This window comes from Eptesicus fuscus, chromosome 11, assembly GCF_027574615.1.
Source record: "Eptesicus fuscus isolate TK198812 chromosome 11, DD_ASM_mEF_20220401, whole genome shotgun sequence".
Classification (NCBI taxonomy): domain Eukaryota; kingdom Metazoa; phylum Chordata; class Mammalia; order Chiroptera; family Vespertilionidae; genus Eptesicus; species Eptesicus fuscus.
The window spans coordinates 59177682-59320936 of NC_072483.1; the positions used below are offsets into that span (position 1 = coordinate 59177682).

General features: G+C 50.1%; 2 protein-coding genes across 15 annotated transcripts in view; both read right to left on the reverse strand.

The window, feature by feature from the left end:
* Window positions 1-53156: 53156 nt before the first annotated feature.
* On the reverse strand, window positions 53157-92600 carry ASB1 (ankyrin repeat and SOCS box containing 1). 10 transcript variants are annotated; one of them, XR_008557430.1, is made up of 7 exons: window positions 92057-92600; window positions 90453-90599; window positions 87648-87950; window positions 81048-81433; window positions 79524-79577; window positions 75698-75872; window positions 53624-53680 (listed from the first exon to the last, which is right to left on the reverse strand). XR_008557430.1 is itself a non-coding variant. In XM_054723056.1 (6 exons), the coding sequence occupies exons 1-6, from the start codon at window positions 92440-92442 to the stop codon at window positions 53325-53327; spliced, it is 1632 nt and encodes a 543-aa protein (XP_054579031.1). In that variant the 5' UTR covers window positions 92443-92600; the 3' UTR covers window positions 53157-53324. The 10 variants fall into 10 exon arrangements, 7 of the variants coding, with proteins under 7 accessions (XP_054579031.1, XP_054579034.1, XP_054579035.1 ...); XR_008557429.1 differs by lacking the exon at window positions 53624-53680 and adding an exon at window positions 74454-74482; XM_054723056.1 differs by lacking the exon at window positions 75698-75872 and having other exon boundaries at window positions 53157-53680.
* Window positions 92601-105054: 12454 nt separating this feature from the next.
* Window positions 105055-143255, reverse strand: part of TRAF3IP1 (TRAF3 interacting protein 1) — a 40175-nt gene continuing 1974 nt past the window's right edge. Inside the window, exons 2-17 of one of the 5 annotated variants that reach the window (XM_028140746.2) lie at window positions 141680-141748; window positions 141121-141282; window positions 139242-139382; window positions 138708-139142; window positions 136398-136469; window positions 136151-136315; window positions 135329-135404; window positions 126630-126731; window positions 124683-124703; window positions 123494-123578; window positions 122967-123050; window positions 121684-121789; window positions 121432-121468; window positions 119510-119586; window positions 108202-108425; window positions 105055-107269 (exon numbers count right to left, since the gene is read on the reverse strand). In XM_028140746.2, coding sequence (XP_027996547.2) covers window positions 107104-107269; window positions 108202-108425; window positions 119510-119586; window positions 121432-121468; window positions 121684-121789; window positions 122967-123050; window positions 123494-123578; window positions 124683-124703; window positions 126630-126731; window positions 135329-135404; window positions 136151-136315; window positions 136398-136469; window positions 138708-139142; window positions 139242-139382; window positions 141121-141282; window positions 141680-141748 — 2022 coding nt within the window. In that variant the 3' untranslated portion in view covers window positions 105055-107103. Of the gene's footprint in view, window positions 107270-108201; window positions 108426-119509; window positions 119587-121431; window positions 121469-121665; window positions 121790-122966; window positions 123051-123493; window positions 123579-124682; window positions 124704-126629; window positions 126732-135328; window positions 135405-136150; window positions 136316-136397; window positions 136470-138707; window positions 139143-139241; window positions 139383-141120; window positions 141283-141679; window positions 141749-143255 lie in introns of all 5 variants that reach the window. The other 4 variants (XM_028140745.2, XM_028140747.2, XM_028140749.2 and 1 more) reach the window with 4 other exon arrangements.

Sequence of the window (143255 nt, forward strand, 5' to 3'; positions counted from 1 at the left end):
GGTGAGAACCCTGCGGGTCCCGCAGCCCCCAGCTGGACTGGGCCCCCTGGGAAGGGCCTTTTGCTCATTGATGGGAGGCTCTGGGTCACAGTGGGGAGAATTCTGCACAACACGGACTCCAGAAAATGGAGATTTCAGAGGCCTGGGGAGGAGATTTGGCAAACACTCGGAGGCTCCAGCTGAGTTGGCTGAAGGCTGGAGATGGAAGGACACATTTGTTTCTTCCAAATTATGAAGACCAAAGAGCCGCGCTCCCCAACACGAACGCTTCCAGGGGAAGCCCGGCGTCTCCAAGGCACGCTCGGGATTCCTATCAGCATTCATAATCACTCTGCACCGCGCTGATGAGATGTTCCTGCTAAACCCTAATCTCCTCCATGTGGCCTCCTACTTGGCCAACTTTTCAGCTAAAAATAAAATCTATTCATCAACGAATACTTTCATGTTGACTTGGTTGCCTGAGCCTGTGCTGGTTCCCAGATTGCAGTAACCACGTGTAATAAAGTGCCCTTTGTGATGAAGTATTAAATCAGTGACACCCAGAACCATGAGCTTCTCGGGGCCTTGTTTTTGATGTGTGAAACCTAACGGACATTAATTTTGAAGAGTTTGCATCCCGAATGGAGAATGAGGCCTTTCAGAGCCAGAAACGGGTGGCCTCCTGTACAGGCGGCTGGCACCTCACCCAGACGCACTCGGGATGGGCACCTCAACAGCTTGGATGATGCACATCCCACACACTCATCGAGTAGTGACAGGTGGGAGTATGCACTTTGAAAAGAATTGAAGGTTCTCACTTTGATGGTTTATGATAAAATAAAAACAGCCAAACCTGTCCTAAAGATGAAGCAAGGTCAAGTCCCTCTCCTTGCCCCTTGTCAATCCACCCAGGACATTTCTCTCCTTCAAATTCTTTGTCCATGAGTTTTGTGGAAAATCAGTCCCCATTGCCTTGTGTTACTCTGGTTCTGCCCCCATTGGCTCTAGTGTGTCTTTGGGTCCATCCCCATTGGCTCTGGTGTGTCTTTGGGTCCATCCCCATTGGCTCTGGTGTGTCTCTGGGTCCATCCCCATTGGCTTTTATGTATGTTTGGGTCTATCCCCATTGCCTCTAGTGTGTCTTTGGGTCCATCCCCATTGGCTCTTGTGTATGTTTGGGTCTATCCCCATTGGCTCTGGTGTGTCTCTGGGTCTGTTCCCATTGGATCATTTGTCCCTGACATTTTCAAGTGCATTCAACATACTTGTGTGGTACAACCACCCTGGTGTAGGCCCTATGCTAAGGGTGGGTGCCTATGTGCAAGGTCCTGGGAAGTCCCTGTTTTTTAGGAGGACAGGAACCAGTGCTCCTGGGCTGTGAGTAAAGACTAGTGAACAGTTGTTTCAGCTCTACTGAGGGTCTCATCTATTCTGGTGCCTGTGGCTGACTTCCATGGGCACCCTTTGGTGTCTCATAGCTCCTCGCCATCCTCTGTGAATTTGTGCTTCTTCTCCCACAAGGGTGGGCCAGGTTTCAGCAAGGGAACGACGCCATTAAAATATGTCAACTTTATAGAAAAGACAAATAACAGAGGAGTGAGGCGCCAATGTCATAGGCTGGTGCCTTCTTTTCCTTCTCTTTTTGACATTTGTCTTATCCTCCTTAAGAAAATTGAAGGAAAAATCCAACACATACATCTTGTCCTCAGCAGCAACTTGGTCCTGGGCAAGACGGTGGTCCTGGGATGGCCTAAGTGAGGGAGGAAATCGGGGAACAGGAGGACACGATAGACAATGTGTTCAAGTTTGGTTCCAGAAAGCATTTTGAAGCTGTCCATCAAGCTGTTCGGGAAGGGTCGAAGGGCTGATATAGTCTGAGTGGGTGGATTGTGAAGCAGGTTTGCCATGGCTAACCAGGTTACCTGGGAGGTTGAGGGAGGGATCATGGAACCTCTCTATGACGTGGTGTCTTATCCCTAAAACAGAGATAGGACAGCCCTCACCAGCTCAAAGGGATGGGATGGGATGAGATGGAATGGTGTCAGGCAGCAATGATGTCACATGGGCAGAGCCCCTGCAGCCGGCCAGGCTCAGAGCCCAGGAGGCTACACGTGGATCACCTTCTCCACCTGTCTCTTCCTCTTCCATCACCTTCACCCTGCCTCCCTCCTCTCCTCTCCCACAATTGGGGTAGTTACACTTTCCTTCCTTCCAAAGGCAGTTGCAAACTTTAAAGTCCCATTATTTTAAAATTATTGAAGGTGCTTGTTTGAAGTGGAAGCTTGAGCCTGTCAGGAAATTTCACTTTCAAAGCCCTTGAGTTGGTCCTGAAATCCCTCACACGTGACATTCCCTTGGAGCCTGTCGGAAGGGAAATGGTCCACACAGGGCCCTGCTGGGGGGATATGACGGAACCCTGCGAACTGTCAATGTTGTCAGTGCTCACCGGGTACATCACACGCCACATTCGGAAACATGTGCATGCCAGTTAACACTGGAAAGCCAAGAATGAGGAGGTTTCAGTCACGCTTCCCCGGGAAGGCATGGCTGGGCTCCGGGCTCCAGGCTCCAGGCTCTGGGCTCCGGGCTCTGACCGCCAGCAATCCAGCCAACGCGGGGGTTGTCCAGAAATCCCATTTCTCTTAAACAACAGAATATTTGCCCCTACAGCGGTTCTGATGACTTTTCAGAATTACTTTACAAAAGGAAAGTAAAATTTTTCCATTAAAAAAATTGTACCAACTGAGTGCAGATTGGGGGTGTGGGAGGAGGTATGGGAGACACTGCTCCATGCCTAATGGCCTTGACTCTGGGCGATAGGCATGGTTTTGACATTTCCAGGTGTGGCAAAGGTGGTGGCTGCACAACATTGTGAATGTACTTAACACCACTAAACTGCTCACTTTGAAAATGGTTCATTTTATGTTATGTGCATTTCACCTCCATAAACTATTTATAAAATCATTTCAAAATTGTCTCCCCTCTGGCTAGCAAGGCTCATCAACTTTGGGTGAGCGTGGGGGGAGGGGTGTCGTGTAGGATCCAGCAAGCAGAGACCCAGACGGCCCCTTCCAGGAGGGGTCCCCTTCCCAGCTCTGCCCTGAAGTTGTGGGGTGACCTGGGCTGATTGTCTACATATTACTTGGTCCATAGAGGCCAGTGAATAGTCTTGGTTTATTTTAAGTAACTACAATTTCTCTGGTTAATAAAGCAATACATTGTCAACATATTTTATAATGTAAATAAATGTGATATAAAAATGATAGAAATAAAGAAAATTTAAATGACCTGTTTCACTGCTTGGAATTGACATTTTACATTTTGATAAACAGCCTTCTAACCTTTTTCATATTGATATGTACTTTTTCAAGGGCTTTTGTGTCTCCATACTTTTGTCTCCATACCTTGGTTTGGACCCTTGTCATGTGCGATGTTTTGCAGAAGCTACAGATACCCCATCCTTCACCCTGAAGATGGGTGTCCCCCGTTGGAGGGGCTTGGAATAGCCTGCCATTGAGATTTGCTCTTTTAAATCTTTGTGTTTTTCTGTCCCTTCCTTTGTCTTCACAGCTTTGATGAAAACAATACCAGTTTTCCATCTCCTCTGAGGCATCTGTTTATTTTCTCCTTTGACTTTAAGAAAGCTTAATGTATGACTTATTTGTGCGTGTGTGTGTGTGCGTGTGTGTGTGTGTGTGTGTGTGTGTATGTGTGTGTGAAGCAAAGCAGAGTGAAAGGGAAGTGAAGTCTGAAATAATTCTTTATCTTGGTTCTTCTACAACCATTTGTTAAAAGCCAAGACTGTGAACTTGATCAGAGGAACGTCTAGTTAAAGGAAAAGATTTTGAGCTTGACCAATAAAGCAAAATCCAACATTGTATATGAGAAACATCTAAAATAAAGAAATTCAGAAAAATAAAAGTAAAAATGTGGACAGATCCATTTCAAAGGCAAATTCAAAGGAAGCAAGGGTAGAAATTTTGATATCTGAAAAAATAAAATTCAGACAAAACTAAATTTATAAGACAAAATAGCACACTTCTTAAAGTCAACAATTTTCAGTGAAGATATACACACCAATGACTTAAGCCTACACTGAAGGAGATGTAAGAAGAGACCAACAGAGACACATTCTAGGAGAATCTGATACATCGCTCTCAGTAAAAGACATGACCAATAGGAAAAATACATTTCAGATGTAGATGGCCTAAACCATATAACCAATAAGCAGTAATAGATTCTATACACATATAAAACCCTGAACTCCAATATTGCAGAATATACATTCTTCTCAAATGCATATAGAATGTTACTAATAAAAACCTCAATACATCCCAAAGATTAAAAATAATACAGATATTCTCTGACCACAATCAATAAAACTAGAAATTATAGATAGGGTGTCCCCCCAAAAGTATATACACTTTGAATAATTATTAATTCCAATGGGTTAAACCCGAAGAGAAAGAAACATCAATTGAGCTATCAGAAAAAAAGTATACATACTTTTTTGGGGGACACCCTGTATCAAGAATTAAAAGGTCCCACAATCCAGAAAAAAAAGTAAATTATGTTTAAAAACTCTTAGGTTAAATAGAAAATATTTAAATATTGTAGATTTTTTTTTAAGAATAACAATGAACACAAGACATACCTCAATCTATGGTATATAGCTAAAAAATTTAGGTACATATTTTCAAAGAAAAATAGTATTAAGTATGTCATGCATATGTGCAAACAAAAATAAATGAAGTAAACACCCAATTAGAGAAATTATTTTTTAAAAGCATAAAATTATTTTTAAAAGCATAAAAATAAACCTAAAAAGGCAGAAGTAAGAAATCAATGATGATAAAAGCAAAAATACAGGGTGTCCCCCAAAAAAATGTATGCATACTTTTTTCTGATAGCTCAATTGATGTTTCTTTCTTTTAGAGTTAAACCCATTGGAATGAATAATTATTCAAAGTGTATATACTTTTGGGGGGACACCCTATCTATAAGTTAGGGAGAAAAGCAGTGGGAATAATGAATACTAGTAAACCTAAAAGGTAGTTTTTTTGAAATTTCAACAAAATAGACAATTTTAGCCATTCTAATTAAGAAAACAATAAGAGGGACAAAGCACCAATTGGCCAATTTATGCAAATATATTTGAAAATGTAGATGAAGTAAATAACTTTCTGGAAAAGTACAATGTACCAAAATTGACCCCAGTAGAGCCAGAAAGTCTAACCGAGCCAGATGACATAGAAGAAAGAGAAGTGCAGTGTTCCCCTCAAAAAGCACCGAGGCCCAGATGGTTTCACATGGGAATTCTATCCAACTTTTAAAGACTAGATAATTCCACTGCTACACAAATAATTCTAGATCTTGAAAAATAAAAAATTAAAAAACAACTATTGAAGTCTTACCCTGGCTCAGTTAGTTGGGTGTCGTCACATAAACTGAGAGGCTGCTGGTTTGATTCCTGGTCAAGGCACATGCCTGGGTTGCAGGGTGATTCCTCAGTAGGGGGCATGCAAGAGGCAGCCAATCAATATTATGCTCTCACATCTATGTTTCTCTCTTCTCCCTTCCTCTCTCTCTAAAAATCAATAAACTTTTTAAAAAACTACCAAAGTCTTTCTATTAAGTGTAACATTAACCCCCAATCCTGATAAAGATTACATTAAAGCAAAGAGCAAGCTATAGACCAGTCTCATTTGTGAATATCAATGCAAATGTTCTAAAAATAATATTACTAAACAAAAACCTGAGATCCATCTATTTAAGTAAACCTGAATTTGTTCTGCATTTAAATTGAAAATAACAGAATGCACTCATGATGCATTTTTACTTTGGAAACAAAAAACATGAAAAATTACTAGCTGTCTGCTGAAAATCCCTAAACACAAAGACCGCCCAATAGCACTGAGCACTCTAAGGGCACATTCATTTCTAAATACCATTTCCCCCTCAAATGAACCAGAGTTACTTGAGAAATGGCTGATTCGAGATATGCAGCAAGAAGTTTATAAAATGAGCCTAGAATAATTTCTGATAGTTGGAAGCAAGGAAGCTATCAAAGACCATGGGGTGGGGTCAAAAGGAGTCAAGAGACACCCCCACCCTCCAAAGGTTAGATGGTTGGGGCAGCAATAAAGGAAAGCTTCAGTGGATTGAGCCCACCAAGAAGACTGACATCTATGAATTTACAATTACAGTCTTTTTTAACTCATTGCTCAGCTTTGGAGGATGCTAGTAAATGAACACATGGCCTTGCAAAATAAAAAGGGGGGTGGGCGTGAGAGAATCAAGCATCGATCCTGCTTTTCATATGAAAACTCTTCCTCAGAGTAACTGAGGGGAAGTTTCTCTTTATGGAATCACTCCAATTAACTAAGTAAAAGAATAATAGAATAAGAACATGATTATTTTGCTACCCCTCATAAAATAATGGCTCAAGCAATGGCCATCCACACCCACTAACATCACAGAGGGATGACCAGGTAGTGTGTACCTGTGATAGGAGAACACACACCCATCTATGAAGGATTCCTATTGGAAGGTTACATTCGAAACCCAACATGGGTCTGTATCTTTAGCTGCCAAGCATCTGATTGTTGGTCATTGGCCATCTTGGGAGCAGGGAGAAGGGCAATCCACTATGTTCCTCCTTCCTCTTTACTTTCAGAGTCAAGGAGAATTTAGGGTGCTGTAGGATCCTGGATGTGGCGTGACCACAGTTGAAAGAAACGGTAAGTTGCAGAATTGGATTTCCAGGTATAATAACTCCGTGAGACAGGTATTCCTTTTAAACATTTTACAGATGAAGAAAATGACTTCCCTAAAGCCCACAGCTAGTTAACAGGAGACCCCGGACTCAAAGCTAGAACGGCTTTTAATTCAAGTACCAACTGTGCCCACACCTCACACTCCCGCAGTGAGGACAGTTGCCTAGGATTCTTCAGCTCACCAGAAACGTAACCATCTCACGCGTTCTTTTCATTGTATTGGTCATGGAATCAGAAAGATAAATACATTCAATTTTTTGTGTGCATTGGGCATTTTATTTATAGGTTTGTAAACCCACGTCTCTAAAGGATAAACCATGTTTGTCTTGCAAAGCCTAGCTCTGTAGGAAAACAAACAAAGCAGAGCCTTTGAAACATGTGCACTGCCCTTGAGAACAAACAGCAATCATGGTTGCTGCAGTCATGGAAACTCTGAGTGTCTTCAGCGCACACATCAAACACATCTGAATGCGTTTTAGTCTAAAGTTTCCCCAAAGTCGTCTCCTACTGGTTGATATCTTCAATGTGCCCGTGTGTTTAATTTCTAGCAGTTGGCTCTCAGCATTCCGTGTGGATGGAAGGAGGAGGATTTGAGGTGAATTAATGAATTTCCTGAGACGTTCCATGTGTCCTCGGTTCCTGAGAATGTAAGTGGTGTCTGAGTTGACGAAGCTGTTTACTGTCATCCCGGGTCCTTAACCACGATGTGGACTACCACAACCAGGGTGATCGTGAGGAGCAGGGCATGCTTCTTGGCCCCCGGGACGCGTCCATCTTCACGGTGTGCTGTTGGGATGGTGGTACGTGAAAGGCAATCGAATGGGGCTGGCTCCTGGGAGTCAACTCCACCCCGTCTGTACCCTGTTCAGGATCCGAAGCCAGTTGGTCATAACCACCAACGGAAACGGAAAACATTCTGTCCCGCCTCCTTGGCCTCGTGGCTGTGAGCTGGCGACAGAAGCGTGGAAGTCAGCCCCGACTTGACCATACCAGATATCACAGTCCCTGGGGACACGCAGGTGGTGGCACAATCTGATTGATGGCATCTTCGGGAAAAGCAGTGCTACCCCCAAATCTCTTCAGCTTCCCATTTAAAGTATTTCAGTTCGCTTCTCTGCCTTCATTTGTACAGGAAAGGTCACTGGCACGTCACAGGATAACCACATTTCCTGGGCGCGCCCACAGGAGGACGGCAAAGAACGTCGCCAGCAAGGTGAGTCCGATCCCTCGTGCCTTCCCCCTTTCTCCTGAAAAGTAGAGTGCACTGAATTTCCTTTTCCATTTCTTTCAAGGCTTTCAACATTTGGATTCAAATAGCCTCAAGAGCTCTTGCCTGTAAACTGAGTTCTAAATGTTGGCTCAGGTGTGTCTTCCCACAAACGTTAGACCCGAGGTGACGCTGGGCCAGGAGCCTCCACTCCCACAAGAGCCGAAGCGCTGGGAATGTGGACGCGCAGAACCTGGCTGTCAGACGCTGCCTGGGGCTCTGAGGGGGGAAAGCTGTTTTGTTTGTATTCTCAATGACATCTAGCAGCTGAGCACGTCTCATCCACACTTCCCAGAAAACTGCGGGAAATTCCCCTCCCAGTGAGAGGAGGTAGAGAAAAGATGAAATTCAAGGGGAGAGCTGCCAGAGGGCTGGGGCAAGGGAACCTAGGTAGCTCAGAGGCAGTTCCGAATTGTTCTCGAGTGTGGAGTGTCCCTAAAAAGAGAGCCTGGGGGCCCTGTCCTGCCTGCGGGGACGGGAATGTCATTTTTCTTGCTTAAGCCACCTGGTGACGCACTCTGCTCCTCTCCGTAAGGAGGGTGTCCTGGCGTCTCAATCCTCTCCAGCACTGGCCCAGCTGCCCCACCAGCCTCCGTGGAGAGGTGTGCGACCGAGGCTCGGGACAGTGAGGAACCCGGCTGCATCTACACGCGGGGATCCGTGACCCCGTCTCGTCAGGAAACACCGCGTGACTGGGACGCAGGTGGCGATGACTCCGCTGCTCAGCCTATCCGGACGTCTGTCCCCTGGACCTTCCCATAGCAAATCCCGTTTCTCAGACCCACCTGCCTCAGCCCAAAGGGGAAGCAGCACGGGGACCATATGCCCCTGGCCCCTTCCCTGCCTCCCGAGCAGGGCAGTCCCTCGGACGGAGCGAGTCCTGTGCCGAGGCGGGGGCGTGGGACAACCTCACCTGCCGAGTTACTAGTAGAACCCGGGGAGCCAACCTTTGCTCGGCTGGTCTGACGCATCGCGGTGCCTACAGCCCAGGTGCTACAACACGGGGAGGGTGCCATCGTCAAAGCCCCCACTTGCCCTCCACAGGCTGTCACACGATGTTTCAGGGACGCTCCGCTTCCATGGGAGGACGGTGCTCTGGGGGCAGAAAACTGTCAAAGGCACTGAGTGGGGCGTGGCAGCTGCAGGTGATTTAGCCCGTCAATCAAGCGCCGGCCGGGATCACATTCACTCACCTCCGAACACGGTTGTTACATGTCCAAGTGACCGTTGTCAGGACAAAGGAAGGCCCAGAGGACAGACTCCTGAAGCCCCCGCACGGCAGGCCTCGGGGCCCCTCTCACAACGCAGAGAGCGGAGCGGGACAGGTGTTCCCCGTGCCCTGTGCCTCACCCTGAAGCAGGACGAGGTCCCACAACACGCCACAGCCCGGCATTCGGAGCAACCTGGCGCCGCCACTTCCCCGCTGAGCCTCTGCTGTCTTGTCTCCCAGGCAACGCCATGCTAAATGCGAAAAGGACTGAGCATCTCAAATGGCACCCAAAACGATCATTTTTGGTTTCTCTTCATTTCTTTTCTATTCACCACAATATTTGGAAGATAAATAGGAGGAAGACAACCTCCAGCCCCGAAAGCTCTGCTTTCTTAGAATGCCGGCCTCATGAGCCACCCCAGGCCACAGCCGCCAGGACGGGAGAGGCAATTCCGTGAATCACAGGGCAGACTCACCGGCGCCCCGTGGTCGGAAATCGCGAGGGCAAGGTAGAACGGGGAAACCAAGACCCTCCTGAAGCCGATGTGTTCCCGCCCTGGAATAATTGACAAATTAAAATGAAAGCGCCCTGCTGTCGGTATGGTTCCTCTGCTGACCCCACTCACTGCGCAGGACACTGCCCCCATGGTCCTGTGTCCTGTGAAGAGGCCCGACAGGTGAGCTGCTCCTCACTACCTGCTTGTGCAGAGAGCATGCGCCGGAGGCAGGGCGCACGGACTGACGAAGACTCCCAGCCTGTCCTCCGTTAGGCTCACGCTGGCCAAGCGCGTGGCAGAACCTATTCCTCGCGTTTCCCCACTGGATGTGGCTGTACATCACGCGTCTCTTCTGGAAGGATCTGGCTCACCCTCCATCTCCAGACACTATTCCCAGTCTCGGTGGGGAGGCCTGCATGGCCCTGGCCCCCAGCTTGGGGTCCAGACTATTCCATTGGCCAGTCTCCATGCTGGCCCACCAAGTGTCCACTCGAGTCCAGGCAGCTCTGTCTTCCTGCCAAGTCCCTTATTCTTGACACCCGCTGACATTCCTACAGCCGGGCTCGGGCCCTCAGCCCGCTGGCTCTCTCAGACAGTGCCCTGCAGCCCCCACGGTTGGGGACCCCTGCCCCAAACCCTACTCCCAGAGCTTGCTCAACAAGCTGGCCGCTCTCACTGCCCTGGCAATCCGTGCTGGTCCCCACTCTGGCTGTACAGTAACCAACCCCAGCTTGCGTGTCCTGTGGGGACCGGAGACTTTTTGATCCCATTTCTACACTAAACCTACAACAGGCACAGCCAACAGGCTGTCCCTTGTCAAGGGCCACCGAGGGGAGACCAAGCTGTCCATTTTGTCAGTGTCCTGTGGCGGAGTGACAGAATGCCACACCCTTGGTAGCTTCAGATGACACGTGTGTTAGCTCCCAGTTCCTTTGGGTTAGGAGTCCAGGCCTGGCTTGTCTGGGTTCTCTGCATCAGGGCTTCACCAAGCTGCCATCCCGAGCGGGTAACGATCCCCTTTGTGGGCTCTCGACACTGCTGTCAGGATTCCTCTCCCGGGTCTGCAGGGCTGAGGTCCTTTCCTCATTGGTCACCAGCCAGGGGCCACTCCAGCGCCCAGGGGCCTGACCAGAGCTCCTGGCCGTGTGGGTCTCTCTGGGGACCATCTCCACCTGGCAGCAGGGAGCATCTCTCGCTAGCTTATGACAGCGTCTTTCGTCTCCTATCCAAGTACGAACCAGGCCCAACCCTGCTTAGGTTTACAAGATCGGGTGCGTTCAGGGTGGTATGGCCATAGATGACAGTCTTATGTAACAGAACGTTCCAGAAGGATGGCATCCTGTCATCATGCCGTCGACTGCTGGTGGGAAGCAAGCTGCAGGTGGGCCCACACCCAAACGGAGGGGTCACACAGGAGCCAAACGGAGGGGTCACACAGGAGCCCGGGGACCAGGAGGCAGAGCCACCGCCCAGCAGCACGGTGCTCCCTGGACTAGGTGTTCTCTGTTCATGGGCCTCCAGCCTGTGTCCTTGTCTGGGGGGTGTGGAATGCCAGTCCCCAAAGGTCACAGAATGGCAGCATTAAAGCTGGATGGACCCGGGGCATCGTGGCGTCCAGCCTGAGTCAGACCCCAGGCACCCGGCTGGGGAGGGTCACAGCTCCTGCGCGGCTCGCAGTCCCGGTGGGCACCGAGAAGGCAGTGAATTCCAGATGCACCTGCAGGGAGCAGCCTCCCGCCATCTCTCTCAGAGGTGGTTTGCCTCCGGTGCCTGGGACAAGGTGACATCATCTGTCCTGTTGAACTGGCTGCACACTTTGTCCTTCCCTCGCATAGGAAACTGCTCGCTTCGAGGCCCTGGAACTTGGCTTCCTAAACAGACCCAGACCTTCCCCGAGGGCTGCCTGGGGTCACCCCTCCCCTCCGCTGCTCGGTCCCTGCTGATAATAACCAGCAGGGGGCTCCCCGGAGAGGTTCTTTACAAAGGAGCAGCACAAGATGGGAGAGTTTATAAAGGAAGCAGCCTTCTCTTTGGGGATCCTTACGAATTTAAACATTCCTCTGAGGCTTTTGCATAAAAGAGAGAAAGCTGCTAACATATGAAGAATGTAAGCAATGAAGTGAGGTCCATGATGCCACTGGCGGCCTCTGTGGGGACCAGATGTCCTCGCCACGTGGCCTGCCCCTGTCACCCGCAAGCTCACGCAGCCGCGGGACGGCGCATGCACCTGCAGGCCCAAACAACATAAGGGCAAACACACAGGAATAAGCGAGCAATTGCAGCTCAGACGACAACAGGATCGGTGCAGACGGCAGTCCTGACTTCATATCGTCAGGCTGAGTCTAAATCCGTGGTCAGCAAACTGCGGCTCGCGAGCCACATGCGGCTCTTTGGCCCCTTGAGTGTGGCTCTTCCACAAAATACCACGGCCTGGGCAAGTCTATTTTGAAGAAGTGGCGTTAGGAGAAGTTTAAGTTTAAAAAAAATTGGCTCTCAAAAGAAATTTCAATCGTTGTACTGTTGATACTTGGCTCTGTTAACTAATGCGTTTGCCGACCACTGGTCTAAACCACACAGGTCCAGACCCTGCAGCCCGCCCCCATTCCAGCCAGCCAGGGCCAGAGGTCGGTCCCTCTCTGCTTCTTGCTGGTCTTTTCATGCAAAGAGATTGATACGCCCAGGAAAGTTGACGACCGGAAACAGAAACCCCCATTTTGGATGGGGACTTGAAAAAATCTGGACGAATCCTAGCTCAGGCCCCAGATTAGGTGTGTTTCAATTACAGCAAACCCTCTGGCCATTCTACGCCCTGTTCCACAAAACAAGAACCTCATAAAGAACCTTCCGGCAACTTCTAACCAGTGTTTGGTGCCCCCACCCCCGGGACATCTGTTTGTGAGAGCAGATTGCATTCAGCTGATGTGTTCACCAGATGAGTGGGACGTGCCCCTCGGCTGAAAATTGTTGAGTGTGTGCTGTTGGGGGGGTGGGGGACCCAGATGTCAAGCAAACTTTTTAGTGCACAGAGCCTCTGACGCACGCGTGTCTGCTGATGGTAATTCGGGGCGGCATCTCCCCCCGTGATTCACCGGTGGGTGGACGCGGGAGCCGCCTGCTGACCTCTGCAGCCATGTGGGCCCTTCAGAGTGTGAAATTCCAATTTCTACATCAGAGCCCTGCGTGTCAGGCCCGAAAAAATGCTTCATGTGAGAGCAATGCTGATGCTTTCCAGGTCGGCGCAGCGGCTGGGGAGCAGGCGAGGGGAGGAAAGGGATAATTTCTAACAGGCTCGCAGCAGGTTTGCAAACCGTGTTTGGTAAATATGCCGTCTTCCCTGCAGGCTCCGCTTCCAGAAGGACCCAGTTCCCCAAACCCAGATGCGATTGCCAGGCTGCCTTCAACCTTCAACACTGGGGTTCACTGAACTCCTGCTCACGGACCCCCTTCAACCCTTCCTGCAGCTGGACATGAAAGGTGTGGGGTCCCTGCCGAGGGGCAGGCGACCCAACGTGGCCCCGCACAGCCTTCCCTCCTTCCTCGTGGCCCCAGACACATGGCCTCGCCTCCCTGTGCTCCCCACCCTGACCCGCAATGACACAACCAGCGTTTCCTTGGGGCCCTGGGACCCGTATTTGATCAATTAACTGAGAAAGGACTGTAAAGCCAGCGGTGCCCCTCAGGGGAGGGGGCCCTGGCAGTAATGGGGTACGGATGATCGGGGTTCACACCTCTTCGAGGGCACCGACGCTGAGATGTCATATAGGCCCGACCTGCTCATAGCTGTGATATGTTGTCATGTGGTTTCCCAGTAATCCCGCGAGGCAGGAGTCCTCAGGGTGCTGCAGGCGTGGGGACTCGGAACAAAGGTGGGAGATGTGCTGAGTCACCTCATCTCCACCCCCCATCTCTGAGATGCCGGGGGTCTGCGGACTGCAAAATTAGCAAAGGTTCACACACTCGTGAGGGGGCAATAATGGACACACCACTCTGAGCGGAACGGTGCCGGAGGCCGGGAAGGTGTCAGGATTTGCAGACTTTTAAAAACCACACGATTGGAATCACCTGCAATGAGTGTGTTACAAATAAGTCACGTGCTGTACATTTTTCTCCTAAATACAAAACAGATTCTGATTCTGGGACAGCCGGGGACAACGTGGAGCCGTCCCTGAAGTCCAAGTGCACCTCCAGTTGCCTCTCTGTGACCAGAGCTCCCCCGCCCTCCTGGCCCCAGGGAGACTGTTTCCAGAAGAGCCTGAGTTGCTAACTCCAAACGTGGGCCCCGTCCACTCACTCAGCTGGCGGGGCTGCACCACTGCTCTTCAGAACTGAAGTGTGACGTAGGCGCAGCAGGGGGTTCGTATCTAGAGCTCCCTTGTTATCTTACCGTCACATTGCACATTCGCATGGGGTAGTCAGAATGGGACCAGCCTTCCTGCGAGATGGCACCCACGGAGTCCGGGTTTTAGGGCTGAAGGCAGCGTTGGAGCTCCACTTCTCAGACCGGCCCGTTCTACAGATGGGAAACGAGGCCTCCACTTACCTGGGGCCACAGGGTGGTTCCATCCCTGCAACGTGAACCCAGGTCCTCGGACTGCAAACCTAGCTCTCTCTGCAGAGCTCACATGGGCCCGGCCTTGGGTTCACGTGGGAATTAGATCACAGAGGGGAGATTTAAAAATGTCTCCAATGTGCCTTCCGTGACTCAAGATGACTTCGTTTTACGAAGGCGAATATTTATGGAAAATCACCTCCTCAAAAACTTTATTTTTTTTCTAATCATTATCATCTGTTTGTGGGAAAACATAGCTCGGTGATAAACAGTGGACTGGAAACTCGAGAGCAAACCGAGTTCGTTGCTTGGGTCTCTTTCGCTGTGTACAGAGGACTTTCATCCCCGCCACCCTCATCATCGCGTTGTTTAAAATTTTCATCCCCCGCTGCCTGGTGCAGAGCTGAAGACCACTACCGTTTCATCCTGGGCCCCGCGCAGAGGCAAGACACTTTTTCTGTCAAGGGCCAGGTTGTAAATAATTTGGGCTCTGAGGGCCGAGGGATTCTACCGGGACTGCTCAGCTCTGCCCTGCAGCCGGAGGCAGCCACAGACACCACGTGCACCAGTGGGCCCACGGTGGGCAAATAAAACTTTATTTACAAATCAGAGTTTGCCAACCCCTGTCTTCTATCATGCCAATGTATCTGAATGGAATATCCAGCAAATGGTTGTGGTACCGACGGCTATATTTTGGGATGTGACAAGCGTTAATTAAGCCCTTGAATAACTTACTGACCTTGGAGTTTTTCCTGGGCGCGCTATCACTGTGTCATCAGAGCCACTGCCACAGTTCAGAACACGTTTGAAGGTACACTGTTGTGAAGCACTAGAGAGCAGCATTCAGGGCCTTCGAGGGGAAGGGTCAGGAATGAGTGAGCAGTGAGTATTCACCCTGCACGGTCTACATAGCCAGAGGCGTCTGCAGATGCATCAATAGCAAGGAAGGTCTTGGGTACAGGAATCTTTTTCTCTCTCACGGCCACTTTGTGCAATAATCCTAGCACCCTTTTTCCATGTTAAGAGTATGCCCAGGGATCTCTAGAAAGCTTTGCCTCTAGGTTGCCAAGCACGGGTTGTGGTTCGCTCATATGTCAGCACAGCGCAGCCCCGCCAACTGGTCAGACTGCCTGAGAGAGTGGTTCCTGCCTCACACACCTGCCCCCTGGACCTGGCTGCTCCCCACAGACCCGCTGGCCTCAGAGCCAGGCTTTGTGCCCCTGGTGCCCCGGGCAGAGCACAGAGGAAGCCCAGAGTGTGGGGACCTCTCCCAGTGACCGGGAAGTCGCTCTAAACCAGGGGCCAGAAACAGAGCACCCACGTTTCCTTAAGGAAAACATACAAAACACATGGAAAGGACGAATTAACATGGAAAACAGGAAGTAATGAATGAATAAAGAGAAAAACTGAAATTGATTAACAAAGATGAAAACAATAAGTAAACCACTGAGGATCCTAATTATTTAGAAAGTAAACAAAAAAACACACACCGTTGAGACTTGTCAAAAGAATATAAAAGATATAGCGGCAATTTTAAAATACAAACAAATGTTGTAATAGCCTCATGCTACTGTCTGTGGGAAAGACTCACCATTCTGTTTATACTTCACTCATTCCTTCTGGGTCCAATTTTCTGTTAGCTGAACTAGACCCTTAGAAGTCCTTTCATGAGAGTCTGTTAGTGACAAATTTTCTAAGCCTTTGTTTTTCATCATTTTTTCCTAACTCTTGTATGACAGTTTATAGTTAGGCAGAGACTTCTATTTTCTCTCTATACTTTGAAGATATCATTTCACTGTCCTCTGGTTACTGTCAGGAAATGGCAACCAAATTAATTGGCATTCCTTTTTAGGTAATCTTTTATTTCTGGCTACTTTTAAGGTATTCTCTTTGTTTTGGGTATTCTTGCAAAGCTTATTGTTATACATATATCTAGGTGTAAATTTTCTTTCATCTACTTTTTCCTCTGAATCAGAGAATTCAGGACTGTCCTCAGTTTTGGAAAACTCTCAGTCATCATCTCTTTAAATATTGATTCACCCCCCTCGTCTTTCCTTGTTCCATATCAAATTTATTGTGCTTTTATTGACCTTCTTAGCCTATTCTCCACAACTATTAATCATGCCTCCAACTTTCCATCTCTTTATTTCCATGTGTTAAGAGTGATCTTCCACTTTACTAATTCTCTATTCAGCTATATCTCATCTGTTTTTTAAACTAACCATTCAGGATTTTGTTAAATTTAAATCTCTCTGGGTTTTTTTTATTCCTCTAAGATCTCTGTTGTTCTTTTTTAATGTTCCTTGTCTTTTGTTTTTCTTTGTTGGTGGCTTGTTCTTTTCTCACTTTTTTTCATTGTGTCTTTAATACTATTTTATAATCTCTATTTTATGATATTGTTTCCTGAAGCTCTTAGAAACCTAATCTTACTGTTTGTTATAAATGCAAACTTATTAGGAGTTTATTTGTCCCCTCAGACGGGAACCTTTGGATTTTGTGCTCATCTCCTTGTGGATCCTCCCTGAGGATTCTTCCTGTCCATCCACAGAGGTTCTGCGTCTCCTCCTAACAGGTGTGCCAGAGGAATTGCCGGCCCTGGGGTAACCTCTCAGACCGGTGTGTTCTCTGTGTCACCTTTTCACTGAAAACGTAGCTCTTCAAAGGAGCAGGATGTCTCTTGTGTAGGAATCTCAGTTCCAACCTCTGGCATCCTAGGAGCTCAAACATTCATCTCCTGTTTCCGTGGAGCCATTAAAACCCAAAAACGTGTTCATTAACAGATGACATGCAAAGTAACCTGCACTCCCACCTTTGCCTCCAGTGCAGCCCTGCAGCCTCTCCTGTACATTCGCCTCTTTGATTTGGGTCCTTATAAAAGATAGGTTTAGTGAACGGTGTTGATTATAGTTCTATGTTAGCCGACATTCCTAGGCATTTTTCATCAAGATACTTTGCGTGTTCTATGGTTCATCGGGTTTCATCAGAGATAATAAGCATGTGTCAACATTAAACTACTTTAAACATGTAAAGCAAACTCTAACAGCCACATTACTTCATCTCTAACTGATTCAAGAAAAAAAAAAAATGCGTGACTTAGGAAAAGGGCCTCCATTCCCATCCCCAGGCCCCTGCCTCAGTCTTGTCATTGAGATTTTTCTGTCATTGTCATTCCTGGAAGCAAGCAGGGGGCCCCGGGGGAAATAACTATTCGTGTCAGTGAGCCTCTGAGATGGAAACGGAGCAGCTAGGAAGGTGCCATCTCTCGGACCGTTAGCGGTGCCAGAACGTCACCTGCTTTAGTGTTTCCAAAACACCAGCAAGCCTAGTTCCGCTAAAGGCTGCCTCCTCACAGAAGATCCCTGTTACGCTGGCCAGCATTTTTACAGTTTAAAAAGCCTTATCTTATGGAAGTCCCCACCTTACAATGAAGAAAACGGGGCGCAGGGGTTAAGCACGGGATTGCCCTGGTCGGCATTTTGTGGCCGGCGGCACCAGGACCTGGCAGTTTTTAGCAGGGAAGAAAAAAAAAAAATGGTGTTTCTATGTTCTTGTGAGAATGGGAGCCAGGACCGTGTTCCCTTGCAGTCACACCATCCCAGACGCCACCTCTAGGAGCTCCAGCAACATTGAAAGTTAAACGGCCTTTCAACTCGTCTCCTAAAATGGAAGTTGTATGATTTCTAGCCAGGTGACGCTCGGCCAAGGGTGGACGGTCCGGAGCTGGGACATAAGCCAGAGGCGAGCAGGAGGCACCCAGGCACGGGGAGGCGGTCCTGGAAGGTGCGGCCTGAAGGCGTGGATGGTGTGTGGCCTCGGGGACCGTGCTGCCCGTGGCTGGCACCTGTGTCGCAGGCTGTTCTGGCTGCAGGGAGCCTCCCTCCTGCCAGGGACACGGAGAGCTAGTGTGACTCACGCCTTCATCTGCATTTGCTCCGTTGGCAGGAATGGCTTTATGGAACCATAGCTCAGCGTGGCCCCATCTGCTCGGGTGACGCACTGACCGAAACTGCTCCTTGAGGAGAAAGCACTCGGGCGGCTTCCATCAGACGTTGGACCGTCTGAGTCATGGCTTCCTGGCTTTCCCCGTCGAGAACTGGATGTCTTAGCGCACAGACAGGAAGCACTGACCGCCAGCCCCTTCGTACCTCCCTGGCCGGGCGCCCAGGGCTGACCCGAGCAGGGGCTTCTCTCAGGAGACTGGCCATAGCCAAGCAGCAGGGCAAGAATCGGTGGGGACAGAAGGCCAGGCCTGTCAGACTTGGGGACAGCAGCATGGGTGTCTGGGACAGACCCACAGATCTGCAGGGGGTCTGGAGGTCCCCCAGGACTGTGGCTGCTGCCTGGTGTTCTCGGGCCTCAGGGCACAAAGCTGGAGTGGTCGATCCTAAGTACAATCTGTCGGGGTGGACCTGTGCCCTGGGCCACCCGCAAGGGGGTGGCCGGGGTGAGCGACTGGTGGTGCACGCCCATGTCTCCCTCCCAAGGATGCCGTGCTCATCTTCCTGGCTCGATCTCATGCTCCCGAAAGGGACCGGGAGGTGGCACAGGGACCCGCAGGCTCCCACACCGCCCGGGCTCCGTGGAGCACGGACCCTCCGCACTCATTCCGACTTTCACTCACCCGTCTCCCACGCCTCGTGCAGTCAACACTGGGTGCCACTGGAGCTGGCAACAGGGCGGGGCCGGGTCCTGAGCTGGGACCAGCCGGTTATCCAAGAAAACATCCCCTGCCGCCCTGCCCCGGTCGTGCTCAAGTCCAATTCACACCCAAGCCCCTGCCTCCTCCCCCAGAATCTGGAACCACCAACACTACAGGGAGCCTGTGAGGCAGACAAGGCGCGGACCCCGTGTCCAAGGCAGGAAAAAGCAGGCAAAGGATGGCCGTGGTGAGAAGACCGGGGCCCATCCCTCCGTGGCATCGAGACCCACGGACTCAGGAAAGGTGTTGAGCCTCCGCAAGCTTGTCACGTGGTGGTAACACTCGTTTCCTGGGATTACCGTGGCGATCAAACGGAAGTGAGTTAACGTGTTTTCAAGGTTGTACGTTTTTAAAGTAATTTCCAGAGAAACCCAAGCAGAACGGGTGGAGGCAGGACGGGGCAGCTCCCACGCCCGCTGACAGCCCGAGGTCCCAGGGGAGCGGAGGGCCGCGGGGTCCCACCCTGGGGGCACCTCCGCTCTCTCGGCCTAGGAGCTGGGAGCAGGGAGACCAAGTCTGACTTTATTTGGGCCAACGTAGGGCCACGGAGATGGGCCGCCTATCGCCTGGGCGGGGCCCTGCAGCGTGCCTCTTCCCACCCCCACATGGGTCACCTCCTCCTCGTGTCCCGTGCCATCCGCAGCATGTGGCAACCGTGGCAGCCCCTCCCGCTCCGAGGGGGTCCCCCCAGCGTGTTCAGGGGGAGGAAGACTCGGCTTTCCCTGTGGGCTCACGCAGAGCTCCCCTCAACGGCCACCGCGCCCAGGGAGGCCTCCCACCACATTCTTGGCAGCCGGGCCCGTCTCCATCCGCATCGCCGCACATGTGGGCCCCATTTGCAGGGGTGCAGCGCCGGGTAGGGAAACCCGGAGGGGTGGCTGTCGGGACCAGGCTTAACCACTTCCACCTGAGAATGTGCAGCGAGCACCCCCCAAAGCGATGAAAGGAACAGAGAGGGCGACGCCACACGTGCCAAGAAAAGGGGAGCCAGGGGCCGACGTGGGGGGCAGGAGCGGTCCTCTGGAGGCAGCGCACGGGCTGAGCCCAGAGACCCCCCAACGAGAGGTGGGCAGTGGGGACGGCGGGGGACAGTTGTGCCGGGCACGGGGACAGTTGTGCATCCAGGCGCACGGCTGGTTCACAGGCATGAGCACGCCGACCCCGAGAGGCTCCGACCTCAGATGCTCCAGGTTCCCACCACCTGCCCCCTGAGTTGGGCTCGTCAGCGCCGTGCTTGCAGGGACTTCAGCAGGCTCTGGGTGGGCAAGGAGCCCTGCCCCGCACATGCCCGGGACCAGCCAACATGACCGCCGCTTCCAGAGCAGCGCGCGAAAGGCAGGGAGGGCAGGCGGCTGCCCGCCTCAGGTGGGAAGGTAGATGCCGACCAGCTTAGGCAGCTCTGTCCACTGCCACCAGCAGCTCTTTCCTTCCAGGCACGGGAGGCTCGGCGAGGGCTTCACACACCGGGGCCTTCTGTGCTATGGCCAATATGTGAAAAGAACACGAACAAAGCCACCGGAAGAGACCAAACCCTCCCAGTTATGGCTGCACCACGGCCACCATCCCCAGAACCAAGTCCTCCTCCCCCAGCTGCAGGCAGCCAGGACTCCTGGCTGAGCCACGGAGGGAGACTCGAGCCGTGGGCACTGTCCACAACACCAGGGCCAGCCCTGGCCACCCCTCTGGGAGTTGCTGTGTTCCCTAATTCTTCCAAGACAAAGGGACCCATGACCATTTCCCCATCATTTCCCCACACAGTTGCATCAAAAACGTTGGCTTTTATTGCTATCAGGGACCAAAAGTGTAGAGGCATAGCAATGCCCGCCACCTGATCCCTAATTCACCACAGCTCCCCCCACCCCAAGATCTTGTGCACCTGCACGTTTTCGGTCATGAGGGGGCCTCTCTGTGCTGAGGACGGGGCGGTGTGGGGGGCGGGCGGGGAGTGTCAGTGTGAATGACGGAATCGGGGCTACATGTTCAGGGCTGGGTTGGAGGGGCAGGGTAACTCGGAAACCTGTGAGAAGGTAACACGCCACCTTATCTAGTGTGTGCCGTGCCCAGGAGCTGTCCTGAGCGCTTACCAATAGTCATTCATGAAAGCACGTCACCCCAGCGAGCAGGGTGCTCGTGTTACCCCCAACTTACAGGCAAAGGTTTGAGGCACAGAGAAGATAACCTGCAAGGTCTGCAATGACCCAGAAGAGAACGAGGAGGGTCTGAAACGGGGTGGGGTGGGGGCAGGGACTAGAGAGAAGAGCCACAAAACATCCCGTGACCATGAGCACTGGGAGGCGGGAGGGGTCTGGGAGCACTCCTGGGCTCCTGGCTGGGGTCCCCGGGGTCCTTTAAAGGGGAGATGAGGAGGTGTGCTGGGGACTGCATGGCTGGGGTCATCTGCAGGGCCTCCCAGGACCTGTGCTGCAGAGGACTGGGCGTGCAGGGCTCGAGGGACCACAGCAGGTCCAGCAGGCCCAGAGCAGGAGTTCAGCCTGGGCATCCTCAGGTCCTGCTCAAGTTGAGATGCAGGGAAGAGGGCACTTGGCCAGAGAAGATCCGCCCAGGAAGGAGGCCGCAAAGCTTGGCCACGCAGGACAGAGCGGGTCTGGGAGAGAGAGGCCTGAAACCCTGCAGAACTGCGGGGAGCGCAGGAACCTCTCACACTCCCTCTAAGTGGTTTTCCCTTTTAAAAAGGGAAGAAAAAAAAAAAAAAGCTTCAAAAGGACAAACCCTTCCAAAGGGAAAATGTACTGTTTAACCCCCAGGCAAATCCTGCAGGAAAAGGGGGGGTGGGGGCGGAGAGAGACAGGCACTGTTCCTGGGCCCCAGAGCCGCGCCAGCTTCAGAAGGTGCCGGAGCCCCTTGGCCCCGAGCCCCCTGGCCCGGGGCCCACCTGCCGACTGCGGCTTTGAAAAACAACTTCCTGTCAATAAATGCGAACAAAAGTTTGGACCCATCTTCAAAGTGATGAGTTATGCTGAAAATATGTTCCTGCAAACTGGGGGAACGGATCATTCGTGGTGCTTTGGCATTCGGGAGAGTTTATAAATAACCGCTCAGGTCTGCTTGGGTTACGCCTGCCCTGGGAAAACGCAGCTCCAGCGCACGGAGGAGGACCTGGGGACCAGGAGCCATCTGGGAGCCATCAGGAGGTTAAAATTAGCCTGCGCTCCTCCAGGCCAGCCTCCCAGGCAGGGCTGCCCAGGGGGTGCCTGCAGGAGCCCCGCTCGCATCCCGGCCCGGGGCTGCCCAGCCTCTGTTCAGCGCGGGGTACCGAGGCCGACCCTGGACCCGCTCCTCCATCTGCATTTTGGAGGGAAAAAGGAAGGGGTAGATTCTACATGTGGTTTCCATCGACCAAGAAAAGTAAAAACATGTGCTGGCATTTTGAGCTGACATGGTCCTTGTTATTTTAATGAGAAAGTCCAAAATGAGGGGCAAGAGGGAAAAAGAAGCAACCTCGTCCTTTCTCTCGGTGCCCACACCTCGGTGCCCACACCTCGCCGCCCACGGCCCCTGACGGCACCCCTCTCGGTCCCTGCACCTGCGCCCCCAGCAGGGGAAGCAGGGAAGCAAAGCGCCCTGGAAATGCCTCCTCCGTGTCGGAGGTGCGGCCCAGGCAGTTCATTTGTCAGCGTTTAAACATCATTACGGCATTTACAGCCTCCCTCAGTGCCAGAGAGCCAGAGAGCGGGCTTTGCAGGCCCGTAAATTAGAGTACATCAAACCAGGCTGTGCTGAGTCTCGGCCAATCAGAAGTAAAACGTCCATAACTTTTTACAATTGTCTGCATTCTTCCAATTATATTAAAATATTTATTTGTACCTTGCATGATAGATTGAAACGTTTTATTAAAAGCATTCGAAAGCTGGTTCCTTAAACAGAAAGAGAGATAGAGGCCTGCCGATGCATACTCGGCCCGTGTGCACTCAGCTCGGTTGATTTCGTGCAGGGAACGGGCTTGGATTGGATTTGGGGGATTATTACCGAGAATAAGCAGTTGGGTGTGCAGCCTACTATTTAATGATGGCTGCTCACCTTCCTCAGCAACTCCCCTCCAGAGCCTGCCCTGTTTTGTATCCCTTGGGCCTACGTGGGACTGTGTTCCAGGGCCTCAGGGCACCTCCCGCCTGCAGGCAGCTGCCCAACGTGGGCATGTACTGGTGAGGGACTAGGACACTCCTAACCATTCCAGCTTCGCCAGGAGAAGGAGACGGTTAGGTGAGCTGGATTTAGAGCCCCAAGCCCCCAGGTGCGCCCTGCTCTGTGGTGCTGGGCTCTGAACTCCCCCTTTCTGAGTCTCAGTCCTTCTGTCTCTAAAATGGACACAGTAATGTGCACACCTGAGAGCCCCCTCTGTTCCTCCATCGCCACCAGGCGGATGGCCACCTGCCTCGCCATCCCAGAGGATCTCCATTCAAGGTCATCACTGTCCCATCGTTCCTTCCCCTGAAGATCCCTCTGGTGCTGGCTGGCCACGTCGTCAGGGATGGAACACGTCCCAGCAGAAGGATGCTGAGACCTCCCGGAGGCTCTGTCTCTTGGTTTCGTAGCCACGCCAACACCAAGAGCCGCTCCTTTTACTCAGGGCTCTCAAGGTGCCGAGCCCTGACTGAGCGCCGCCCGTGACCCTCACCCAGCCCTCCCGGGGACAGACTCCAGCTGCGACGAGGAAGCTGGGTCTCAGGGGGGTTGACGGGCTTGGCCAAGGTGGCACAGGGTACGCCAGGCAGGCCAGTGGCAAGTGACATGGCACTCCACCGCTTGAGCTGAAAGTGTCACAGCCGCTACTCAGGAGCAGAAGGCCAGACTCTGCCAGCCCAGAGAGGGGGTGTGGGCACAGGCAGCGTCACCTGCCAGGCCAGGTCAGGACAGCCACATGGCATTTGAGCAGCAGGAAAGGGGTTCACGCACCGTGGACGCGCAGCACAGGGACCTTCATCAGAAATCCTCACCTGCAGAGCGCCCCCCTACATGCATGGGCCCTGCTGCCTCAAGAGGCCCCTGCATGGAAGCACAACGCTCAGGTGTGTGAGCACCTCACTGACCACAAGAGTAGACCTCACAGTGCACTAATGGCTCCGGCATGACAGAGCTGAATTCTTGTCCTCGCAGGTGTAAGGCAGGTGCTCCTGGTCGGCTGACGTGCTGCTCCCCCGAGTAATTCCGGAACCAGCCACCCTCCCCCCACCCCTTTGGCTTCCCAGTCATGTGCACACCCAGCAGGTAAAGAAGAAAGAGGCAGGAAAGGCACTGCAGGGTTGGGGCCAGGCCTGGAAGTGGCACTCATCACTGGGCTTGCAGTCCATTGGCTGGAACCCAGTCCCTAGGCCACACCGAACTGCAGTGGCAGATGGGAAATGTAGTCCAGCCCTGTGTCCAGAAAGAAGGGGGAAAGGTTTTGGTGAACAAGCAGCCATCTCGACTGCAGGAACCTGCATTTCTCGCATACGAAGCATGCGAGAGGCAGGTGTGGCCGCTGGGTGATGCCTCCACACCAAGGCCCTCTCTTATTTCCACCGACCTTCCCACCAACCTCAGGCTTGTTTCTTCCTGGTTGCAAGTAGTTGCTGCCGAAACAGATGTCACATTTGCATTCCAGGCCAGAAGAAAGGGGACAGTGCCAACCACATCTGACCCCTATTCAGGAAAATTTCCCAGAAACCCCCTCAGCACCTGAAGCTTTGCTAGCTAGACTGGGTCCTGTGGCCTCCCCGAGCCAGAAGGGAAGCTGGGAAGCCAGGAAGAGGACTCCAGAGCTCTGGACTGACCACGGTCCCCTGCCGGGAAGAGGGCAGTGGGTTAGACAGTCTGCCAACACTGGGAAGACGGGTCTCGATATAACACTGCGGTGGCTGACCAGTGTCCCCCAAAATTCACGTAATATCAGAATGTGACTATTCAAAAATAGGACTGTGCAGATGTAATTAGTTAAGTCTTAAGATCTAATGAGTTAAGGATCTCCTGGATTAGGGCGAGTCTTCAATCCAATGGCTGGTGTCCTAAGAAGGCTGCAGGCCATTGAAGGGGGAGGCAGAGAGCAGAGTTGATGCAGCCCCAAACCCAGGGCGTCCTGGAACCCCAGAGCTGGAAGAGGCGGGAAGGACCCTGCCTTGGAGCCTCAGAGGGAGCATAGTCCTGCCCACCATTGACCTCAACCTGAGACCCCCTGGATGTGACAGAGTGTGTGGCCCTTTGCTCCGCCAGCCCAGGCTCTAATACAGCCGTGTGAAGTGTTTAACAGACGTGTGAAAAGTGCCCCAGAGACCAGGGAGGGGAAGGGCAAACAGGTAAGTTGTTCACAGAACTGACGCATGGGAGCCCAGCAGAGGCTCCACGGCTCCACGGTGTGCGGCAGGGTGAGAGCTGAGGATGTGTGTGTGCGCATGTCCACAAAGGACCCAAAGCACCTCGAGGATGCATGTGGGGTTGCAAATGAGTGTTAGCAAGTAGGCCGAGTTGCAAATATGAGATCCGTGAGTAAGGAGGACCGAGTGTGTTATAAAGAAGTTGAACCAACTTCTGCCCCATAGAGGGGACTGAGCCTGCCAGCGGGTCCCATGGAAGCCGCTTTCCGGGACAGGGGCAGAGGTGCTCTGATGGGGAAGGAGGGTGGGCTGCTCTGGAGGGCTGTGGGCCCAGGCCTCCTGGGAACCCTAGGGAGGGGAAGGGGGGGGGGGGGGGATCTAGCAGGATCAGTCCAGAGGGCCACAGCAGGGGGCGCTGTCCTGCCAACACTGAGAGAAGTCGTTGTAAAGGTCTGGTTTGCATAACTACTTGCATATTTTTCATCTGATTAACCTCTTTTCATCTTAGCTAACTACTTATTTTCACATCATATGACGATAACTCCCAGTTCCTGGAACTCAGCAATAAGAGCAACATGGCAAGAGTAGCCCCGTTTGGGGGTGACGTCTCCATGGTGTCGAGAGCACTGAACCGATGCCATGACAGCCACAGAAAGGGCAGAAACCGAGTCTCCCCTAGAAGCTTGTTTCAAGCCACCAAGTTTGGTTTAATTTGTTGCAGAAACCCTAGGAAACTAGTCCACAGGCACAGACTCGAGAACCCCATTTGGGCGGAGAATCTCTCTAATTTGTCCCACAAATCGCTACGTGCCCGCCCACTCACTGACCGGGGCGTCTCGGGCTCTGGCCTGTGATCAGGCTCCAGAAGACAGATGAGGGATGTCTCGGAGGAGGATGCACCATCCGTTGAGGCTGGGAAGATGCTTGAGTTTGCTCAGTGGGTGACCGGGGTGGGCCTGCCTGGCCGTGAGGGATCCAGGTGCCTGGTCCCCCCTGAGCAGGAAGCCCCAACCTAACAGGCATTCCTGGGATGGGGCCAGGTGGCACTGAGCTTCCCAGGAGACACCACATCAATGGTGATGCTCGTGGCCAGTGGCCACAGCCCAGATGGCCCCAGATCTGGCTGTGATGAAAGCTTCCAGCATCGGCTCAAAGGTCACCTTCTCAGGCCGCGACCCCATCTAACACCGCAGCCACCTTCCCTCCTGTGGCACCCCTGCCTCACCCACCTGCTTTTCTCTTTTTTTTTTTTTTTTTTATGTAGTTCTCATTATCATCTCACTTTCTGTATGGTTTACTTGTTGATTGTGTGTCTGGAAGCTCCAAGATGGTGGGGCTCAGTCCCCTTTGCTCCCCGCCCTCCTGCGCCCCCGCCTGGTGCTCCGTCACTGACTGAACGGATTGAGCTTGAGTCAGGGCGTCATCCAGAACCCAACTGCCTGCTGCGTCTGGGCCCTGCTCCTGGGGCGTCCCTCAGCGTCAGAGACACTCATATGCCCCACGCACGCTGTACGCTCCACAGTGGACGGCAGGCCAGGAACACAGGGACCCACAGCCAGGGTGAGGAAGGTCAGAGCCGGTGAACAGACACCCCAGCCTTCCGGTCCCTCCAGGGAACAGCGGTTCCTCAGAGGCCGCGGCCCGAGCCCCCGAGCCCACGTCAGGACCCTGCTCACCAACCCCTTGCATCTGGGTCTTCCTCACAGGGTTTATCTTCAGGGTCGCCCAAACCACAGAAGGCGATGGATGGTCTCATGTTAGCACGCTCTCACTGGACAGCTAACACGTGCTCTCTGCGCTCAGAGCCACGTGGGTCCTCAGTTGAGTCTGGAAAGGTTTCCTTCCCAGATCCCCAGACGCTTCCCATCCCTTGGCAGCAGTCAACTAGTAGACTCTGGAGCTGTAAGAACTAGCCCCTGCCCCCAATGTAGCCCTTCAGAACACGGGGGGGGGGGGCGGGGGGCCAGGGGGGGTCTTCATTCAGAGGCTTGAGACACAAGCCAGAGGCCAGTGTCCTTCCTTTCAAGTTTGAAAGTGCCCACGTAGACAGGTCATGGGCTTCGAGATGCCCGGGGCCCTGATGCAGAAAATAGGAATTGGGGGCAGGGGTTCTCATGGATCGATTTCCTCCCAACTGGGAGACGTGTCATCTGAGCCGGAATGCTACCGTGAGTGCCTTGGACCCACCAGTGGACGGGACTGTGCCTGCTGCTGGATAGAGCATGGTGGCCCAGCTGGGTCTCCCCGTCCCACCAACATGACACGCTCCCACCCCACAGGGCCGCCCTGCCGCCGTCTGCTGACTCCCCCGGGGCGCACGCCTGGCCCTGCCGTCCAGACCACTACAAGACTGACATCTCCACCAGCCTGTGTGTCTCAGTCCGGAGATCCTCCTCACTCCTCGTTCATCTGAAAACCGACGCATTGCCCCTTTGGTTTCTCGTTGGAAGAATGTAAAAGCCGTGGATCAGACAGAGGCGGGGCTGCTAGCGAGTGACAGGAAATGAGGAAAGCTGCTGAACTGAGTGAACAGTGGAACCTGGAGGTTAGACTCAGCAACCACAAAACCACTCTCCTCAGAGTAGACAGACCCAACCGAGAAATCTACTACTAACGACGCGTGGCTCGGCGGGGCACCCACGGAAGTGCACTTCCTGCGGGAGTTCAGTCCGGCCGAGGCCCCAAAGGCAGGGAGGCCTGGCCACAGCGAGGCAGCCGCTGCGGGGGACACTGAGGGAGGCCAGAAAGGCTCGAAGGGCCTTCCAAGAAGTGACATTTTATAACATTTTTTTCTAAATATAAATTAACAAGTATTTATATTATGGAAACTTTGGAATCTATAAAACTTTGAAACACGATTGAATTTATAAGCTCGGGTCACGCCTTTTCATGTTGCTTCTGGTGGGGGAGGGGAAAGAGCCTCCCCCATGGGGTGTTATCGGAGCCTGCCTGATTCGGAGGAAGAGAAATGTCCAACTCCAGCCAACTGCAGCCATTCTGTCCCACCGAAGGGGGGTGATAGCACCTGAGAAACACGTGTGAAGCCCAGAGTCAGCGCCTCAGAGAAAGGCTGAGACCTAATCATAGGGTTACAGAGCACTTTCCTCCCCATACCCGGCTACCACGTCACTGGAGGCCTGTCTACCAGGGTTCCCTGCATCCAGCCCATCGTGTCTGGCTACCAAGGAAATATTACAAGGCACACTAAAAGCCAAAAAGGCAGTTTGAAGACAGAGCAAGCATCAGAACCAGATTCAGATGTGGCAGGGATGGTGGAATTACCAGGCCAGGAATTAAAACACCCTGGATTAATATGTTAAAGGCTCTCATGGGTAAACTAGACGGCATGCAAGAGCAGATGAGCAGTGTGAGCAGAGAGAAATTCTAAGAAAGAATCGTCTAGTGTCCTTATCTGGCTTTGGCATTGGAGTAATGCTGGCCTCGTTAAATGAGTTTAGTAGTGTTCCCAGCCTCTCCCCAGAGTGCGCCCTGGGGACCATGGAAGATGACAACGGGGAAGCAGCGGACGGTTCAGAGGCCACAGCAATATCTACGCCAGAGACGGCAGGGATTTGAATCAAGGCCGAGGTGGATTTAGTAAAAAAATAATAATGTGTTACAATGAATTATATTTTTTGGATGTAAAACTGATAAGACTTCCTGGCAGATCAGTGTGGTGGGTTGAAGGTGACTAAATTGTGTAGAGAGATGGGGCCTTTTCACATTCCTTTGAATCTGGACTGGCTCCATTCTTTGACCAATTAAATATGACAGAAGAACACTGAGTAAACTCCAAGGTTGGGCCCCAAGATCTTCAGCTTCCACTTTTGCTCTTGGAACACTGTCCCCTGGAATCCAGCCACTGAGATGGGAGGAGCCCAGCCCATCTGGGGAGGCCCCTTGAGGGAGAACCAGGGAGCTCTGAGCGGAGCCTCTGCTGAGCCCCCAGATGGCCAGCACCAAGCAGCAGTGACGTGAGTGGGCTTCTGTGACCATCTCAGCTTTCAGAGCACCAGGATCCAGCCAGGACCGGTGAGCAGAAGAACCAGCCTGCTGAGCCCATCCCCTCAAACAAGGGCAGTGACCTTGAAGAGGGTGAGCAGGGGGCTCCATGGCCCAGCAGAAGGGTGTAATCAGAACTTCTATGTTTGAAACTGAAACAAGAAACCTGGGTCAGGACAGAAGCTGAGTCAAGAAAGGTCAGTGACTGCCTGAGGTCGCTGCCCTGTCACTGGCCAAGCAGACAGCTCAGCTCTGGCCCCATCCAGGCTGGTCCTCTGTCATGCCCTTCCTCCCCAAGACCCCAACACCCTGTCGGGCTAGACCAGCATTTCCCAGAATGCAGCTGAAGAACACAGGATGAGGACACGCGTGAAAAGCAGCCATATTGTTAAACCCCATGGAGATCTGAGCATGGGACCTTCTGCTGACCCGGTGTCTCCCAAACTCATCGACTGACACAGCCTTTAGAAGAGCCCTCCTCCGGGGCTCCAGAACCCACTGTGCTAAGGTCTCTTCTGGGGACTGGACCCCGGATTAGTCTCCTGGGGCTACTGCAACCAAGGCCACAAACTGGGCAGCTTAAAACACCAGAAACATATCCTCTCCCCGCTCTGGAGACCAAACACCTGAGATGAAGGTGTGGCCAGGGCCTCTCTCCCTCCAGAGGTCCCAGGGCAGGGTCCCTCCTGCCTCTTTAGCTTCTGGTGGCTCCTGCACTCTTGGGCTTGTGGCCCCATCACTCAGTCTGCCTCTCTCCACACAGCCTCTCCCTGTATCTGTGTCCCTCTCTGTCTCATAAGGACACCTGTCCTTGGGTGTAGGCACCACCCTAGTCTAGAACAATTTCATCTCAAGGACTTACCTTAACTTTGTCCTCAAAGGCCCTTATTGCAATAAGGTTACACTCTGAGCTTCCAGGTGGACATATCTTAGGGGGATACCAGTCAGCCCCCACAACTCGGTCTAGTAATTCCTTCTCAAGAAGGCTGATCAGCAGCTGTACCTGTTTCCAGGCCTTGCTTCTAGTTATGCTTCTAGTCGTCACCTTTCCGCCACCTTCCTTCCCCTTCTGTTGGCACAGCCCCCTCCGACATCGATCCACCGTCCTCCCCCACCCCCAGGACCGCCCTGACACTCTGGTCTGGATCCAGGACCTCTACACTAGGAGACGTACCCCGCCCCTCTGTCTCCAGCCAGGGCGCCTCCACGGTCTGCAGATCCCAGTCCACTGTCCAGATGGGCCATCAGGACCCACACACCCTCGTCTTTGGTCCACCCCCACCTCCACCCACCCCCGAGTCCCCTATCCAGGTCCTCTCTGGATTCAGCATTTGCTCAGCGACGGTTCAGTGAAAGTTCAGGTCTGAGCCATGCTGGGCGGGTTGCTGCGAGCCGGGCTGCCACCCGGCAAAGTGGTGCCCCACAGCAGGGGGCAGGCCCCCTGTTCCTGAAAGTACCACCGAAATTCAACGGAGTAGGTCCTGGTAGAGAGAGCCGCCTTCCTCCTGGAGGGTTCAGGTCAGGCCTCGAGGGATCCGGCACTTATTTTTGGCCGTGACCAGAGCTAAGCGCTAAGGCTCAGGGATGGGAATACTATTTCAACTGCCTCTAAGAAAACGAGCTCCACGCCATAAAACTCTTGGCTGGCACCTTTGCGCTTTAGCTTTCAGACTGAAAGGCCACTGGTATGTTTCTCCGCAACGTTAATTAAAACCCTTTTAAAGAGTGAGCTGTGTTCCGCGCAGGAAGGCTCTCGCCCGGGGAGCACTTCCGCAGGTGAATGGCTCCTTAAAAGCTTTTAAATGAATGTCTTTCCCCATAACGCCTATTTCCCCAAAAAGAACGCCTTCCAGCTGCACCACGTCCCCCAGCGGGCATGTGCCGGTGGAAGCGGGCGAGGGGCGGCTGTGGGAGGCCACACCTGGGCCAGGGCCACCGCGCGGGCACTGCAGCTCAATAACAGCTTCTGGAAAGGGAGGTCTCCAGCTCTCACGCTGTTTCTGTTCAGGAGAAAGTACCCATAGAGGAAGGACTAAATGCCCCCCACATTTTCAAATCCCTTATCGACCGGGTAGCCCCCCTGCCCCGGTCAAGCCCGTGATGCCTGAGCCCGCGTTTCCACAGCGCATCACCTCGTCCCGTGCTCAGAGGTTCGCAGATGATCTCCGCCAGGAGGCAGGTATTACTACCACCTCCTCGTGAAAAAGCACCGAGAGGCTCAGAGAGGCCGAGTGACTTGTACTGGGTAACACAGCAAGTAAGGGGGGAAGCAGGGGTTATATTTTCATTCTTCTGGCTCCAAAGTCTGTTTAGTTTCCACGATGCTATGAAGGGTGCGCTGAGTTGTCAGTACAGTCGTGTATTGCATAACGATGTTGCTGTCAAGGTCCGAAGGCAAATATGATGGGCGTCTCATAGAATGATAACGGAGCTGGAAAATTCCCATCGTCTAGTGCAGTGGTCGGCAAACCGCGGCTCGCGAGCCACATGCGGCTCTTTGGCCCCTTGAGTGTGGCTCTTCCACAAAATACCACGTGCGGGTGCGCACGTACAGTGCGATTGAAACTTCGTGGCCCATGCGCAGAAGTCGGTTTTCGGCCTGGGAGAGTCTATTTTGAAGAAGTGGTTCTAATGCCGAGCCACACTCAAGGGGCCACAGAGCCGCATGTGGCTCGCGAGCCGCGGTTTGCCGACCACTGGTCTAGTGGCCTCATACCCATCACTAATACAGAGGCATGTTCATCCGCTTACAAGCGTATCTGTGATGAAAAAGAGAAACAAGCCAAGCAAACCACCACAGACATATTTCTTTCCCTTTTTTTAGAAGGATCTGTCAAGATATATCAAATGTTTACGTTTTAAAGGGTTTGGAGCCCTCATAACATTTGACTCACAGGAAGATTTAAATATAACCCAGCGTGAAAGCACCTACCTCTCCATCCATTTTTTTAAATTGCTCTCTCCCACGCATTCTTCTGGAGGACCCTTCCTCCACCCTCTGCTGAGGTGTTTGAAGCCAGCCTCCGCCAAGTCCCTGGCACTACAGCCCTCTAGTCTGGACCTGTGTCCTTGCACTCCCTCCGGCTCAGGTTGCCCATCCCGTCTAGTTACCACTGGAAACTTGAAATCAGAAGCAATGCTAGAACCTGCGATCTCCGGGCAGGGGATCCACACACATATTTCTGCAGAGTAACATCCCTCAAGAAGAGCCTCCGGCAGGTCCTTCAGGAGGTGTTCTATTTTTTTTAACGTATTATTGATTTCAGAGAGGAAGAGAGAGGGGAAGGGAAAGAGAGCTGAAATACCAGTGATGAGAGAGAATCATCGATCGGCTGCCTCCTGCACTCCCACACGGGGGATCGAGCCTGCAACCTGGGCATGTGCCCTGACTGGGAATCAAACCCTGACCTCCTGGTTCATAGGTCGACGCCCAACCACCGGGCCACGCCGGCCGGGCGGAGGAGGTGTTCTAGAAGGTGGCCTTGGTGTCATGGGAGATGGCGGCCCCATGACTGTTATTGCCCCTGGAGACCTCCCCGTGGGGTGAGACGCGGAGGTGGGAGCCAGCAATATCGATGATCCCACCCTAGGTGGGTCCAGGCTAATGGGTTTGCTTGTCTCTTCGTTTTCACAGAAAAGTTTAAAAAGTAGAAGATAAATTAAAAATTATTTAAAATAGAAAAACGTTTGTGGAGTAAGGATATGAAGAAAGAAAATATTTTTTGTACAGCTGGAAAAGGTGCTTCACGCTGTGTTATTATGAAAGAGGTAAAAAGTTAAAAAATAGAAAGTTTATAAAGTAAAGAAGTTACAGTAAGCTAAGGTTGCGTTATTATTGAAGAAAGAAAGGTGTTTTGTTGTAAAGTGAGTGTGGCCTAGTGCACAGTGTAATAAAGTCCGCGGCCATGCCCAGGGGTGTCCTACTCACCCCCCGGGACTCACCGAGCAATGTCCAGTCCTGCAGGCCCCTTCACGGCAGGTGCCCTGCACAGGTCAGCACTGTTGACTTATATCCGTGTTTTTATTGTATCTTTTCTGTTTGATGTACAAATACCAGGCGCTGGGGTTTGCAGGTAGTGCCAGGACCAGTGACATCGGCGGGACTGCAGCCCAGGCGGGATCGGTGCCAGTGGGCAGAGGCCAGCAGAGACACAGAGAGCCAGGCGGGTCGCCTCCACCACCCGTGCCGGGCAGGGCCCACGCCAGCCCAGGACTGGAGACAGGAGGAAGAATCCCCAGTGATGGTTGAAACCACTGGGCTACGTTTCTGTGATCAGACCACATGGAAATGAGTTTGTTACAGAAAAGCAACAACGGCTTTTTGAAACTTTGGTTGACGTGCACTACGCAGAAGGAAAGCGCGTGGCGTGTCCCAAGTGTGGCGCTTAGCGCGCTTCTCACCAACTGGAGACGCCCAATAAAACCGCTCCTTTTTCACCTCCGCGTGTGTGGCCTGCGCGTGTGTGTTCCCTGCACAGGAAATGAGTCCCCTGCTCACGAGGCTGAGTCCCTGGCAGAACCCCTCCGACCACCCGCCCAGGGCAGTCCCAGCCTCGCTGAGCCAGCATCCAGCACAACACACAGGTTCTTGTCCCTCCCCCCACCCCCCGGGTGGGGACAGAGGGTCCTTGGTGCAGAGGCCAGGGGCTGGCCCAGGACATGTGGAATGTCCCTGAGTAACAGTGCCCCCGCCCTGAGTGTGACCCAGGGACTGGAGAAGGCGGAAGCCCCGGCTCAGCCAGACCTCGGCGTCTGGCCGGGATCACCTTTGATGAAGCCTCGTGCACGGCCCTGCACGCAGCGCAGTGCAGACTGCTGACCGGAGTCTGTTCCGTAACCCGCATGTCCCAGGTTCCCAATCTACAGGCGGGTTCAGAAAATCTCAACAAATCTCTTCATCGCCTTCAGAAAGTTAAAGGTCAAGGGCTAGTTTGCCGGGGTCTTGGTCTGCTCAGGCCGCCCTAACAAAGTCCTCGGGCCGGCAACTTACACAACAGAAATCGATTGCACTTGCTGTCTCAGTCTGGAGGCCAGACGTCCAGGGTCAAGGTGTGGGGAGGGCTGGGTCCTCCTAAGGCCTCTCTCCTTGGCTGGTAGATGGCCATCTGCTCCCTGTGTTCTCACACAGCCTCTTTGCGTGTCTGTCCAGATTTCCTCTTTGCATAAGGACGCCAGTCCTACTGGATTAGGCCCCACCCCCAGGACTTCATTTTAACTCAGTGAGCTCTGTCTGTTAAGACCCCATCTCCAAATACAGTCCCCTTCTGAGGGCTTGGGGTGAGGACTCTCACACAAGAATTTTGGGAATCAGCCAGGGACCACTTTGCACAGAATTCTGTCTTTACCAGAATGGAGTATGAGGAGAGATAAGCCCTAATCACAATCATCGGCCCAGCTGTCTTCACACCATTGATTCGGGAGGACTGTCCACCCTGCACACGATGACGGGCCATGTCTGCCATGTGGGGGAGGGTGGGTTTGAGCAGGAAGAGGCCAGGTAGGCAGGCATTCAGAGGCTGCAGCCGCCGTCCTGGCGACATGCACAGAGGCGTGGGCCGTGGGCCACAAGGGTAAGCGGCAGCCGTGGAATCACGCGCACAGGCCTGTGGAGGAGAAGAGACCAGACACACATGTCGTCGGTCAGGATGGGGACGGGCAGGAGCACAGCTCAGGGACCCCCTGAAAACGCGTCCCTGTCTAGACTCCGTAACTGCAAAGGTGTTTTATTTCCTGGAGCATTTAGATCAAAGGACATTGTTTTAAGACTCAGAGCTGCTATTTCCATCTCTCTGGAGAAATCATGAGGCAGCAGCCCATTACTGTCAGCGCGGGCTGGTGGGAGGAGAGGCCGGCGGCTCCCTACGGACAGCGGACCGTCAGAGACCCCCACGGACCCCCGAACCTGCCCACGTCACTGCTCGGGAACTGGGAGCTCCAGGCTTGCAAAGATCTCCACCCCAGTCGCAGATCAAGAAGGGAAACGCCTTTGCAGAAGGAAAAAGGGGTCACGGGCTGTCGGAGCATCTGCCCCTGCTCTCCGGGAAACACACGTGCTCTCCAAAGTCATGGAAAAGGAGCATGCTCTCCATGCACTGCTTCTGGAGACAGTTTCTCCACCTGTGTGAGCCGGTGGGGCCTCTGGGACCTCACGCTGTCCAGTGCCCACCCGCTCGGCCTGCACCTCTCCCTGAGGATGGAGAGGCTGTCCACCAGAATGTGCCGGAGGGAAGAGGGACGCTGCGTCACTTCCACTTGCGTGTCCCCGTTTCTTTTTAAAAGAGTTCGGCGTCATTTAGGCTTGTGTGTAAGGGGATCCTGGCCACCCACATGGTGGGAGCTGGGGTTGCCGAGGGAATTCCCAGACTTCACCTTTCGGGGTCTTAACCTCACTACTGAAGGGCTAGTCTTTATTTGCACTCAGAGCCAAGTGCTCCAACATTTGAAGCAGAAAGGTTATTTTAAAAAGGAACTCTGTGTGTGCCAATTCTGTGTCCTTGCAGTCCCATTACATGTCTACTAGCTCTTGTCTCACAGGTAATGCATACGCAGCGGCCTACAGTGTAAACTCCACCACAGTGGACAGGCCTCGCTCCAGGGACTCTGGGGCCACTGCTACTGCCACAGGACAAAGTGGGCGGAGAGTCAGCCCACCTCCTCTGCTCTCGTCCCCTGCGTGGGAAATGCTAGGACTCTCCCTGTGACTTCACAGGATGTTTCAAGCTCCTCACCCTGCAGGCGTGGCAGTGGGGCTGGGATCGCCTCCCCCACGTGGCCCCAAGCAGCAGAGGTGGGTGAACCCTGCATACACACAGCCACACACAGAGCCCCCCAGGCCCATGTCACACACACACACACACACACACACACACACACAGCCCTCCAGGCCCATGTCACACACACACACACACAGAGCCCTCCAGGCCCATGTCTCACACACACACACACACACACACACACACACACACAGCCCTCCAGGCCCATGTGAGAGACACACACACATACATACACACAGACCTCCAGGCCCATGTGAGACACACATACACACAGAGCCCTCCAGGCCCATGTCACACACACACACACACACACACACACACACACACACACACACACAGACCTCCAGTCCCACATGGGCCACCAGAAACTCCCCGTAGCAGCTTTATGATGGGCACTGGGCCTCGAAGGGGAGAGAACTCTGCTGATTATCACTATCTGCCCAGTTAGGAAGGAGATATTTCAAGACTCATATATGCAAATGGTCGAAAGGCAAATGAGCAAATGGGTTTAATAATGACTCATTAAAAGGCTTTTCCCGGCCCGAGAGCCCCCTAGCATACGAAGCCCCAGCACTCAGCCTAATGGTTTAGGGCCAGCAGGCGTGTTGCGACCTAATTGTCTGGGTGGCCACGCTGACACAGGCGTGCTCTTGGGGTCCTGCTCTGGTCCACGGCCCAGCGGCTGGGCTACCCAGGGTTGCAGGCTGGGTGCTGGGTCCTCTCGTGGCCTCCTGCTGCCAGAAATGGGAGAGAAGGTCCGGTCTTGCCGGCACTGCGGGGCGCCTGGGAGAGCCTGCCCAGCCCTGACGGGGTGCCTCGTCCTCCACTATGGATAACAGGTTATTCCAGTACCTCCTGCTCTGGATTTGAACAGCCGATGAGAACACTGGAGAGAGTCTGCAAAAGCACAGCTGACCCTAAAGGAACGTCACCTGTTTCCCGTCCTCGACACGCGTTTTACTCTGCGGGTTAAAAGCTCCTGAGAAAACCGTGCTGGGCCCCCTGGAGGTGGGACAGGCTCCCCAGAAGGAGGAGTCACAGGAGGGGAGAGGAAGCCCGCAGGGCACTGGCCAGTGCAGGAGGTGGCCTTGGGAGTGGGACGTGGGGACAGACCCCAGTCCAGGGAGCACCCAGGGCTCAGGAAGGGTCTCACTTCCGAGGGGGTGAGGAGACAGAGGGGACCGGGCCAGCCACCAGAGGCAAGAAGGGGGTCAGTTCCTGGACTGAGCGTCAAGGGAGCAGGGTGGCCAGAGCAGGCGGCCAGCGAGAGGAAGGCCCGCCCCCTGGCTGAGCTGCAAGAGGCCAGACCAGGCAAGAAATGCAAGAAACCGGTACCTTAAACTATGATTTAAAAACCACAGAACTTGCTGAGTGCTCGCTCTATGCCAAGCTAAACAGGGAAACTCTAAACCTTGCTGAAGTGAAGTCGAGTTCAAGAAGGAAGCCCTCGGTGACCCCACCCTGACCTGCCCTTCAGCCTGTCCTACTCCTCCTGGAAGTGCAGCCCAGCAGGGCCACTCCTCTGCCCCCCACGACCAGCTCCAGGTGCCCACTCGTCCCCAGGACACGGGATGGGGCTCCCTAGACATGGGACTGTCCGTTTTAAAACCACTAAAGCCCCGGCCACACCAGGACCAGTTGGTGACCCAGCTCCCCTTTCGGGGTTCATGTGGCCGAGGCCACCCAGGCCCCTGCAGGAAGCCTCCTGCGTGTGCTCAGTCAGAACCCTCCTTGGGGCCCCCTGCTGCTGAGCCTCCCCTCTGCCCAGAGCCACCAGGGAAGCTGGGGGGCCAGAGCGGGTCTTCTCTTCCCGCAGGGCCGGCACAGCCCCTCTTGCCGTGCAGGTTTTGTTAAGCGCCCATTCATTTGGGGCCTCCTCCCACCCACCGTCTGCTGCCCCCACCCACAGACAATGACTTACGGGGCCAACAGTCTCAGGGGCACTGCTCTTCCCGCAGCCCAGCGCCGAGTTAGCCAGGCAGGACCACGGTCCCTGAAGGCTGTCCCCAGGACCTAAACTGTCTCGGCCTTCGGAGCTGGCAGCCTGCGCTGGAAACCTCTTACGTGACCCTCCTTCCCTAAAACACGCCCGAGTGGGCACCCACACAGGTGCCTCTCAGTGTCTGCCGGGCCCTGTGTCCTTTCCGGCCAGACATTTGGGGGTGGCCACCTGCCTTTCTCTCCTTGGGCCCCTCCCCACCGGCATCTTTTTTAAAGGGTGGTGGGGAATAAAAGAGACAGGAAGGAAGTGCCGACCCACACCTGCCTTCTGCGTGGGGTCCTCAGAGACCCGGGGACACGCCTGACTGTGGGGCACAGGAAGAGATGCCGACCCGTCCTGCTGTGTTTGGTGACCATGCCACATGCTGGGCATTGCAGCCACCCTGCCCTCTGAATTAGGCTGAGCTGAGGGAGGGCCGGGCCCCCGCAGCACGCACCATGGCAGCAGGGACACGGGCGGGGAGCAGGTGCCGCCCCATCTCTGCTGCTCTGGGGGGCCCATCAGGGCAGACCCTGCAGCAGTGGGGAGGATGCAGCAGGTCCAGGGCCCCCACGCAGGCAGCCAGCACCGTGACCAACAAAGCGTGGCTGGAGGCCTGGGGTTTCGTTTCCAGTACTATTATTGCCATTGTTGTTGTTTTTCTATTTGGAGGAACTTGGAGAGCCTGAGAGGGCTTACAGCAGGTTAAAGCACTCACACACATTCACACATTCACACTCACACTCCACAGACAACACTCACACACACACACACAAGACACACTTTGTTGCTACAACTTATTCAGCTTCCTCACGTGTTTTCTATAAATGTTGGAGCACTGAAGTCTTCTTCTTAAACCATTAATGTTAATGATATACACTTTTCTAGAAAATGCTACCTTCAGCCACGTTTTCAAACACTTTTAGCGTAGAGTTTGTAAGAACTGTTCTCTTCTGGTTTCTCTGGGGCTATTTTCCTGGGATGTTTTCCCATATTTTTTGTTGATTAACTAGTTAGTACTTTATTATATTTTTCTAAAGAGTGAGCTTTCTGGTTGTGTTTATTGATTCCACAGTGTTGCTGTCTTCTAATTAGTTATTTCTGCCGTTACCTTCGGTCCTTTCTTCTGTTCTCCTTGGGTTTGTTTGTTTTTTTTCTTTTGATTAACTTCTTAATTTCCTTTGTCAAATTTCAAACTGTGGGTTTATTTTCTCAGTATAGTCCAAGCTGCCTCCAACGAGCTCTAATGTGTAACTTTTTCTCTTATTCTTCTCTAAATATTTGGTCATTGCTGATTTGATTTTTCTTTTATCCATGAGATGATTGTTTTAATTTCCCAAGAAGCTGGTGTTCCGTCTGTTTCTAATTTGTTCCTTCATTTGTATTTCCCGTGCCCTGAGTTGGAGCGCCGTCTGCCCCGGCCCAGTGAGACGGGGCTGCAGCCGGTGGGCCGCGCGCGGGTGAGGTGCGTGCTGTCTGCGGGCGCCGTCACAGCACTGGCTTGCAGATCAGTCTTCCATTGCTCCTGGACCTGACACCCTATCGGGGGGCTGATCTGTTGAGACATCAACACAGCAGTCGTGTTGGCAGGGCATGGGTGGTGGCATCCCCATCCTGGGGAAGGCAGACCCAGATGTTGCCTTTCTGGGTATGCAGTCCCCTAAACAGGATTTTTGGATGGGTCTGGGTTCTGGAGCCTGGCTCTCTGGACCACAGACTCTTCTTGCTGAGCCCTTGGCCCCTGAGAAAGGAAGGGAGAGGGGATGAAGGCTCTGCTTTAGAGGGAGGAGCTGGAGGACTGCCCTGCCCCACCCACCCTCAAAGTTAAAACAAGTCCTCACCGGCACACCTGGACTAGAGGGGCTGCGGCGGGGCTGTGGGTGCCCTGCACACCTGGACTAGAAGGTTGGAGAGGAGGTGGCAAAGCTTTGTTTAAAGAAAAAAATGGGATGTCGAACTTGCCACCAATCTTAGCTGTTTCAGCTGAACTTAACTTGGTTGGGATTAATGTGACATGACCTGGACAGTAATGTCCAGTGATGTCTGAGTTGAATACCTGTTAAGCCCACTTACCTTTTGTCCACATAATCAAGGATGAAGAGACAACTGCTAGAGTCACCCACAGCTGCACATGTGACAGTTTCTCCTTGTATTTCCAGTCCATTTTCAAATACATATTGATATTGAATTACATACAATTTTTATGAAAATGTATACCCTCATTATGGATTGGCCATTTCATCAATAAAAAAGAATCCCTCTTCAGGCAGTTTAATATTCTTTTCTTTTTTTTTTCTTTTTTTTAAAATATATTTTATTGATTTTTTTTACAGGCCGACGCTCTATCCAACTGAGCCAAACCGGTTTCGGCCAGTTTAATATTCTTGCTTTATTTTTATTTATGTCCTTGTGTGCCAACCTGTGCCAGGGTGCCCTGGAGCTCTGGGAGTGCGGGTACCTCCCCACTGTGGGATGAGCAGGTGGGAAGGGCACCCCCCAGATGAACAGTCAGTGGGGTGGGGACACGAGCACTCCAGGCAGAGGGAGTGGCACAGGCAAAGTCGGCCACAGTTGGGGTCCGGTGCCAGTGGCAGGGTCAGAACTGCCTGGCCGGGACCGTGTGAGGAGGGGTCTGCCTTCATCCTCCCAGCCAGAGGCTGTGGCCAGATGAGGGGCCTTGACTACATGATACCTAGATTGCTTCCAGGTTAAATGCTTCTGTATCCTGACGCCTCATTCTCCTTCCCAGGGCTCCCGAGGAAAGAGAGGGTTCCTGGTCCAGGAAGTGTGGAGACACTCACGGACACCCTGTCTCGGGGACGCAGAAATGCACATCCGCGTGACAAGATGAGCTGCTTGCCTTCTGTCTGATCCACATGCCCCAGCACATGGGCCCCAGATCACTTTTATCAGATACCAACCATGACACCTCCGTCAGGGCCCACACCCACCCAGGATGGCCTGGGAACCGCTTCCTGACACCTGGCCAGTGCTGTTCCCGCAGAGCCCCTCTCCAACCTGGAGGAATGCACACACACACAGAGCACAGCACACACACATAGGCACACCACACATACACCCATACACACACACACTACACATGCACACACACACAGAGCACAGCACACACACATAGGCACACCACACATACACCCATACACACACACGCTACACATGCACACACACTATACCACAGATACACCACATACTATACACACATGTACACACTATACCACATATACATCACATACACTATAACACAAACTACATACCTCACATCCACAAACTACACACACACATACACACACACACACACTGTGTGTGTGAAGTGGAGGCAGGGGACTGGCTTCAAGCACAGTGGATCTAGGCTGCAGGCGTGTTTCCCCCTTGCTGTCCTGTTTCCCTCGCCTGCGTGATCTGCGGTCATGAAAGGCCACCAGCTCCCAGGCCACATCACACCCGTAATCCAAGAAAGAGAGACCCTCTCCTGCACCACATAGCTACCCTCAGGACAGCCCTGAGTGCTCTGCCTGGTCACGTGCCCAGCCCTGGACCAATCACTGCTCCCTGATTGGCCAGGCTACACATGCTCACACCCAGCCTGAGGAGGTGAGGGGACTATGACAGTGCCAGCAAAACCACACAGGTGTGTGAATGTGTGTGGTGGTGTGTATGTCTGTGTGTTGTGTATGATCTGTAGGTGTGTGTGTGTGTGTGGTATGTGTTGCTTACTGTGTGCATGTGTGTGGCGTGTATGTAGTTTGAGTATGTGAGGTGTGTGATTTGTGTTGTGGTGTATGTGGTGTGTCTGTAGTATAGTGTGTGTGTGTGGTGTGTGTGGCTTACTGTGTGCGTGTGTGTGGCGTGTATGCAGTTTGAGTGTGTGAGGTGTGTGGTTTGTGTTGTGGTGTATGTGGTGTGTCTGTAGTATAGTGTGTGTGTGTGTGTGTGTGTGTGTGTGTGTGTGTGTGTGTGTGTGTGTGTGAAGGGGGCTGAGGCGCCCCGCAGGGTCGCAGGCACAGGCAGTGTGAGGACCCCCTGCCTCCAGAGCTGAGCGCTCTCCACTGACCTGAAAGCGAGCACCTCTCAGCCTCCGCGGGTCTGTGAGTGAAGTGTGGGCAGCCTGGGTGCCTGGGGGTCCCTTCTGCTCTGTGATCCCACGTGACATTCCACGCGCGGCAGCCGGGAGTATCGCGCCGGGGGAGGGCTGAGGCCGTTGCTGATCACATCCTGGAGTCCTCGGGCTCTGTGCTCCACGAGCACCTCACCGCCCGCCGGCTGACTGTCTTTGAACTGCCTGGAGGGAGCGCTGATGGATGTCACACTTCACGTGTCCGCCATGAAATCAGGAGGGCCCTTAGATCTCCTCCAGCCCGCCGTGCGGTGCCTTCGCCCCATCAATCAGAGATGAAACGGCGTCGCTCCCTGGAGACCAGGACGGCTGGAGCTTTGCCACGAAAGAACCGCTGGTCCTGGGATAAAGGGAAACAAGGGCCCGGGGAGAGGGCGGGGAGAGAAGCTGCTTCCAGAAGGAACAGATTTGTGCGTGTACTTTGATCCTGCTGTGATTTTTATTTGTTTCAGCCACATCCTTTTCACTACACCACTCAGCCAAAGGTGCTTTAAATTAGATGCAGCTAGGAAACCCTTCCCGCTGCCGCCGCGCCCACCACACAGGCCCTGGTCTTCAATCAGCGTGAGATGCGCAATCACGCCACAAGCAAATGTAACTGGAATAAATTGAGACAAATAAATAAACTCAAAGGCACCACATGCATTAGGAATGCTCTTTGTCGTGGTTTCCTAACATGCCTGCAAACAGCTGTCTTCAAAGCAGAAAGAAGTGGCATGTTTACCCAGCTTTGCTTTGGAGCGTGTTAAAGCCCGGGCTCAGAGACGCTGCTGATGGAATTTGCATACAAATTAGCACACGACCTCACCAGCTGTCTTTCTGTATTTCGGGCACTTCTCTGCACTCCTTCCCTTTCCAATTGTCCAGGCCGAACAGGGACATACACTGGACTCTCCAGCCCTCTCTTCTACGGTCTTTAATGGGACGGTACCGCCGTCACACCGTCCTGAGAGCACAGAGATGGAGAAGTGAACCCAAGACCTTAGTTCAAAAAAGCAAGCCAGCCCGCGGGCCAGGTCATTTTACTCAGCGCCGGGAGCCAGCAGGTTCCTCCCTGGTGCTCTAATGAGGCAGATGCCTCGGGCACCTGGCAGGGAGGCTCTGAAATGAACCTCCTCTGGCCTTCCAAAACTGTTCTCTGCCAACCCCGCTCCCATGGTCAGCCACGCGGCTCGGGGTTCACTAGCACCCACAGCCCCCCTCTCTCCGCCCCTCCAAGGGTTCTCCTTTTGGAGACACGGGGGTCTGCTCCTGCACTGTGGGCGCAGCTGTGCCGCCTGGGGATGGAGAAGGAGCTTCAGCGGCGCCCCGATGATGAAAGCCACTGGCACCGTCGGTGCCTCCCGGCTAAGGACTGAGAATCACATCCATTTCCCACGATTACAGAGACTCCAACTTCACATGCAAACATTTACAAACAGCCTGACACTCTTGTGATCCACTAGCTTTGTGCCAGGCCTCTGACACGGTCCCTGCAGCCGATGGCCCGTGGTGCCTCTCGGCCTCTCTTCAGATCCCCCTGCCTGAAACAGCACCTGTTTCCTATTGGGCAACCACCTCTCGCTGCTGCCCAGGGGGTCCGTGGCAGGTGTACCGGTCAGGGTTCTCCAGAGAAACAGAACCAACAGGATGTGCATATAGAGTCACTTTAAGAGGCTGGCTCACGCAATTGTGGAGCTGCAAGCCCAGAATCTGCAGGCAGGCCGGCAGGCTGGGGAGCCAGCCAAGAGCTGCAGCTCAAGTCCAAAGGCCATCAGCGGACAGATTCCTTCTCTCTTGGAGGTGGAGGGGGCGGAGTTCAGTCTTTGTTCTAGTCAAGCCTTCATCTGATTGGATGGGGCCCACCCACAGTATGGGGGGTAATCTGCTTTACTCAAAGTCTGCAGATTTAAATATTAATCTCATCCAAAAACACCTCACAGAAACATCCAAAGTATATAATGTTTGACACCTATCTGGGCACCGTGGCCCAGCCACGTTGACGCATAGAATTAACCATCACAGGAGGATAACTCTGGGTACCAGCTCCCATTACGGAAGTAGGAGGGGCCCGAGCACACTCGCACTGGAGTTGGAGAAACTTGAGGGCAGGTGTGGGGACCCACGCCCTCCCCTGATGCCATGCTTCCTGCCTCCAGAGCCCCTTCCTATCTGTTAATGTCACACCGGCACCTACCCCCCTAGTGGATTCTGGGAGCATCTCGCCCCTTCCAGCCCCTGGACAGACACACAATCAATTTCCTTCTAATAAAACCACCGGAGATGGGACCCCGTTCTTGACGTTAAATATTTTCCCATTTCTTCCTATGCATCTCTTTCGACTTCTTATTTCTCAGATCAACTCCACTCACGGCCCACAGTGCCCACAGCTGCCGCCCGGCCCCTCCTGGCCGGGTCCTGTTTCTCAGGCCGTGGCCCCAGCGGGGGGTGCGCCGCTGATGGGAGGAGACAACAGGAGAGGCCGGCACGTAGAGTCAGATCATGTTTCAAAATATTATTCTGCCTCAGAAAGTCTAATTGTCTAAAAGAATCTGCATGTGTGAGGGTCCTTGACTTCCAGTTCAAAATGGCGGATGACAGCATTTACAACTTCTGTCCAAATCCCATTAAAGTGACCAAATAAATGTGGAAATAAGAATATACTCCCCGCAGCCCTGAAAAGAGCGAGCGAGGCCACACTCTGGGAGACGCAGCAGAGGTCAGAGGTCAGAAGGCCTTGCGCTCAGGCCTGGGCAGGCGTGGAAGCAGGTGAGCTGGTTTCCCAGGGCCGGGCCCACTCCTGCGCGGGCCACGGGGCGGCTCTGAGGGTCGTAGAAGACCTCATAGGACCCCTAGAATATAATCAGAGAGCTTGGCTAAGACCAGGCTACAGCTGGTGAGAACAGCGGCCGACGGGATGAGGTGCCCCGCCTGGGAGCCACAACCAGAGCGATGGCCACAGAGGGGCACGGAGCAGCTCCCTCCCCGTCACCAGCACTCACCGATGGAGAAAAAGGAACTAGGTCTCAGGAGGGCTGCAAAGTCACCCCGAGACAGGGCCTCCCAGGACATTCCGACACCTGCCGTTAGTAAAACCTGAACTCTAGTCCAGGAACCAGGGGAGCCGCGGGCGACCTCCAGCCCCGGCCCCGCTCAGCCACTGGCTCGGTAGTTTTGCTGCACGGGCACCGCCCGCCAGTCTAAATAAAGGGAGTGACCTGAACATGTACAAAATGGGACTCGGTCACGGACCCCTAAAGCCACCTATGTTTCCCAGGGCTTGGAATACATGAAAATTAACACCATGCTCCCTGCTTTACTGCGTCCCCTGGTTTCCTCCCTCAAGATGCCTCCCTGCAGGCTTTCTCTCCCTGTGTCCCCTCCCCAGGGGGTGCGATTCTTGTTCCCACCATGCACTGGGGTTTCCACTCTTCTGAGTTCCTGAGGAGTATTGTGCTGGGGTGGCTGGTCTCCCGCATTCCAACTCCAGCCTCCTGGAGGCACCTTGCTCAGCCGGCCCAGGGCTGACCCCCCACCCCCGCCCACGTGCCCTCGGTGGTGTTGAGATCTGGTGTTAGGCCCAGGCTCCTCCCCAGCCCCTGCTCAGCACCTTCCATGTGTCGGGTGGTTTGGAACAGGACATGCTGAGCATTTGCACCCAACCAAGCAAGGCCATCCAGTGGCTTGAGCCCCGGTCAGCACAGCCGAGAGCCTGGACAGCTGGCTTCGCGGGTTCACCCACCCACTCAGAGCCAGACGACAGGCACGTCCCATCCGTCTGACTTCCCTGCACGTAGCCGTCCTTCTGCCGAGGGCTGGATTCATGAGCAGCTCCGCGTCCCAAGTCATCCGTCACTCCTGCCATCCGAAAGGGCTGCCAAGGAGGAGAGCCACTGCCAGCGCCTGAGGTGGGAGGTGACGAGACCCGAACGGTGCTCAGGGAAACGTGATCTCTGAGAAAGCATCTGGACCGGGCTGGGTAATTCCTTCACGGGGACCTCAGGAGACCAGGGTCTGCAAAGTCCAAGCGGAGGTAGTCACGAAGGTTTGGATTCAAACCTCAGCTCTGACCAGCTGTGTGGCCTCGAGCAGCTCCCCAGCCCTCCCCCAGCACCATCTCCTCCTGCAGGGACGTGACTCCGGTGGGCCACGCCTGGCACACGGCAGGTGCTCAGGAAATGGCACCGTGTGTGGGGGCCTGCGCTGTGGCCCAGTCGTGGGTGTTTCCTGTAGCTCCTTACGAGCGGGGTGCCATTTTGATAGCTGTCAGTGTAGAGGGTAGAAAATGAGGCCCTCTCTCCTCACCCGGCTTCCCAGAACTGTAAGGTCCCTTCTCGCTGATTTTAAGGCTCCAGCCCAAAGAATCATGCGCACGGGAAAACAAGAGGCCTCCTTTTTCGGACGTAAGACATCATCATGCCCCCAACGCACTGACCGTGGCCACGATGCAACCTCCCCCAGGACCAGGCTCATTCCACTGCCCACGAGGGAAGTCTGCTTCGCTCAGCCTCGAGTACGGACAGACGTGTGTCAGCACATGACCCGCCAGACTGCCACAGTCCTGATGTAGACCCCAGTGAGCCCCGGGCCTGGAGGACTCAGCCGAGAGCTGTGCCCGAGGAGGTCTGGCATGAGGATGGCATCAGGGACCCAAGAAATGTGAGGGTGGCGACAAGGCCAAGAGCCTGCAGCGAGGACCTGGGCGGGCGCTGTGGCCGCGGCAGATGAGAAAGGCCGCGCCCCCCGAGGTCACAAAGGAGAGCCTGCCTTCGGGTGGACACCCCTCAGCGGGACAGACACGCGTCTTGCCTTGGGCATGGGAAGCCATAGAGAAGAGTTCGGGAGTCAGTGCCCAGGCTCGCACCCCTCCTGACTCCCTCCCCAGCGCGGCTATTAAAAGCCTTCTGGCCTCCAGATGCGCGCCTGCAAGCTATTTCCCCTGTGTTATTTCAAGCCCGGGGCCTTGATCTTCTGCCACTTGGGAAGGAGCAGAGAAACAAAAAGGTCTGTGCTGTTGCCTAATAGCGAGGCCGTTTCCCACTCCGGGCCAGCATCCACGGATCCTCTGCCGGGTGCGCACCATCCCTCTGATGGGCTGAGGCGGGGTCTGGAGCTCCCTCTCCTGTCCCCTGCAGGCCTCTGGCGCACAGAGGGAGCCGGTCAGCCCCCTGCTGTCTCCTTTCTAGCAGTGGCCGCTAGGAAACAAGAGGCAAGCAACCACGAGCTTCCTGGTGACAGCAACAGGTCGGAGCAGGGTGAGTGCCTCCAACAGCGGGGGCTGCCGGGCCTCCGACCCACTTCACTCCCTGGAGCTGAAGGTGCAGACTGTCCACAGGGCCGTGGAGCCGCCCTTCTGCGGCGCCTTGGGAAGAGCACAGAACCAGCGTCCACAGGCCTGTGTTCCTCCCACTCCGGGGCAGGGCCTGTGCCTGCCTTGTAGGCAGCCGGGACCCTGGCTCTGGACGCAGACCCGTGCTGAATGATGGAAATCCCAGCTCTGCACGGCAAGCCTGCGCCACCCTGTACATCCCATCCATTCCCTCGCTGCCTCCCTCCTTTATTCACATGCCCAGCACGCACACTGAGAGCCGGCTGCGATTAGGGGAACAAGGGCTGCAACAGACTCTGATGGCAGGATGCTGGGGGTACTCACCCCGACAGGAGCAGGGCAGGCTGAGCCTGAAGGACAGAGAGAAGTTTGCCAAGTGAAGGGAGAGGGAAGACCAGTCCATGGAAAGGACAGAGCCTGTGGAACCTGGAGACATGAGAAAGTGGGATTATTTGGGGACCTGGAAGGAGCCCCATATTGTCTGAGCCAAACTGTGAACGAGCAGAAAAAAGATGCACTGAAGGAGCATCAAGACCTAATGCCCCCTGAGGGGGGGGGGGTTGTTGTCGTGGGAGCCCCGGGAGCTTCAGCAGGGGGTGTGACCCACCCAGAAAGTGAGGCGCGGCCCTGATGAGAGACTGCAGGCAGGCAGCCAGTGCAGAGGTCACCGCACCCAGAACAGGAGACAAGGGCCTACAGTGGCTGGCAGAGGAGGCAGCTCTGAGGACTGTTGGGGAAGAATAAACAACAGGACCTGGGATTAGACAGGAGGGACAGCCAGGCCACCAGCTCCCTCGGGAACAAGGCTCAGGAGCAGGGGTGGGAGCAGCATGGGGGAGAGGCTCAGCTTGGGGCTGTTCAGGATGAAGTGATGAAACAGGTGGCAGGATGCCAGGTGGAACGGGTGGTGTCGGGAGGTCAGGAGGGTGGTCTGGGCTAGAGCCTGGGAGGGACCTGAAGCCACGTGAACAAGGGGAGGCAGAGGCTGGGCACCAAGGAAACACAGAGGAGCACCCATATCCTGGGCCAGGCTAAGACATGGAAAGGTAGGTGGAATGCCAGGAGAGATTCCAGGGGGTGGCTCGGCCCTCCCTGGGAAACATGGCCACCTGTCCAGGCACTCTGCTGCTGGGGAGTGAAAGGTCCCAGATATATGGGCTCAGGCTCCACCCTCAGCACAGACTGGTCCCCCTACAGAAACACTCTTCCCTCCTCAGTCCCTGCAGACCTGCTCCTCATCCCACATCACCCTGGTCCTGAGGGCTTAGGCTGTGGCCACAGGGAACCACAGTTCCCTGGGCCTGTGGAAATGTGGGCATGTGCAGTGGGGTCCACAGAAAATGCTCTTCCAGGTGCCTTAGGTTTGCACAAGATTCCACCATCCTTGGATCAAAGGGGAGCAGAGCACTGGCCTGAGAGTGGAAGGTCCGAGTCAAGTTTCACCTTGGACTCATTCGCTCTGCTGGGTGATTGATTTAACACCTGAGTGCCTCCCCAGAGGGTCAGGCAAGTTTCAGCCTGGAGTGAAAGAAATATTTTATGCATTATCAGCATAATATGCTAAGTGTCCAACCGTCCGACTGGTCGCTATGATGCGCACTGACCACTAGGGGGCAGACGTTCAATGCAGGAGCTGCCGTGACAAGCACTGGCCATTTACAGAGAAACGGCACTGCAGACCTGGCGCCCACAAAGCAACACTTGGCTTCCCCCAAGTGGGACACAGGCCCCACCACCACCCCAGAGCGACACCCCACCAAATCGCAGCTGACGCTGCCAAGACCCCATGGCGCAAAATGCAGCCCACAGCCCAGCCCAGCCCAGCCCAGAAAGAGTGTCTGTGGGCACCGGTAATGACGTCACATAGCAATGCCCGGCTTCCTCTCCCTAGCGACTACCCTCAATGGAGTTTCTTCAGCCCAGGAGCACAACTTGCTTTATGGCCACTGCAACCAAATGTCTGTGAAGTGTTTTCCTGTGCCTTGTCTCATTTGATCCTCACAGAAGTCCTGGAGTAGGTAGCTAGGAGACTCGGTGGAATCCTATTTTCTTTTCATTAGCCGGAAAACGGAGATTTAGAAAGCTTAGAAACTTGACCCAACTGAAAAGAAGTAAGAAATGGTGGACATTGAAAATGACTTCAGGTTTTCTCACTGTGCAGAATATAGTCAAACACTGCTGCAGTTAAATATTTTACCCTTTGTTCCCCCTGAATGATCTACAATAATAATCTGCTTCATGTTGATATTTACTGCTGTGTTGCTGACAGTTACCTGAAAGAGAAGTTGGGGTGCTTCACTGGGCTGGAAAAAGTTTAGCTAAGTCAGAAAGCAGGTCTAATTAAGCAAGTTTATTCTATATATATAAAAGGCTAAGTTGACTCATGCATGCACAACACATATAAAGCTCTCTCTGGCGCCTATCGCATGCATGTGTTTCGACCTGTCACTGTCGATCATGAATTTCATTGACACTTCCTATATAATAAAAGCCTAGTATGCAAATTGACCAAATGGTGGAATGATCAGTCAGCAGGGGTAGAGGGGCCAGTGAGCAGGCGGCGCCAGGCCAGCCAAGGCAGGTGCCAGCAGGCAGAAGGAAGGGACGGCGATCAAAGGGCGGCAGTGACTGGCAGCAGCAGCAGTGGCGAGGCGATGGGGGACAGGGCCAGAGCTGCCCCCTGGTGGTCAGTGCGCTCCCGGATGCCGGGCTGAAGGCTGGGGAGCGCAGCGGCGGTGGCAGGAGCCTCTCCCACCTCCGTGGCAGTGCTAAGGATGTCTGACTATGGGGAGAGCAGGCCTAAGCCATAGTCAGACATCCCCCAAGGGCTCCCGGACAGTGAGAGGGCACAGGCCAGACTGAGGGACCCCCACACCAAGTGCACAAATTTTTGTGTACTTGGCCTCTAGTCTATTATAGAGAAAGGGCAAATAACAATATTAAAAGATTTCTTCTAATTAATTTCCTTTCATTGTGCACAAATTCATGCACTGGGCCACTAGTGTAAGGTAAAAGATTATGTCATAATCACCATTACTATCACCACCACCATCACCATCATCACCATCACCATCATCATCATCATCATCATCACCATCATCATCACCACTATCATCACCATCATCACCATCATCATCATCACTATCACCACCATCATCATCACCATCATCACCACCATCACCACCATCACCATCTTTACCACTATCATCACTATCAGCATCATCAGCATCATCAATCCTGCACCTGAAATCTTGCCACCTCCCTGTCAGGGTAAAGGGTCTTCCTATGACAGAGAACACACAACCCTCTGAGTTAGCCCATCCCACTTTGAACAATTTTGTGAATAGAAAGTTATTTGCTTTTTTGTTTGTTTCAGTTGTAATCCGCCTCTCCATCCCCATCGGCAAAAATGAAGTCAACATCCCTCTCTTATGTGACATTTCTTCCAATACTTTAAGATAATTGTTGCATATCCCCAAGTTTTTTATTCCAGACCAAATCGTTTCTTCAGTCATTCCATTTTATTTTCAAATAACATTTTAATTGTGAAATTAATATATGCTTATAGTAAAAAGTTTAGAAACAGAACTGAGCCTCCAAAAGGAGAACAATTACTTGTAAATCCCACCACTTAGAGATAATTATTCTTACTGTTTTGTTCTTATGTTTCTTCTATAGTATATAATCAATATGTACATATTTACCAAACTGTAAGAGTCATCTTGTGACCTGCCTTTTTCCTGTAATATATCAGTAACATGCTCAATGTCACTAAACACTCTTCTAATATAATGTCCTTCTGTCTTTCAGAAACTCTAACAGTCCCACCTGCTCCTCACTTTGCAGTCAGAGAAGCCACCACCACACACACACACACACACACACACACACACACACACACACCCTCCTGCGTGTGTGTGTGTCCACATCCTGGGCTTTCCCACCTATCCGTGCTCTGCCCTAAGGCACCCCTCCTGGGCCCAGGACTGCTCCTCTGACTGCCGCGCCTTCAGTCTCCCCAGGATGGTTTTCTCGGAGGCATGAACACCCTGTGATTTCCCCTCGCTCACTCCCTTCCTCCTCCAGAACCCACCCCATTTCTCAGCTCCTCTTTACAGCAAGCCCCGAAGGCTGTGGTACTCAACATCTCCCTTTCCCTCCATCACTATACACTTCATCCCTTCCACACACCCCAAGAGCTCTGACCAAGGCCACCACTTAATTAATCATGAACAAATGCAGTGATTATTGATTCTGGTTTTCCTCTTACTGTACTCACGGGAAGATGAGGAGCGGGCCCAGCATGGCCCACAGTTTGGAGAGCTACGTCACCTGGCTCCCTGTGCCCTCCTCCTCTCAGCTGGGGCCAGGCCGAGGCAGGAGAGGAAGGAGGAGAGCAGGGCTGCGGACCACACACTCCCTCCCCTGCCCACCTTTCCATCGGTGGGTGTAGGGCGGCGTGTGTACACAGTCCCTGCTTGATGACTTTTCCCATGTGTCCCAGCACAGGAGAGAGAAAGGGGAAGCGAGGGTCTGGAGCCCCAGCCCAGCTTCGTCACCGAGATCTGTACCAACCTGGGCTCATCGGCGAACCTTTCTGCGCCCAAGTTCTCCCAAATGGTTACCACGAAAAGCAAAGGAAGCTTTGGTTCGAATCTCTGTCCCCAGATGGGCCGTAAAAGCGTGCTTCTCCCTGTGAGTTTGCAGAGGGGAAACAGGCTCCGACAAGGGGGGCGGGGGCGCGTGGAGAGGACAGTCCCTGCTGCCGGGGTCACCTCAGGGGACAGCAGTTGCCGGTGGCTGGGTCCCCTGAGACCAGGGCCGCAGGTGAGTGAGCAAAGTGACGCTCCCTAAGAGGTCCCACCAGCCTCCACTCCGGGCCAAGCCAGGCCTCTTGGACTGGGAGGAAGACCCCTTCGGGGTAAGAAGGAAAACCCGGGCTGGGCGGTGGGAGAGGGAATGGGCTGGAAGCTGGTTCCCCACACACACACCCAGATCATCACTCATCAGCAAGGGCTTGTTTGCCCACCTAGGCCTCACCTCTGGTCTTTAATATCAGGCTCGGCCAGGCCCTGCCCCGTAGACCAGAAGTTGTGTGCGTGTGTTTGTGTGCATATGTGTGTGTGCACATGGGTGTGTGTGGTGTGCGCACACACCTCCAGGAAGAGGCTCTGTGACCTTCTACAGATCCCCAAGGGGCCCAGCCCTGAGTGTGGGACAGGAACCTCAGAATTCAGCACCCTGGCCACTGGGGCTGGTACAGCCTCCCTGGGTGGGGCGGGGTCTTAAGAGAGCAGAAACAACCCCAGAGCCAGAGGGATTCCTGCAGGACAGAGAGAAACCCGACTGTTCCTTTGCTCCCTCTGGGTAAGAAACAGTGTACGATTCTTGTCAAAATACTGGGGATCGAAGAATCCCTAACAGGGGCCCAGAGTGGAGCCTGAAGCAATGAGATGAGTAGCAGGAGCAGCTCCCGATCTGCCTGATCTCAAAGCTGGACATTTAACTGATGAGTCCCTCCATGTGAAAATAAACAGAGACGACCCAGCTCGGCTTCGTGCCACAGAGAGGAGGGAGGAGTGAAGTCTACACCACACGCGCACGGCCTGGCCTCTGTGTGGGTGTGCGTGTGCACACGTGCGTGAGTATGAATAAATGCATCAGCACATGTGTGAAATGTGCTTTAATGTCAAGCACTCGGATCCTCCATTTGCCTCAGAGGTGGAGGCACTCAGAGTGACAGTCAGACGCAGCCTGAGTACGGAGGAAAGTCCAACCTAATTAGAGCGGCTTCCCGCTGCTCCTCCTGGGGACTGGGGAACCCCATCGGATCCGGGGCGGTTTTAGAAGGAGCTAACCATTATCCCATCAAGTACCGACAACTTCCCATTTAACCCTCCCGAGTCTGCAAGGGTGTTTAATGCCATGAAAACTATTGAAACCCTGCAGGACTCTGAGGAAATGGTCTGCTGATTCTCATCAGTCCTTCCAGAACCTCCGACGAGGCGGGAATTCTTCTCTGATGAGTCTCTGGCTCCAAAGCTGGATGGGCTTTTGGAAGAAGCAAGAGCTTTGATGTGAGAGAACAGCCATCCCATGAGCCAGCAGATGGGCTGCCCCTTGAATGGACCAAGGAGCGAGCGGTTCTGTTGATTAGCTTCGACAAACTCCAGGGCTCGGGCAGGTCCTGCCATCCTGACTGGTGAAAGAAAGAAAAATGCCGTAACAATGTACATTTATAAAAATAACATATGTTCTTACACAAATGAAACCCCAAAACACCCTCTCTCTTATCCGCTACCACGGAGAAAGAGGAGGAGGAAGAGGAGTAGGAAGAGGAGGAGGAGGAGGAGGAAGAGGAGGAGGAGGAGGAGGAGGAGGAGGAGGAGGAGGAGGAGGAGGAGGAGGAGGAGAAAAGATCATGGACTCTGAAATCAGGAAAAGCTGCAGCCACTGACGGGTGCTCCGGGGCTGGGGGGCGGCTGAAGATGTGCAGAGAGGACTCCTAGGCTGAAGGCAGGAGTCTCAGGCCTGGCATGCAAGTCAAGGGTTTTTGTTCTCACTGATTTGGGGCAAACGGAAAACCCATAGGAAACTGCTGTCTCTCGAAGATGGATAAAACAGAAGAAAGCCAGCATCTTAACCTAAGAAAAAAATTCAAAACCAAAAACAAAATATAGCAAGAAAGCAGATGAAGAGAACACTCCAAAACACTTACTGCAAGAAATTAAAGTTCAGGAAAAAGCTGCCTCGTATTCTCAAGTAAATGAAAGAAAACATGCAGAAATATATACATCTAGCTACCTTTTTTCAAGCAACCTTTTTTAAGTGTTCTCTAAGTCATTGTGCTAAGTAAGTACTGTACATATATCATGTTAGTTGAGCCTTAAATTAAGTGTTATTTTCATTTTACAGATAAGGGAAACTGAGACTCAAAGAAGTTAATTGATAATTATAATAACAATAAATGTAACAGGGAGAAATTCACTGTTCCAGTTTATATTTGCTGTGCAACAAGTCACCCCGAGAGCTAGTGGTGTAAAGACCATTTTATTATGCTCACAATCCTGTAGGTCAGTGATGAGGGAGGCCCCGTGAGGAAAGCTCATCTCTGCTCTGCAAGGTCTGTCGCCATAGCCACCGTGGTTCAAACGGCAGGAGACAGCGGGATGGCTCAACCTGGCCATGTGTCTGGGCCTTCTTTTTTTTTTTTTTTTTTTTCCAGCTCATTCTTGCTTTTAAAATATTCTTCTTTTAATAACATTTATTCTATAGATGTAATATATTTTAATTCTCTATGAGGATACTAATATAATTCTTTCTAATTTTAATTTTTAAATCTACTTTAACTTCATTTAAATTCTAATTATAATTTTTAATTATAATTTATTTTTTGTGTTCTTTCACATTTTTTTATTTCGTATAATTGACATACAACATGTTATTAGTTTCAGGTGTACGACCTAATGACTCAATATTTGTGTATACTGAGAAATGATCACCACAGTAAGTCTAGTTAACATCTGCCCCACATGTAGCTTACACTTCAATTTAAACATTTGTTCATGTCCCCTGGGCTGCGTCTACTCTCTGCAGAGCCGACGGTTCTGTCTGTCATTGGCGTGCGGTCTTCATGCTGTCTCCCTCCGTGTCAGGCTGCCCTAGGTTTGGGCTAAGACATGAAGAGAGGATGGTGGTGGAGAAAGAGCTAAGCGGTGAGGCGGGGGAATGTAGCTCCGTGGTCATGGAGTGTGCCCACAGGCCCGGCTGCAGGCTTGTGGGTGTGGGGCCTGCCCCACTGGGCAGCTGACTCCCTTGCTCCTTGGGCGTCTGCTGAGTCACCTGAGCCGCTCGAGCTGAGTTGTTCCTCTGCTGGTTCCGACTCCCACAATGGGGGCCCCCCCTCAAAGACTGAACATGGGGTCCCGGTGTCAGGCATTACATAAAGAGACGTCTCATCTCAGCTTTACCCACGACTGGACCCCCACGTCTCTGACCCAGCCTGCCCACGAGCCATGCTGGGTGTGGGGCAATCGGGAGCTGCTCAGTCAAGCCCCGGGTGGAACAAGGCTGACCGGGACCCTGTGTCACCTTTTCTGGGGTCCCATGACCACAGTCGTGGCTGAGGATCCTACAGCGACGATGAATGGGGAGCAGGAACCTCCTGGGCTCCAGGCCATGGCTGTGGTCCACCTCCTGCCCCTGGACATTAAAGTGCAGCGGCAGCCGAGGCTCCTGAAAGCCAGGTCACCGCAGAGCAGCACCCTCCCTGCCAACTGCCCAGAATCTCCGAGAGGCTGGCCAAGCCCCCCAGCTCCAGACCAGAGTGCCTGCCCAGCCCCCACTCACATCCATGCCATTGCTGGGGTCTCACTTCAGACCCAAGAGACCCCGAGTCCGTCTGTGGCCCCACCAGACCGAGAGCGTCCCCGTGCCCAGCCTCCTGCTCCTGAAACTGGAGCCACAGGGGTCCGCCCTCACCACTGCCCTGGACGCTGGGATGGGGGCTCCCGCACACTTCCCAGGAGGGCCAGCGTGGCATAGCAGCCAACTGTCCCCCACCCCTGCCGTGCCCTTGAGGGGCAAGGCAGCCTCAGTCAGAGAGGAGCCATGAATTGTGGTCCCTCGGCGGCTCCTCCCCGGCAGGCAGCACGGGACCCCGCGGGCACTGTCACTTCTGAATGGAGCAGATGGACTGCCACACTCCGGACCCGAGCTCAGGCCTCGTTGCCGGGAAACAGCGTGGGTTCCCACCTCATCCTTCACGCTGGGAGTGGAATTGGTGGTGCGGGAGGTGAGGCCTGTCTGCATGGCGGCCGTGGGCCCAGAGTTAATGTGTCCCCTGGAATTCGGGGTCATGTTCGGCTCCCCGCCCTACGTGTCTGGACTTTAATATCACCTCCTACCTACACCACGGTCCTGTCACAGCCCGGGAGTGCCGCAGCCCTGGAGAAAATTCCTTAATAGACTCTGAGTGTTAATACCCAGCGCAGTAAATAAGACGAGACTCAATGTTCCTCGGGGGACAGAAGTAGGCACTTCAGAGTCGTAAAAACGCGGCTTTTCCACAAAACCATCGCATTCAACATAAATAGAGAACAAGAGGGCACTCGGGTTTGTTCAGCTTGTTTATACTAAGTGCGCACAACATAAAAATCACCTACTCAATTTTTAAAGCCCTTCTGCTCCATCGTAGTTTGAGAGGTTTTTTTAATACTCTCCCCATTTTGTGGTGTCCAAACAGTGAGAAGATACAAAGCTTTTTAAGTCTCTAGACTCTTCCCCCCCCAAAAAAAAAAAAAATAAGAGAAAACATACAAAGGAAGGCAACCACGCCTGACAGCCCCGGAACCGTGTGGCTGCCTCCAGGGGGCAGGGCTGGAGGTGGCAGTGAGCACAGCTCTGCAGTCCCACCTCCTGGGGCCCCCCCCACCCCCACAGCACCCCTTTCTAAGTGGTCACATGGGTGCTCACACCCACCACCCTCCCCAGCAAGACCCCCTGGGAGGCACCGGGCAGACACCCCAGCTCTGTCCTCAGGAATCAAAGAAAAAGGATTCACTGCTCTGACCACAGGGGCTAACCAGAAGGCCCCAGAGAGGCCCCAGGTCAGAGGCCAAGTTCAGGGCCCAGCGCTGCCCACTCACTCGCTGTAGGACCTGGGCCCCACCTCTCAGGGTGGCTGAGAGGAGTGAAGTCAGCCACCTGGGAGGTGTGCGGAGTGCCCGGGGCAGAGCCTGGCACCAAACAGCAGTTACAGCTGGTGAAGAACCGTTACCACAGTTTTTCGGGGAAGCAGCTGGCAGCAGGCAGCGGTTGGAAGGGGCAGATCACCTGGGAATGAAAGGACGAGCTCCTGTCCGAGATGGAGACGACGTGAGGAACAAAAGCCCTTGGCCCGCCTCCACTTTCAGAATTGCAGGACCTTCCCCGTTTACCCCAGACCCTGCTGACCTCTGGACTGAAAGAGAGTAAGGGCACGTTGTGGCAAGCCACGAGGTTTACGGCCATTCGTGTTGTGTGCCTGGCTCTTAATTTATAACAGAGACCCAGTGTTGACACAGGAAGGCTAATGCCACTGTTCCCAGTTCCCTCGAAGACGGAGGCTGCAGGCCACGCAGGCCACACGAAGCCTGTCACACAGTCACACCGGAGCAGACACACAGAGCTGTGGGCAGGGCCTGTGGGACGATGATGGCGGGAGAACCAAGAGTCCCCGAGTGGAGATGTCGCTACAGCAGGGGTGGGGAACGGCCGGCCGTGGGCCGTATAAGGCCTGCAATATCATTTGGTCTGGCCCTGCCCAGACCATTAGGGGTGCGTTAATAAATGTTTGACCATATACAGCAGGCTAATGTTTAAGTTGATCATTTTGTGAGGCCCACAGACGATGTTGTAAGTCTCCAAAGGCCCTTGGCAGAAGGTTCCCCACCCCTGCGCTGTAGGATCAGTGCCGGGTGATGGTAACAGAACCACTGTGGACAGGAGAGCTCATTTGCAGTGGAGATGGAACCCAGCGGGGATTCGGTCTGGCCCTGTGACTCAGCAGATGCACAGAGGCTGGGAGTGACAGGTGTCCATGAGCCGACGCAGCACTGGTGTGATTAATGCATGAGCAGCACAGCGTGTCACAGCAGCCCTGGCTCACTCATGCTCACTCCTGGGAAGCGGCCTGCCTGCAGCTGACGCGGACACTCAGAAGAGGCCTGAGAACAACGAAACAACTAGGACAGAGGCCGCTGGACGGGTTCCGCAGACTCACCCCCATGGGCGCTGCAGACCACGTGTCCCAGGCCCTGGGTCCACCAGGGGTGTCCTAGCATCCTGGCCATCGGACAATACGTTTAAGACTGGCTTCTCAGGAGCCACCGTCCCTCTGCGTGGACAGGACATGCCCGGGAGGGCAGCTGTGAGCAGGGCCCTGGTTGGCCTCGGCTTGGTGGGTTGACGGTGGTCAGTGCATCGCACCTGAGGGGACCCGAGGGCCAGAGAGAACCAGAGGAAGGCCAAGCCCCAGACAAAAGTGCCCGAGGCCACTCCCCGTCTGCAGGGAGCGTGGAGGTGGCCGGTCCCAGGACAGTCTCAGCGTTTTCTCGCGACTCCGCGAGTTCAGAACTCAGCCTGCGACTGGCTGCAGCAGGAGGAAGAGTTACGACTTGTGAGTTTGGAAAGCGAGAAGCAGCCGGGCTCCCCGCACCCCTGGGAGATACTGGGGTGGGAAGTTCAGGATCAATTTCAACTGCAAAGACCAAGGTGATTTAGGAGGTAAAACATTTGCATTTGTGTCAGATTTCCACACCTTCCCCTGCAGCTCCCCACGCCCAGCCACACCGCATTGCTCACCTCACCCCTGACGACAGCAGGCCTCAGGGGCTCACGTCTGCAGCTTAGAGCCCCGCAGCGTTGCCTTGGGCCCGTGGAGCCTTCCCCGGACATGACCCCCTGCCTGTGGTCTCAGCTCAGGGCCCAAGCACACACTGACCCATTGTGCACTAGCTGGGCTGGCCCCAGGCCAGACTCCCCACGCTAGTACATATTTTTCAAATCCCACCATTTATGTATTTGGTTTGGTAGCTTTAGGCTGATGATGTACTTAATTTCACCACCATATTGAGTTTGAATGAACCGAAAGGAAAAAAAAACACACAAATATAAAACAATACCTGACCAAGCTCAATGCTCTGGAACAGGTGTTTCCTATCTACACACCTCGCCACTTTCCTCCCAGCACCTCGCTGGGCCCCGAGGCATGTCTTTAAAACAGCTTTGCGATAAGGGGCAGGGCCCAGCCCAGCTGGACGCCCCTTGGGGCAGCTGTCTCCCGGGTCCATTAAATACAGCAGGACACTGGAGCTGGGCCCCCCCCCCCCCCCCCCCCGGGACCATTGGAGCCGCCTGGATGAGTTTACATCCATGGGAGAAGAGAAGGGACCAGGACTGCCCTCAGGGGTCGCCAGTGTTTAGGGGAGCCTGGCAGATGGAGCCGCCAGAGAGGTGGGAGGGAAGCTGGGCGTGTGGCAGGTGAATTGTCTGACTTAACTGAAATGACTATTAAATGTCACAGCTCCCCTTGCCAGGCCGGTGTGGCTCAGTGATTGATCATTGACCTATGAACCAGGAGGTCATGGTTCAATTCCCAGTCAGGGCACACGCCCAGGTTTGAGGCTCCATCCCCAGTAGGGGGTGTGCAGGAGGCAGCCCCTAGATGAATCTCTCTCATCATGGATGTTTCTATCTCTCCTTCTCCCTTCCTCTCTGAAATCAATAAAAATAAATTTTATAAATAAACAAACAAATAGATAGATAGATACAGCAGGTTGAAGCTGGTTAACTATCTGCAGCCATCAAGTCTGTCCACCTTCCACTGCAGGGGGGCAAGAGTCACGTGGCCATCTATGGACAAAGCGGGAGGTCCATAGAAACTTCACCCACCTCCTTCTAGAACTGCTTTACAAAAGTCACTTTAGTCAATAAAAAGGCAGAGTAGCAGAATAAAATGCTCAGTCAGCAAACCCATATGTTTTTCAGAAGTTGTTTCTTCTCAGGCACCATTGCAGAGAGGGCCCCCCCCACCGCTCAGGCCAGTGGTGGACGCCTGCCGTGGAGGGCCTCAGTCCGAGGCCCGAGGTCTGAGGCCTGCACCCACACCATTTGTGGCATTCATTGTGATGAAATGGCCCGCACCGAAGTTATTCAGAAGTCCCAGCTTTGGAATCAAAGCAAAGTGGGTTTTACCTGGGCTCTACCAGTCACTTGCTGTGTGACCCCGGGGGAATTTCTTAGCCTCTCTGTGCCTCAGTTTCCTCATCTAGAAAAAGGGAGTGAGATACTCCCAGCTTTCAATGAGATAATACGTGTGTGTGTGTGTGTGTGTGTGTGTGTGTGTGTGTGTGTGTGTGTGGCCTGACCCTGGTCATCAGAACCGCCTCCAGGCAGGCTTCCCTGCAGCAGAGGAGTAAGGTCAGGCCTCACCTGGCCAGAGGGGTAGCTGCTGGGGAGACCCCCCAGCCACCCCCAGGCTGCTATGTGCACCTGGAGTCTGAGTTCGGCATGTGGAAAGAGGTGAACTCATTTGTCAGCCCCGGGCCTTTGCTCCAGGCAGTAGTGACCACGTGCATGGAGTATGGTTTAACACAGAGAAAATGATCCACAACTCCCAATACCCTCAGCCAACCTGGGCCACCAACATCGCATTCTTCGGAGGATTTTCAATTCTCTTGCCCACCTCCCCAAAACAAACCTCTTAATAGGAAACTGTAAATGAGATCAATATAAAGGTATCTTTAAAAGCTTGTTTTGCTCTGGCTAGGACCCCATAAATGCATGTATCTGTTAAGCAAATACAGCCCCAGGATGTTTCACTAAGCATCAGGGCCCTCTAAATTCCTGGCCAGGCCCAGCCCCTCGAGAAGAACAGAATTTAAGAGCCGCAAGAACGACCACTTAGCGGGGCCGGCCCCTCAGCTTGTCACAGGGCCCTTTGTAGGACTGAATATATTTTGGCTTGGGCAGAGAAAATGCATTTGCCAAAAGGGTTATTCTTACCTTAGCAGTGATTCATTTAAGTGGTTTCCCGGGAGAGGTGTTTTATTATGATTTCTCAGCTCTCCGCTTGGCCCCTCCCTTGCAGTGGGTCTGGGCCTCTCATAACACACAAACGATCCATTCACCATGCCCTGTCCCATCCCCCCTTGCCCCCCTCACCTTCCCCAGGTGAGTTGACCCTCATGTCCCAGAGGTGGGCTGGACTTGGGAACAATCCCCATCCAGAGAAGGAAAGCCAGGCCACCCCATCCCTGGTTCCCAGGACTCATGGAGGCCCACCCACGGCCACACTCACGGGGTCAGGTCCTCTCCCACGTGTCCCCACTGTGCTGGCCACCCCCTCAGGCTCTAACATAGGAGGACACAGAGATTGAGAAAAGGAACTTCACTTGTAAATAAGGTTTGCAAGGGGACCAGGCTCGCCAATAAAAATACAGCAGGCATTTAAAGGAGCAGCCTAGCAGGTCAGAAAACTTAGACAATAACCGCTCTGCTCCAGCCAAACATCAGAGGGAAACTGGCCCCACCTTTGCCCAGCACAGCACAGGCAGGAGCCCAGGCACCGTAGCCCCGGCAGTTACAGGACAGCACCTGTCGCCTGTCACAGGCCTCACCTGAAAACCACGTATCATAGTGAGAACCGGGCGGACCTCAAACTGAGTGAAAAGAAGACACCAATAGCCCTAACCGGTTTGGCTCAGTGGATAGAGCACTGGCCTTCGGACTGAAGGGTCCCGGGTTTGATTCCGGGAAGGGCATGTACCTTGGTTGCAGGTACATCCCCAGTAGAGGGTGTGCAGGAGGCAGCTGATCGATGTTTCTCCCTCATCGGTGTTCCTAACTCTCTATCTCTCTCCCTTCCTCTCTGTAAAAAAAATCAATAAATTTTTTTTTTTTTTAAAGACACCAATAGATGCCAACTACGACATGGCAGAGACGTTGGAGTTATCCAGCCAAGATTTTAAAGCAGCCAGGATAAGAAGGCTTCAACGAGCAATTGTAAATATGACTAAACAAATTTTAAAAATGCAAAAGCCCCCCCCCCCCCCCTCCCGGCCAGCGTAGCTCAGTCGTTGAGCACCAACCTATGAACCAGGAGGTCACAGTTTTATTCCCGGTCAGGGCACATGCCCAGGTTGCAGGCTCAATCCCAGTGTGGGATGTGCGGGAGGCAGCCGATCAATGATTCTCTCTCATCCTTGATGTTTCATATCTCTCTCCTTCTCTCCCTTCCTCTCTGAAATCAATAAAAATATATATTTAAAACGTAAAGTAAAATAATAAAAAATAAAAATTCAAAAGCTTCAGCAAGACATAGAAAGTCTCAACTAAGAAAAAATATATTTTTACATGGAAATTTAAGAACTAAAAAGTTCAATAACTGAAATGTAAAACTCAGTGGATAAGCTCAACAGCAGAATGGAGAGAATAGGGGAAAGACTCAGTGAACCAGATGTTAACTATAATTAAAATAAAGTTTAGTCCGGCCGGTGTGGCTCCATGGTTGAGTGTACACCTATGAACCAGGAGGTCACCATTCGATTGCCGGTCAGGAGCACATGCCCGGGTTGTGGGCTTGATCCCCAATGTGGGGCATGTGGGAGCAGCTGATCAATGATTCTCTCTCATCATTGATGCTTCTCTCTCTCTCCTCTCTCTCTCTCTCTCTCTCTCTCTCCCTCTCTGATCTGAAATCAATAAAACAAAAATAAATATTTTTTAAAAGACTCGGGAGACAGAACAGACCATCCAAATTGAACATGGAGAGAAAATATTTTGAAAAATAAGGAGTATCCAAGAGTCAGCCTTCGAAGGAAAGTTTTATTCCTCCATCTCCCATGACTCCTTCCCTCCTTTCTTCCTTCACATCCGCAGCCTCCTGAGCCCACAGAGGAGCAGAGAGAGGAGCAAGTCAGAACCAAGAGCATTCCAGGGCTCCGGCACCTTCCCACTCGCAACTCCCAACGCTGCGTCTGCCGTCAGAAGGGGTCACACCACTCAGATGGGTGTCAGCCCCAGGCAGAGGGAGCCTCACTTCAAAGTGCGCCTACAAAATTCAGTGGTAATCGGTGCGTTGTTCCTTGGAGGGGAACAGAACTGCTGTAAACGTCCCCGGGGGACGGGCCCTGCCAGGGGTCAGTGTGAGTGGGAAGTAACATCCTCTGAAAAGGCTCATTAACGGCACGATCACCAGGGCCGGGTGAGGCCAGGCTGGAGGGCGGCTATGACAGGCGCACGTGGGCCAGGTCACCAGCCCTCCCTCAGGATGTTCTGAGGGCAGGACCATGGGTTGGGGTGGGGCAGTGGTGGGGGGACGTTGGAAACAGACAGGAAGAAGTTTGTCAAGGCTGACCATGGCCAGAGCGAAATAACTCACTCAACTATGATCAAGGGCGCCTCTCCCGCTTATGAATAACTCTAAACACTTTATAAGAATGCAGACTCCACCTCAGGCCTCTGTCCATGTGGGCCAAAGGTGAGGCTAATTAGAGCAGCTTTTGGAAAGACGCTGGAATGTGTGGGTCAACAACAACTCAGAGCCCGGGGCCCTCGAACACAAACCTGCCCCCCAGCCCACCCCTGCAGAGCGCCTGGGGAGCGGGACACCTGAGCCCATTCAGACCATGTCCAGGAAGCTATCGTCAAACTTGAACCTTAAACCACACCCCTCCACCCTTGCACAGGCAGCCTCCTGCCCACCCTCCCCATCCCAGATCTTCTAGATTGTTCTGGAAAAATCTTCTCCTCACAAGGTCCTCAGGCCCCAGGACACACCTACGAATAAGCCGGAATCTGCGTGGGCACATGGCCAAGCCCCTCCTGGGGGCCCACATGACAATGGGCGAGACACACATGTCATCTTGTCCTCTCTTTGCAGGCGGCAGGGCTGAGAGTCCCAGGCCGGGTCTGTCCTACCCGCCAGGCACCCGAGCAGCGGCTGCCGCTTAGCCGGGCTCAGGCAATGCTCATGGGATTGTCTTTGTTCCCTGGGGCGGCCGTAACACAGCTCCACCACAGGTGGCTTAGGACGGCAGAAATGCATGGTCCCACAGTTCTGGAGGCCAGAAACCCAAAATCCAGGCCTCGGCAGGCTGGTCCCTCTGCAGGCCCCAAGGGAGAATCCAGTCTAGCCTCTCCCGGCCTCCGCTGGCTGCCCGCAGCCCGTGGCGCTCCTCGGGGCTGCGTCAGGCCACGCTCTGGCTCTGGCTCCTCTGCGTCTCCAGGTCCAAACCTCCCGCCCCTTTAAGGACACCTGCCATAGTGCTGAGAGCCATCCTTATTCCAGTAAGACCACCTTAGCTTATTTACATCGGCAAAGACCCTGCCTCCGAAGGAGGCCACATCCACAGGGGTGGCGTTAGGACTTCGTCACATCCTCTTGGGAGACACCATTCGACCACGACAGGGGCGACTGAATGAAGGCAGGGACCGATAGATGGCCCCACGCAGGAGGACCTTCTCAAGCACCCCGTCCCCCCGTTTGCTGAGGCCTCTGCTGGTGAGGGCTCCCTGCACTCGGGAAGGTGAGTGCCTGCGGCCAGGAGGCTGTCACTGGTGCCAGCGAGGGAGCCTTCCCTGAGCAGACAGGTCCCCCCACCTGCAACTCCTGAACAGAAACGACTTCCCGTCACTCTCATAGCCGTGTCCCAACACCAAGCCACATGTGGTAGCACATGGATATGCGTGTGTGTAGTGTGTGCTCATGGGGGTATGTGAAAGCTGTGATATGGTGTGGCTGTGTGTATTTGGTGTGTGTGAGGGGTGTGTGTGTGAGAGAGAGAGAGAGAGAGAGAGAGAGAGAGAGAGAGAGAGAGAGAGAGAGATGGAGGGTATTGGGTGTGTGTGTGGTGTGCGTGTACATAGGGCATGTGCAGTCGTGACAGCTGAAGTTATCCATGCGCTTACTTTGGGAGATTTCATAGTCTATGGACTTACTGTGCTTCATAAGATAAACAATGTTTTTAAGAAACGAGGAAAGTGTCCCTGGGACAGGACAGGATGGCGGAGTTCTATTCCTCAGTATGAAATGAGGGCATATCCGTCAGCTGGGGCTGCTGGGCTGCTCCAACACAGAACTTCGTTCTCACAGCTCTGGAGGCCAGCAGGCCCAGGTCAAGGTGCTGGCAGGGCTGGTTTCTGGTGAGACCTCTCCTCCTGGTGCAGAGGAAAGGGAACCACGTGGTACTCTGCTTGTGAAGTTAGTTTACCAACCGTCAACACCAGCCAAAAAAAAAGCCTACAATCCATAAATAAACCCATGCCTATATGGTCAATTAATATTTTACAAAGGAGGCAAGAACATCAAATGGGGTAGAAGATAGTCTAGCCTGGCCGGTGTAGCTTAGTAGTTAAGCATTGACCCAGACGAGGAGGTCATGGTTCGATTCCTGGTCAGGGCACATGCCTGGGTTGGAGCTCAATCCCTAGAAAGTGGTGTGCAGGAGGCAGACAATCAATGATTCTCTAGAGCAGTGGTTCTCAACCTTTCTAATGCCGTGACCCTTTAATACAGTTCCTCATCTGTGGTGACCCCCAACCATAAAATTATTTTCGTTACTACTTCATAACTATAATTTTGCTACTGTTATGAATTGTAATGTAAATATCTGTGTTTTCCGATGGTCTTAGGTGACCCTGCTAGCGGTTCTCAACCTGTGGGTGCATCATTGATGTTTCTCTCTTTCTCCCTCTCCTCTCTCTGAAATCAATAAAAACATATTTTTTAAAAATGGGTAAAGACAGTCTGTCTATCCAATAAATGGTGTTAGAAGAATTGGACAGATACATGAAAAATATCAAACTAGCCCTGGCTGCTCAATGGTTAGAAACCATTGGCCCACAGACTGAAGGGTCTCAGATTCATTTCCCGGTCAAGGGCACATACCTCAATTGTGGGTTTGATCCCCACACTTGTCAGGATGGCTATCATCAATAAATCAATAAACAACAAGTGTTGGTGAGAATGTGGAGAAAAGGAAACCCTTGTGCACTGTTGGTGGGAATGCAGATTGGTGCGGCCACTATGGAAAACAGTATGAAGGTTCCTCAAATAATTAAAAATGGAACTGCCTTATGACCGAGCAATTACATTTCTGGATATTTATCTGAAGAAACCCAAAACACTAATTCAAAAGAAATATGTGCACCCCTATGTTCGTTGCAGCACTATTTACAATAGCCAAGATATGGAAGAAGCCCAAGTGCCCATGGATAGATGCATGGGTAAAAAACTATGGTACATTTACACAAGGGAATACTATTCGGCTGTAAAAAAGAAGAAGAAGGAGGAAGAGAAAGAGAAAGAGAAAGAGAAAGAGAAAGAGAAAGAGAAAGAGAAAGAGAAAGAGAAAGAGAAAGAGAAAGAGAAAGAGAAAGAGAAAGAGAAAGAGAGAGAAGAAGGGGGAGGGGGAGGAGGAGGGGGAGGAGGAGGAGGAGGAGGAGAAGGAGGAGGAGGAGGAGAAGGAGGAGAAGGAAGAGGAAGAGGAGGAGGAGGAGGAGGAGGAGGAGGAGGAGGAGGAGGAGGAGGAGGAGGAAAAGAAGGAAATTTTACCATTTGTGACAGAATAGATGGACCTGGAGAGTATTATGCTAAGTGAATAAGTCAGTCAGAGAAATACCATATGATCTCACATATGAGGAATCTAAAGAACAAAATAGATAAACAAAGAAAACTGAAACAGACTCATAGATACAGAGAGCAGACCAGTTGTTACCAGAGAAGAGGGGGTCAGGGGGTTGGGTGAAAAAGGTGAGGGATTAAGAAGTACAGATTGATAGTTATAAAATAGTTATGGGGATATAAATAATATAGTCAATAATCCTATATAATCCTATATAATAAAAGGCTAATATGCAAATTGTCCACTCGGGAGTTTGACCGCTCACTATGACATGCGCTGACCACCAGGGGGAAGCATGGAATGAAGGCAGCCGGCAGCCAGGGGAAGGAAGGCCCTGGCCAGCAACTGGAAGGCCCCAATCAGCCTTGATCACTGGCCAGACCCAGGGACCCTACCCATGCACAAATTTCGTGCACCGGGCCTCTAGTATGTAATAATTATGTATGGTGCCAGATGAGTACTGGAAATATCAGGAGGAAGTATATGATTGTTAACCACTATGCTGTACACCTGAAACCAATACAAAATAACATAGAAAGTAAACTGTAATTGAAAAATAAAAATTAGAAAATGAAAAAAAAAGAAGTGCAGGCAGGATTCACCCTGAAATGCCACCCTTTGCATTTGAACAGACAACCACCAGAGGGCGCCCACAGTCCTGGGACTTCTGCCCACATGGGCTGGAGTCTGTCCTCAGGTCTGCTTCTGCGTGCTGAGGGACCGCTCGCTGCAGGTGGAGCAGGTTTATTTGCTGTTGAGATTTCCCAGTTCCTTAGAGGGAAATAGCTGTATCCACATGGCACTTGTTTACAGCAAGTTCCACTCATGTTTCACTGAGGGCCTTCCCTTCAGCTCAGTGACTGAACCATCCCCCTCCAGGTTTCCTTTTGTTTACTGCTGTTTCCTGTTCGCTGGGCACTGTTAGGATTCCATTAGATGGTGTCCAGTACACACAGATTTCAGCGTTGAGTGAGGGTTAAAGATGGGCCACCATGCATTAAGTATGGAAACTCCATGAACCACTCTATCCCTCTGAGCCTCAATGTCCCCATCTGTAAAGTAGGGACAATAACCCTGCTAATGACTTCACAGAGCAATTGTGAAAATCAAATTTAAAAATCATCTCATAAAATGCAAACAGCTACTGAAACAAATAGTCTGGAATTATTTCATCAATCTGCTCTGACATGATAGAATAGGTTGGATCAGAGGATCAGACAAACCCCTCAAAGAAAAGGAAGAAAGAAAAGCTGGATAAGACCCAAAGATCCCAGGGAAGAGGGGACTGACTGAGATGAATCTGACACTAAGTGCTGCTTCCACCCTCCAGGCATCTGAAAAGTGTAAGCAACATGACTTGAGAGGATGAGAAGCCATGCAGAGAGAGGCTACTATGAGAGAGGTTAAGCAGTTTCATCAATCTCACAGGGGTTAGGGGAGAAAAGCAACTGGAGTTCAAGGCTACTGAGGACCTTAGGGGACAAGAAGAACGCACAGATGTGAGCCCAACACTCTGCACCAACTCTCTCCTCAAAGTGACCCCTCATTTGCAGACAGGCCCAGAGGCTGACAGGCCCTGGAGGAAACAGTCATGGCCTCTCACTGTGCTATGGAGAATGAAAATACCTGGAGTTCCGGGGGCACCAAGGAGCGAGGCCTGTGAAGAAAAGATGAGCCAGGAATACACTTGCCTTATAAAACTGAAAATCCTCAAATCAGCTCACTACCCGACTGAATTAAGTTGGTCTTCCCCTAAGCTAACTGCCTGTCATGAGCAAAGTAAACACTCTCTAAAGGAAGATAACATGATTCAGAGCCACAACACTGTATGATCACAATGTCCATTATTCAATCAAAAATTACCAGACACACTGGACACAGGACCAAGATAAAAAAGTCACAAGAAAATAATATTGTGGAAACAATTCAAATGCCCACCAACAGAAGAATGAAGCAAATAAAATGTAGCAAATTTGTATAATGGATTGCTACACGTCAATAAAAAAATAGCTAACTACTGCTACACAAAACAACATGGATAAATCTCAGACAGAATGTTGAGTAAACAAGTCAAATACAAAAGAGTGCATACTAATGAAATCATTTACAGGAAATTAAAAAAAATAGATCAAACTAATCCATGGTGATGAAGGTAAAAAAAAAAAGGGTTATCTTTAAGGGGAATATGCAAGGAATATAGGAGGACTTTGGGAACATAAAAACATCCTGATCTGCGTGAAAATTCTTTAGATGTGGAGAGATACAGATTATATAGATATAGACACAGATATAGATACAACTGTACTGTATGTGTATAACAATTCATCAATCTAAATACATAGGATTTGTACATTCTACATTATATAAATTATACCTCACTTAAAAAAATAAGAGAAAGAGAGCCAATCTTTCAAAATAAGTAAATAAACAGATAGAACTCAACATATGAATTTAAAAGCAAATTACACAAAGCTGAAGAGAGAATTAGAGAATTGGAAATTATGTCAGTAGAAAATTAAATACAGAAAGAAAAAATACAGATGGAAAATACAGAAAATCCTTTTAAGATGAATTTGGAATAAGAAACATTTGATATGTGAACAAAGAAAAACTAATAAGGTGGTAGGTAGATTTAAGCCCAAATATATCAATAATTACAATAAATATAAGTTTAGTAAATATATCAATTAAAAATAAATTATCAGATTGGATAAAACAAAGTTTAACTCTATGATGCTTCAAGAGATACACCTCAAATATATAGATACAGAGAATGTGAACATGAAAGCACTTTTTAAAAAGATACACTATGCCAGCACTGACCAGAGGAAAGCCAGTGAAGTTACACATAATACCAACTTAAACTCAAAAGCAATAAGCATTAATAAAGAGGGAGCCCTAGCGGGTTTGGCTCAGTGTATAGATCGTCAGCCTGCGGACTCAAGGGTCCCAGGTTTGATTCCTGTCAAGGGCATATGCCTGGGTTGCGGGCTTGGTCCCCAGTAGGGGGCGTGCAGGAGGCAGCAAGTCAATGATTTCCTTTCATCATTGATGTTTCTATCTCTCTCTTCCTCTCCCTTCCTCTCTGAAATCAATAAAAAAAAAAGTAAAAAAAAAAAAAAAGAGAGAGAGATTTTGTAATAATGAAAGGGTCAATCCACCAGGAAGACATGGCAATTTCAAATTTATATGCACTTAACACATTGCGCATCAGTAGTTTTATTGCTAGCTTTACCCAGTGGCCAGGTAAGTTTCTATTGAACGAGTATAAAAAAGTTTTACAAAGTATCATACTTTAAAAAGAAAATACCTTGTAATAAATAACTTCAAAACGCAGTGGGTATTTAATTTTAAGGTGTGCCTTTAGCATTTATGTAAAACACTGTGTAATATGAAAACACAAGAATGCTCGTGATCTGCCCACAATGTGTTAATAATATAGGCTTAAAATATGCAAAGCAAATATTTACACAAATAGAAGGAAAAATAGATGCAACTATAGTCAAAATAGAAATTTTAACAAATGTTTATCCAAAATGGATAGAATAAGCAGACAAAAATATTAGTAAATGTTTAGAAGATTTGAGCAATATGTTGAAATCTCAACAATTTCCAAGAATCAGAAACATAGATTATAGTCTGTATTGTATTACTATAGTGGAATTAAGCCTCAATAGGGGGAAAATTAAAAATTCCAAGTACCCTTTTAAATAATCTATGAGTCAATAAGAAATAACAGAAATTATAAATATTTTAAATGGATAAAAATGAAAATATAACATCAAAAGCCATGCTCAGAGGGAAAGTTGTACATTTAAATGCACACAAACGAAAAAAAGAAAGGCTAAAAATCAATTACTAACGTCTCCATTTCAAGAAATTGTAAAAGTACAGCAAACTAAACCCAAAAAAGGAAGAAACAAAGCTTAAAGGCTTATCTAGGGAAGAGCTGTGAATGTAGCTTCTGTCTAATGGGTAAACCCCAATGATATTCACATGTGACCCAAAATTTTTTGAGAGAATTATATCAGCAAAAACTGCCAGCCTAAACTGAAAGGGACAGAGCTAGAACTAAATTAAAGGGGTCCGTTTGACCCCCAAAATTCTACTGGCAGGAATAAGGCTGTGAAAACTGCTCTGCTGCAAACGTGTACTACCTTTCACACAAAACGGAAGGATGACTCAGAGGGTGGAAACAAGAGGCCGGAGGGCAGAGTGGGCACCACAAAGAGTCCTGTCCAGCCCTTGAGACCTCGCCGAGGCACCTCCAACATTTGCCGACTAGACCTCTGAATTGCTATGGCCCAGTGAATCCTTTGTGCCTCCCCCCTTTTTAAAGAGGAACGTCTGCAGTGATCATCCTGTACCTGTCCTACCATTCATAGGGAGCAGGTAACCTTCTCTTTGGTTTCATAGATCTGAGGATGGAGAGGAACTACACTAAAGGAGCTGAACTCGAACTGCATTTGAAGAGCCTCACCGTGGGGGAGCGAACCCTGCAGGGGAAGAGGTGAATACAGCTGGAGGCAGATCGAGAGTTGAAAAGGATTTGGGGTTTTTGTTTGTTTATTTGTTTTGTTTGTTTATATGGAAGAGAGTTGAGCCTCCAGTCAAGAGCCAGGGAAGTTTACTCTGCCTCTCAAGGAAGGAACTAAAAAGCCACAAGGCTGGTGTGGATACCGGAAAGGATGAAGACAGACCAGACTTCAACCCTGAACTCCGAATTGGTACTTCCAAGTAACCTGTTCCACATGCTTCCTGGGGTACCTCAAAGGCATCTCAAATTCGACATTTCCAGGATCAAGCCTCATCTGGTAGCTTCCATCTCAAGGAATAGCAAGATTCTCTACCCCGCTGCATGAGGCGGAAATCCAGTCACAGTCTTTGACACCTTCCTCTTCCTAACCGCTCATTTCCCCATCAGTCACCAAGACCAGAAGATCCTACTTCCTAAACAAGTCTAAGATCAGCTCACTCCCTCCACCACTCTGCCAGGGACCAAGTCCAGGCTGCCAGCAGCAGAGCCAGCCTCAGGAAGCGGCCGAGCCGCTGGCCAGCCTGGACATCAAGGCCGGCTCCCACAGCCAGCACGCCCGCTCCGTTCCAGATGCAAGTCCCACTGCGGCTTTCCCTGCTTAAACCACTAAGTGGCCTCTCGGGATGAGGATCAAAGTGTTAACCTGGCCCAGTGGACACTCCGTGGCCTCCCTGCTGGCCTCTCCAGCCCCCTTGCCCCTCTTTCCCTCCAGCCTCACTGACCTGCCTCCTCTCAGCCCCAGGTGATGTGCCCCTCCCCCATGGGCCTCTGCACAAACTCCCCTCTTCCTCCTCACCCAGTCCCGCCCCTTCACCTGGTAAATACCTCCCAGACATCAGATTTGGGTTCTGTGCAGCTTTCACCCGAGTTAATGCACACCTCACTGAACAGAGCGCCTGCCTCCAGCACCCTTTGCGTGAGTTTAACCCTTGGAACCAGCCTAAGCAGGGGGTGACATTCCTGTCTCCCTCTGCACGTGAAGAGACGGGCCCACAGAACTGAAGAAACAGTCACAGAGCTGGGGACAGGTCCCTCTTGTCAGATTAATGGAGAAAAGAACTATCAGGAAAGGAAAATTCTGACACGAAGAGAAAGCAGAGAAGTGCAATGCTGTGATTAGGGGTCCCTTCCTCTTAACTTCCTTCCCGCATCCGTCTCCCTTCCCCCTCATTGTTTCCTCCTTCCCTGCACGCAACAGCTGGCCTGTCTCTGGTCAATACTTCACAAGGAAGCAGCTTGGTCGGCCTTGCCCACAGATCTGAAAATTCCCTGCAATAAACATGCCAAGGGTGAAATAAGACGATGCATTTTCCCAGCCCTGCCAAAGCCGAGTTCCACATGAAGGGCCAGCGTCTGAGCAAGGAAGCTGAGGATGCCAGCCACCTTGCCTGGCGGAACCCGGCTGAGGTCCAGATTGAACAGACTGGGTGGTGGAGCTAAAGGTGTCGTTCCCCCAGGGCCACAAACTGCTCGGCTCCTTCCAGCCTCCTCCCCTGCCGGAGCCGGGGCCAGTGCCTCTGGCAGAGGCTCTGAGGAACTTGAGGTTGATGGCTCAGAAATGCCCTTTCTTTCCCCGAGTAAAAGCACCTACGTAGTACTTGCTGGGCGTTCCTCCACCAGAGGACAGATGCCAGGGGGGCGATGTCCCTGGGGCTCTGGAAGCTGTCCTTTTCCTGGCGCTGCACCGGGTACAGCATACCTGCCGAGGTGAGTGGAGGACTGTGACCACACACCCAGCTCTGCCAGGCCAGCAGACACCCCACTTCCGGGGGTGGGTCAGAATCTCTTTCCTCTGGGCAGCTCCACTCATCGTCCTGTGGTGGCTCTTGGTCTTTTAACTTTCTTAAGCAGAGAGTCTCAAAGATCCCTCTCCCCAGCCCGAGCCAGTTTGGCTCAGTGGAAAGAGCGTCAGCCTGCGGACCGAAGAGTCCCAGGTTCGATTTGGTGAAGGACATGTATCTTGGTTGCAGGCTCGATCCCTGGCCCTGGTCAGGGCGTGTGGGAAGGCAATCAATTGATGCGTCTCTCTCACATCAACGTTTCTCTCTCTCTGACTCCCTTCTACTCTCTAAAAATCAATGGAAAAAATATCCTCAGGTGAGGATTTGAAGAGAAAAGAAAAGATTCTCAGAGCAAAGTACCGAAGTACTTGTGTTCAAACGCCAATTTGCACTTTGTTGTTCCATCAGTGGCCAGTGTCTTCTCTACTGGATTCCCGTGATGTCAGAAGACAGCACAGAGCTCCCAGGAGGCTCAGCCCCGGCGCTGTGCCCTTTCTGGGCCTGCACGGGACAAAGTCAGGGCCCAGCCCAGGACGGGATGCCAGCCCTCCCCAGAGCCCATCCCCAAGATGCCCCATGTTGGGTCAGTGTCAGAGCTGATGGCCTGTAAAGCTGACTTTGAGTTTAAGGGCCTTTGGAGAAAAGCGTTCATTGTTTCTAGTCAAACCAGACACACGGGCGATGACGCTGTGGCGTGCTGATCCCCACACTTTCGTTCTGTTCCCGTACTCATGACAACGGGATTCCACTCCCACCCACGCTCTGACACCAGAGTAAATGCAACTGCCCCACTCCTGTGAGCCTTCCCTAAGTTTGGTTTTGGCATCACAGAGGAGAGTGGGGATGTTGAAGATGCTATCACTCACCAGGGACTGTCAACACTACCACCTCTGCCGCCAGACACATAACCAGGGCAAATCCCAGCATGCTCCAGGGCATAGGATGCCTGTGCCCCGGAGGAACAGCTCATCTGAGCCAGCCTTCCCTCACACTTATCAGCAGGAACATGGAAGCAGATGGAGGTGGGTCCTGAGGGGTCAGAGTGAGGAGTGAGGAATGTAACAGGAGCTGGAGGTTACATTCAGCTGTAAACAGCCAGTTTACTTGACTGAAACTTAAACTAAAAAGAGACCTATGTTTAATGAGGCTGAGATGCAGAGCTTCCTGGACTGGAGGAGGGGTGCCAAGGCGTAGGAGACGGGAATGTGGGGCTGGGTTCATCAAGGTGACTACCCGCCTACTTCCCCAGAGGCACTCCTGTCACTAAGGCATGAGAAACACATGGCAAAATGTGCACTCACATCCTTGAAAAGCTCTGGGACGGCTCCCTCAGCGGGCAGATGTGATGGTGGGGATGCTGCTATGGAGATGGGCGGTTCGTTTCAGGGAGGATGATGGATTCAGAGGAGCTGAGGCCAAATGGCAGGACTTGACCTCCACAGGCAGGGGGTGGGGAGTGGGAGGGTGTACATCTGCAGCAGATGTGGACCGGTCATCAAAATCAAGCAGGAAGAAAACTTCAGGTACAGGAGAAAAACCTGAGCTAAAACTGTGGCTAGTGACTGCCCTTCAGCCCGTTCCCAGACCCATTGCAATTCACAGGCCGAGCCCTTGATGGAAGGGGAGGCTGGGTATCCTGTCGAGGGAACCCGACAACCCTGCCTCAGTGCACAATGCAAATACTCCACGTCTACCCAAACCCACGGTCCACTGCTCAGTCCCGGACCATTTCCTCCTTGCCAGCTGGCCCCGCTGTGCCTCCTTCCTTCTCACTGCGCTGGCACCGGGCTGGGCGTGATCAGCGGGGAGCTGACCTCCCGCAAGCTCCAGCAGCACCCAGCAGGCAGCTACCTGGTTGCGTCCCGCAGGTGTCCTGCTTCCCAGGAAGTTTAACTTCCCACAGGCAGCTTCCTGGCATTGCCAGGGAGTCTGCCTGCTCCAGCTGCTTCCCACCAAGTTCAACACAAGCCCCTGCAAGCAGCTTCCAGCAGGTGGCTCCCTGCCCACCAGCCTTGGCCCAGCAGCCCAGGCAGCCCAATGAGCTTCCCTGCCCAAGTGGCCGCAGCCCCCACAGGATTTAGAGTTTGCTGACAGGGATATGGCCACAGGAAACACAGGGCTGCAGAGCCTGAGAATTTCCGGGCAGTTGCATCTTGCAGAGCCAGTTACTGGAACACCTGTGAATGCCCATCCCAAGGGGGCACATTCCCCTTAGATGCAGTCTCCCCTACTCCCTGGTGTTTCTGCACCAATCATGGCTCCCACATGGCCCCTGTAGATTTTCCAGTCAATGACACCTGCTTACCGGGTTCAGGACTTCAGGGGACATACATCTGTCTTTAACTCATTCATTCCTGGGTTCCTCCCAAAGCTTTACACCTCACCACCCCACCCCACCACCATCTCATTTTTTAAATGAGCCATATGGCCCAGGTCAGTTTTTCTCAGTGGTTAGAATGTAGGCCAGCAGGGCCATGGGTTCAATTCCCAGTCAAGGGCATGTACCTCTATTGTAGGTTTGATCCTCAGCCCGTCGGGGAGGCAACCAATAGATGTGTCTCTCTCGTCAATGTTTCTCCCCCCCCCCCCCCCCCTTGAAAATCAATGGAAAAAGTATCCTCTGGTAAGAAAATAAAAAAAATCACATATAACAGGGCCCAGAAACAAGGCTCTTGCCTGTGGTCTCCACCTCCCCCCTCCCCCATCGAACACTGCAGGGGCAGATGCCTCACTTGAAAACGTGGGTTTCAAACCTTCTTCCAACCAGAAACCCACTAAGCGAAACAGGCTCGTCCAGCAGTTGGAAGCTGTGCATCAACCCTCAGGGCCATTCGAGACCCCTGCTTAGACAAGTCCTTCTCTCCAATCGTCAGAAACTTTCCAGAGAGACAGCTACTTCCCCCTGAACTGCGGACACAAAGATTTCACACAATCAATCCCATGAGACAAATGGTCCAAAAAATTAAGACACTTGGAGGAATTATAGGGGAATAAAGCATTTATTAATTGACAGTAACATAGAAAGATGTCCATCGTAGTTTTGAAAGCTCTTAACCAGGTACAAGTGCAAGAGCAGTGGGTCCCAGCCACTGTGGTCAAACACACTCATCACAAAGCTGAGGGGACGCTGTGCTCAGTGGCGGTCCTTATCTGTGGCATGTCCCGGGCACACAGGAGCTGTGCACACACCAGGCAGAGGACTCTGCTGGCTGAACTGCAGCAGCACACTGTGGTTTTATACACGAGAGAGTGGTGTCCATAAACACCACACTGAGACTGGACTTATGCACGTTCGTACATTACTTGGTAGAGATCCGAAAACAAAGCAACTTAAAAAGAAAGGATACCCACGCATTCCAGACACTGAGCAATTACATTCTAAAGCAACAAGAGTCACTCCTCCCCACCTCACTTCTCCATCCTATTACGGCCTAGAGCATATAGAGTAGATTCTGCACAAGATACAGAGGAGAGTCTCTCGTGGACTCGGGAGTGGCCAGCGGGCCACCACTGCAGGGACGCTGGCCCTGTCATCGCCAGGATGTAGCATGCACTTCCGACCATGCCACACAGGGACCTCACAGCTCGTTCCTGGATGAGGCAACAGCAACACTACACTGTCCTTCAACAGCGCACAGGCCTCTTCCAGGATCCAAGAGGACTTTCTCACCGCTGTGTAAACACACTACAGCTGAACTGTGGGTCCCCGACTTTGGGACTTCAGAGATGGGCAAACTTGAGAACTTCTGTAGCTTGACAAAAGGCAGCCAACCATTTGTTTTGCAACCAAGATTTTTTTTTTAAATTGCCCCCTATTACCACCTTCATTAAAGGACATTTCATCACCCAAATTAAGAACATAATCTCAGAATAAAAGACAACCCTCTAGGGTGAATAAATTGGACTTTCTAAGTTATACTTCTGACCTGCACAGAGCCCGCTGTGCCCAAGACATAGCTGTGGACCCCAGGACTCTCACTGCCCCAGGGGACACACGGTCAAGCCCGATCCCCAAGGTCCCGGCCCTTACAGCACCCGCACCATCACTCACTGAGGAGAGGGACCAGTCACCAGGACAGCAGCTGACACGTGAAGGGATTGCTCAAGCACAACGTGCCTCCCACACATGCTCCTTGTGAGCCCTGCGGGAAGGCACAGCCTCACTCAGCGCAGCCTCCCTGCCCACGGGCCTGCCCAGGCACAGATGCTTCTCTGGGGCAGGGCATCCTCTGCTCAGTCCAGTGCTTGCTGTCCCTCTTCCTACTTCTGCATGAAACATTCACTTGAAGAATCAATTCATGGAAGATGAAAAAAACTTAAAATGATGGCACTTAGGCCTGATAACAGAAACATATTCTACATTAGGAAACTGCCAACTGTCCTTTCTTCTTAAAAGTATCTGTTTAACAAGTACATATGGACTAAAACTTATCCAATTCCAGAACCAAACATCAAAACTAAAGTATCTCTGCCTTAAACGCTTTTCCGGAATAAAGCCAGGTATAAATAAATAAATAAATATATAAATAAGCAACATGGAAAGGCACAAACGTGACACGGGTGGGTTTGGGAAATACATTCCACACCCCACCCAGGGTGCCAAAGCTGAATTCTCGGAGTTATCAACGCTGCCCCCACCCATGCCCACCCCAGCCCATCTGTCCACAGCAGCCAAGGCCCAGAGCTCAGGACTATGGAGACCGTCAGAGGCGCCGCGGACTAGGCTGGGGGCGCTCGGCTCCTTCCCACTGGTTGCCGGTGCCCTTTCCTGGGGAAGGCTCGGCCGGCCAGGCAGCAGCCTCAGCTCTTGGGCACCCAGGGCTTAGAAACATGATTGTATAAAGTGCTCTGATAGAAAGTTATTGTTCCTATGCTGTGGCCCACCGTTGCCACAAAAGACAAGGAGCTCTAGTAAAGTGTCACTCTGAACAACAAAGGGGCCTTAAGCAGCTGACTGTTCACACGTCCCCAGGCTCACGTTTGGCAGCTATGAAGTTTCAGGCAGGCTGACCTCCAAATTGTAGGAATTCTGAAAAAACTCACTAGACACTGGCTGAACCCAGGGAGCATCCTGTCCTCCGGAAAGGAAGAGGTGAGGCCCGGCCCTGTGCAGCCAGAAGGTCACGCCTGCACGTGGGGAGCTCCTGGGCTGGCAGCAATCCCAGGGGCTGCTGTCCAGAAAGCCCTGAACACCGCCACCCTCTACCCAGGACAGCGCTGGGGAGCTGTCCTCAACAGGCCCGCAGACAGCACTCAGCAGGGCAGGTGCAGAGCACGCATAACTGCAACATGGCTCCCCTGGAGAGCGCCTGAGCCAAACGAGCAGCAGAAAAAGGGGACCCAGGATTGGGAAAGCTCCAAGGTGAGCTAAGCACCACTCCTGAAATTCCTCCTTTAGGGCCCAGGTGTGAGAGCGAGCCCCACCCACAGCCCAAATGTCAGGTGACAACCCGCTCACCTCTCTCACCTACCACCACCCCAGCAGGCCAGGGGGAGACCTGACCTCAACACTATCCACTTAGGTTCTAGGAACACCACCAAGACATCAGGTCCCAAACAGAGAGGAGCAATCACCAACCACAGGTGTCTGTCCACAGGACACCAGCAGCTGACAGCCTGGCCGCACCAAGGACAGGTGGTTGCCACGCTGATGTGTGCAGGGACTAGGAGACAGGCAGTGCTGCAGGTCTCTTTTCCCACTGCACCTGGCAGTGGATGCTGCTGGGCAGGCCTTGGTCCAAACCATGTCTGCAAGCTCCCCAGAGTGAAATGGCAGAAAACTCGGGACCTGTGGCACGATGCCAAGCAGTCGGGTACCAGAACAGGTATAGCGCTGGGGAATGCAGACGCTCTCTCTTTTGATTGCAAACAAATGCAGGCACTGACTTTGAGATAACACAGCCAATCCTTGCAGCCAGGAAACCAGCCTTGACTGAAGACAGCAGGACTCCCCACCACAAGGAGAGAACACTGAACTGGCAAGGAAGGGGTGTGAGTACGACATGTCACATGTCAACCCCAGGAGCAAGGGACAACCAGCAGGTTCATGAACTGTGTTTCTGCACTCTACTTTTTTACCAAAAACTCCCTTTTCATTTGATATCAGAAGGATGAATCAAACAAATTGAGAAGTAAAACCACAGACAGAAGCACAGCTCTGGAAAGTGCTGAGTTCTCCAACCACAGCCTGCACCTGCACACATTTCCAGGCCCACTCATCCATCTGCAGCTGGGAAAATCCAAAACAGACACTGAGGAAGAATAACATGAAGTTCTGTATGAGCCTCTCAGCTGATAATGACCCAGAGACTGTCCGATGTCCAAGACCTGAGATGGAATTACAACCCAGAAGAACAAGGCCGTCTGCCTAGCAACAGCCAAATGTGATCTGTCAGCACAGGATGGGCTCACAGGGGCAAGAAGCAGGTCCAGCTTCCCCGCAGATCACCTCCTTCCGCGCTGCAAACCACCGCTGCTCTGCCTTCTACTCGTACAGCAGGAACTTTTTTATGGGGTCTGGCAGCGGCAGCGAGGGAATCAGATGGAGTCGGTACTTGCCAAGAGCTCTTCTCACGGCCACACGGCACAGATTCAGCAAAGCCCTGGGGACACCTGGGAGGCCATGGGAAGGAATGGAGAGAAAGAGGAGAGATTAATTCCTCTCCTAACTCTGAGGAGCAAAGGCTGGCTGTGACTGACAGGCACAGATGCTCACTGCCAACTTCCCAATTTTAGAGCGAGGAGCATGAGCCGTGGTGAAAAAGGCCTTGCTACCTGCTCCTTCTGTCTGCAAAAGCAGGGAAATCCTCATTACCTGGGGCACCTGCTGGCTGACAGCATCTCCTCAACTGTGTTCAATTCCCCACACAGAGAAGTCAGAGCTGACCACTGAAAGCCCCGGCAGGTGTAAACACTGCCCCCCACCCTCTGTCAGGTCAACCCAGAAGCCTCACAGGGGTCTGGGAGAGGGGGTGAGGAGGACAGGCTAACAATTCTGCTCCGTGTCAAAAAAGCCCAGCCATGTCTCTGACTTGGGCAACAGGCATGAACATAGACAGGCAGCTTAATTCTATCAGAACAGCTCTAACCACCGGGTCTCCCGAGGAAGGCCCATAGGAGCACGTATCAGTGACAGCTCCAGGGAACCCAACAACCAAGTTCAACAAACTCAAGTTTGTACGAGGTGGGGGCCAGCTGTCAACCCAGATGCCCAGGACTCAGGCAGCAATGAGGCTGGGCGGGGGCAGGTCAGAGGGCACAGTGGCCTGCACAGGACACTCGAGATAAATTCCAAGCCCCAGAGAGCCTCTGACAAGACACAGCCCCATCAACTGCAGACTCTGGCTGTCAACATATTAATGCATTAGCAAAATCTTTGTGCATAAATAAGCAAATGATGGACTTATTCTAACAGAAGTTAGACTTATCACACAATCCCAAACCAAAGAAAGAGAAATGGGAAACCCTAAAAGATGGGCTTACAATTTGTTCAAGGCAAACATTTAAAAATCAAATTAGAGCCCTAGCTGGTTTGCTCAGTGTTTAGAGCGTCAACCCGGGGACTGAAGTGTCTCAAGTTTGATTCTGGTCAAGAGCACGTACCTGGGTTGCAGGCTCGATCCCCAGCCCCAGTCGGGGTGCGTGCAGGAAGCAACCAATTGATGTGTCTCTCTCACATTGATGTTTCTCTCTCTGTATTTCTCCCCCTCCTTTCCACTCTCAAAAAAAAAAAAAAAAATCAATGGAATACATATCCTCGGGTGAGGATTAAAAAAAGATGTCTTATAAAAATTAAATAGAAGTGAAAGAATTTGGGGTCACAAAGCGGAACAAAGGGGGAAAAATATATAATTTTAGAAGCTTTGAGAACATGTACTTTTATAGATTTCCTGGTATCAGCTCTTGGTATCTAGGGATTCTAAAGAGAAGACCGATCTGAAAGACCATTCTGGAAAAGTCCTAGCCCTAACCGAAGATTCTGGCCATGTGCTTAGTTGGAGGTGTCTTTTTTAATTGCTACAACTTGGTTCATTCGAGTGTCCCAAACAGACAGCAAGTCAGAGCTGAATTCGGGCTGCTTACTTCTGGCCTCTTTAAAGACCTGCAGGGCCTCGGGGTCCACCTTCCTTCTGCCTCTGGACTCTGGGCCCAGGGACTCCCACTTCACCAGGTTCAGGTTGGCTCCAAACTCCACGAGCAGACTCACAAAGGCCGCCTCGCAGCCGTGACGCAGGACGGCATCCATGACGCACCCGGGGGAGCCCCTGCAGAAACCCTGCGTGTTGACAGGCCCGTTGCAGTTGAAGTCGGGGTTCGCCCCTGCCTGGAGCAGAAGCTTGAAGCACTGGAGGTTGTGGTAGGCTGCGCTGATATACAAAGGGCAGACAACCAAGGAGGTGAGGCGCCGGGAAAAGGGCGGCCGGATGTCAGGAAAAATATGGTGGTTGATGTCGACGTCAGCCCCGTACCTACAGGGGAGACACAGGGATGATCAGACCTTGCAGGGGACTAATGGTGTCAACAGATTCTCAGGCACCCCAAGGAGATGGGCCTGAACCCCATGAACACTGGGGACCACTGGAGATGCCACAGTTCACATCAGTCTCATTACTTCCAGCAAGTAAGAATTAGTTAGGAACCTGTAACCCACGCACAAATTCGTAAAGAAATTCTCTCAAATCTTCAAAGATCCAACAATCTCACAGCTAAACAGGGGATTAGGAAAACTTCCAAATTTACCTTATGAGATCACCAAAACAATATTCCCCAAACCTGATAAAGGCCATACCATAAAGAAAAACTACCAACTACCTTCACTTATGTTAGCAAAGAGAATCCAAAAACATTAAGAAAGCAACATACCAGGACCTCATGGGGATTACTGCAAGAATGCCAGGGTAGTTCCAATATTAGAAATGCTATTGTGATAACCCATCATATTCAGAGAACTAAGGAAAGAATCATGTTTACCTCTATAGATGCAAAAGAAAAGGCACATGATAAAACTCAATACTTATGCATGTTTAAAAACTCTAATAAGACAGTAAGTAATAGATGTTTCCTTAACACAATGAAAAAGCCTTCCTCACCCCAGAAGTCAGGAAATATTTGGCTTTCCCACTAAAGCCAGGAGCAATGCACACTCCTACCTTCTGGCCCACTGTTCTGAAAGGTACCGTAAATAAAGGTATTAGTGCAATTAGACAAGAGGAAAAAATGAGCTGATTAAGATGGGAAAGGAAGGCCATGACTGTGTGTGGAAAGCCCTAAATAATTACTGAAAACACACTAACAAGCAATGAGCTTTATTATAGTAGCAAGTTGGAAAACAACAGCCTTCATATATACAAACAAAAACAAGTTCAAAGATAAAGTGGGAAAGACCACATTTATGATAGCAAAATAAATGTTAAAGTGAGATAGCTAAGCATAAACTTAACAGTGCATCCAAGATTTGCATGAGGAAAATTATAAAGTTGACCCTTAAAGGTGGGTTTGAACCACATGGGTCCACTTATACGCGGGTCTTTTTCAATACTCAGTTGGCCCTCTGTATCCCTGGGGCTTCGTAGCTACAGATTCAACCAACCACAGTTTGAATACAGCATTCTGATCCATGGGTTGGAATCTCGGTTGTGAGGGCCAACTGTATGCATTGTTCTATGTCATTTTATATAAGGGACTTCAGCATCTGTGAATTTTGGTATCTGTGAGGGTCCTGGAACCAACCCCTCCACCCCCAGGGATACTGAGGTACAACTACAGTTAAGTTTTGGAGGACTCAAAAGTTACACTCAGATTTTAGACGGCACGCAGCACAGCACCCCTAACTCCCAGGGTCAACTGTACATTGATTTATAGACTTGACTTTAAACCATGTAAATATACAGAGTGGGCAAAAGTAGGCTTACCATTATAATACAAATAAATAATACAATAATTAATAATAATACAAGAATAAACACTATTTTGCATACTCACAACTGTAAATCTACTTTTGCCCACCTGTGTATTTGTAAAGCATATCCTATATAATAAAGCCTTATAACATGTAATACCTCAATTAATAAAGAAATTTTTTAAAAAGCCTTATATGCTAAGTGTCCAACCATTTGATCATTCGACCAGTCGCTATGACACACACTGATCACCAGGGGGCAGACGCTCCAACCGGTAGGTTAGCTTGCTGCTGGAATCTGGCCGATCGGGACTGGGCAAGATGGACTGGACACACCATAGAGACCTCCCGCGGTCTCTCCCCAGCCCTGATCGGCCGATCAGGACTGGGTGAGACAGGCTGGACACACCCTGGAGTCCTCCCACGGTCCCTCCCCGGCCCCGATCATGTACCGTTGGGGTCCCTTGGCCTGGCCTGCACCTCTCGCAATCTGGGACCCCTCAAGGGATGTTGGAGAGGCGGGTTCAGCCTGATCCCCGCAGGCCAGGCTGAGGGACCCCACCGGTGCACAAATCTGTGCACCAGGCCTCTAGTTGTTAAATAAAGAGCAATCCCTAAAAACTGAAAGCAAAACAAACACTTGAACCCAACTGTGTACCAACTGGTGCCATCAGGTATACTACACATCCAGACGGGCTGGCTTGCTGGGTGCATCAGTCGCCTGGAAGGATGAGGACAGGAAGCACAGGGAGGTTCATACAGCCCCCAGGTGGGCTGCTCAAGGGTCCCTGAGCTAATCCCTAAGGCTGTCCCAGAGCCTCCACCTCTCACTCCCAGTGGCAGCCCAGGAAGTAGGAAATGATCTCACCCGGGTGGGCATGTACCAGCCAGTCTCTAAAGGACTCTACAGAGAGAGCCTTCAGGGCCCTCATAAGGACTGGCCTTGTCACTGCATTCAGGGACACATTCTATTAGGCATTTGGAGTTTTCCTAGGCCAAGCACAAGCTACCAATCTGGGTCATTTTACTCTAAGCAGGGGCCGCTGGCTACAGCGGGCAGGGAGACCTGCTCAGGATGTCAGCATACTGGCCAAGTGAAGAGGGTGCCTGCTGAGGATGTGCCTGGTATGGGGTGGGTGAGGAGGCATGTGTGGGAAGGGGCAGTATTAACAGGAGATGGTTGTAAAGTATACCTCTCCACAAAACAGTCATTAATAGAGACTGGGTTACAAAATAAGTAAATACGTTAAGGACAGGGAAACCAGGTCTCCCTGGCTGGAAAAGAGAAGCTGGAGGCACCCACGTGAACACCTACCTGCTGATGTTCACAGACAGAGAACCACAGACCGAATGTGTGTGAGTGACTGCACAGCAGGAGGGCCTGGAAACAGTGACACCACACGCAATGAGCACTCCTTGTGTCTGATCTTGGTTTCTAAACACATTCTCCACTCAAAGAAACCAGGACTCACATTCCAGGTCTGAGACAGAAAGCACAAGATGAGCCTAGAATAGCTTGTTATGTGAGAAAGTGGGGAACTGCTCAAAGATGGGGATGTGTCCAAAGACAGAGAGATGGCTGGCTGGGGGTCCCGAAGACAAATCTGACACAATTAAAGCATCAAAATAATTAACAATATAATTAAATAATAACTCAGTGGGTAATTCAGGAAACCATGAGTCTAACATAAATAAATGAATTTTAAAAATCTGATGAGGAATAGAGATATGCATGTTTGCAAAGTATACCTCTCCACAAATTAATTAATTACAGAGGGAAAAAGAATAACCTGGCAGACGCCACGTTAACCACAAAGTCACCGTGACGTCAGCAGTATCAGGAACAGCTGGAATCACATGCAGCCCCACAGAATGCAGTGGGAAGCGCAGCCTCACTTCCGGGGGTCCTGGCAAAGATGCAGCACCTACTCTAACTGAGTCAACACCAGACAGCCGGCACCTGTGGCCTTGAGCCAGTCCTGCTGTGCCTCCCAAGCTTTGTCATCACACACTTCATCTGCATTAGGAAACGGGAGTTTGTAGAAAGTATGACGAGGGGCAGAGGGAACAGCACTGTTTCCATGCATTCCCCAAAATGGCTGGCCTGCAGTCACAGCCAGCACCACGCTTGTGCTCTGTCCCAGTGTCCTGTGGAACCTGCACTGCCTCTCCAGCAGCACTGGCCTGTAAAGAAAAGACGGCACATGGACCTCCCACTGACGCCACCGTGTGGCATCATCAGATACGACAAGTGCAAACATCACTCTCCCAGACATCCTAGGAGGGAGGAGGGAAACATTCTAAAACACACACCAAACCATGCAGAAACTCTATTTCATTTCACACACTCAATCAATTAAGAAAAGGAGCACTAGGTTTCAAGCATTGATTTTTTTCCCTCATTCTCAGGGGTTTGTTTTCCAAAATGTTTGCAATTTTGGGCAATATGACAATATAGTATTAGCTGAGCTGTGGGAAAGACAGCCCTGCATCCACTCATAAAAATATATTGGATGCGAGCCAGTTCATTTTAATCCTGAATATTTTCCAAAATTCCCTACTGCTTTTAATATCACTGGCAAGGAACCCCTGGGACAACTCAATAAATCAACATAACGTGCACATAGAGAAATACCACTCCTTACCTTTGTTAAAAAGCATCGGCAACATACACCATAACAGAACGGAGGCTTACTTGCAGAGGACACAACTAACAATGCCAGAAGAAAGCCCGGCCTGGGGAAATGGTGGGAAGGCAGGGAATGCTCAGGTCGGACTGTCCATCAGGAACCAACCACATCCCTCCCATTTCCCAAGTCACTGACCTCACCACTTAGAACATACACACTTTCAATAGGGTAGCACGTGTTCTGGGGACCTCACTGTGAAAGCAGTGTCCGTGCTCCAGGAGGGAACCAGATGCCGTAATGACCTTTCTCCACAGGGCACTGCGAGCGCATCTCTCAAAGCCAGGCCTGCACTTAATTCAAAGCAGCCGTGCGTCAGGACGACTGAAGTGCCCAGAGGGATCTCAGGGACCAAGATGAAACTTCACTGATTGATCCTACTCAGAAACATTTCCAAGTTAATGACTTATGTTCTCCAAGATGCAAAAATACAGGGCTTGGCTTATCAGGCCAGAAAGCCTGGAAAAGGAGGAGAAAAGGCATCACCGCTCTATCACCCTCAATATCACAGCCACATCATCCCATTTTCCTTCCCAAAGGTCAATTTCAGAGCCATTTAGTACAGAATGGAATAACTATATTCTCAGTACCTGATTTCAAAACCATGTTCTGTGCTGGGCGAGGGGAATGTCAGGTCCCTCTCCTCGAACCACCCCACTGCAACCTGTAACAACAGAACCCTTACCTAGTCCTTTGACTCTGAGAACCGGCTAACTATACTGCACTCGGTCAAGCACAGAGGAGCTGCCTCCTGAGTAAGTCACTGGAGATATGGAAAATGAAAATGCAACCTGGTTCAAGTAAGGAAAAAAAGTGACCACTAGTGTAATTATTTTAATGTGGTCTTATTTTAAGACCACAAACCATCTAAAATGCTAGAAAGAGAAAGCAAAGAAAGCATAGATCATGGAACAAAAACATAAGTTGAAGAACAGTTAAGAAACAGACCTAACAGCAGCTACAGCAATAATGTTAACTGTACTAAAAACAAAGAACCCCAGACAGTCAAATAATAAAGGTGAACACCAAGATTAACCTGAGAAAATTAAAGCTCACAGTTACAGAGTGCTAAGCAAAGGAGCCTTCAATGAAACTAATAGGTTTTACATTAAAAAAAAAACCTTTTGTTTTCATAATGAGCATAATCAATAAGCAAGAACTTTTATGAACTCAATTAGCATCAAAATACAGAAAGCAAAAACTACTAGCAATACAGGGGAAACAAATCACAACAGTGACTAGACAGTAACAGAGTCTCTGAATTTGGTTAAAAATGTAAAAACAGAGAGAGGAACTCTGAATCACATAATTAAGGCAACCATATTGTACTACGCAAACAAAACACCCATGGTCATGTACTTTGGTACAAGCACCCACAACAATGTAGTCTAACTTCACAAAAAGATATTTAATTCAAAGAATCCCCAAAATGGAAATTAGATGGGCCATATTATTCTGAGCACAATACGGTACAATTAGATAAAACTTTCTTCTCCATAACTATAAGAACAAAGAAGAACTAAATTTGCCTGGCCAGTGTGGCTCAGTGGTTGAACACTGAACCAGAAAGTCATGGTTGTATTCCCAGTCAGGGCACATGCCCAGGTTGCGAAGCTGGATCCCCAGTGTGGGGCGTGCAGGAGGCAGACAATCAATGATTCTCTCTCATCATTGATGTTTCCATCTCTCTCTCCCTCTCCCTTCCTCTCTGAAATCAATAAAAATATATTTTTTTAAAAAAGAAGAACTCAACTTCAACTGCATTTAAAATTGAGGAAAAAGCCTAGTGGAATCGCCAAAGCTATAGGCAAATTTTTACATTATTAATCAAGAAAAAAGTGAATAAGCATATAACTCAACAGTTATGGAAAACAGAGATTAAAAATAGCAATTAATCAGTAAAAAAATAAGAGAACTGATACAGGTAAGAAGAAACTCTTTAAAAAGATTAACAAAATAGACAAATCCTCTAACAAGTCTAATTTGAGAGAGAGAGAAAAAAAAACAAGCAAATATGGAAAACAAGGAGTGAGACCATGGCTGCAGTTCCCCATGGTGGCCGTCAGAGGCCACGGGGCCGGGCCTGGCAGTACTGACCTGATGAGGGCCTTCAGTATGTCGGCCCTGCCCACGCGAGAGGCGTGGTAGACCGGGGTGCTGCGATGGTGCCGGCTTCCATTGGGGTCAGCCCCGGCTTCAAGGAGGATCTGGGCACTCTCCAGGTGTCCATTCACCACGGCCACATACAGGGCCGTCTGTCCCTTCACATCCACGAGGTCCACCTCGGCCCCCTTCCGGATAAGGAAGTCCACACAGTTCCCATGGCCAGCAGTGGCCGCGATGCGCAGCGGTGTGCAGGGGAGCCAGCCACAGCACCAGACGGACTTCTCGTTGATGCGGCTGCGAGGGAACACAGGGATCCAGGCCGTGAGGGTCGGCGCTGGGAAACCCATAAGCTGCTGCGCCTCCCCTCATATGGAGACTAGGAAACAGAGAACAGGGGGCCAAGCTCCTAAAACAGTCACCCCTTTGCTTCCACAGCGCTCACATGTTCACCGTGCTGGGCCCATTCTACAGAAAAGAAATCCGAGGCCCAGGTACACGGATGGACACTAGAGAAGATCTCGGGCTGCTCCACAGAGGGGAAGGGTCTGCCTATGGAGGGCAGCACTCACGGGAATCTGGTCAGGCCTCCAGGCCCCTTTTCCCCAGCTTGGGCCTACCTGCGAAGGCTTAAGGTTGGACCACGCTCTGGGCCTTGGTATTCTCCCTGGGACTAGGTGACCACTGTGGTCCCTCTGATCTGACACAGCACCAATAACAGCCTGTAGGAACCACTAAAGCTGCACAGGGCCTACACTCCTGGCCAACACCAATGGAGGGAACCTGTGCAAACTCAGCTCTCATCGGAAGTGACAATCAGACCAGGGCTCCCTATCCAGGAATGCCATCCGTGCAACCCACTGACCCTCCAAGCCACCAACTGAGGCACGTTTCACCTCAAGTTCCCCAAGCAGCCTCGGACACCGCTCAGGAACCCAGACCACAGGAGCAGTGACCCAGAAACGTGCAGTGGGTCCGGGCTCGTCCTTCAGCTGGGAACTAGCTTCCACTGGCCAAGAAGGCCAAGGAACGCTCCAAGGACACCTCACCAAAGAAATACATAGCAACAAAAAACATCGTCAACAAGCAGGAGAGTCACTGTACTTGAGTACAGAAACAAGTACTTGGAAAGCAATATAAAAACTATGGATCTAAAACCTAGCTGAACTCTATGTTATTCTGCTATTTTTATTCTACTGGTAAGCAGCAAATTAAGATTTGCTTTGGACTTGAGTCATTCACATTGAATATCTGTGTGTAATCCACCTGATGTCTTTGTATAACAATTCTTTATGGACATTTAGAGCTTTTTCTTAATATTAATATCTGTTGTAAGGGATTAATACTGAGGTATTATAAGGAAAAGCAGAAAGAAACCTATTTCTATAGTGTTAGAAACCCTTTCTTTTTAATCCTCACCAGAGAATATATTTTCATTTGTTTTATTATTTCTTTTTGTTAATCCTCACCCGAGGACATTTTTTTCATTGATTTTTTCATAGAGAGTGGAAGAGAGGGAGGGAAGGAAGGGGGAGAGAGAGAGAGAGAGAGAGAGAGAGAGAGAGAGAGAGAGAACATCGATGTGAGAGAGACACATCAGTTGGTTGCCTCCAGCACACACCCTGACCAGGGCTGAGAATCGAACCTGAAACTCAGCTATGTGCCCTTCACCAGAAACTGAACCCACAACCCTGCAGTTTGTGGGTCAATGCTCTCACCACTAAGCAACACCAGCCAGGGTTATTTTCATAGATTTTTGAGAGGAAAGAAGGAGAGAGAAATATCTATGTGAGAAAGAAACATTGATCAGTTGCCGCCCATAGGCACCCTGACCAGGGGTCGAACCTGCAACCTTTCAGTGTACAGGATGATGCTCCAACCAACTGAGCCACACAGCCAGGGCAAAAACCCTTTATTGGGGAACTATCCACAAAGTTGGTATTGGATTCCGTGTCTACATGCAGGCATTTCTTCTCTCAACTCAGTCCTGAAGGGGGAAGAAAAACACCGAGAAAGCATGGTGTTGTTCTGGTTGCAGTTTCAAATCTAGTTGGGACTCCAGGCAATCAGAAAACACCCAGAAAGAAGAAAGCCCCTGAGCTCTCCCAGGTGTCCCGAGTAGGAAGAAGGAGCCGCAAGAGTCCACTGCTGGGAAGAAAGGGCTTGAGCCGCGATGGAGGGCCTGACAGGAGTTGGCAGGGCGACAGGCAGGGCACTATGGCACCATGGACAAAGTGAAGGAGAAACTGAGCACCCAGCACACGCCTGGCTGATGAGACAGCTATCCCCAGGCCCTGGAGGCAGATGACCGAGGACCTGAGAAGCCAGAGAGGAGTACCCCAGGAATGAGGTCACGTGTGGTACATCAGGTGATTTGAACCCCCAAGGGAGAGATAACCAGAAGAAAATACACAAGGAAGGTGAATGTAGCATACCACTTAGCGCAAAGAGCCAGAGACTTTCAAAGGGGCATGGCTACCGCTGCTGAAGAGGGTAACAGTGCTGCCGCAGGAGTAACACAGAAGAAGCTGACACCACGAGGCAAAAGCTGCCAGAAAATATAAAGGTCAAATGACAGAGCTGGACTTGAACTCGGGTCTCCCAGGCCTCAGTATCGGGCTATCTCCTAAGAGTCTGACCACTCCTCCATCTCTTTTGTTCCCTGTCCTCTAAAATGGGAAAGCATCGGGCTCTTCACCTGCAACCAGACCGTGTGCCTCCCACCTGGGTTGTGAGCCTCGGTTTCGTGCAAACCCACAGGGCCCACGTACGGGGCAGCCCCCTGACAGCGATGCTCACCTGCGGTAGCTCTCCTCCTGCAGCAGGCTCCTGAGGGTCTGGAGGTCCCCCACGTAGGCGGCGTCGTGGAGCCTCGTGTCCTCACAGTGCTCCAGCGGGTGGTCACAAAACTGCTCCCTCAGCCACTCCTTCAGATTAGGACCTGCACTGAAGAGAGGAGCTGCTGTCAGCTCCGGGAAACCCTGCCCACGCCAACCAAAAGGGGCGCCATCTACAGCAATCCCTTTCCCTCAAGAACAAATCGTTCCCATGCTCCAGAAACGCCCAGAGCACAGAAGAATATAGAAAGTTTCCCTTAAGAGAAGTAGTGCATCCCTGACACCAAACCTGACAAGAATAATAATTCTCAAAACATTGGTGAGATGGGGGATGGAGAGCCAAACCTACTTCATACAGAAGATCCTAAAGGAAGACTTTTGAAAACAATTACACAGCCGGGGAGGGGGAGAGGTGAGGACCTCAGGCTGCCTGCATTCACCTCCCCACCACGCCAGCGTGGGACCAAGCACAGCTGTACAGCACACCCCTCCACGGGCAGGCTTTTCCCAGTGCTGAAGATGCTTTTTATATTCAAGTCAAACCTCTTCTGCGTGCCTTCTGCACACAAGCCCCTGTATGTGAGGACAGCGCCAACCTTTCCTCCACAAGACTCCTCTCTCCACTGGGGAGCAGCTGTCAGTCCTCCTCTCTTCCCAACTGAACCCCTCTCAGTCCATCCCTCACTCTCACGGGAAATGACCTCCCAGGCCCTAAGGTCCTGGCTGTCCCCGGGGTCAAATCCAATACCGACCAAAGCCCAGGGCAGAAGGGGGGGGTCTTGCCTGACTTGTTCTTGTTCATTGGGGTGTCCCAGCTCCAGCAAGGTCCAGCCAATACAGGGCCCTCAGTGAGTGTTTGTGGGAGGGAGGGAGGGAGGAATGCAAAGTGCTACTTGCTCCGGTCTCCAAGTCAACACTGTATCTTAAATCATGGCACGCCTACGAGTAACAGTCGTAAGGTCCTTGTTTATTACTAAGGACTAATAAGCTCTTTGGAGGGGGTCTCTCTCCAAAGACACATACATGAGCATGTAAAGTGTCCAGAGCACACAGAAGCGGCTGGTATACAGGGCAAATTCAGACAACAGGCGAGGAGGGGATCCCACTACAGGTTAGGAGGGAAGCTGTCCTGAACACCTGCGAATGATGCACTGCCCCTGCCGATGCCCATGGGCACAGTAGGAATATTTCAGGGAGAGACCCTAAGCCAGGTGGCCATGGTGAGTGGTGGGCGTGAGTCCTTCCAGCTGCCTACACCCAAGTGTGACAGGGCTGCCTCCTCTGGACGTGGTCACCGAAAGCTCGCTGCGAAGGCGTTACCGCTGTGCGTGGGGGGCATGGCCCGAGGAAAGGCACCTGCCGCCGGGGGGCCGGCTCTGGGTCTTCCCGGGCAGGTGCCCTCAGAGCTGGAAGGTGGCCACTAGGCTCACAGCTGGGGTCCTCACGGGCAGGCAGTTCAAGATGCAAGTTCCCTGGGAAAGGACGTCCGGCGCGGGGGCTGCTCCCGCCAGGCCGCGGAGCGAGGGATCGCAGGGGCCTGCCCTCACCCCGCTGCCCGCACGTTACCTGCGGGCCCGGGCCCGGCCCGCCCGTCGGGGCCGCCGCCCTCCGCCATGGGCACTCCGACCTTCGGCCCGTCCGCGGCCCGCCTCCCCGGCCCCAGCGAGCCCCGCCGGCCGGAACCAGCGCGACGGCGACCACTTCCGGCGCCGCGGGCTGGTAGGTCGAGTCCGGTTTACGATTCCTGACGACCGCGCCCCGCCCGCACGGGCTGCCGGAGCCTCCGCGTCCCGCCTCGCTTCCCGACCGGAGGGCGAACCTGCGCTTTCCCCGCACGGCACGCAGAGGAGTCTGGGAAAACACGCTCGCCGGGGGCGGGGCCTAACTCGCGAGGCCCCGGGAACTGCGGCTGGTCGCGCCCGTCCCCGCCCCCACGGAAAGGGCGTGGCCATCAGCCTGGCGGGTGTGGGCGGGGCCTCGGGTGGGTCCGGAGGCCGGTTCGAGCCCGACCTTGGCCTCGCGGATGGGAGGTCCCCGGGAGTGCGGGTGCGGGGAGGCCTGCACCGGGCAGCAGCGGCCCCGCTCCCCTGTGTCCCCGCGCTCAGCCGTGGGCTCGGAGCAGTCCCGGAGCGCGCGGATGCGGTCCTCCCAGCTCTGTCCCCGCGGCAGGCTTAGTTGGAGGGTCACCACAGCGCTGGGCTTCTGTTAACGGGGTATTCGATGAATGTTCCCCCGAAATTCCTTCCACGAACTGCTGTCAAATCATGTGCATTGAGTCGGTGCTTTAGCGTGGGTTCCCTTGGCTCCTTCCGTGCTCCCCACCGGCTTAGAGAGAAGGCTTCTGCGGAAGGGGCAGGAGGGCCTCCGTGGATGCTGGGCGGGCGCACGTGGACAGGTTTGAGAGGTGAAGTGGGAGGTACAGCCGGTAACTGAGGAGTGTGAGGCCTGAGCCCCCCCGCCCCTTCCCCCCAACACTGTGCACGTGACCCGCTGGCCCTTCTTGTGTTGTAATAACAGGACCGGGCTGGAGTAAGGGGAGCCACCAAGATGAGAGCTGGTGTCCCTTGCTGAGACTGGCCCACCTGCGGCAAACTGGGCAGGCCCTCCTGGTGTTTGTTGGAGGAAGGGGACTTCACGAAGCACTGTTTGGACTTGATAACAGCAGAGAGCACCCTTGGCACTAGGGCCGGGGTGACGCCCATGGTGCTGCCCCGCAGGGAACCAGAACTGCACCCAGAAGCACATGGGAGTTTTCAAAACACGGAGCCTGGAAACAACCCAAGCATTCATCAGGGGATGGATGGATGAAGTGCGGTCTGCCCGTGCAATGGAATATTACTCAGTCTTGAAACGTAAAGACATGCTTTCTGACACAGACTTCAACATGGATGAACCTGAGGACATCATACTGAGTGAAATAAGCCAGTCACAAAAAGGACAAACACTATGATTCCACTTATATATGGTTCCTAACGTAGTCAAATTCATGGAGATAAAGTAGAAGGGTAGGTGCCTGGGGCTGGGGGAGGGAGAGGGGCAATGAGTTTAATGGACAGTTTCAGGGTGGGAAGATAATCAAGTTCTGAAGATTGGTTGCACTACAATGTGAATATACCTTTTAAAGGTTAAGGTGGTAATGTTTACTATGTATATACTAGAGGCCTGGTGCACGATTTCGTGCACAGCTGGGGTCTGGCTGTCCCGTCCCAATGGGGGTCCATCGGGCCAGGCCGGCGGAGGGGAGGGGCCGCGGGCAGTTGGCTGGCCGACCCCACCCCCAATCGGGATGTTGAGGGCCGATCGGGCCTGGATCCGGCTGGTTGGCTGCCGCAGTGCACCTCATAACCACTTGTCGTTCTGGTTGTTCCACCATTCCAGTTGCTGGGCTTTTATATATATATAGACTAGAGGCCCAGTGCATGATTGAATCATGCATGTGTAGGGTCCACTACACACTTTTGCTTTCGATCACGGGGGAGCTGGGTGCACCAGCGGACAGGCACCCAGCTCCCACGCTTTTGCTTTCGATCGCGGGGGAGCTGGGTGCCTGTCCGCTGGTGCACCAGGCCTTTCAGAAGCCTCCGCCCCGCTGGATGCTTCTGAAAGGCCTGGTGCCTGAGCGGATAGGCACCCAGCTCCCCCGCTTTTGATGGTCCGCGGTAGGACGTGAGCTCGCTGCCCCAGAGGCCCCTTCTGTGCCGCAGCACAGCCAGGCGCAGACGCTGAGCTTGAGCCGCCGCTGGCAACGCAAGCTCAGCATCCCACTGGCCCAATCGGCCACCCCAGCCACCCCGAGTCCCGCCCCCCGCGCCTCCTGGCCAATTGCAGGCATAGCAAAGGTATGGTCAATTTGCATATTTGTCTATTATTAGGTAAGATTACCACAATACAAGAAAGGAAGCATGGTCCCACTCACCCCCATGCCCGAGACCCCCCTGCAGTTGGTCTGGGTGTGGCCTGGACAGAGATTTTTGAGGCTTCCAGGTGATACCTGCAGTGGGGTTGCCCTGTCGTCAGCACCTTTGCACTGAGGGGTTCAATGGCCTGACCAGAGGTGACATGCCTGGGCCTGGCTCTGATGTTGCCCTAGGAACCCTGTCTCTTGTAGAAGGACCTGAAGCTCCAGTGGGTCCACCCCCTCTTCCGAAATGCCTGCTGGGCTCTGGGCAGTGTTCTCAACACCAGCAGGTGCTGGCTGTAGCCCTAACCCTCACCCCATTGTTCAGGGCCTGAGGTCAGGGGCTCCCTGCCATGCACAAAACACACAATGGCTGAGACAGGACTCAAACCCCTTCTCCTCAAGCCTCACCTTCTATCCAGGGTCCCACTTCCTCTGGGTCCTTTAAGCCCCAAACGCCCACCAACAAAGGGCTGTGCAGTGACTGCTGTGGATGAAACTCATTCAGATCACATGACCTGCGGTCAACAGAAATTTGGCCATGCCGTCACAGTCGTGGGCACCCTGGGTGTGCCACCAGCACCAGCCTGGACCGACAGGGTGAGTGCCACCTCAGGCAAAGTGGGAGCTGTCCCTGCCCCCTCCAAGTCCCAGCAGCACCCTTGTATTTGCCTCCCCACTTCCACCCACCCTATAATCACACACACCCTGAATCCTCTTGCTATCTGACAGCTCAGGCCTCTCTGTAGTAGCCCAGTCATCTATGTCCCCAAAATAAAATGCCTAGCATCCCATAATGACTCCTTGGAGTCTAGCCCAATATTTCTGGGGCATAGCTTGGCATAAAATGTTCCTAATCCTTGTCCAGCCAGTGTGGCTCAGTGGTTGAGTGTTGACCTATGAACCAGGAGGTCACGGTTTGATTCCTGGTCAGGACACATGCCCAGGTTTTGGGCTCAATCCCCTGAGCTTTCCACAGGTATCAGGAGGCACAGAGCTGGATGAGACCAGGTGAGCACCTACTGTGGGGGGGCTTGCAGGAGGCAACCAATTGATGAATCTCATCATTGATGTTTCTATCTCTTCCTCTCCAAAAATATGTATTTTTTGAAATGTTCCTAATCCTTAATTAGAAATTCCACCCTGGCCGGTGTGCTCAATAGTTAGTGTCAGCCTCGCACCAAAGGGCTCAGGTTCAATACCTGTTCAAAGCCACGCACTTGGGTTGCAGGTTTGGTCCCTGGGCCCTGACCTCGGTCAGGGCATGTGCAAGAGGCAATCAGTCGATTCGTCTGTCTCACATTGATATCTCTCTCTCTCTCTCTCTCTCTCTCTCTCTCTCTCTCTCTCTCGCTCGCTCTCTCTCTCTCTCTCCCTCCCACGCTCTCTAAAAATCAATGGGAAAAATATCCTCTAGTGAGGATTAACAAGGAAAAAAAAAAGAAATTCCTCTTCTAAGAATTTATTTTAAGGCATATGAGAGATTTAGCTACAGCAGTGCTCATTAAACATAATTTTTATAGCAAAAATGCCCAACAATAGTTTTCTGGCTCAGGAGGTCTGGGAAGGAGCTGGGACTCCTCATATTCACCAGTCACTAGTCCCACCTGGGCTCCCTCCCCGCTGCAGAGAGCCAGGGGCCTCTTCTGCAAATACCGCAGGTGTGCAGGGCGGCTGGAAGCCTGAGCCTCACTGCTTCGTGTGGGGAGGACCCCATCCCAGAGCTTGGGGTGCTGGTGCTCCTGGCAGCTGGACCCCCACAGCCCAGCTCTGGGAATGGGGACCAGATGCCACCCTGCAGGGCAGGAGACAAGCAGCTCTCCTGGTCCCCACCCCCCTGTGGGCCTGCATTGGGGCGGCTCCTCCCAGGAGACCTCGGGCCTCCCTCCTTTTTTGGAGATCTCTTTTGCCCCCTGCCCCCTCCCAGCCCCCTCCTCTTCCTCTTCTGCCCTTGGCCCCCGAGGAGGGAGCAGAAGCATTCTTCAGGTGTACCCAGGGGAGACCACGAATCAGGGCAGCCTGCACACTGGGCTTTGCCCTGGAAACATTTTGACCAGCCCTGCTCTGCAGGCCTGCCTCCCTCAGAGCCTCGGTGGGGAGCTGGTATCCGCAGCTGTCTGCCCTAGAAAGCAGCAGTCAGGAGCCCCGAGGCCACATCCTTCTGGCTGAGGGACCTGGACAAGGAGCAGCTCCTGCAGGCCTCAGCCTCCTGTCTGTAGGATGGTATAAGAACACCTGCTACAGGGCTGTGGAGAAGACACAGAATCCCATAGAAGGTGCCATGCACTTCCCGGTGTGAGGGCCTCGGAGCAGAATGGGCAGCAGTGCCATGGCTGCTAGTGCCCAGGACCGTGTCCCTTTGCTGAGAAGGGCAGCAAGAAGCTAAACAGGGGCCAGGCCCACCTCCTCCCACACCCCTTCCCTGGGTGGGAACTCGCCTCACTCGCTGCCCTCCCTGGGAGAGAAGCAGGGATCAAAGCCTCCTACACACACACCGCCCACCCTGGACCCTGAGCCTACTGACCTGCTGGGCCACGGAGGACAGCCTTGGCATGCAGGTGCCCTCTGTGTGTCCCCACAGGTGTCTGAGCTTTCCACAGGTTATCAGGAGGCACAGAGCTGGATGAGACCAGGTGAGCACCTACTGTGCGCCATGGCTGGAGGGGAAGAGGGGGGGAGTGGGGAGGGGTATTCAGAATCAGAGCAGGGAGACGCCTGAACCTATGCCTCGCAGCAGAAGTGGCAGGTTCTTAGAGGGTGACTCCCCACTCCAGGATGACCAACGACCTCAGTTTGCCCTGAACTGAGGGGGTTCCCGACGCAGTTAAAGAAAAGCATGCTCCTCCAGCCTCCCCACCCCTGCAGTTCCCAACACGCCCTCCAGAGCCCAGTGTCTACACACACGTGGGACCCCTCCGTTCCAGCACCTGCCCTGGGATGGCCAGCTCGCCTGATGCCTCCCCCAGTCCCTCCCCAGCAGCTGGGTGCCTGGGCCCGATGCCAGACTCCACCCATCTAGTCTCCAGTAGGTGCCTCTCACCCTGACTCACTGCCACGGGCTGTCCCAGCCTATCTACCCCAGCAGACGTGGCGTTCCTGGAAAGCTGCCTCTGGTCACACAGAAATCTTGATTCTCTCACCTGAGTCCCTAGGGCTGATTATTGAACAAATGGATAAAGTCACTCATCCAGGCAGGGTGAGCCTATGGCCAGGGAAGGGGGTGAATGAGAGTCCCCTAACAGATAAGTCCACTTCTTCACCTCTGGCACCTTATTTTGGAAAAGGGGTTTTGCAGATGTAATAGGGATTAAGGGTCTCAGCTATCTGCCCCCCTCCTCTTTCTTGTAGATCTCTCCCTGTCTCGCTCTGTCTCTATCTTTGTCTCTCACTGTTTCCCTGAACTTTACTTTCTCTGCCTCTTTAGCACCCTGTCTTTCTGTCTTTGTTTGTCTCTCTCAGCTCACCACACCTCCTCTGCCTGTCCCTGTGCATTGCCTGCCCCTCCCTGCACATGGCCTTCCTGGCCCCTGTGACTGGCCATTGGTCCCACCAACTCGAAGACTCCAGCCTGACACTCTGCCATCAGCTCAGACATCCACCTCCACCCTCAGCCTCTCAGTTCACATTCTGGGGACAGAGCTCTGGCCAGTCAGGTGGCCGAGGCCAAGTTCCTGTGGCCCAGCAGCCCCTGCTTGAAGCCTGGACTCCGAGGCTGTGCACAGACCTCACTTTATTGTGTTTCACTTTAGTGTGCTTCGAGACACTGCATTTTCATCAACATCAAGGCAAGACCCTCCACCAGCACCAAGATTAACACTCGCTGAAGTCTCAGATGTTGGTTAGCATTTTTTTTAACAATAAAGTTTTTAAATATGTTTTTATTGACTTTAGAGAGGGAGAAACATGGATGATGAAACATTGATTGGATGTCTCCTGCATGCCCCCTACTGGGGAGTGAGCCTGCAACCTGAATCGGAAACCTCCCTGTGCCTGGGACGACACTCAACCAACTGAACCACACTGACCAGAGCAACAATAAAGTTTTTAAAATGAAGGTATGTGCAGGCAGACCTTGGAGACATTGCAGGCTTGGTTCCAGACCACAGCAATAAAGTAAGTATCACAATAAAGCGAGTCACGTGATTTTTTTGGTTTCCCAGTACATACAAATGTTATGTTCACACTACACTGTAGTCTATTAGGTATAGGATAGCATTATGTCTAAAACAATGGACATAACATAAAGAGATTTATTTTAAGGAATTGGCTCACATGACTGTGAAGGCTAGCATTCTGAAATCCAGGCTGGAAACTCAACAAGAGCTGACGTTATCTTAAAATCTGTAGGGCAGGCTAGCAAGCTGGAAACTTCGATAGGGTGTCTTCTCTGCAGTCCTGAGGCAGAATTCCTTTGCTCAGGGTTACCTGTTTATGCCCTTAAACCCTTTGACTGACTGGATAAGGGCCACCCAGATTGTTAAGGGAAATGGCCTCAATTTAAAGTCATCGTACTATAGATGTTCATCCCATTTACAAAATAGCATCACAGCAACATCTAGAATGGTATTTGACCAAATAACTGAGCACCACGACCTAGCCAAGCTGAGATGAAATTGAACCATCACACCTGCTAAGACATCTAGAGAACAGGAATGTCCAGGATGGGATGGTCTTCAGGCATGGCTGGATCCAGGAGCTCAACATCTGGCCCTAGGTCTCAGTCATCTGCAGCCTTGCTTTCTTCTTCACACAGCATGCACTGTAACAGTTTCCTCTGGGTGGCATCACCACAGGCCTTCAAACTCCTAGCTCAGCAACTGCAGGACACACCATCATTCACCCACATCACATGTCACTCACAGGAAATATTCCGATTTCCTTGCTGTGGCCCTGTGCCCTTCATTGGGGCCAGTGAAGCCCCATCCCTGGGGCCTCCACCAAGGCACTGGAGTGAAAGAGGAGTTCCCCAAAAGAACAAGCAAAAAATGAACAGAAAGAAGGTAAAAGAAGACAGCACAGCCATGTAGCTCCTCTGAGCCTCGCTGCTCAAAAGCACATTGCTTTGCTAACCCTGTCTGAGTAGCTCAGTTGGTTGAAGCATCACCCCGATGCACCAAGGTTGCGGGTCTGACTTCAGGCCTAGTAACAATGACCTTTGTTACCTGTAGCCCAGGGCAATCTGTTACCCTATGGGTTCAGAAGCAGCCTTTCCCTGGGCCCAATGAATGTACTGCAACAACCAATAAATGTTTCTTTCTATATCTTTCTCTCTGAAATCAATCAATAATTTAAAAAAAAATAAGCACATTGGCAGGTTGGCTTAGGGGTTGAGTGTTGACCTATGAACCAGGAGGTCATAGTTCGATTCCTGGTCAGGGCACATGTCTGGGTTTCGGGCTCAATCCCAGTGGGGGGCATGCAGGAGGCAGCCAATCAATGATTCTCACATTGATGTTTCTATCCCTCTCCCTTCCTCTCTCAAGTCAGTAAAAAGATATCTGTATATTTTAAAAAGCACGTTGCTTTGGAAACTTGTTTTCCAGAAATTAATTTTTCTGATGTTTGAAGACTAGATGAATTATTTTATTTTTTTCAAGGGTCATTAGACAGAAAACACATGCCACTCAACCATGGATTGAAGTTGAGACGGCTGCCTTTATCCAGGGGCTGCAGTGCCACCCCCACTGCTGTTCCCCGACGCAGCGGTCACATAGGGGTCAGGCCCAGGGGCCCAAGGAAAGGCTGCCTCTGAGCCCACATGTAACAGAACGCCCTGGGTCACAGGTAATAAAGATCATTGTTACTGGACACGAACAAAGCCAGCCTTCTTTTCTTTATTTGGTGGCCCGTTTGCTGAAGCACTTACGAGGCGCCCAGGCCAACATACACACCAAGTGGTTTAACTGTATCCTGTGAATTTATTTTTCCAGCGAGAAATATTTCTTGGGGAAACGTCCATAAAAGCGATGTTAGCAGCAGCGTGATTGTGTTTCCTGTAGGAAGTCTGTTCAGTTTAATCCAGTTTCCCGCACACCTTTTACAAAGACAGCAACCCCCAGAGACTGCCAACAGCCTGGAGATGGCGCTGTGGTGGCCTGGGACCAGGATGGCGGGGCCTGCAGCCCCTCCTGCTAACAGACAGGGCTGCGTGAGGGCAGGTCGTGCTCACTAATCGCCATCCAGGCACTTTGTGTGCAAGTATTCCACGCCTGCGCATCGTCCCGTTCCGGAATGTAAATTCTACAGGGTCAATTTTAGAAATAAAAATGGTTGCTGGGTAGGGCTGAGGTGCAAGAAGGAATAACAGAAATGGCTAAGCATATGGGTAAATTTGGACAAACCTTGGCTGCCTGAACAACAGTAAAACCTTTAATTCATGAGCTAAGAAACAGGACAAAACTAAAAGACCAGATAATAAAGCATATAAGTTGGGGTTGTCCTTGTATTGTTGAAAGGAAGTTGAAGAATTGGATATATATCAGACTTTGGATATATATCAGACTTAGGATATATATACTAACTGTCAGTATTAGAGTTGCTGAGGTAACCACCAGAATAACAACCATATAATGCATTATCTACAAACCAGACAGATCTGAACAAACTGAATAAGAAAGAAAGGATAAAATTTTTTCTTTTTCCAAAACAAGGCCCAAAAAAAAGTGGATCTGAAAAAAAACAAAGGGGAAAATAGAGAGCTCATTTTAATGAGATGGTACAATAAACCCAAAGGGAATAAATCCTCCGTAACAACAAAAACCAAATGTTTACAAGACACAATTAAAATATAAGAATTCAGATAGATTTAAAGGCAAAAGATGACCAAATATATCAAGGAGAAATCAATTAACCGTCAGAGTGGGTGGGAGACTTGAAAACAGCTCTGCCAGTAAGTGATGAATCCCATAGAAAATGTCTACTAGGACATGGATTTGGACAAGACAATCCACAGACACGACAGCGTGATCACACATAGATATCACATTGTGCCCAATAATTTGAAAGGATGGATTTTTAAAATATGGAACACGAAAATATCAAGTGTGGCAAAAAAATGTAGGGAAATGGCCCCTTGTGCTCAGCTGGAGGGAATAGAAAATGGTCCAGCCACTGTGGAAAACAGCCCGGCAGATCCTCAAAAAAAAAAAAATTACATGCCGAAACCGGTTTGGCTCAGTGGATAGAGCGTCGGTCTGCGGACTGAAGGGTCCCGGGTTCGATTCCGGTCAGGGCATGTACCTCGGTTGCGGGCACATCCCCAGTAGGGGGTGTGCAGGAGGCAGCTGGTCGATTTTCTCTCTCATCGATGTTTCTACTCTCTATCCCTCTCCCTTCCTCTCTGTAAAAAATCAATAAAATATTAAAAAAAAAATTACAGAGAACTACCAATTCGAACTCTGGGTACACATCCAAACGAATGGAAAGCAAGTACACAAACAGACGTGTGTTCACCCTACTCACAGCGGCATTATTCACAATGGCCAAGGGGTGAGAGCAGTCAGTGTTCAATGGATGAATGGATGAATAAATGTGGTTCAGACACACATGGACTACGACTCAGCCTTGAAAAGAAAATGAATCCTGACACCTTCTACAAGGATGAACCTCGAAGACATTGTGCTGAGCAAATTAATCCCGTCACATAAAGACCAATACCGTGAGTCCACATATACGAGGGACCCACAGTAGCCAGATTCTTGGGGATAGAAAGTAGAATAGGGTGGCCAGGGGCTGGATGAGGGGATGGGGAATTACTGTTTAATGGGGAAGAATCTCCGTTTGGGAAAATGTAAACGTTCTGGGGATGGTGGTGATGGTTCTACAACAATATGAATGTCCTTAATACCACTAAACTACATACTTAAAGATGTTAAAATGGTAAATGTTATGTGTATTTTACCACAAAAAGGGGGTGGGGGAAATTACATGCAAAATGTTGTTTGTTAAGTCCAATAAAATGATAAATGGTAAAAAAATATATATATGGACCCTTTATGGAACTGACACTGTGCTGGGCCATTGAGGGAGGAGGAATGGGGAATGAGACATGTATTTGGCAATGAAGAAAGCATTATGGAATGAGAAAATACTTGCAACTGAACCAAAATAAGGTATCTGTTCAGTGAACTAGCATGCTGCTATTCAAGTAATGGTTTGAGAACAGTGTAAACATGTGTGCTTATGTGTGTGTTGTATGTGCATAAATTGACGGGTAGGAGGCCATATCCGAAGCCCTTAAACATGTCTGTTGGAACCTCAAGTGGCTATTTTGTGGGGAAGGACGACAGGTGTAGTCACCTGGAAAGCAATCAGCACCCCTCCCTGGCGCCGTCCCAGCGGCCCCTCCACCCGCTCCCAGATCCAGCACGCTGGCCTTTACTGCGGCGGGGGACTCAGGGAACACAACTGGAAGGAGCTGTTAAGGAAACAGATGATCTTAGAAGGGAGGACAAACCTCCGGTTATAAGAGGGCATCTCCAGGGCCTACCCTGGCGTGGGAGGAGAGCTGATTTCTCCAGGGGCCCCTCTGCCTCCCACAGGGGTGATGCCCAGGACACTAAGGGAGCCCTAGCTCCCAGTCAGAACCTAGAGGACCGAACCAGAGACCACCTCTGCCCCTGGTCCGGGGGAGGTGAATTATAAATGTTAACAATGACATATACATGTTTTGAAAAAATTAGTGAGATAAAGATGTGTAGCCCACAATTTCCATATAATAAAATATAACGTGCTCTCTTTTGTAACTTCCATGTAGACGATTGGTTCTCATAGGCTTTTGCTGATTTGGGCTGAACTGGTGACTCCATAGCCAAACTACGGTTGCAGGTAAGAAACCAGTGTAGTCCTGACCTTCACTTACTTTAACAAGAGAGAAGCGGGAGCTGCGAGGATGTCACTCGCTCGGCAGTGACACGGGTGACTCCCTTGCTGGACTGAATGATAGTTTTTGAACACTGGAAGGAACGGCCTCCACTTTTTGTGCTGTTCATAATGAACGGCTGCAGATAAAACACACTTTTTGGTTAATGTGCATCGTTATCTTTCACCCTCTGGCATCTGCCCATTTCCACGGTGCGACTCCTCCCACCTTGGCCAGAAGTGACTGCGCTGAACCTGAGTCAGGAAGAGCTGGGCCGTGGCACAAAGTATTTCCATCCTATGGATACAAGGCACAGGCAGCCTCAAGGGCGTAGGGAACAGTAAAATGTAATAAAAGAAAGTGATGAGTTTTCAGTATCTACTACTCTTTTTTTTTTTAAATACATTTTTATTGATTTCAGAGAGGAAGGGAGAGAAACATCAATGATGAGAATCATTGATTGGCTGCCTCCTGTACACCCTACTGGGGATCAAGCCCACAACCCAGGCATGTTCCCTGACCAGGAATTGAACCGTGACCTCCTGGTTCATAGGCTGACACTCAACCACTGAGCAACACCGGCCGGGCCGCTATTCTTGTTTTAACATAATGGCTTGAAAACTTCCTGGAAGTTCAATAGTCACCTGCAGCAGGAGACCAGGCGTGCAGGCCCCAGTGAGCCGTGTCTAGGGCAGGGTCTGCGGGTTGGCAGGTGGTGGCCAAGTGTGGACATGAAGTGCCCCACAGGCTGGGTTCTGCCAGGCGCATCCTTTTGGGGGTGCAGGGAGGAAGTGAAGGGACCCCGTAACACAGTCCAACTCACCAGGGACTACTTGGCTCTTTATAAATTGTGACCTTGTTCATCGGTGAGGAGTCCAAGACTTTTATTTTAATTCCACAGATGGTTGTTTTGGCAGGTGTGGCAGGAGGGGAAATAGCGACATGGGTGTGCAGTTTTACAGGCGACAGGAGGGCTCTGGGGGGAGCCGGGTCTGCTCTCAGCTGGGGCGCCGCAGGCCAAGAGTGCCAAGTCCACATGCTGACTCCAGGTTTTGATTTTGCAATTATCCAAATGAGCTTAATGCTTCAAATCCTTGGTTTAGGAGTTTTTATTTGAAAGTTCTATTTTTAAATGCATCCGTGTTTGTATTGAAACTGCCCCAAAGACGCCTTCCTTCAGAGCCTTAATCCCTGGAAATGGAAAACCCGCCGGAAGAATGCGGGTGCTGCTCTGCTCCCCAGGTCCCAGGCAGAGAGCAGAACGAGGTCACCTTCGAGGTGGGTCCAGCCACAGGGGACCAATAGGTGTGAGTCCCAGTGACCAATTCAGGCTGCACAATAGCCCGGGACACTTGTGCCTCCATGGGCCCTTCCTCCATAGAAAATATTAAAATTTATATTTTATAACTGCATTGATATAAAGGCAAAAAATATTAATATTACACATTAAAATATTTGCTTTGACTTAAAAGTTCACTTTTGTCTTCTAAGAATTTACACTTTCATGGGCTCCTAAAGTGCCCTGGGCCCTGACACTTAATAGCTTTTCAATATATATTTTTTATTGATTTCAGAGAGGAAGGGAGAGGGAGAAGGAGATAGAAATATCAATGATGAGAGAGAATCACTGATTGGCTGCCTCCTGCACACCCCCTACTGGAGATTGAGCCCACAACCCAGGCATGTGCCCTGACCAGGATTTGAACCGTGACCTCCTGGTTCATAGGTTGACGCTCAACCATTGAACCACATGGGCTGGGCTCAGCTCAACTTTAAAACTAAAATTATGAAGTATGACTCCAGTACTTCCTGAAAACTTATAAACCAAAGTAGAGAAAACATTTAATAATCCCATTTGTGTAGTTTATCAAAATAGTAAGTAACACCAGGATTTAACTCATCCAAAAGACACAGTTATAATCAGAGACTTCCTAAAGCTTCATGAATGATCCTAAAATTTGATAAATGCTTATTTGTCTTATAAAACTTCAATTTATACAGAAAAGAAGCAAATGTCACAATATGAATGAAAAGGTGCATTTCCCTGAACTTTCTTCAAAGAAAAAAAGGACATTCAAAAATTTTAAAAATAAAAATGCTTGTAAATTTCTTCCAGGTATGAACTGAATTGCACAACCCATACACTTATAGAAAAAATATGATTATTTTTAATGATTTATGTATAAAAGAAAAAATAAATTTTATGGTACAATTTGAAAGACTACTTCATACAAAATTTTACCCACATACAATGTATGTAATTTTTTGCAACAAAAATTCTAGTCATATATACAAATTCATAAAGGGCAGACATCTTAACTTGAAGCCAAATAGGGCCATTCGGGATTGTGGCTAAGCCATTCAATTCAGTAGAAAACAAATTGTACGTATATGAAGGACTAGTAGCTAGAATGCCTCCCCACCTCCAATAAACTATTTAGTATAATCAGATCAAACAGAACTTTACGGTGCACTTTAGAAAGGAGAAAAAGACCAGTGTTTCTAAATGGCAGATCTTGGTAATCTGATCTTGAACTTACTCAGCTTAGAAAATCATATAACTACCTTAGTAAAAGATTTATTTTGGAAATCACACTAAGAAAAATCCAAGCTGTGCCATTTGTGTTAACCCTCAGAGAAACAAAACTTCCTCAGGCAATTCCAACACTTAACCGGCACTCCTTGGTTTACATAATAAATACAGCATCTAGAAATAAAAGTATCAGGACCAGTAAGTACATCTCTGAATGGTGAAACCCTTTACATACAAACTGGAAAACATGTACAGTATTGTATGTAAATGAAAAACTAAATATAAACCATGTTTAAAATAAAAATTGGCTTTAAAAAATAATTTCCTCCCCCCATAAAAAGGTCATATCAAAAAAATTGGTAAATCATGCCTCCTTTTAAGTTTTTCTTTATTAGATTCCCCTAAACCAGTGGTCGGCAAACTGTGGCTCACGAGCCACATGCGGTTTGCAGCTCTGTTGACTAATGAGTTTGCCGACCACTGCCCTAAACTATCCATCTCTCGGGTACACAGGTGCACAGACCTGTCGGAAGGGAAGACGTGCTGCCGGGCCTGGGAGAGCAGGCCTCCTGCAGAGCCACACAAGCACCCATCTGGGGAAGCGCAGGGCCGATGCAGAGAAAGTGAGGATGGCCGGGACAAACTCGTGTCCAGACAATGTCATGATGGCCACATTGAAATCGCCTTCTTACATGTATGAACTTTATGGGTTAGAAACACAAGCAAAAGATAACAGGAACCAATAAGAAAATTACATAAAGAATTAGATACAATTATGAAGAGGTTTTAAAAAGAGTTCACCTGCATCCTTATAAAAATATAGGCTGAATTAACCCTTTTCAAGTGCAAATGGATTAAAAATATAATCCGTTCATGTTCAGGCCTCATTCTATTTATAAAGTGCCTCAAAAAGTATAGTCATCCTTCCTCCAGTGTCTGACCTGCAGAAGTCCTCACAAAACCTGAAAACTGAAATCTATGACCACTGTTCGCCAACAGCACTCCTGCCAGAGAACTTCAGTACAGAACTAACCTCCACAGGCTGCTGCGGACAGAACATGCCTGCAAAGCAATCCCCACACAGGTGTTTGGAAGAGCTGTTTATAACTAATGAGCAGTCTAGCCCGAGGAAGGTAGAAAACATGGTCTTGTTATACACTGAATGTGCCTACTGTTTTGAAAGCTCTGAAAATTAGTTGGATAACATTATAAATTGTTCTTTTTTTTTTTTTTTGCAAATTGAGTTAAAGAGAAATGATGTTCTATCTGCCTTTTTATTTTCAAACTGAGGATGACTTCAAATCTTTGAAATTTTTTAGCTTTCACCTTCTTGAACTCAGATTGATACTGTACACCATTTTCTGAATTTTCTCCTCGTTCTTCAGGATGTTGGCCTTCACGGCACAGATCTTGTCCTGCTGGTCTTTAATCAGCTGCTCCAGCTCCGCCAGCTCCACCTTCAAGGGTTCCACGGCACTGTCCGTGATACTGATGGGAACAAAACCAGCGGCTTGTAAGTATCCCGTCTCACTCTAGATTTGCTTCTTAATTAAAACACTGGAAGACTACAAAAGTGCTTATTTCATCCAAAGAAAAGGGGTAAAAATGTAAGTGTACATGATCATGACATAAAGGGACGGAAACCTCATGCCTGGGGAAGATCCACTCATTGTCACATCCCCGCCACAACCAAAAGTGAAGCTAAACATGAAACTTATACAAAGGAGGCTAGTATTTCTTTCTCTTTTCCACTGATTTTTTTAGAGGGTGAACGGGAGGGAGGGAAGGAGAGAGAGAAACATTGATGCCTCCCTCACACACCCCCACCAGGTCGGGATCGAACATGCAACCTAGGTATATGCCCTTGATGGGGAATCAAACCCAACACCCTTCAGTGAACTGAGCAATGCTGACCAGGGCAAAAACACAACAGTTGATACAGTTACATGCATCCTAGATTCACTGATTATAATTACCGAATATCAAACATTATTCAAAAATTATCTTTTTAATGACTATTACATTTCTTTTATAGTAGCAATTTCAAAATGGGTTCACCGGCAGTTCTTTTAGAGTAAAAAAATAAAATACTTTTGAACTGTAAACAGATAAAACTTGGGGAATTTTGATAAAACACATGAAAAATATGGTATCCAAACAGCAAAGCTTCCTCTATTTTTTTAATGCCTAAATCTGTTTTGTGTATGAACATTAACTGCAAATCCTTTCTAACTGCTACAAAAAAATGCACACCCCGATGGGAATGAGGAACCAAGACGTGGGAGGAGGGCGGGGGGCGGGGGGGGGGGGGGGGGTGCGGGAAGGAGGTGGGGCAGAGGCCTGCAGACTTGGGAGAGTCCCCGCATCCCCTCCACCTGGACCCCGCCCCTGACCACGCCCACACTGGCCCCGCCCCTGACCTCTGCTCCTTCTGCAGGGCCTCAGCATGCTCCTGGTTCTCATGATGCCACAGCTGCAGCTCGTTTTGCATGGCGTCAGCGTCCTCCTGGAGGTAGTCCATGATTTTGCCCAGGGGCAGCGCACTCTTGCACAGTGTCTGGATGGACAGGCGAAGCTTCTCTATCTCCTTGGAAACGATGTCCTTCTCCTTCTTCCATGCTGACTCCAAGGCAAGGGACCTCTCCTACCATCAGTGAGAGAATATGGAAAGAAACATCCTCAGTCTTATGGCAGGAGGGCACAGGAGGGGGTTGCCAGTCCAATGCCTGGTCAGGGCACATACCTAGGTTGTGGGTTCCATCCCCTGTGGGGATGTGTAAGGGAGGCAACTTATAGAAGCTTATCTCCCACTGTCCCCTTCCCCCCTTTCATCCTCTTTCTCCCCCTTCCCCTCTAAATTCATAAAACATATCCTCAGGTGAGGATTTTTTAAAGTTCCTTGTTCTCATAAACTGAGAATGCCTGTGTTCAAGTTACAACAGAAGAGCAGACACCGACTATCGAGTGTCCTGTTCACCCAGAAATATTCCAGCATCAAACTCCTTCGTAAAGCACGTTAACTTTTCCACACACTCACAGAAAAGCCCAGAAAACATGAGTGCAGCGTTTAACAAATGATAAAGTGACACGTGCAGGCTGCGTCCCCGAAGCCCGAGGCCGTCCTCCGAGGTGACAGTCCTGGAGGGCACCTTGGCCTGTGGCTATCTCCCTGCCCGTTCCACTCCCACAGGACAAAGGGAACCGTATGCCCGCACCCATGCGCATCGGCCTCTTCTGCTCAACAGCACGTTCCAGGGTCAGCCATGTTGTCACTTGCACTCGTATTTCACTCCTTTGCTTTGCTGAATGGCATTTCATTTTAGGACTACACCATGATTTACTCATCCTCCCCACGGCTGACAGACACATGGGTCGTTCTGGGTCTGGGCTCTTACAAACCATGCAGCTCTGAACAATCTCACACACGTCCCAGCACACAAGGGCCGGACATGCCATGTGTAGGGCCACTGGGTGTCAAAGGGTATGCCTGCCTCTAACTTAGGACACAATGTCAAACAGTTCCCAAAGGGCTAACCCAATTGACATCAAATATGGTTCATTCATGGAGCAGTATTATATTTGTAAGCTCTGAGAGCTGTGGAGTCAGTGGCAGCTCTGCAGTGACAGCTGCAGGCAGTCAGCACTGAGCCAAGGCCCTGGCCGCAGAGAGAAGCTGCCGCTCAGGTCAGAACATGCATGGCCCCAAGCAAGCAACCTTCTAGGTGCAGAGCCTGCGCACGAAGCAGCTACAGACAGAAATCACACGAGTAGGAGGCTCCTGGATGCAGGTACGAGAGCTGTGCCCCCTGTGGTTTCACTGCGCAGGCTGGGACTGTCGGGCCTGGGGTGATGTCTGACCTCTGTGGCTTACCGTCTATGTCATCTTGGACAAGATAACGTTTGTTTCCCAACTAGAAAATGGGGAAGACACCTGTCTCACAGATCACTGAGGATTAAATAGAGAGACATATATAAGTCCTTAGTCATAACACGTGCTCTGTAAATGTCTGCTATAATGACCATATTGTCCACAACACAGAATAACCAACTGGTAAGCTTCTCTCAGAGGAGAAAGGCAGATAAGGGACCTCCCACAGCCGGTGCAGATCACTCAATGTTAGCTACTCCTACAAACAGTCCTGTCCGTGCAAAGGACCAAGGGACGGCCTTGGAAGTCTGGGTAAGGTCAGCGTAGGGAGCTTGGCATGAGACCAGGGGGCACTGTGGCTGAAGCAAAGGTTAGTGCACAGAAAGAGAAGACAACGTTCAGACCCGCCTTTCCCACCAACCTGAAAATGGAAATAATTTAACACTGACATTAACAAGGCAAGCAGGCAACAGGGAAATGCAGAACTCAAATTCTCAACTAAAAGACTCCCTTCTCTACCTAAAGAAATGAAAGTAAGTTAAGAATATGACATTACTGGCCTAATACTGGGCCTTTCAAACATTTTTATGAAAGGCTATTCTCATATATTTATCTTCCAGATGAACTTAAGAATATTCTTTGCCAAGTTCCAAACCTCCACTGAACATTTATTAGAATTACATTAAATTTATAAGTTAATTTCAGAGAAATGACATCTCTATAACATTGCATTTCCCATCCAGGAGCACAGTGTCTTGATTTTTTCCAGACCTTTTCTATTTCTTGGTAAAATTCCTTGGCTTCTCAATGCAGTTCCTAGCAAAGTCCTGTTAAAAGCACGCACACAGGCTTTCTTGCTCCCCGGGTTCAAAGTACCTTTCTACCCCAGTTCAGATGAGTTTTCATCAAAATGGGTGCTGAATTGTATACATGCCACTTATTTTTAAGAGACAACTCCCTTACTGGTGATATTATTTGGTTCGAGAATAATTTTTTGGTTAAATGTAAGATAAGCAAGTCACGTTTAATGGATACTATAACTGACTTGCATTTTTTTTTAACTGAAACATCTGACTCTTTACCTGATGTAGCAGCACAAATGAGGAAGAAATTGACAAAGGAAACAGATGAGACTATATTTCTCTAATAGGGAACAGTTTTCAATCTAAAATATATTGCACTTCACAATTAATTATATAATAAAATACATGCTTTAGTAATTCCTAACCTTTACTTTTATTCTTCCAGAATAAACACAGAGTAAAAAGGAAGAAAATTTTTGTTTTGTTAATATTCACCCAAGGATATTTTTCCTATTGCTTTTTAGAGAGTGGGAGGGCGAAAGGGAGAGGGTAGAGAGAAAGAGATAAAGACAGAGAGAGAGAGCGAGCGATGTGAGAGAGATCAGGCTGGGGATCAAACCTGCAATCCAGGTATGTGCCCTTGACCAGGAATTGAACCCAAGACTACTTGGTGCTTGGGCCGATGCTCTAACCCCAAAGCAACACCAGCTAGGATGGAAAGCAATTTGTTTAAAAATTGAAGATATCAGTGAAAAAGAAAAGCAAAAATCCAAAGAGAAAATCAACAAAGCCAAAAGTTGGTGGTTTAAGAAGATAGACAAGTTTCTGGGGGGGAAACAATTTTTTAAAAGGCACAAATAGAAAGTATAATTAGTAAAAAGAGAGCAAAACTGAACTATAAATAGAGCAGATATTTAAAAGAATTCTATCAAGACAATAAACTTAAAATTTTTTAAAGAAATTGATAACTGGGACTGACTTGAGAAGAAACAGAAAGCCTAAATACTCCCATAATTAATATAAAAATAAAAGCAGTAGTTTCAATTTTTTCCACCAAAGAAACATCACGCTCAGTTTTACAGGGGAGTCCCACCAGTTGTCAAGACACAATATCATTCTACCGACAATCTATTCTAGTTGGTTAGAGCAGCACTCGCCAACCGATGGTCCACGGACCACTGGTGGTCCATGAGGTCTGACAGATTGGCAACCGCTGCGTTAGAGTACCGTCCCATACACCAAAGGTGGCAGGTTCAATTCCCAGGACAGAGCACATACCCAAGTTTCAGGTTTGATCCCCGGTCAGGGCAAGTTCAGGAAAAATACTTTGGAATAAATTATGGTTTTAATGTGGTTTTAACTCCCTTGACCCTATACCCTACTATCTTCTATGATGTTATTTTTCTATAAACTAATTTTTGAAAACTGGTTTAGGACTTTTGCATTCATTTTTAACACTCCCCATTCATTTTTAACCTGGAACTCAGACAAGAGCAGGAAAGAAAATCATGGGCCCGTTTCATCCATGAATATAAATACTAATTATCAACTACAATCTAACAGTGGATAGATAGGAAGATAATAAAACATCACAATGCTGGTTTTATTACAAAAATGTAAGAATCTCTATATATAAAAACCTAATATGCAAAATGTCCCCCTCGGGAGTTCGACTGACCAGGAGTTCGATCACTTGCTATGACGTGCACTGACCACCAGGGGGTGGCGTGGAAGGAAGGAAGGCCCCGGCCAGCAGCCAGCAGCCGCTAGGGACCCTATCCATGCATGAATTTCGTGAAGTGGGCCTCTAGTAATTTAATATTTAGAATAGCTATAAATGTCACTTAGTAAATAAAACAGAATCATGTCAATCATCACAGAAAAAGCATTTAGTAAAATTCACCACTCAATTCATGATAAAGCCCCATACTGGGGGAAAACTGTACCTTTTCCATCAATTTGCTACAACAAATACCAGACAAGGGTAAATTTCGGAAGTGTCCCCATTAAAAATCAGGAAGGAAACAGGTGGCCAGAGTAATCAGGCAATAAAAGCAAAGTGCAAGGATGGAAAGGGGGAAATTAAGGCTGTGCAACTCAGGGTGACACGAACAGCCAGTGTAGCTCATAAGAAAGAGCATGGCCTGGGGCCAGAACACTTGGGTGTGAATCCAACCTGCCCGCTCACCTGTCCCCAGTCCCACCTCAGGTAAGTCCCTTAACCTCCTAAAACCCCACCTGTACCTCTCTATCATCCAGTCAGTATCCAGCCGCTATTAAAGCACAGAAACATAAAAAAATCAACACATTTAGAAAACAATCAGTGTATCAATGAGGCTGGTTGTGTCAACAGCATTCCTACCTCCTGGCAATAAAGAATTAGAACACAAATTTAAAACATGCAGTGTTACAATAGCCGAATAAACTCAAGAGTATCCAGATACAATGTAGCCAAAGACGGGCATATCCTCTGCAGAGAAAACAGTAGGCGTTTACAGAGACACATTGGGGGCTCTTTCTGACCTCAGAACAGAGATTTCTTAATTGAGGCACAAAAAGCACTAATCATAATAGATAAGACTGAGAAAAGTTAAAAACTAAAGTAAAAAACTCAGCCACCAAGACACCTCAAAGTAAGTGAAGAAAAAAGCTTCTGCACCCTGGCCAGGTGGCTCAGTTGGTTAGAGCAGCACTCGCCAACCGATGGTCCACGGACCACTGGTGGTCCATGAGGTCTGACAGATTGGCAACCGCTGCGTTAGAGTACCGTCCCATACACCAAAGGTGGCAGGTTCAATTCCCAGGACAGAGCACATACCCAAGTTTCAGGTTTGATCCCCGGTCAGGGCAAGTTCAGGAAAAATACTTTGGAATAAATTATGGTTTTAATGTGGTTTTAACTCCCTTGACCCTATACCCTACTATCTTCTATGATGTTATTTTTCTATAAACTAATTTTTGAAAACTGGTTTAGGACTTTTGCATTCAATTCTGTAGTGAGAGTTATGTTCAATTCTACTTGCTTAACTGGTTTTAATGCTCAGCTTAATTCATTTCATCCATACCAATGCTGCCCAATACAAATATGTGGACCACATAGACAATTTAACATTTTCCAACAGTTTCAGTTAAAAATAAAATAGGTGAAATTAATTTCAAAAAATTTATTTAACTCAATATATCTAAAATATTGTTTCAACATATAGTTAGTATAAAAATTACTAACAGGATTTTATGTCCTTCTTTCCTTCTAAGTCTTCGACATCAGCTGTGTATTTCACACGAGAGGCGCTCCAGCATGGATCTGCCACTTTTCAAGTGTCCCCGCGCCACTTGTGACAAGGGTCAGCACAGGACTACCCTCTGCCCTTCCAATACTGTGAGTTCCCTTTGTATCCAGAACATAAGAGCGTGGCGTGCAGACTCACAGCAGGTTAAGCTTCTTGCTTTCATGGGAAGTACCACAGTGCCTCTAAAATATCATGCTTTAGCTGAAGCCGGTTTGGCTCAGTGGATAGAGCCTCGGCTTGAGGACTGGGGGTTCCCAGGTTCGATTCCGGTCAAGGGCATGTACCTTGGTTGCGGGCACATCCCTGGTAAGGGGTGTGCAGGAGGCAGCTGGTGATGTTTCTAGCTCTCTATCCCTCTCCCTTCCTCTCTATAAGAAATCAATAAAATGTATTTTAAAAAATAAAATAGCATGCTTTATGTTTAATGTCATACTAATCTAGGTCAGACGCTGTTTTAACTTCATTCCTATCACACTTCACTTGAAATCTGTATTACTGTCCAAACTACAAATTTTCAAGTTGTGGCAGAAAACCACAGAGCCAGAAAGCTGAGGCGGGTCCCCACTGCCAGTAGCCTGCAGTCAGGACGGCTACACTGCAGGGGCTAAAAGCTCCACCCAGCAGATTCTGTGGGGCTCACCCAGGCCATGGCCCCTCCTCACCATGGCCTCTCCTCACTGTGTCCTGACCCTAGAAGCCTCGTGGGAAATGTCCGTTACGCCTCCTAACGAAGACTAGTCCTCAGTAGTTTTTTTACAGAGAGGAAGGGAGAGGGATAGAGTTAGAAACATCAATGAGAGAGAAACATTGATCAGCTGCCTCCTGCACGCCTGCAACCAACCAAGGTACATGCCCTTGACTGGAATTGAACCCGGGACCTTTCCGTCCAAAGCCCAAGGCTCTATCCACTGCGCCAAACCAGTCAGGGCCTAGTCCTCAGTATTTTGCAGGACTTTGTCCTCAGACCTCTTCAAACTACTGAGGGCTAGTCTTCCGTGGCTGGACCCAAGATCACCGGGCAGCTCCAGCTTCTGTAACGTGGGTCCAAGTCCCTTCGGTTTTCCCGACTGCTTTCCCGACCACCTGCACTTTCCCGAGCTTCACCACGTTACAGTCAGTCTGACTAAAGCCAACCTGAACTCCAGTTCTATCCACTGATTTCCATCCTGTGGCTAATGTGATGTCGACCCCTCACACATTCCTTAATGTGTCACAGTTAATATATATAAACACCATGTCTACACTACTTAGTAACTGAATTTACACCTACAGACTTAGGCTGCCAAAGTCAATCAAACCGGAGATATTTTGCCCTAGCCAGTTTGGCTCAGTGGATAGAGTGCTGTTGGCCTTCGGACTAAAGGGTCCCAGGTTAGAGTCCGGTCACTTACCTGGGTTGTGGGTTCACTCCTCTCAGGTGCATAGGGGAGGCAACTAGTCAATGTGTCTCTCTCACATCAATGTTTCTCTCTCTCCTCCTCCTCCCCCCTCCCTTCCACTCTTCTAAAAAGCAATAGAAAACATATCCTCAGGTGAAGATTAACAACAACAACAAAAAACCTTAAAAAAAAAAGAAAGTATGAAATTTACATTCAATTAGAATAGATATAACATGAAAAAAAAAGCTAAAAGAAGAGAATTAAAAAAAAGACTGAAAACTCAGAAGAGAGCAATCTTCACACAATCCCCAAAAGTGAGTTAACCACCTTTGAAATCACTGGTTATTATTCCAAAGCATCTTCATTTACAAAGTTTAAAACACAAGTATTTATAAAGTATAAGAAACACTAATAAAAGTGCTTTTCTGGTTGTTTTTCAAAAGCTTCATAAATCTGAAGGAAAAAAAATGTTGGCACAAACTAATATCTTACTATTAGCAAAGTTTAATATTTCCTCTTGAAAAGAGAACAAATAAGTCAGGATAATGAAAAAAATGCTCAAAGCAGTCTGATTCACATATTTATTTATATTTATTTTATAATATATTATTCAATCCATTAGTACACTAAGAAATGGCTTTTCTTCCAACAAAACTTCAAAGACAGGCTGGAGAGATGCCCAGATTACAAATATGTATTTCCTTAGCATTGAAGAAAAAAAAGGCTCCCTCCAAAAAAAGTAAAAGTACTAAGACTAAGGGCACACTATAACTTACATGTGAAAAGCAGAGAAAACACCTAGTATTTGAATTTGTTGTGTTGTTGTTAATCCTCACCCGAGGATATTTTTCCATTGATTTTTAGAGAGAGTGGTAGGGAAGGGGAGGAGAGAGAGAAACATCGATGTCAGAGAGACACATGGATTGGCTGCCTCTGGCATGTACCCCTACTGGGGCCGGGGATTGAACCTGCAATCTGGGTACGTGCCCTTGACTGGAATTGAAACCGAGACCCTTCGGAGTACGGGGCAATGCTCTAACCACTAAGGACACCACCCAGGACTAGTATTGAATTTTTAGAGATAGCAGATATGCAAGTAATATAATTAATTTGTATAAATCAATAATAACAGGCAGCTACAGCCCACAGGCATTGAGTACATTACAATTACCTCCCCTGGAAGTCAACAGGGTGTACTGAAGCCTCGCCCCAAGGTGTAGAAGGTAGAACCACTGTGCGAGCACTCTAAAGCTTTTACAGACACTGACCACAGCCAGGCCAAGAAGAAAGGCTCACTTCCAAATAATCAATATCATGTAGACCATATTCGCTGAACGTGCAGTTATGTTAGGTACTGTCAATAAAAAGACTTTTTAGCTCTGGGCGTGTGGCTCAGTTAAATGGAGCATCGTCCCATACACCAAAAGGTCTCAGGTTCGATTCCCAGTCAGGGCACATGCCCGGATTGCAGGTTTGATCTCCAGCCCTGATCAAGGCATGTACGGGAGGCAACCGATCAATGTTTCTCTCTCTCCCCGCCACTTTAACTTCTCTCTAAAAAAATCAATGAACATGTCCTTGGGTGAGGATTTAAAAAGAAAAAAGACTTTTAGCCGAAACCGGTTTGGCTCAGTGGATAGAGCATCGGCCTGCGGACTGAAGGGTCCCAGGTTCGATTCCGGTCAAGGGCATGTACCTTGGTTGCGGGCACATCCCCAGGGGAGGTGTGCAGGAGGCAGCTGATCAATGTCTCTCTCTCATCGATGTTTCTAACTCTCTATCCCTCTCCCTTCCTCTCTGTAAAAAATCAATAAAATATATTTTAGAAAAAATACTTAAAAAAGCCTTATATTTAAAAGCTAAAGAACAGACTCCTAAGTAGCCTACATGTCTAGAAGAAATAACAACAAAGGACTTCATATTAAAATGTAAGAAAATTTAATATTTAATATTAATTTGTTATTTAAGAAATTTAAAATTCAAGGCTAAAGCATGCTTAAAGAGAAATGTATAGTGAATATATTAATTTTTAAAACGACAAAAACTAAAAATAAATGAGCTAAGTTTTACACAAGAGGCTAGAAAAAGTAAACACCTAAATAAATTAAAAGGGCCTTAACTGGTTTGGCTCAATGGATAGAGTATGGGCCTGCCGACTGAAGGGTCCTGGGTTTTATTCCAGTCAAGGGCACATGCCGGGGTTGCGAGCTCGATCCCCAGTAGGGGGCGTGCAGGAGGCAGCCGATCAATGATTCTCTCTCCTCACTGATGTTTCTATCTCTCCCTCTCCCTTCCTCTCTGAAATCAATAAAAATATATTTAAAAAAAGAAATTAAAAGGAAAAAGAGCAGAAATCACTGAAAACAACACAAAAGTGAGTATCTACAAAATCAAAGTTGATTCTTTGCTAGGGAGTGCCTACTTCAGTAGTTTTTCAAAAGTCTCAAGGGGAAAAAAAAGATGACATTTCCAGAAGGGAAGGAAAACTATAACTATAGATATATTTTTAAATCATAAAGTATAATGCAGACATGTTCTTGCCATGACTTTGTAAAGCATGAATGAAACGAACAATTTCCTGAAGAAGCACTGTGGAGACTGCTGGTCAACCCCGTTTCTGACCTCTGAGAAGCTTCCTGCCACTGAGAGCAGCCACATGTGGCAGACGTGCTAGTTCCAGAAATCCTCGGCCCCAGCCAGGCAGGCAGCCTCCTCCACTTACCCGTGCCTTGCAAATATTATCACTTCTGAGTGTGCCAGGCAGTGAGGACACCTGGCAAGTTTTAGTCTGTGTTAATGGAGCCCTGGATTGTTAGCCAAGCAAACTGATGCCTGCAATAAAAATGTCACTTCATGGTTCCCTCAGTGACAAAAATGTGGCCAACATAACGTAAGTGGAAATGGTGTGCACAACTCCCAATATATAGCCTGAGAGAGAAGGGGTGTGCCCTTCTCCAACTTCCCTTTTCCTCCTTCCTTCTGGCTGGAATGCAGTCCTGAAGGCTGGAACTGGGAAGCCATCTGGGCCCAGGAGGTGCCCTGAGGCATGGAGGTCAGGAGGAAAGAGGTGGAAGGCGTCTGGGTCACTGCTACTCCAGGCTCTGGCGCATGAGCTAAAGCACTTTCTACCTCATGTAAGCCACTACTGTTCCAGATCTTTCCTTCACTCATAGGTCAACTTGATCCTGATTCAAATACTAACTACCAAAAGAAACTAAAAAGGAAATAGGAAAACGGAATTACCCACTAAAGAAGCTGACTTGGTAAAACGGACAGAAAGGACCAGTTTGAGAGAAGAGGGCAGCCAGCCACATCAGGACCTCAACAGCACTGAGTGAGAAGAGGAGGAACCAGCAACCGGACGGAAGGATCCTTAGCCATAGAAGAAACGCAAAGTAAAACCACAACAAATTACGAAGGCTGACCACTCCAGTCCTGGCCTGGAGGCAGACCCTCCACTGGGCTGGGGACAGTGAGGGACGGCAGGACAATGCCTGGCCTGTGGAAAGGACTCTGAGAGACTAAACTTCCACAGCCACAGACAGCAAGCCAGAAAGTCGGGCCTCCCTCAGTGGAGCAAACAGTGCTCTCACGTGAAGCCTCGGGCAACATGTTTCTCCTGTGAGCATCTAAAGGCTCCGCCTGGTGTTACTCTCACTGCATGGTTCTCACAGGCTATTTCAGGCCACGTCTTCATGACAAACCAGGTCATTTTAAGCAGAATTATCTAAAACAACCATTAAATTAACGTGTGTGTATGTGTAAAACAGGGAAATTGTGGCTGCTGATACAACGAACTTTCTAAGAAATTGCTTTCTATAAAACACACACAAAATAAATATTTATTGTTATTTTTCAAACGAATGTAACAGAAACCTAGACATGACATTTGAGGCACACTGCCTGGCCTGCAGGCATTCACCCCAGGGTCACATGCCTAAGGGGCAGTGGCCAGCAGGAGGCCGTGGGTCCCAACAAAGGCTCATCACACACTGTGAGAAATACTGCTGGGAGGCCTGATACAGGAGCCTGTATTTAAAACCAGACTGGAAAGCTCCCCTAGCCCAGCTCCCAACTCTGCACAGCGAGAAGGGATGGAGGAGGCAGGAAGGGGAGAGCCACCGAGTCAGAGCAGAGCAGGCCTTGGCCCTTGACTCCTGAGCCCCCAAGCGAGGCTGCCGCCCACCCAGGGCAGCACTGACCCAGGGTCCGGGGAAGTGACAGCCACTGCAAGAGCCCGCAGTGTCTTTCCTCTCCACTGAGGGAGGGGGCGCTTTTCAACGTACAGACATTACTGGGTAACCACATTCGAACGGTGCTTCTAGTTTTTCCAAGTAAATGTATGAAACAGACACTAAAATGCTGATATTTACAAGACATTCCATTACCTTCTCTCCAGGTTTGGGTGACAGCTGCAGCTTCTCATAATCCTTCTTTGTCTCCAGAATCTTTTTGACGAGTCCTCCTGTTGGAAAGCAGCAGCTTCATGCTCCAGCTGTTCTCTGCCCTTTGAAGCTACTCTACTCTGAATGGGCGGAGGGGCAGCAAGAACACCCAAGTCCTTATTCTTCTCCTTCTACACTGAAAACAGCTTCAATCACCTTTATTGGACAACGACAGCCTGCATCAGACTGATACAACAGCTGGTGGTGGAAACTACCTCTACAGCTTCATAGTGTTTCAAGGAAATCAGCTCCTTGAAAGGGAACATGCCAGGTTGCAGGCTCAACCCCCAGTAGGTGGTGTGCAGGAGGCGGCCGATGGGTGTTGCTCTCTCACATCGATGTTTCTCTCTCTCTCCCTCTCTCTCTCTCCAATCAATAAAAACATGTTTTAAATTTAAAAAACCTGAATCTGATCAACTCTCTAGAACAGTGATGGGCAACCTTTTGAGCTTGGTGTGTCAAACTTCGCCAAAAAACTGAGCATAACTCGGGTAGTGTGTCACTTTGAGGAAAAAACATTATTTCGCAAATGTTTCATCCTCAGGAGCAGCAAATGTTTCATCCTTGGCATGCAGCCGCCTCAGCGACCGCGTGTCATCAGAAATGGCTACGCGTGTCAGTGCTGACATGCGTGTCATAGGTTCGCCATCACTGCTCTAGAACTAAGTTACAACAATGTGGGAAAAGGCATAATAGAGGGTATAATAAGCAACATCTAGGTGTGAGAAACTCAGACAACTGGCTTCTTCAACAAATACATCATGAGGGGAAAGGGTGGGAGGGCCCCGAGTTAAGAGAGACTTCAGTCGCCCTAGCCGGTTTGGCTCAGTGGATAGAGCATTGGCCTGTGGACTGAAGGGTCCCAGGTTCGATTCTGGCCAAGGGCATGTACCTTGGTTGTGGGCACACCCCCAGTAGGGGGTGTCATCGATGTTTCAAACTCTCTATCCCTCTCCCTTCCTCTCTGTAAAAAAATCAATAAAATATATTCTTTTAAAAAAGAGACTTCAGTCAGATCAATTGTAATGCAGGGACCTTATCTGGACTGCCAGTCAAACTGAAAAAATACACAAAACAGAAAAAGGGGCATGGATGATATTATGTAATTTTTTTGTCAATATGGCAATGAATTTATGGCTATTTTTTTAAAGAGCCCTTATCGCCCTGACCAGTTTGGCTCAGTGGATAGAGCGTCAGCCTGCGGACTGAAGGGTCCCAGGTTCGATTCCAGTCAAGGGCATGTACCTTGGTTGTGGGCACATCCCCAGTAGGGGGTGTGCAGGAGGCAGCTGACTGATGTTTCTCTCTCATCGATGTTTCTAACTCTCTATCCCTCTCCCTTCCTCTCTGTAATAAATCAATAAACTATATTTTAAAAATAAAAAATAAAAGAGCCCTTATCTTTCAGCGCTACATACAGTGTGTTTCCCGAAGAACTGATGCCCTGGGACTTGTAAAGGGCCTGGGGAGTGGGGTTGGGGGTAGAGGCTGAAATAAAACAAGATGAGCCTCACTGTGGGAGCTGTGTGATGGGGACAGGGGTCATCAGCCCATTCTCTGCTTTCATAGATGTATGAAATAGAGCAGATAACATTACAGAACTGTCCACCTGGGAATGACGCTGGAGGTCATGCAATTCCAAATGTAACCATACGGGTAAGAAAAGGAGTCACCTACGAAACAGCTCACATCTGACCTCCAGGGCCTGGAGTGCCCTCTGGGTCCCCCAAGGATGGGAGCAGCATCCATCATCTCCCAGAATGAAAAGTACCAACCTCAGAGGGACCCGTGCCCATGGAGCCCTATCTACTGCTGGTCGGACTCCTGCGTCTGACCCTCCCACCCACACCAACACCAGCACTCACCGTGCTTCTCATCTTCCTCCAATTCCACTGCGTGTACCTAAGCAGGAAAGAAAGGAGAAAAAAGGAGATTCAGGTTTGTTGAATCCTCAAAATCCTATCTTCATGGATCTCATCAGAGGAATGGCAAAATTAGGGTAGAAAACTAACTGAAAAATTAGAGGGAAGTGCTGTCTGCATAAAACTGAACGCTGGAGTGAAAGTGCCATTACAAAACGCCCAGGCCAGGGCACTAACCACTTCGAGTTCTGAGACCTCAGAGAGCGGGGGCGCAGCCTCCACCACGAACTGGTCGTCCTCGTCGTTCTCAGAGTTCTGCAGGTCGACAATCACATTGGAGACGGTTTGACCACTTCCTGTCCTGAATACAAAGAAATCAGATTAAATTAGAAATCTTGTCGGTGATGTTTTCATCCACCCCGTGCATCTGGAACTGAATGCAAGGTTACGTGAGAGCAGCTCAGGACAGGGGCCTCTCACTCTCTGTGGGGGGCTGCCTGTCCACTGTAGAATGTTTAGCAGCAGCCCTGGCCCCAAACCCCCAACTGGATGCCAAGAACTTTGCCTCGCCTCCTCCCCAGTCATGACACCACTCCAGACATGGCCCCAACGTCCCCAACATCCCCAGGGATGGGTGGCCCCTGGATGAGAACCTCTGTACAGCCCCCTATCGTGGAGACCTGCTTGCCCTCCTCCCTCCTCTCACCTCCTCCTCCTCCTCCCAGACTCCTGGCGAATGAGGAAAACCGAGTGGCAGAGAGAACTCACCTCCCAGAATCTCACCCACATATTAACTCTCCACGTCCCCTTGCCCACTCAGGGATTCTGTTCCAACACCCCCAGCCTGCTTCCCCACATCACCAAATCCGCCCGCTCGGGATCATCCTGTCACCCAAAAATGTGCTCATTCTCTCGTCTTAAAGACAAGAACTAGTAACGTCCCTCGGCCCTGCCTTCCTTCCCACTCCCCACTGCCCTTCCTTTGCTTCTCTTGGTCTCTTTGCAACAAAACTTGAGTAAACGTCTACACCTGCCGTTTCCAAGTCCGACCTCCTGCTCCATCTGAAACCCCTGACCGAGCCTGTTGACTTCTGTACTACGGATCCTACTGCTTCCACTGGCAGGTTGTGAACTTACAAAGCCCTACCTGGTGCTGGCCTTTATATTGTTTACGATTTGCTCATAACCTTTGTTTTTTATTTCTGTGCAATTAAGCCTTTAAATCTTTTTTCCTCTCATTGTTTTTATGCTTAGAAAATCCTCTATCCAGAGGTCAGAGAAATGCACCGGAACATCTTCCCCACGTATTGTAAAGGTGTAATTGTGGGAGTGCCTGTGTTCTCTCTCATTGATCTGAAAAGTGAGGCCATGTGTGGTTTCAGGTGAGGGTCTATCCTGGTTTTTCTTTTTCTCAACAGCAAGTTTTCCCAGCACCATCCACTCCACCCCTTCCCCTGCAGCATGTGCCCGATTCCATTATCCTAAAGTCCCACACACCGGGAGAAGCCCTCTGCCCCTCCTGTTAGAGCGCGCCTCACCTGTCCGCTGTTAACACCTCCGAACTGTCTTGTCGTTTCACTCGGGGAGGCGCTGGCCTGGCACTCCCAGGCCGAGGAATTCTTCTAAACCCAGACAGTGGAAATCCAAAACAGGGGTATAAACACTCCCACATTTCAAAGTAGACAACAGAAAACCCAGGTCAGCTCAACACTGACTTCCAGCCACCATCTGCCTCCTAGTCTGCACATACTCTCAGAATATTTAAAAAATGCCATTAACCTAAAAGTACCCATCTTTTAATCTTATATTTTCATTAACTTTAAGGTACAAAAATAACTATTAGTAATCAAAACATGACATAATTTAGCCATAATTATACATTCCCCTAAATCTCTAAAATGTTCTATGTGTAGTTAGTTGTCACCCAGGTACAGGAAGACTAAATAAAATACACAGTTTTTGCTTCTTAGTACAAATATTTCCTCAGAATTAAGCTCAAGCATTACATTGAACTGCAGGAGATACAGAGAGGAGCGTGTCAGCTCCACGTGGGGGGAGCACGGACCTGGCGCCGGACGGGAGCTCAGGGGGGACCTCAGGGTTCTCGGGCACCTCTGACTTCTCCTGGCTGATGGGTCCCACTTCTCCTTCTGAGGGGATGGCACCCCAGTCAGCAGTTTGCAAAGGAAGGAACAGAAACAATGGATACATACTGGAGAAGACAGTAACCAAGAAATTGCAAATATAAATGAGCTTTCTCATCCATCATTCTGGTGAAGATAAAACAGACACCTGGCATCTAACTCTGGTGAACACCAGAGAAATGGGCTCCCTCCAGCCCTGGCTCAACTCCTCCAGAAACAGAACTAAAAAGGTAGATCGGTCAATTCAGCACTTTAACTTAAAGGAAATACAACAAAAAGAAATGGGCACGTTAAATAACACATGAGCCAGGAGGCTCGCGTCACCACTAGTGACTAACAACAGGCAATCTGGTAAATACGGCATCGCCACAAGCGAGACCTTTCAGTGTAAACAGTGCCGTCATTTTAACATGTAACTAGCCGAGTACAGTGGTACATCTAATAATTGCATGTCCATACATGGGGTTCTAGAAGGTCTTCATTTGAGTTGTGAGCAGTGGAATTACTAGTGCTTTTCATTTTCTTCTTCATTTTAAAAATTTTCTACTTTGAGTATACCACATTATATTTATAATCTGAACAAAACTGTCTTCACTTTGATAAAATGATTTAATCTGTAAGTAACAAGTCCAAACTATTAAGACAATTACATTTATTTCACTATTTAAAGTAAAAGTGAAAATCCATCAGAATTTGAATTTTGAAAATATACTTTATACTCTGGAAAGAAATCCTTTGAAATGTTTTTTTTAATATATATATTTTTTATTTCAGAGGGGAAGGGAGAGGGAGAGACAGAAATATCAGTGATGAGAGAGAATCATTGATTGGCTGCCTCCTTTACGCCCCCTACTGGGGATCGAGCCCGCATGTGCCCTTGACTGGAATCAAACCGGGAACCCTTCAGTCCACAGGCCGACGCTCTATCCACTGAGCAAAACAGGCTAGGGCTTGAAATGTATTTTTGACACATAAAACATGCAGATTAAATCTTAAATTGGGATAGTTTTACTGATACACCTATAAGATATAAATCTGAGAGCATGTCTGCATCTGTACACATGTGTGCACACAATTCATACTGAGCACTCAATCAGCGCCATTCCTTACCTGAAACACCAGGGGAATCACCTGAAAAAAAGAAAAAGAACACATCAGAAATTCACTTTTGTGTTAGTAAACCTTGGTATACAAAATGAGCAGAACAGTATTAGAGAAAAATACATAATAAACAATTCGGATTTTATTAGGGGGAAATGGTCATTTCTTCAAAACTTCTTTTCTAGTCACTGTCACTGTCTTGTTTTCAAAGGTAGAAAAACAAAGAACAAAGAAAACTATGACTCATAACATGTTATAACAGGAAACTGGGAAGAAGAAAGTGTGTCATAGAGACAATGAAACAGGCAGGACAAACACTGACTGACTCTGAATGTGCGGGTCCAAGCCATTCCTCGAGGGAACGGCCGGCCACGGTTGGGACTCCGGTGAGACCAAACAACCAGCCTTCCATAACTGGTCAGTCAGGACTTTCCCATCAGCTCCTAAATTAGAAGAAACTTTCTCAAGCTCCACAGGAGCCGACCTTTGCACTTGTCACCGGGGTCCTTTTTCTTCAAGTGCTGCTCAGGGCACAGGTACCTGAGCAGAAGCACTGTAAGGTGGGTGGGTTCAACCCACAGGTGGATCGTCCTTTTTTGTGTAACTCTTAGAATGCATGAACACATGTGCAGAAGAGCCGAAGCTGCACGCCCCTGGGTCACTGGGAGGACCCACATGCCAACGCAGGGTGAAGAGCGCTCTCGGCCCCCTGGTCTGTCCACCCGCAGGAGGACTTGACTCTCCACTGACTATGGAACACCACACAGAGAGCCACAGCAACGGTGCCCCAGGGGCAATGGGAACCGGGAGGCCCCACAGGACCCCACAGAGGACAGCAGAGGACAGGCCTGGTGACCGGTGGGGGCCCGAGGAACTGGAGGGGCGGTTAAGAGGGGCCTGGAGAATGTGGCTCTAGATGACACCAAGGTGAGAACGTGCACATGGCAATTTCAGTCCCCATGGCCTCAGTGTGACTAACGACTCCTGAAAGCATCATGGCTTCCTGCTGCTAAACTCCCACACGGACATGACACCTAGTGGGAGTGGGTCCCGATGCTCCTGTCCCCCACATGGGCCTCTGTGCTTTGAGGCTCCTGGTGGCCGGGCTGCCTGCCTCCTCCTGCCCAAAGGCTGTCCCCGACCCGGTGGCAAAGTCCCTTGCAGCTCTGGTGCACACCGCTGTCCTCAGTCTGCTTTGTGCACACGAACATACTCACTGCCCAGGGCCTGACACACTAGGCCTCCAACAGGAGTTTTCTGTTTGAGCAAATGGACAAGCACCAGCCCCACCTGGCCACACCGCCGCCCAGCCCCAGCAGCCCCAGGCCACCCAGCACCCGGCCCGCACAGCCCTGCTTCTGGGGCACGACACTCGAGGAGGCCCTGGCACTCCCCTAGCCTGTTAGAAACTCCAGGCCTTAGAAGACAAATGCAGAATGTGCATTTCACCACAACTTTTTTTAAAATGCTAAGAAAACTATGCCAAAAGCAGAGACTAACCAGGTACAACTTAAGACACTGAAAGAACATTACAGACAGAAAACCATGGTCATGACAGTGTTGTGAGCTGATGAAAGTCTTCTTTGAACATGAAATCAGTGGAGTGTGCTCAGCCTGTGGGAGGCCCAGCAGTGGCTGAGGCTGGCTTCAGGATCATTCCTACACTCCAGGACTCTGCCACTTGACCTTCCTCTGAAAAACTCCGAGGACACGGGACAGGCTGATGCTATCCAGCAATGACTAGAATATTCCGCTCTCATTTATGTAGAGGAGAAAGGGAATCAGTGGCTGTGTCCAGGCCTGGCGTATGAAGGTAAGGGACAGGGCCCCGTGTGGGCCACAGACCCGAGGGGACCCTATAACTCTGACGGGACCCCAAGAAGGGAGGTGCCCACAAGAAGCACCGCATCGGGGGACTCAGTGTCCCCAGGAAAGGAGTGAAAGAGCCATCCTTACCTTTCTGCTTCACTGCTGGTTCTGGCTCAGGGTTGTCTCTCCACAGATTAGATGAGTTACCATCTGAAACACTAGCTGAGTTAGTATTAGCTTCTGTCGGTCCTGATATGAAACAGTTTGAAACGGGTAGTTAAGACTGGGCACTGCGGGCTGGTGGCTTTACCACAGAGCCCACGAGGTGACCCGCAGTGTATAGTGGACACACCAAAGGCGATCCCCAGGGGGAGCATTCGAGATCTTGCTCCCAGGCATATGTCCTCATTTTGGCTCAAATAAACTCTCATAAAAATTCAAAAATTTTAAAAAAAGGTCCCCAGGTGTGGCTCCAGGGTCCAGAGGGAAGGAAGGTGCAGCCTGTGAGCAGGGCCAGGCCCACTCAGCCCAGGCGGGGGTCTGGCCCCCCTCCTCCATTTCTAGAAGCGCCTCCCACTTCCAGACCTGGGACTTGAGAAGCTGGAAATAGGCAGTAATCTCAGGAAAGCAAGAGGAAAAGAAAAATATTTTTGGCATGGTGTACAGGCCTAGATATCTTAAACGCTCCCAAATACCTGCCTACCAATTAATGACTAATGTGCCAATGTTTATTAGAAAAAAATATCCAATATCTGAGAAATGTTTTTCCTATTTAAAAAAGGGGGAGGGGCAGAGAGGTACAGGAGGGACAGATTTTTTAATTGTGGCAGGATCCTGGGCTGGAAAGTGACCTATCACTAAAGGACCCCACTGTCTCAGAAGAAACTGGGAGACAAAAATAAAATAAAAAATGTTCCCTTTCCTGAAACACATCTTACAATTTCTCAAAAGTATTCAAAGAAATGGTTTAGCCGAAACCGGTTTGGCTCAGTGGATAGAGCGTCGGCCTGCGGACTCAAGGGTCCCAGGTTCGATTCCGGTCAAGGGCATGTACCTTGGTTGCGGGCACATCCCCAGTAGGGGGTGTGCAAGAGGCAGCTGATCGATGTTTCTCTCTCATCGATGTTTCTAACTCTCTATCCCTCTCTCTTCCTCTCTGTAAAAATCAATAAAATATATTTTTTAAAAAGAAAAAGAAATGGTTTATATCAACCTGCCATTAACTATCAAAGAACTGCTTTATTTTATGTAACAGAAGTACATAAATAGATGATGACATAATTTTCTAAGGTGATTATTTTTTAAAATCTTTAAAATGATGCAGACAATCTGATTCAAGTGGTCAATTACTTATGACATCTTATAGAGGGCAGACAAGGAAGCAATATGAAATATTAAGTTCTAGACAAACATAAGTATCAGCTTGGCAGCTATAGATTATCAATTTTAGAAGAAAACACCCCAATAATTTTAAGTTACATTTTATGTGAAAGTGTCAAATATTTTCTATACTCTACAAAACCCACTAGCACAGTAAGTAAATTACAAATGTACTATCTTTATTCTGTAGTTCAAGGAGATTAGTGACACTTTGCACAATTTTATCTTTTTAAAGTTCTGGTTATTTTCTTGAGTAAGCTTCAAATTCACACAAATAGAACAGAGAAACAGGCTATATATTCACTAATTATACAACTAATTCTAAATCACAGAGGGAAGGTTAACCAGTTTTCCAAATAACACTCAAAGAAATAATACACTCATATTAAAATTACTATGAACTGGAAAGGAAAAAAAGGCGCACTAGCGCCATCTGTTGTCTAAACTACCAGGCACCAAGGAACCTCGCAGGTCAGGTGTGGACCATCTCAAGACCTCTCAAGTTCTGATGCCCTTCCTGAGCCGCAGCCTGTTGCCTTGAGCAGCTGCCATAGAGTCCAACGAGATCCTGGTGCACCCCAACGGGAAACAAGGTAAAGAGCACAGTGCACCTGCATCAGGGTGAGGGGGAAGCAAAACGCTCTGCCTGATCCAAGCAGGCCTGTAGGTCTAACAGAAATATGGGCGGTAAAGGGGTATCATAAGTTAAATGACACCACAAAGAAACAACCAGACAAATCCAGAAAGTGAACATTCTACAAGACAAATAACCTATTCTCTCCAAAAATGTGCTGGGATAAACGGCGGGGGGATATTCCAAATTCAAAGTAAAGAGGCAAAAATTATAAGAAAAATATAGTGTATTAATCTTAACTGGGTCCTGGTTTTTAAAAACATAAGAACTTTTTTGAGACAATCAGAATACAGCCTGAGTTTTAGGAGTATTGGTGTTCAGATGGTAAGAGAATTTTGTTAGGTGCAACAATAATTTTGTGGCTATGTCTTTTTTATTTTTTTATTTTTTATTTTTTGAGCTGCATGCTGAGATATTTAAAGGGTAAACTGTAGAGGTAAACTGTTAGGATGTTTTCAATATACTGTGAAATAGTTCATAAAAATACATAGCTATAAAAGATCTGGAAAGTGCCCATCAGTAGATCAGTGGATAAAAAAGTTGTGGTACATTTATACCATGGAATACTATGCAGCAGTAAAAAAGAAGAATCTCTTATCCTTTGAGATAGCATGGAGGGACCTGGAGAGTATCGTGCTAAGTGAAATAAGTCAGTCAGAGAAAGAAAAGTATCATATGATCTTACTCATACGTAGAATCTACGTAACAAAATAAACTGATGAATGGAGTGGATCCAGAGACATGGAAACATGGAACAGAGTGTGGAATCTTGGAGGGAAGGTGGGAGGATGGGTGGGGGGGAGGAAACCAACCAAGGACCTTATATGCACATATGTATAACCCACGGACACAAATGAGGCCATGCATATATTCATGGGGGAGAACCGGGGCCAGGGGGTGGGGGAGGAGGCGAGGCTGGAGGAAGTCAATGGGGGAGGAAAGGGAACATATGTAATACTTTCAGCAATAAAGAATTAAAAATAAAGAAAGTAAAATTACACAGCTATTAATGAAGCAAACATGACAAAATGTCATCACCGCTGGATCTAGGTGAGAGTTATGGGTCTTAATCATTCTAATCTCTCTACTTCCTGCATCTTTCACAATAAGAAAATTTAAACAATAAAACAAATTTAAACAAGGGACTCAAGCAAAGTAAAGACATGGATGGCTTTCTATTCCGGGAAAGCTGGGACTGTCAAACCACAGTAAAAAGAACAGGCTTAGCAGGCAGCTTGCATCACAATATCAAGTAGGAGAAATAGTTCACATTTTAAAAATTAAATGGACAAATTCCTTGTGGAAGTCTTCAATCCACCTGAAAAAGCAAATGATAACAACAAAACCATGAACTCTCCTGCTGCCCGACAACACAAAGCCAGCCATCCGGCATTGGACACAGGGCCTCGGTGGGTCGGCACAACATGGGCATGCAGAGCTCTCAGTAAACTCAGGTGTGTGTAAGGAGCAGAGTGGTATGGCATGCCTGTGACAGGCCAGCCACCTTATGGATATCATCTCATTCACTGTGACCCATGTGCCGATGAAAGGAGGATCCATGGGCTTGCAGAAGGGTGGGGGATGGAATTCTTCCCAAGGTCTGGGACTACATCACTGGCCACTCCATGCCCCACCCCTCTCCTTTGGCCCAGGGACTGCCTGGGAGCTCCCTCCTGGGACCCTGCCTACCAGCTGAGAGAAGCTCCCACAAAGATGACATAAATGCACCACCCCAAGAAGCGACTGCACTGCAGCATGTGGGCCCTTTGTGAGAGCGTTTTCATTGTAAGAAGTCATCCTGCTCCAGTTCAGTGCCCTTTATTCAGTCATCCCGCATGCTGGAGACCCAGATAAACCACACAGAGCTGACCCACTTGGAACAAACAGCCAAGGCCACCTCACACAGTGCCTGGGGACCCCACTGGAGCAGGGCTGCAGACACACAACTCTCAGAAATGTGGTTCTTAAGGGGAAACACATGGTAGAACAGACATGCCTATCATTCTTCTAGCCACAGGCATAACATTTTTAAAATCAGAGATATAAGGTAGTTCAGCCTAAAAAATTTTTATTTTTCCCTACAGTTAGATTTATACTCTTTCTTCCCTTCAATTACATTAAAGAATTCTAGTATTTTTGAAGAATTTAGTTTAACATCACAGAAGGCTACAATTACTGGTATTTAAATAAGATCATCCCATTTGAATTCCAAATTCATACATCTAATTGCTCCTTATCAGTAGGCGAGGATGCGTGCCCACGTCACACTGCCGACCTCAAACAGAAAAAGAAAGGCAAGCCCCAGAACAGCTCCCCAAGTGCCCACAGCAAGCACTTCCCAGTCTCCCCTGTAGAACAGAGCGGTGGAAAACTGGAAGATGATTTCTCTAACACTCACATCATTTTGTAAATCCCAACAGCGAGATGAAGACAGCATTTTGGTTTAGACCAGTGGTTCCCAACCTTTTTTTGGTTCTGCCCCACCTAAGCATCTTTAAATTCCTGATACCCCCCGCCCCCGCCCTGTGACATATAATTCTTATTATTCAAAAAGTAAACTCCTATTCACATGGGGGAAGCCTAAAATGCCATTAACTTGGTCCAAACAAGTTTCCAAAGAACATGGCATCCATGAAAGAGAAAAATAAAAGAATGAAAGGACAGTTGAAGTACTGAGGAAGAAATCACTAAGAAATTGTTAAAAAATAGTAATAATAATATGAAGTGATATGAAAAAATAGTAAATATTCAAAACGTACAATAGAGAACTGAAATGCACAAATATGAGACCCCTAGAACCATAAGAAATGCAAAAAATTCACTGTTAATAACTCATTCTCGAATTGCCCCTTAAAAATCAAATTGCCCCCCTGTGAGGCATGTGCCCCACGTTGTAAACCACTGGTTTAGATGCAAAAATAAGTTGTACTGCCCTGGCCAGTGTTTCTCTGTGGTTAGAGCACTGGCCTGTGCACCAAAGGGTCTCAGGTTCAATTCTTGGTCAAGGGCACGTACCTGAGTTGCAGGTTCAATCCCTGGCCCTGATCAGGGCACATGTGGGAGACAACCAATTGATGTGTCTCTCTTGCATCTATGTTCCTTTCTCTCTCTCTTTCTCCCCCTCCCTCCCTCTCTTCCACTCTAAAGAATCAATGGGAGCCCTGCTGGCATGGCTCAGTGGTTCAGCTTCTACCTATGAACCAGGAGGTCACGGTTCGATTCCAGGTAAGGGCACATGCCCAAGTTGTGAGCTTGTTCCCCAGTAGGGGGCATGCAGAAAGCAGCCAATCAATGATTCTCTCTCATCATTGATGTTTCTATTTCTCTCTCCCTTTCCCTTCCTCTCTGAAATCAATAAAAAAATATTTTTTAAATCAATGGGGAAAATATCCTCAGGTGAGGATTAACAACCATAAAAAAGTAAGTTGTACAAAAAAGGACACGGAATGGTTAACTTAAGAGCTGTTATTCATCTTCATCATGTAACATAGCAAGTTAAAGTAAATAGAATATCAACCCATTTCTGACCTTCAGGACATTATAATGAACATCAAAGTGGTTAGAATAAAAATAATCTATACTAGTAAAAGAGTAACAGGCGTTCCGCACCACCCAGCTGCTCCGGGCCTCTGGGCAGTGTGGGAAGGCAGAAAGGCAGCTCCAGGCGGAGCGAAGGCGGTGCCAGCATCCAGGGGAAGGAAGGCCCATTCTTGCACGAATCTTCATGCATCGGGCCTCTAGTCCATACTAATAAAAGAGTAATATGCTAATTAGACTGGACATCCTTCTGGACAAAGCCACAGTGGTGGGGGCCGAGATAGAGGCAGTTAGGGGTGATCAGGCCGGCAGGGGAGGGCAGTTAGGGGGTAGTCAGGCTGGCAGGGGAGCAGTTAGGGGGTGATCAGGCCAGCAGGGGAGCAGTTAGGGGCATCAATCTGGCAGGCAGAGGCAGTTAGGGGTGATCAGGCAGGCAGGCAGGCAGGCGAGTGGTTAATAGCCACAGTCCCAGATTGCAAGAGGGATGTCCAACTGCAGGTTTAGGACCAATACCTCCTCAGAGGCCCTCCCTGCCTGCACACCGCCCAACCTTACCCACTCCTAGCTTCACTTCCCTTCAAGTCTCCCGGCTAACTAACATGAATGTGTGCATGCTGTGTTCTCCCGGCTACCTACCTTCTCCCTCTCGATCACTGTCCACAGACATTTGCAGAACGAAGAAACGAAGGCTCCAATGCACACACTCAGCCCGGGATTGACTCATGGCAGGAAATCCTTGCAGCCCTGCAGCTCTGGAAGGTGGGACCCATGTGTCCTCCTGCTCTACTCCACAGGTGGTGTCTAGAGCCCAGGTCCCAGGTGGAACCTTTGCTGACTACCCACCGAGCTCTACCTGGTCAATAATAATAGGTGGCTAAGGGGCTGGCTCTCAAACATCCTGCACAGCCTGTCGGGCGGGGCGGGCCAGGTTTCCCATGCTCCTTCTTAGCTTTCCTGAAGGAGGAGTATGTTCTTTCTCAGAGGAAAGACTAGGTTCACTTGTTCTACAGCCCCTTCTTCCTAACATAAAATTGCACAATGAAAATATGTACTAAACTGAATTTGTAATGCTGCAGTTATCAAATGAAATTTAAATGCACTCACCAACCCAAAGTGACTAGTTGTGCCATAATGCACTATTTAAGAACAGGCAAAAGTTATCTTCTCATGCAGAATGTTTTCTGGATGAGAAAACATTATGATTCTATGTGTCCAACAGCATAACACCTCACACTCCAGTACATACAGGCTTATCCCTCGAGCTGAACAGAGTTCCTCGGCCTCATGCCCTTTTCCCGATGCTCCCATGCCAACGAGCCAGTGTCAGAGTGCAGTGCCCGTTTTGCTGGGTGAGGATCCACATGAGGTCAGTGCCCCAGCTAGCAGGCAAGGAAGAAAAGAGTCCACCAATTTGTTGACAGCTCAGTAATCCCACAAAGCTTGCAAATCTCCAACAGTCGAATGAGTTAAAGAACCCCTAAAGGAACTCTACCGTGCAAGCTCGCCCGTGAACTCAGACGCAAACATCTGGAGTTATTGGAAAAGAAAAGCAGACAATACGACTGTCAGCTTAGAAGACCCAACAAGTCAACAGAAGAACTATGACAAGGCTTGATTTAAGATTCAATGCAACAATCAATAAAGCATCTACATTCCAACAATAATCACTAAAAATGATGAGGGGAAGGAAGATTCCACTTCCAAAAAACTAAGAACAAAACAAACGATCAAATAAACCTTGACTCACAGACACACATCCATACACATATTGGGAGGAAGGAGATGCCTGCAGTAACTCCAAATTGGAGGTATCCAATCTACCCCACATAATGAAGCATGAGTTTAACACAAATCCAACTAAACCCAGGGAAGTTAAGGTAGTTTTGTTTCTGGGTCGTGGGATTCTTTGACTCATCAAGTGATTTAAAAATACATCTGGAAGAGTAGACAAATAAAATGGCTGAAAGCTTTTTTAAAGAACAATGATAGGAAACCAGTAGTAAAACAGAAAACAGTGAAAGTTTAAAAAGGCGTGTATGAAGACCAGAGAGCAGGAGGGAAGGGAAATCACGAGTAAGTGATCCTGAACACTGCTGAGTTATTCTGAAAAAATAAATAGACTCTGAAGCCTCATCTTCCACCATGAATTAAAATAAGAGATAACTAAAACAATTAATGAAAATAATGTATGACAAAATACAGTCTTCAGCTCTCAAATATCTGGACACACACACACAAAAAAAGACTGGCAGCTTCCCATGCATACAAATTAAACACTTGGGCAAGTCAGAAATCAAACATAATTAATATAAATGAACTATAAAAAATGTAAAAAACAAACACTCTTTTAAAAATTGGCAGATGTCCTTCATGTACAGGGAAGTTATGCAAATTAAGAAGACCAAGACTCTAAGGAGAGTAATAAGGAACCAGGCAAAGGGAAGAACAGACAAATGAGGAAGTTGATGAGAATTACTGACCCACAGAGTATGCAGTTTCACTAGTAAGTCCAGGGAGACAGCGAGCCTTTAAAGCCCTGGAGCATGAGTGGGGCAGAGGGTACGGTAGGTACCTGTAGCTAAAACCTTCATGCCAGCACTTACACTTCTGGGAACCCATCCCACATTCATTTAAGTATATATTAAAGTATTACGTGTTATGGTTAAAGAGGGGATGGACGATTCCATGTCCAAAAACTCAAAACAAAACATCCAAGCTTAATTTCTAAATGAAAAAATTCAAAGATGACATTCTTGCCTCACTTCTTTAACTTCCACAATTTAGGAAAAGTAACTTTATACTGAACTGAAAACCTTCAACAGCACTTCCCTGCACTAGCTCACTCTCTCCCCACTTACTTATTTCTGTCATAATGAGTCTATCCTTCAGCAATCCCAGGCCAGGCCTGTTCCCAGCAGCTTCCCAGTGAAAACTTCTGCTGTTTTAATGCATAGGAGCCATCTGCCTAAGAACAGGAGGCTCTTTCTGTCCATCCTGCATCAGGATTAAATGCAGCCAATCATAAAAAGATAAGAGTCTAGAGAATTAAAATTAGATGACATCTTCTAGGTTGCAACACAGATCTCCAGTAAGGAGGTGCTCTCTGCCCCGGTATCATGAGCTCATGTTTGTGTGTAAGAGCCACATAACTTCATCACTTTCCCAGTCTTTGTTCATCCCCCCAATGACAGATCTGCTTTCAAGCCACAGGAGTGTTTTCCCATAGATACTGTGATTAAGGCAAAGAAATGAATCTCCACATTTTTAGGCACTTATATGATAAAGTTTGCTGTACCTTCCATGGAGGTTTTAGATCGCCGTTTTGATGTCTTTGTTGCCATTGACCTGGATGCTCTACTGGAAACCTCAGTCTTAAAGAGAATGAAAAAAATTAATTGATGCCTCACCCTGAGATCCACGAGCAGATTTATGATCCAAGCTGAAGAACAGGAAACAGAACAAGGAAGAACAGGAAACAGAACAAGGCCATCCATACTCTTTAGAGGCACTGACACCAACTCGGTACATTTAAAGCACTCCAGGCCTGAGGAGTCAGAGAGAGGCTGAACCCGCTCTCGCTCTAGATTTAGAATCTTGTCTTCTGTACAGCCCTGTACAGGCCAGCAATTTGCCAACCATACTTTATTCAACCGCTACAGCTACACACCTGATCATGCATTCGTAGACAACTGTGAGCACAGATCAGAGAAAACAGCTCATCCCATCCCTCCCACCCCTGGCAATTCCTGCCTTGCCACCTCCCTCAACCAGCCATGACGGCCTCCTAACTGACCTCCTAACTGGCCTCCCAACCTCAGTTCCACACCTCGTCCCTTTCCTGCAGCTGCCTGGAGGCGCTCTCTGAAAGCAAGTTAGATTGTGAGAACTGGGAAAAGTCTAACCTCCCTAGGATGGCCCACATGGAGAGGATAGGGCCCAGCCTTAACCACCCCCTGCCACTGGATACACTGCGGGGTCCCACACAGGCCAGCAGAGCTTGGCCTCTGTCTCCCTGTCTGCCTGATGACTTAGTCCTCTCCCAGACTCATCCAAAGTGCCACCTCCCCCTCTCCCGAATGACTACCTTATCCCTTTGTACACCATACATAGCACTTGCCAAATGAAGCTTTAAGGAAGCCCAGGGGTCCACACAGGAGACCGGAGGATTGCACACCCCAGCTGTGTGTCCAGGCAGTAAGCCACTCAAATCATCGCTCCTACGACAAGCTGAACAGGGCCCTCCGGCCTGCAGCCCACGCTGTGCGCTCCTCCCGTCTTGTGGCTAGGAGAGGCCCCGGCATAGCAGTTACTATTTCCACACAGCCACAGCTTTGCATCTCTTAAAGTTAGTTTTAAAAGCTTACCTCTGTTTCAGCTTTGGAGTCTTTAAAAGATCCATCTGACAACTTTTTAGACACCTCCCCGGAGCTTGATGACTATAAAAAAAAAGTGTTTTTCTTCAAATTCTAGAATTATTCAAACCCGTTACATCTAAAATGACATCCAAATGCAAGATGCTTCTTGCTGACAACAGTGAGATAACTGCAAACCGGACCTCTGTGGCTGTTAGCTGCTTGGATCCCAAAAGACCATCCAGACCACGCCCGCATGGGCAGAACAGGGGAAGCACACTTGGAGGCAGTGCCTCTCGGGGAAACTGCAGGACAGTGTCTCCTGGCACCAGGCCAAACCTCGCGGGCACATCCCAGTGAGACACAGGGACCCCGGCAGTGGGGGAGAGTGGCCCGCTCCCTGCCCGGCTCTGAGAGCCAGGCAATCTCAGATGGAGGCTCCAGATTGTACGCCAGGAAAGCCCTCTTTAAACAAATTGCAGGAAAACTGTGAACACCACCTCGCACCTTGAATCAAATTCCCAGGAATATCTCGTACTGGGAGAGGAGATACAATCACTGAGGTTCCTCTGTAAAGGCAGAGGGCATTATGCCTGTTCAACATTTCGACGACTAAATGTCCTCATTACTTAGTCATGACAGGACAGACGGTATTGGCCATAATGACCCTGCTTGGGGCTCCCCCAGCCCAGGTGCACCAAGCTGTCTCCTCAGAGGTGACAGGGTGTCACGCCCACAGATGGCCTGGGTCCTTCACCCCCATACATGCCACTCTGACTTCTCAGAGCACTTCACACCCACCATTTTCCCTTCTCCTCACAAACCCCAGAGGGAGGCTGAGAATGCTATCTAAGCTGGACAGAAGTCGAAGGGAGGCAACTCCCACCTCCCAAGCCACGGTTTACATACAGAAGTCGGGACTGGTGTCTGTCTCTCTCTGGCGGCCCAGCTCCAAGCAGTGACACAGTGCCTTCTCCCTGGTCTCACATACATTTACACAAAACCATGGCTCTTACTTGGCTCCAATAGGTCCCACATATCCACCTGCAAAACCACTCTTTAGAATTGTCTCTCCATCAAAACCTCTTAACAGCACCAGCAAGTGTAGTGAACAGAACAGTTGGGAACACTGGCCATTCACTCCGCTGCCTGGAGCGCAGGAAAACACACCAGAATGTGCCAGCGCCTCAGAAAAAGCAGGTTGTTGACAAACACTTCTTAGACCTCTGGAAAGAGCAAGACATGGGGGATGTCTATTTTTTTTTTAACATTCTCTTTTTTAATTGCTCTGAGAGAGAGGAAGGAAGGGAGGGAGGGAAGGAGGGAGGGAGGGAAGGAGGGAGGGAGGGAGGGAGGGAGGGAAGAGAGAAACCTCGATGCATGAGAGAACATGGGGAATGTCTTCGTATTTCTCAGACTCCTGCAGTGACCCTGGTTGTCATGACACCTGCCATAGGCTATATTATTCCAGGGCCTGTGGGAACCCCACAGTTCTCAGTAGATCACAACTCAATTACTAACCAAACCTGTGTGCAGTGCCCAGGCCTCCCACAGAGCCAGGCCCATCTACCCCTCGGCCCCCTGGGCCGCACCCGGAGGTACCATGCTACAAAACCAGAGGACTGTTCCAGGAGGAATCACAGCTCAGGCCTCGCCCCTCACCACCCTGAACTGACCTTGAACCTTTCTAGACCTTGGGTCCCTCCTTTCTAGCAGCTTGAGGCCAGAAGACCCCCACAACCTTCTTCCCAGAACACTCTAGAACCACATGATGCCCCCAGGAGAACAGACAGCTGGAACACTAGCCTGACGGGACACCTATACCATCCATAGGGAACCCAAAGCAACTTGCACATTCAGAAAACACTGAAACCAAACTAATCTTGTGGTCAATCCTAAATTTATCTGAACATTTAATTAAACAAGAAATACAGAAACCAAGGACTTACTGTACTTACCCACTAATACCTACAAGACTCAGGAAGTAGCCATAATCCTTAATGAACGCAGCCACAACCAGGCTCCTAGGCCCACACACCACTGAGCCAGCCTGTGAACACCGCTCACAACGCTGGGTCCCGGCCATTCCACAGACTTCAGAAAAACACCCAAACACACACTCACAGCACAGAGCAAATCTGAAATCACCTGGCAAAAAACTGGCATCGCTTCCAGTTTCTACTGAGAATCCAAGACTGTCCTAATTTTAAATTGGCGATTAAAAAATCAGTTTCCTAGTCACATTCTAATTAAGACAAAAATCATTTTAGGGAACAACACAAACTCTCAGTTAGAGGCTCACGTTTTCAAAGAGGACTTTACCTTCTTCTCCGGTTTATCATGCTCTCGGCTCTTTTCCTTGACAGGGTCCCGGGCATGCTCCCCGTTTTTCACCCTCCGCCTGTCCCTATCCCTGTCCCTGCCCTTGTCGCGTTCACGCTCCTTCTCCCTGTCTTTCCACCGCTCCTTTTCTTTTCCTCCCTCGTTTTTCCTCTCGCGCGCACGGTCCAAATCCTTGTCCCGGTCCCTGTTGCCTCTGTCTCTGTCCCTGTCAGGCCTGGCCCTGGTTCTGGTCCTCTCTCTCTCCCCTTCGCGGCCCTTGTCTCTCTCAGAGTCTTTATGTCGATCACGGTCATTCTCCTTGGTCTTCTCCTTGTCCCTTTCTTTTTCCCTCTGTTTGCTTTCTTCTTTCAATTCTTCATTTTGTTTGCGATCTCTGCTTGTACTTCCCTCATTTATTTCAGAATTTCTTCTACCCTGAAAAAAAAAAGTCAAATAAGCTCATTTACAGATGTCATTGCCTGACCTACAAAAAGATTCACTGTCTCATGCTCCAATATGTCGCCTCGGAATCACCTCTTCATCTTTAGGAACCCTGGGCTCCTCTTCTCTCATATTCCTGTTGTCCGGTTCTTGAGGTTTCGACGTCAGTGAGGCCCTTCCCTTCACGTCCTTCTCTCCAGCTAGCACTCTCTTCACCGCATCATCGCTGGACAGCTTGTTGTCCCACAGGAGGAAATGAAATGCGGGTGAAATTGGGATTAGCACACGTAACAAACATGAATGGTAACATTCAAAGGCAGCTCATTACAGATTCCTCGTCTATCAGTGAGATTCGAAGGATAAGACATGAAAAGGATGTGCTGTCGCCACAAAGTACACCACCTGCTGGCAGTACACTAGCAGCACTGCAGTGTGGACAGCAGAACCCACCCGAGCGCAACAAATCCCACTTGAAGTGTGGACACCCTGTTCAAGGACAACTCCATGAATGCCTCCCACTCCCTCCAGGGTCACAGACATCCACCATTAAAGGCCTGAAGGAAGAAAAGAAGAGAATCCCTCTGCAGCACCTGCCCACCGGCCAGAGCCTGGGCACACCTCACACTCACGCTCTCTCTCCACAAGGAGGCACTAGACTCCGGGGCCAAGGATATACTATAGTACTGGAGCAGCCATCGCCAACCGGTGGCCACCGCTGTACTGGAGGATGTACTGCATACTAGGGGATGTCCTGGGAGACATGGCCAAATACATTGGTTAAACGGCTGTGCTTATGTGAGCGCTATGGGAACACAAGTCAGCCTGGGAGGAGGAAAGGCTAGGGGTCCCACTTTGCTGCCAGATGAAACTGGGAAGCAGGAGAACAACCAGAGCAGGAGACCTAGGGGCGGGCACAGGTGCAGTAGACGAGAGAGAACTGGAGGACAGGGAGTAGCAGCAGGTCTCTCTGGGCCTTATGAGCCACATCACAGAGCTGTCTATGCGCCACACACACACACACACACAGGCAACAGGAAGCCTCAAAGGATTCAGCAGGGAAGACAGGAGTCAGATTTGCTTTCTAGAAAGAGGAGCAACGTGAAGGACGTGGGGTGGGGATTGGGGACGGAAACATTCTCTCTCCCCACCACCACCCGCACTGGCAAAATCAGCTTCTGCATCTCCAAGCCTATGAGTTGGACACAGACCAGTGAGGCTCTCCTGAGGCCTCCTAGGAGCTACCACTCCGCTACCCCCACTCTTGCTATCAGCAACAACGAAGGTTAGCCCCCAGCCCATAACCCACCAGGTACACGAAGGGCTTTATTAGTTAGCCCTTGATAAAGGTCCAACCCCACAAAGAAGGCAGGCCCTCGGGATGAGCTTCTCCATCGTCTCAGCAAACGGGGCCAGGTTGCATCTAACCAGAGGCCATGCTCCCAGGCCATAGTGAGGACCTCAGGAATTAACAATTCCAGTCCCTGTACAATTGAAACAGGGTTTCTCTGAAGGCAGCACAGCTCTGCAAACAACAGCCAGGAGAGGGGAGGGGCACTAGGGAAGAAAGGAGGGCGGGAAGCGACACCAGAGGCTGGGAAGGCGAGCAGAGAACTGGAACATCCCATGAGTCCCAAATAAGAAAAGGAGCTCCTCCATCTACCTGGCCCCAGTTGGAAACAGTCACCTGCCCTGACAGGGGGCCCGAAAAGAGGAGGACAAGGCCTGGGTACATAGCCTCGGGCCACCGGCCCCAGGAGCCGAGTGCCTGTGAGTCCCAGTTTTACACTGAAAGCCTGTGGAACTTGGGTCTCTGTTTCGTTACACAGTTTTAGGTTACTCCCATATAACTCTGAGGTTCCAGATTAGGTGGGATCAGATTCAAAGTGCAGCGTCCAACGCACACCACCCAAAACTCCTTCCGTAACTGCTGCTCTCGTGCTGGTGAGTTTTAAGGGCCCGGCTGCAGCATTACCTTGCTGAGGCAGCACTTTCCAATTCTCTGGAGCAGCTCGTTTGTTCTCTCAGGCTCGTGCCCCGCCACGATCCGGGCTGGCTTCGCCGACAATGGCTCTCCCGTGACCATCACCACCACGTCTATGGCCTTCTGAAGGAAGCTAATTTTTGCGTCTTTATCCTGAAAGATTTCCATTTAAAATACAAATGATAAAATACTTCAAAAGGTTTGTGTTACCTTTAGTATGTTCTGTAGGCACAGTTCCTGTTTGCATAAAAAGCTATTTTGAGATGTCAATTTAAAAATACTGACCCTCTATAACAAAACAAAAAAAATTCAATAAAGCTTTTAATATTAGTTGATGTGGTAGCACTAACCTTTGCAACACTAATCCCATTTCTCAGTGAATAAAATTAGCATGAATGCAGTTGCCAAAAATGAAATGAAAAAGAGTATACAGCAATTCACAAATTACCCAACCATAATCAGCATATAAATGACACACAGCAAGGTACACAGATTATTAAAAAAAAAAAAAATTCATTAAGGCGATGGAAATAGCCCCCCTCAAACCTACCTTCACATTATCTGACTTCATCTCGGCATCTGTGTACAGGCCCTTCATGAAGCCAGTCATCCGAATCACCTTCAAAAGATAAAGCAAAGCATGATCAGCACCCCACAGGGCAGCCTCTTCATCAGCTTCATTCACTGAACCCCGAATCTGTCCGCACCCAAGATCTAAATCATGTACTCACTCCACAAACACATGTCTATCATGTGTGAGGCCTTGACCAGGCGAAACCAGCCTAGCTGTGGGAATAGGTAAACATCAAAGAGACTTATGGGGTGGAGAGGGAAGAGGGGATCAGTACCCATCCAAACTCCGGAGGGTTAAGGGTGTCAGGGCCTACCTCCCAGAAGACGTCAGATCTAAACTGAGACCAGACGCGTACAGGAAAAGAGTTGGGGGAGGGGGTATTGAGGAAGCACGTGCCAGGCTAAGTAAACAGCCCTGGAAAGGTCCAGACCAAGAAAATTGCAGCCTGAGGCCAGAGTCAGGCAGGGACCTGACCCAGATGGCCTTTGAAGCCATTCAGGAATAGGGACTTAGCTAAGGACCACAGGAGGCCCTGGGAGGTTCAAAAGCAGGAGACAACATCTTACAAGGGTCACTCAGGCCCAGTGGAAAGAATGGACTCCAGAAAGAAGAGGAACTTCCCAGCCTGGGTTTCTGAAACTAGGTGGAAGGTCTTTCTCTTTCACTGTGTTCCTCACTTCCTGGGACAGAGAGTGCTCCGTGCCACATCACTTCTGTCCTCTCCCTCAGTCAACCTGCCCCTCCCAATGACCCCGAACACTAGCCTTTCTGTTCCTCCTCATCCCCACACACAGCCAGGACCCGGGGTTCTCCAAGACCAGCTTTTTTCAAAATGTGGTAGGTTACTATAAAATCAACACAATGGATAGCAAAAGCATTTTTTTAATGAAACAAAAAAAAAAAATCAGACTGCGTTTTTATATAGTAAGAGTGAATATCTCTATCTGTGTGCATTTCAGGTGGATATAAAGCATATTTATTACTGGAAGACATGTTTTTTTGTTGTTGTTCTTTTTAATATATTTTATTGATTTTTTACAGAGAGGAAGAGAGAGGGATAGAGAGTTAGAAACATCGATGAGAGAGAAACATCGATCAGCTGCCTCTTGCACACCCCCCACTGGGGATGTGCCCGCAACCAAGGTACATGCCCTTGACCGGAATTGAACCTGGGACCCTTGAGTCTGCAGGCCGACGCTCTATCCACTGAGCCAAACCGGCTTCAGCTGGAAGACATGTTTTTGAAAACAAAAAACAGTCCCATGCTAAAATCAACTGCTTCTCTGAGACCCAGTTATAGCCAGCTACTGATTAAATGTTTATTCCTCATCAAACTATGTAAAGCTGTGCCATTAATTTTCCTGGGAAAACAGGTAGAACATTAAGAGTATCCTGGCCCTAGCTGGTTTGGCTCAGTGGATAGAGTGTCGGCCTGCAGACTGAAAGGTTCCGGGTTCGATTCTGGTCAAGGGCATATGCCCAGGTTGTGGGCTCTATCCCCAGTAGGGGATGTGCAGGAGGCAGCCGATCAATGATCAGTGATTCTTTGTCA

What these genes read in the sequence shown, in the direction of transcription:
- ASB1 (XM_054723056.1), bottom strand. Translation starts at nt 92,442, where the DNA reads ATGGCCACGCCCTTTCCGTGGGGGCGGGGACGGGCGCGACCAGCCGCA. An exon ending in CAGGAGGAGAGCTACCGCAG is followed by an intron (nt 87,951 to 90,452) that starts GTGAGCATCGCT and finishes GTTCCCTCGCAG; the next exon opens with CCGCATCAACGAGAAGTCCG. An exon ending in GGCCGTGAGAAGAGCTCTTG is followed by an intron (nt 53,681 to 79,523) that starts GCAAGTACCGAC and finishes TTCTTTCACCAG; the next exon opens with TCAGGATGGCAGGACCTGCC.